The sequence below is a fragment of the Moschus berezovskii genome, chromosome 1, assembly GCF_049115385.1.
Source record: "Moschus berezovskii isolate FMDL1 chromosome 1, NW_MosBer_1.0, whole genome shotgun sequence".
NCBI classification, from domain to species: domain Eukaryota; kingdom Metazoa; phylum Chordata; class Mammalia; order Artiodactyla; family Moschidae; genus Moschus; species Moschus berezovskii.
In genome coordinates this window covers 146,795,464-146,939,642 of record NC_142460.1, presented here as the reverse complement: position 1 = coordinate 146,939,642, position 144,179 = coordinate 146,795,464, and positions in this window count along the sequence as shown.

The window sequence follows — 144,179 nt, the reverse complement described above, 5'->3', positions numbered from 1 at the left end:
TGGCAGGTAGAAATAGAAGGACAGTTTATAACGGGGATCTGGATGGGGCTTAAATCATAATCACTACACTCAGAAGCATACCATTTTTAATATTAGGTTTATTCCATTCAATCACAACTCCTTCAAGATTCTAGTTATTTTCAATTTCTAGGTATAGACAGTGAAGAAAAAAGAGCCTCTAGATGAGAGTGAAAGCTGTGCTGTGCTGAGTCACTCAGTCTTGTCTGACTCTTAGCCACCCCATGGACTGTAGCCCTCCAGGCTCCTCTGTCCATGGGGTTTCTCCAGGCAAGAACAATGGAGTCGGTTGCCATGCTCTCCTCCAGGGGATCTTCCCAACCTAGGGATCGAATCCAGGTCTCCTGCATTGCAAGTAGATTCTTAATCATCTGAGCCAACAGGGAGGGTGAAAGAGGAGAGTGAAAAAGTTTTTAATTCAACATTAAAAAGCTAAGATCATGGCGTCTAGTTACATATATCATGGCAAACAAAAGGGGAAAAAGTGAAAGCAGTGACAAATTTTATTTTCTTGGGCTTCAAAATCACTGTGGATGGTGACTACAGACATCAAATTAAAAACAGTTGCTCCTTGGAAGAAAAGCTATGACAAATTTAGCATATCAAAAAGCAGGGATATCACTTTGCCAACAAAGATTTGTATAATCCAAGGAACAGATTTTCCAGTAATCATGTACAGATGTGAGAGATGGACCATAAAAAAAGCTGAGCACCAAAGAATTGACACTGTTATTAAACTTTGGTGCTAGAAAAGACTTGAGAATCCCTGGGACTGCAAGAAGATCAAACCAGTCAATCCTAAAGGAAATTAACCCTTAATAATTGTGGGAAAGAGTGATGTTAAGCTGACCTCTAATAATTTGGCCACCTGGTACAAAGAGTTGACTCATTGGAAAAGACCCCGATACTAGGAAAGATCAAAGGGTAAAGGAGAAAGGGTAAGCAGAGCATGAGATAAATAGATAATATCACCGACTCAATGGATATGAATTTTGAGAAAATTCCAGGTATTACTGGTGCTAGCAGAGCCTGGCATGTTGCAATCCATGGGGTCGCAAAGGGTCAGGCATGACTTAGCAACTAAATAACAACAGCAGCAAGATATAGTTATGAGAAAAATGTTAGTGAAGAGAACTAAACTTTCTCTAGAGCCTGTTCTAGTTGGTTCCAAACCTTTAAGAGATAGTCATCATCTTTTTTCACTGCTCATTTTTGATTCCATTCCCCCTTTGCTAGCACCTTTGCCAAGGGGGTGACTTTTCTGTTGATGTGGACCAGATACTTATTCTTGAGGAGTCTGAACTCCAGGTTGGAATGCTACTATCAAGTTATTAGAGCTCTTTTCATCATTTTATTATTAACTATGTGCATGGAAGAACAAATGTTACTTCACTGAATCTCCTGAATGTCAAACATAATCCCTCCTGCCTTCATTATGTAGCAGCAATCTGAACACTTGATAATGATCAGAGTAATTTATGTTTTCTGGTCTGGTAAGTCATTGCTTTGCTTTCTGGCCTGGAATGAGAAGTTACATGTGATTAAGCAGTAGTTTTAGGTTTCTTTTGTGGGGTGTTTTGTTTTGTTTTCTGTCTTCTCATATAAGCGTTCCCTCTCTGTGAATTGGACTATTGGACCAACACCTCTGAATCTGCAGATGTGGGAAGCACATATTATAGTGAACCACTTGGGCTACACCTACCACCCCTTGGCTCCTGCTCCTGTGTATTCTATCTGCTGACAACACAACACCATGCAGTGACTATTGGCTTAAGATATTACCACATTCTAAAGGCACCTTGTTCTCACCAGGGATCATTTTCAAGCTGACATCTCAACTCCATCTCAAGAGGCTGCTCATTACTCTGTGAGCCTGGCAAATTCTGGAAAACTTCAGTGTATGGTGAGTCATTGAATCTCACGTCCATGTGTCTGATGCTATACTTCCATTAGTGGGAAGCAATATTAAGTTAAAAAAACATACCAATAGAAGAGATCCTTTATGAGTAAACATGGATACTGAAACTGGCTGTGATGCTGGAGGCAGGAAAAGTAAACAGTACCTGGGATGTATACAAATCTTTATCCAATACCTTCCCAATATTTGTGTATTCGTCATTCTTCAGCACATGCTTATCAAATTAAATAGATAAATAAATAACGACTTTACGTCCTTTGTAGAATGCAAAAAGTGATTTCTACTGTGTACTTGTTGTAGTGTTATAGACACGTTCCTTATGGGAACACAGGGACTCACTTTCTCTCAGTGTGTCTGAGAATTGGGTTTGAAAATTGGCTCCTGTTTGAAAGCTGAACAAAAGATGAGTGTCCAGTAAGAGAATTTGACTTCACTTTCTACTCGTCCATTTTTCATTACAGTTGATTATAAAAACTAAACAAGACCTCTGTTTTTTACCTCTGTACTCATCTATCTTGTCCCCTTAAAACATTAGCCATCTTCATAGATTACCTAATGATCAGGTCACCCTGAACTTCATCCTGACCTTGTTTTTATGGTAATAACTTCTACCTTTCTTGTGATGCTTAAGTAGGGACAACCCAATGGAAAAATTCGAGAGAATTGAAGGACAGTTAGATATTTTTCGGGGGAGGAGGATCAAGAAGACTTCATACTATCTGAGATTTAAGGGATGAACAGATTAATAAGTCTTTGAAGTTTAATCAACAGCATCCCTCTGAAGAATTAAGAACAATTTAGTAGAGAGGTTACTCAAAACTTTACTGGGTTTGTATTTCAAATATTGTCATTTACTATGGAAGCACCTTTTCTTCCTTGCACGAAAAGTGTGTGCTTTGTATATTCTTGTTAATTGCCATCTATCATTAATCCTTTTCTTACAAGGTTTACAATGCATTGTGAACCACACATACACACACACACACTCCTATCTATTTACCTATATCATTTTTATTTTTAATAAATTATGTCATATTCTACATAAGGACATACTTGCCATTATTAAATCTATTTATAATAAATTGTCACATTCATGGGAATTGCAATTTTATTATTTAAATAGGAGGGTGTTTACATATATGTGGAAATGATAAATCCAGTATGTGGATGTTGTGAGCTTTTAGTACATAAGTCTGTAAAAGTCAAATGTAAGGGGAATAATTTAGCAGCAGGTTATGTCTACAAAGATATTTGCATTTTTCATTACTCAGCTTTCTGAAATTTCAAGTATCAGATTGTCACTACTCAAATATTTTCTCTATGCAAAAAAAAATGTCTATTTTTCCTCTTTATACTGCTAAGTTTGTTTTCTTTACTTCAAAGATAAAATTTCAATAGTCAGAATATGTCTGCTATCTCAAAGTAATACAACAGATTAGAATCTGCATTTTAAAATATGTGTGACTTTTTAGGCAAAAGTCTTAGATCTCAGTTTCAGTAGAAGGAAAAGGAAAGAAACAGGAAGGGATAAATATATACAGAATAAAGTTGAACCTAATAATTCATTTCTCCAGTTGAGAATGTTAAAATATATGCCTGCCAATCTGTTGAGGAACATGCATATACTTGTTGCTGAATATTCTTAGAATCGGGCTATCCTTTCTCACTGTGCTTTTAGAGGGTAAATACAAGCAAACATGCACAAAATACATTGCGGAGAGCATCTTATAACCATATATGCATATGTGATAGTCTCTCATTAAATGTAAGCTTCATTTAAATTTAAATTTGATAATTTACTGTGATTTAAGGTCTAGATTTCTGAGCAATTACATATGTATTGTTATTCATAAAATGCACAGTTGCTAATAAAAAGGAAACTAAATCTTGGAAGAAAGATAAACAGCAATTGCTAACATGGCATTTAAATTCATGAAGTGGAGAAATGGAGAAATGATTGTGATTGATGATAAAGTATAAGAGGAAAAATAGTATTAAATCCTAGGACTTTAATTCAAAAATCATTCAAGCATAGTAAAGAGGAAAAAGATTTTCAAGGTGATAGTATTCCGGAGTTTTATTAACAAAAGCTGTAGGGGCTTATAATACCAAAAATTATTTTTTTAGATATTACAATGTTATTGAAATGACTTCATATATATTTATTTTACAGTCAAATTTAAGTGGGTCATTCAAAGAAAGCAGTCATATGCCTGCTGAAAAAGCCGGGAAAAATCAAGTGCTGCAATCTGTCAGTCTACCAGACAGCTGATAGAACCAGAAACTTCTAACGAGGGTGATTTAATGAGATCTTGTATGAAGAGGAAATCCAGATGGCTCCATACTTTACATTTTCATTCATGCCTAAGGCCATGCACCATTCAGAAACCACTCTCACTGGTGAGGATGCTCTCTTTCTATAAGGTTTTATAGTTGTTATTCCACTATGTGTGAGAGTGTTCCCTCCGATAAGGCAGAAAGACAAACTCTTAAGTAACAGACCCTGAGGTTCAAAAGTGGGCTTATTTCATAAAAAATGTGAGAACTTTCTCAGTGCAAGAAACTGATAAAGATAGAAACAGAGGGCAGAAGGCTTAGGGAGTAAGTATGTTCCACCAAAGAATTCCAAGCTTTGAAGTTCTCTTTCTTGAAATCTTCTAGTAAGTAGATGTTTCCAACTGCTTTTTCTTAGATACTGGTGACTTTTAGAAAACCAAAAATAATACCATGATTGGTTTGCTTATATGTTTATTTTCAAAAATTATACTGGCATTATCAAAGATTAACCATTTCTATAGCAGCTTCAGTTCAGTTCAGTTCAGTCACTCAGTCGTGTCCAACTCTTTGTGACCCCATGAGCCATAGCATGCGAGGCCTCCGTGTCCATCACCAACTCCTGGAATCCACCCAAATCCATGTCCATCGAGTCGGTGATGCCATCCAACCATCTCATCCTCTGTCGTCCCTTCCCCTCCTGCCCTCAATCTTTCCCAGCATCAGAGTCTTTTCCAGTGAGTCAACTCATCACATGAGGTGGCCAAAGTATTGGAGTTTCAGCTTCAACATCAATCCTTCCAATGAACACCCAGGACTGATCTCCTTTAGGATGGACTGGTTGGATCTCCTTGCAGTCCAGGGGACTTTCAAGAGTCTCCTCCAACACCACAGTTCAAAAGCATCATTCTTCGGTGCTCAACCTTCTTTATAGTCCAACTCTCACATCCAGACATGACTACTGGAAAAATCATAGCCTTGACTAGACAGACCTTTATTGGCAAAGTAATGTCTCTCCTTTTTAATATGCTATCTAAGTTGGTCATAACATTCCTTCCAAGGAGCAAGCATCTTTTAGTTTCATGGCTGCAATCACCATCTGCAGTGATTTTGGAGCCCCGAGAAATAAAGTCAGCCACTGTGTCCACTCTTTCCCCATCTATCTGCCATGAAGTGATGGTACCAGAAGCCAAGATCTTAGTTTTCTGAATGTTGAGCTTTAAGCCAACTTTTTCACTTTCCTCTTTCACTTTCATCAAGAGGCTTTTTGGTTCCTCTTCACTTTCTGCCATAAGGGTGGTGTCATCTGCATAACTGAGGTTATTGATATTTCTCCCGGCAATCTTGATTCCAGACTGTGCTTCCTCTAGCCCAGCATTTCTCATGATGTACTCTGCATAGAAGTTAAATAAGCAGGGTGACAATATACAGCCTTGACGTACTCCTTTTCCTATTTGGAACCAGTCTGTTGTTCCATGACCAGTTCTAACTGTTGCTTCCTGACCTGCATACAGTTTTCTCTTCTTCAATTCTCCTTAACACTTCCATTAAGTGGATTTTTAAATGGATGTCTTGGTTGGCAGGTTGAAAACGAAAGTGAAGTTGCTCAGTCATGTCCAACTCTTTGCGACCCCATGCAGAGTAGCCTACCAGACTCCGCCATCTATGGGATTTTCCAGGCAAGAACACTGGAGTGGGCTGCTATTTCCTTCTTCAGGGGATCTTCCCAACCCAGGGATCGAACCTGGGTCTCCTGCATTGCAGACATACGCTTTACCGTCTGAGCCACCAGGGAAGACTGGTTGGGAGGTTAGGGACCAATAAATGGGTAAGATTAAAAAATGTAAGAACTGTCCTTACACTACTAAAAAGATGTGTTTCACTAGTTGGGATAAACTGGTTTGGGCAGTACACTTTACGATTTTCTCTCTTGGCCCTTGTCTGACTAGAGGGTTTGTATGTTAATAGCTACTCTCACCACAAACTCCATATCGTAAGGAAACTAAAAAACAAAATAGATTAAGGGAGTTTTCGCCTATTCCTTTCTAATTAAACAAATGTCCCATTAAATAGTTCCCTCACCACATAATATTGATGTCTGAACCATGGAAACCAGAAACACAATGAATGCTGCAAGGTTAAGCTAAAGGAAGAGACTTTGTTTTATACACCATCTTGGAAGGAAAGTTTATGTGATTTCTTCCCATTTCTGTAGTGAAGATGTTAAAAATCTTTAGGTTCTGACAAAACATGGACATATTGACCACATGGAAGAGCAGACATTTAAATCATCTCTATTAAGAGGGTCATTTGATTTGAATTCACCTATTGAAAGCTGTGTTGTTTAATTATTTTTTACCAGTGGTGATGAGTCATTGACATTCACAATCTGCTAGTTACAAACCCATTTGAACATCATTTCTCTAGACTTTGATATTCTGGTTTCTTTCAGCAAAACCTCACTTTTTCATATGTGTGGTGGTAAATTTATATCACTTCACTCTAAGTCTATTAGAGTTCTTGGGCTTTTTAAAATTTCTAGCAGTTATTTTCTATTTTAGTGTTGTCAGGATGCTAACAATAGACAAGCATTCCTATTAAAGATATTGTTTTAAATTTTTAAACATATATTGAATGTTTTGTATTGCTTTTGAGGTTCTGAATTCTAAATTCTGATGGTGAAACAAATCTCAGATCCCATTTGGAATGTTACGTGATGGGAGAGTCCTAAGTTGTCAGTGTAGAAATAGACATATTTCATGTTTACTGTTTATGTGATTTTAAAGTTTTTTTCTTTATGTTTTTTCTTAATTGATAAGAATATTATTCATTTATTCTTCTATCTTTATTAGCATACAATTGACATACAACATTATTTAGGTTTACGGTGTACAGCATAACGGTGAGCATATTGCTTCTGAGGTTATGAACACAGTTATTAAAACATGAGAAATATTAAAATTGATTCCTCCTTGTTGAGTATATTTTTTCCCACATTATCCATATTCCAAGAGACTGTTAAGTAAAAGGTTTTATATTTAAGAGACATTATATGCGCAGATATCCCTCTGTTAAGAAATTCATAGATCTCCCTGTCTTCCAGATACCTATGTGTTGCCTGTTGTAAATTTCTACACCTTTTAAGGAAGAAAGATATACATTTGAAACTAAAATGAAAACAAGGACACATGTCAAAGTGGTTTCGATAAGATTTCATACCACCTTTGTCAACTTCACTTAGTTGTTTTTTTTCCCCAATAAATCTTTGCCAGAGAAAGTGTAAATTAATCAATGGTTTCACCAATTTAAAAAACTCATACAGATCAATTTATGAGATACAATTTACTCACCAGAACTGACAGTGTCCTTATTACACAACAATTTATTCTTTGAGACCCACATCTCCATTTCCACCAATCCTAAATGATTAGATCAGATTTGAGGGTAAACCACACGTCTCCATGTATATGCCTCTTCTAATGTCCCCTTCTGAGTCACTGCTAAGACTGAAGGTGGTGTTTTCCCTTACAACAGAAATTTCTAATACCTGTAGCCCTGGTTTATTAACATGGTGTCTAGTGGGAGTTCAGATGAACAAATAATTTATTATGTGTTTGTTATAATAATAGATAAAATGATTTGTTATTTGTCTATTAGAGGAGTTCAGACAAACAAACAAATAGACCAAAAGCTCCAACAACAACAATCAAATCTGTGTTCAAGGTCTAGCTTTCTGCTGTGGACTGACTGTTTATATGTCCCCCAGAATCACACAGTGAAGTCATAACTCCCAATGTGAATGCTATATGTTATGTATGAAAATTAGTAAGAGAGTAAATCTTGAGTTTTCATCACAGGGACATTTTTCTAATCTTACATTTTGTATCTATATGGATATTCACTAAACTTATTGTGATAATCATTTCATGACGCATTTAAATCACTGTTATGTTGCATACCATAAACTTAAATAATGTATGTCAATTATATGTTAATAAAGATAGACGAATAAATGAATAAAATTGTTATCAACTAAGAAAAAACATAAAGAAAGAAACTTTTAAAATCGCATAAACAATAAACAGGTAATATGTCTATTTCCACACTAACAGTGACAACTTTGGACTCTCCCATCACGTAACATTCCAAGCGGGATCTAGATTTGTTTCACCATCAGAATTTATAGTTCAGTATTTTTTACTTTCTGCAGTGTTTCTTTTGAAATTTAATCTTTCACTGTCCTTTTTTTTACTTTAGAAAAACTCTCTAATCCCCCCAATAACTTTACTAACAACCACTAAGCCTGGCCTATAGGTTTAGGTCTTTTTCAGAGCAGAAATACTGGGAGCCTCGGTATCTCATTTATGTCTGGCTAAGGTTTTCAAGGGGGCTTCACAGGTGGTGTTAGTGGTTAAGAACCTACCTAAAAAGGCAGGTAGATGCAGGAGTTGCAGGTTTGATCTTTGGGTCAGGAAGATCCCCTGGGAGAGGACATGGCAGCCCATTCCAATATGCATGCACAAGGTTTTCAAAGCTCTCATTTCCAAAGGACTGTGGAACTTACCCTGTGGAATTTCAACAATAAGATTTACATTGTCAATTTACCTTTAATACTTAGTACACATAACATGCAAATTTTAGGAGGTGTTTTTCACTTATATATTGAACTTGGCTACTATTTTAGATGCTGTCTGGATTTGAGCATTGTGTGTACTTGATACCCTGTATTTGCTCTTTTGGGACAATTGTCCTTCTGAAAAATAGTTATGAAGCAAAATGAGTTATAGATGATCTAAAATGTACACTGCCAGCTACTCTATTTCAGAGTAGGCTACAACTTTGCAATACGTTCAATTTTAAGAAGTCTTTTATAATTTCTGCTTCTCTAAGGAGCCAGTGAAGCTATAGCAAAAAGAGAATATAAAATATGTCATGTTCATGGGAGACCTTTGTGTTATGGCCTGTTCATTTGGACTTAGCCAAGCACTTACATTATGATCTCCTACTGGCTAGATTTATGACCCTGTAGAACCTTTTCTGTCTATCTGGAAATCAGCTTCCTCCTGTACAAAAATGAAGCTTTTCAACTGAATGCCCACAAATGCACATAGAGTATATAAGTGTTAAAAGATTATAACAGATACAGAAGAATGCTTCTATAGTCTAAAAGAAAAAAAAAAAGAAAATTCAACATACTGGCCCAATAATTTTTAGTTATGTTTTTCTTCCAAAAATATAATATTTAACTCACATAATATGCTGATGGTTCCTTGAATATTTGGCCATAAAAGCCTGCATACCTCTATGGTCCTACAGAATAAGTGGTGCCAGAGGTTATCTAGGGTCAGTTCATTGTCAATGTAATCATCTTTGGTTGCTGAAACTTTACCTGCACTTGGGACATGGACCAGAACCAGACTGACATGCTTTATCAGCTTGTTTGCCATTTTTAATTGATTTATCTGCTCTTGTTCACTAGATATATTACCAAGTAAAGATTATGCCCTTGGCTTTTTCCCCCATCCCCCAGATCTATTCTACACCACATTCTTATATTCTGCTCGGGGATATAAATGATTTTATAAATTAAGCCCAGTCATATCACTAACTCTTTTCTCACACAAACATATATTAATTTCACTTCTGTGAGCTTGTCAGTTTTTATTAGTGCCTAAAATTACAAACTGTTTTGGTTCAAATCCTGCCCATCCTTTAAAAAGCCCAACACAAGCAAATATACTGAGAAACATGCTTTTTATCAGCAGATTTTTAAACACACACTCTCTTCAATCCTGCATTCGTATTTTTTACATTCGCCTCAAAATTATTAAAATTCTATCTAATATAACACATTTTATCATGGATTTTCTTACACTTTCTTTTTTGACTTGAAAGAATTATTTTTACATTCTTTTATATTCTTGTCAGTTTCATGCATTACAAATATTACCATGAAGTCATTTATCTTTTAATTTTGTTCAAAGTGTTCTCAGTTAAACTGAAATCTTTTAATTAGATATACTATCTAAGCTGATCTTTTTTTTTTTTTCTTCTTTTAGTTTGTGTGGTTGTTTCAGAATGTTCCCTATCTATGTAACAAAAACATTCCTCTTCGTCTTATTATTTGTATTGATAATTTTACTCTTGGCATTTAAGTCCTTATTGTATGAGAGTTTTATGTATAAAGTGATATTCATTTTTAGTTTTATATGGTGAACCTGTCTTATCTTCCAAATAATCCAGCTTTTCTGTAATGATTTGTTAATTTTTTATTCTAAAATGTCTACCAAAAATGACCAGTAATGCAGTGGATTTCTTGGTACTCATCACCTGGCTTCAACAATCAAAATGTGATCATTTATATTCAGTATATTCCATCTTCAATTACTCAGTCCTCACCACTGCCCTCGTCTCCTCCAAATGCAGGGCAAACTTCAGACCTTATGTCATTGCATCCATGAGTCAGTTTTTATTAATATGTATCTTTAAGAGATGATATTTTAAATCTGGTCATAAAACCATTGTCATACCTAATGTAACTTCATATTGAGTCACTGTTCATAGTTCATCGAATGTCTCACACACTTTTGGAATTTTAGTTTGTTTAAATCAAGATGAAATAAAAAAATCCCTACAGCCTATATTTGATTGCTATATTGCTTATAAATTAATATCTATAACAGTTTCTGAAGTAATCAGGTGACTGACTCCATAGATATTCTTGATTATGGATTTTGTTTCATGAAGCATCACTTAATAAATATTCATCTGTTCTTGTACTTCCTATAAACTGGTAGTTAAATTTAGGTGCTTTATGATGCATAGGCTGTTTTGACAAAATAATCGGCTAAGCTGTGGTGTATATTTCTATTGCATATCACCAGCAGGCATGATATGTCTCTTTTTAAAAAATCATGTTAAGATCAGTCACTGTGGCAAAACTGGTCCATACACTACAGAATCCCTTGAATATTTACTTAAAAGGATCAGTAAAAATATACTCAAAGCATGGCTCCCTCACAACTTACTCAGGATATAGGAAGATTCAGTTCAGTTGCTGAGTCATGCCTGACTCTTTGCGACCCCACGGACTGCAGGACAACAGGCCTCCCTGTCAATCATCAACTCCCAGAGCTTGCTCAAAGTCATGTCCATTGAATCAGTGATGCCATCCAACCTCATCCTCTGTCCTCTTCTCCTCCCACTTTCAATCTTGCCCAACATCAGGGTCTTAGTCCGTTCTTCGTATCAGGTGGCCAAAGTATTAGAGTTTCAGCTTCAGCATCAATCCTTCCAGTGAATATTCAGGACTGATTTCCTTTAGGATTGACTGGTTGAATCTCCTTTGAAGATTAGAAAGAAAGAAATAACAGGAAGATTAGAAAGAAAGAGAAGGGAGTGAAGAGAAGACAAACCAACAAAGGAGAAAAAAATTTAAAGATAGACTAATAATATGATCCATAGAAAGGGCTAGACACAGAAAAAAAAAATAAGGTAACAAAAATGACCATTAAGAATGCAAAAAAAAAAATTGAAAAAGAATAGATATATTTATATGCAAAATTAAATCACTTTGCTGTACACTTGGAACTAACACAATATTATAAGTCAACCATACTCCAATAAAAATATTTTTAAAACAAATTAATAAAATTAAAAAGACTGCAAAGTTAACTGGATTATCAATTATATTGATATGCATTTTTTTAATAAATAAAAAGTGATTGATCTGTGTAGAATGTCATGGACAATCAAAGTATGCATGTGGAGGGTGAGGTATGATGATAGTTTCTACTATGGCTTGTGATCTGTTTTCCTGTTTAAGTATCAATAACATACATGATTATTTTTTCTTTATTTTGTTAATACTATCATTGAGCACTTACTATATGGGAAGGAATTTTCTAAGAATTTTAGGTCAGTGCCTCTCAAAATATTTTAGGAGGAGGGTTTTTTTTGTTTTTGTTAGTGTTGTTAAGGTGGAATAATCATAGACTAATTCTTTTGTAAAATATAAAACATACATTATGAGAAAATGAAATTTTTAAAAAGAATACACTCTAATTTTGCTATTACTACAGTCAATAGTCAGAATTATTCTGTAAAATTTCTAATGCTTACTCTAAAATTTTGTACTTGTTCAAGGCTCAGCTGGTAAGGAACCTGTCTGCCAAAGCAGGAAACACAAGAAATGCAGGTTCAATTCCTGGGTCTGGAAGATCTACTGAAGAAGGAAATGGTAATGTTCCTGGAGAATGAAATGACAACCTATCCTTGCCTGGAAAATTCCATGGATAGAGGAGCCTGGTGGGCTATATCCATGGGGTTGCAAAGAGTTGGACACTACTGAGCACACACATGCAGGAACACACACACACACATATAGAGTTTGCAGATCAACACTGGTCACCAGCGCATTTTATGAGTAGTACAGGTCTTTTTTTAATTTTTTGTAAATTCTTTTGAGTTCTCACATCATATCAATGAAGTAGGTCTACAACTGTCCCTGTTCCACCATTGGGAAAACTAAGATGAAATGAAGTGAAGTAACCAGCAGATCCTACAGCTGGGGGTGGGGGTAGGTTTTAGGATAGGGTTTCAAAGCCAGTGCACTGGGACAGCCCAGAGGAATGGGATGGGGAGGGAGGTGGGAGAGGTGCTCAGGAGGTGGGGGGGAACACATGTGCATCCATGGCTGATTCATGTCAATGTATGGCAAAAACCACCACAATATTGTAAAGTAATTAGCCTCCAATTAAAATAAATTAATTAATTAAACAAATAAAATAGCCTGAATTAACAGTCTACGCTTTAACCGCTAGAAAATACTACTTCTACCAGAAGAAGAAACCAAGACACTTTTATTCATATTCTTTTTTTCTTTGATTTCGCTGTTTGCCATACATAGTGTCTCATACAATTGACTTTTTCTTAGGACAAGATATAATAAATGATGTCCAAATAATTTTCAAAGTTATTCTGTAGAATAGGAATCTACTTCAGCTATACTTCAGTGAAACACTCCCTACCTCCTGAGTTTAAGCTATTTGCATAGCTTATTTCCCATACTGATGGTTTAAAACACAACAAAGAAAACTGGCCTGTGGCCAAGAGGCTCAGACTTATTTTATTCCATGTTTATTCCAATAAACACGAAGGCTTTAATTCAAACTGAAATGTAATTTGAAAAGTAGAATCTCATTTCTTATTCGCACCTAGAAATTAACCAATCACATTTTTTTAAAAAACAAACTACAAGAAACAAAGCAGTTTATATTAGTGACTAAACCAACAAAACAGTGAAATTCTCAAATCAAAAGTATAATTGTAATTACAATTTTTTTCTTAGTTATGGACATAAATAATAAGTAATCCAGTTTAAATTTCTGGTAAACATTGCTTGAGATGGGTATGAATTGCAAAGGACTATAATAATGGAGATGGAAGGTCCTTGTTTCCTCAGTTATTTTTTCTGACTTATATCCAATCCCTCCAATTCTGAGAGGTCACAAGCTGGAATACTAGAGCACATTAAATAGCATGCCAGATGATAAAAATTTACAATATTTATTAGTATCTCTCATCTAATTTGAAACAAATTTTAAATTTTAAATTAATAAATCATGCATCCATGGACAAAGTGGTTGATGACGGCTTTTCACACAGTTGTTCAACAAAATCCAGTATGTATGGCCCCCCATACCAGGGCAGAATAAGATGTTTATTATTGATAGATGTATTGTGTCAATATTATAATATATACATAATATATATATTATATATGTGAATTTATAGTTCAATGCTCAAAATATATTTGACTCTTCACTAAGTTTTGTTTACATTTTGTCAATTCAAGGGTTCAGTACCAAATTTCCCTTTTAGTAGACTTGTTCCAAAGATACATTCAGAAATTAACATCATAATTTATAACATAAGCATTGCGTTCATATATATATACGATTTGTTTTATCCATCAAATCAGCACAAATTTAATTGAGAACAAAATCCATATAAAAAGCTGTTGTCCTGGTTTCTTTCAAAAGTTGGTCACATAGTTTTATATTTGAACAGACTTGGATCCCTCCCCAAACTCCCCACCAGAATTGACTCCTAGGCTTTCTAGGGGGCTCAGATGGTAAAGTAACTGCCTGAAATGCTAGGACACCCAGTTTCAATCACTGGTAGGGAAGATCCCCGGGAGAAGGAAATGGTGACCCACCAATATTCTTGCCCCAGGAACTCCCATGGACAGAGGAACCTGGTGGGCTACAGTTCATGGGATCCCAAAGAGTCAGACAGGACTGAGCAAATTTGTTTCTTCTTCTTCTTTTTTTAATCATCAGAGAGCAGCCACCACAGAACACTCCTACAATAGAGAGAGGGACATTTTAAATCTGTGCTGGGAATATAGACTCAAAGAGTGTTACAGTTATTTTCCATTGAAATTATAAATATGAATTTTTCAGAGGTTTTTCCTTCCTATTGACATGCTGCAATGTCCTATTGCAAAGTTGCTATTTTAAAATCAATATATTACTTGAAATTCTTTCTTTTCCTTAAAATATACAAAATACCAAAACTGTAATGCAATTTCCACTTGTTAAATAGGAAAGTTCTGTCGTGACCACTTTAAAAGAGCATGTGGACTTCCCTGATAGCTCAGTTGGTAAAGAATCCACCTACAATGAAGGAGACCCCGGTTCAATTCCTGGGTCAGGAAGATCTGCTGGAGAAGGGATAGGCTACCCACTCCAGTATTCTTGGGCTTCCCTTGTGGTTCAGCTGGTAAAGAATCTGCCCGCAGTGCGGGAGACCTGGGTTTGATCCCTAGGTTGGGAAGATCCCCTGGAGAAAGGAAATCTTCTGGCCTGGGGAATTTCATGGACTGTATAGACCATGGAGTCACAAAGAATTAGACATGACTGAGCAACTTTCACTTAAAAGAGCGTGTACACATGAATGTATTTCAATAACTGTCAAATTAAAATTAATGCACATTTAGATTCTGTTGTTAAGAATATAGGTGTAATATTTTGTCATATCTTTCTTTGGCATTATTTGTCATGTGTTATCGTTCTTTAGTCATTAAGTCACATCCGACTCTTTTGCGACCAATTGGACTGTGGCCCACCAGGCTCCTCTGCCCATGGGATTTCCCAGGCAAGAATACTGGAGTGGGTTGCCATTTCCTTCTCCAGGGGATCTTCCCAACCCTGGGATTGAAGCCACATCTCCCTCATTGGCAGGCATTTTCTTTACCACTGAGTCACCAGAGAAGCTGAATTCCTACCATGTTTATACTACAGAATGTACAGTTAAAGATCTGAAGGAAGACTTGAACTCTTTGAAGATAATTTAATCCTATTTTCCTCAAAGAAAAATAACTCTTATTCTACTACTACTACTACACACACACACACACATATGGAGCTATATTTACATCTTTAAATGAAAGGTAGGACTTTCCTGGTAATCTAGTGGTTAAGTATCCACCTTGTAATGCAAAGCACATTGGTTTGATCCCAGGTTGCGGAACCAAGATTCCACATGTCAAAGAGAAACTAAGCCAGCATGCTGTAACTATTGAGCCCAAGTGCCACAATTAGAGAAAGTGTGTTCCACAAGATACCATATGACACAGCAAAGTTCCTATATGCCACAACTGTGACCCAACACAGTAAAATACATATTTTTAAAAAACAAATGATCATAATTTCTTTGTAGAAATATGAATTGTCAAAATTAACACAAGAAAGTATAGAATATCTATAGACCAAAAATAATAAAATAAATCATTTTTCTATTTAAATTGTCTCAGAATATATAGAAGAGACCTCCTTGATGTTTGTCTCAATTAAACATACATTTTAATTTTTTCATTTTAAAATATATATTTACAGGAAGTCAGATTCTAGGTTTATACTCATGTTTTATAAAGTTTAATAAATTTGCTGCTGCTACTGCTGCTGCTGCTGCTAAGTCACTTCAGTCGTGTCCGACTCTGTGTGACCCCATAGACGGCAGCCCATCATGCTCCCCCGTCCCTGGGATTCTTCAGGCAAGAACACTGGAGTGGGTTGCCATTTCCTTTTCCAATGTGTGAAAGTGAAAAGGGAAAGTGAAGTCGCTCAGTCACGTCTGACTCATAGTGACCCCATTGAGCCTACCAAGCTCCTCCGTCCATGGGATTTTCTAGGCAAGAGTACTGGAGTTAAATTTAATAAATTTAAGAGCCTATTTTTACATTATATTTGATAGTTGGTAAAGATAAGTCACTCAATAGATATATATTGCATATATGTGTGTATGCATGTGTGCGTGCTAAGTCACTTCAATCGTGTCTGACTCTTTGTTACCCCATGGACTGTAGCCCACCGGGCTTCTCTGTGCATTGTATTCTCCATGCAAGAATACTGCAGTGGGTAGCTATTATCTTCTCCAGGGCATCTTCCGACCCAGGGATTGAATCCACATCTCCTACAGCTCCTGTATTGACAGGTAAGTTCTTTATCTCTAGGGCCACCTGGGAAACACATTTGTGTGTGTGTGTGTGTGTGTGTGTATCTATAAAGAGATTAATTTCCTTACTTAATTTAATATCCAGAAAATGATTTATGTTATACTATTTTCTCTGACATAAGAAGATATTTTAATCTTGGCAGAGCTTGTATTGAGTTGCTGACAGTATTCTTTCCTATATTTGATAACACTGAAAATCTCAGAATGGTCCCACTCAGTATCATTTGGTAGTGTTTATATTTTCTATTCTTTTTACAGATCCTTTGTCTAATCAAGTGAAGTAAATAGGATTTAAAGCAAAAAATAAATAAATAAATAAAAAGCACACATCTGAAAATCTCAGAAGATAAGCTAGCCAAGTCCCCAAAGTTATGTATTGTTTTTGCATTCCAGCCACTGTTAGTTGTTGAATGCAGAACATTTGATTTGTGTACGCTTAGTCATGAAAATCAACTTTTAAATTTTTTTTTGCTGACTGTCTTGTCAAACTTGGGATCTGGCTTCTTTCTGTGTAATAAAACAGCTTGCTTGCTGTCTTTAAGAAAAGAAACACGTACATAGACCATCAAACACATTTTTCAATTCTTCTACTTTTGGTTTAAGATTTAGGTTTGCTGATTCTCTGAGTTACAATCAGCACCATTTATTGTTTTCATTGTATTCTCCTCAGTGACTGCCAGGTTGGTTAAATTGGTTCTTCTGGTATTTCTGTCAATTCTTTAAAGGATTTATAAGATTCTGTGAATAAGAGATTACACTTTCTAATTCCAAATTGTAATTGAAAGCCACATCTGCTCCCTTTTGTGTGGCACCATGTTTACCATCATCGTTATTTTATCATTTTCTCCTGATTGGATGAGCACAGAACTCACTAATCAACATGTGATGCATTAAGCAGAGTATTTAAATGTAAATACATACCTTCCTTTTCATCTCTGCCCTCTATCTATCCTAACCTTCGCCCTTTCTTAGCTCTCACCTCCTAGGCAGGGGTCCTCAGATTATGAATGAACTGAATATTTTCTTTAAGTATCTGTATGCTGCTGCTGCTGCTAAGTCACTTCAGTCGTGTCCAACTCTGTGTGACCCCATAGATGGAAGCCCACCAGGCTCTCCCTTCCCTGGGATTCTCCAGGCAAGAACACTGGAGTGGGTTGCCATTTCCTTCTCCAATGTGTGAAAGTGAAAAGTGAAACTGAAGTCGCTCAGTCCTGTCCAACCCTTAGTGACCCCACGGACTGCAGCCCACCAGGCTCCTCCATCCACGGGGTTCTCCAGGCAAGAGTACTGGAGTGGCTTGCCATTGCCTTCTCCAAGTATCTGTATAATCAATTACAAATACAAATTTAGATACAAAAGTAATTATATATCTTCAGAATGAGATCATAATCACAACTCACTAAATTTAAAAAGCTGGGACTTCCAAAGTGGTCCAAAGATTAAGAATCTACCTGCCAATGCAGGGCACACAGGTTCAATCACTTATCCTGGAAGATTTCATATGCCTTGTGGCAACTAAGCCCATGCAGGACAATTACTGAGCCCACATGGCAAGAGCCCCTGCTCTGCAACAAGAGAAGCCACTGCAATGAGAAGCCTACACACAACTAGAGTGTAGCTCTCTTTACCCCAACTAGAGAAAGCCTGCATGCAGCACTGAAGGTACAGTGCAACCAAAAATAAATAACTAAGCTGGAGAATTGCATAAATCTCATAGTGCATATATTAATAATACTGAGAAGACTTTTATAGGATCCTTTATAATCCTGGAAAGGTCCCTAAAGTGAGAGTTCTGAAGCTTCAGTCATGTGACTTTGATGATCAGGCGTCACTGGCTCCCAAGTTCTTTTCCCCTCTCTTTCTGCTTGAGACACCCTGGCTCTTTGATATTCATGCAGATCTCCAGGAACAGTCACATCTCAGCCTCTTGCACAGATTTTTCTCTCATCTCTTTTACCTCTTTGTTCAGATGTCATCTCATTGAGGACTTCCCTGAACACCATATTCAGAATTCCAAGAGGACTCTTCTCACCAACATTCCCCTTCTCCTATTTTATTTTCTCCACAGCTTTCATCTCATTTTAAGTAGATGTTTCATTTAAATATTGGCTTGTTCTCTAGTCATTAAGATACAGGTTTCATGATGGAAGGAATTTTGTGCTTTTTTCTTAAAGCATCTATTTTTCCTACTGCCTAAAAAATAAACTGTGTATAATAGACACTCAATGAATGTGTTGGATATTCAATTATATGTGTAACAGTAACCATAATCAAAACATAACTAAATATTATTTGACCAAGGAGAGAAGGAGAGAGTGGAAAACAAACCATAAAAATAGTAAAAAAAAAAAAAGAAGAAGAAGAATCAGTAACCTGTGAGTAAGGAAGAAAGGAAAGACTTTCTTTGGGAAAACTGATTCAAACTTTTTTTTTTAATTTTCTGTGCTCCTCATCAAGTCAGAACATAAAATTTTATTTAATTTGTTGTTTTAGGCTTATAAGGAAAGTTTATGAGATGAAAAATGTCCTCACCATATGAGGAACACTTACCTGCAGTTTAGACACAAGGACAAATAGATGCTTCAAAGTAGGTTTCAGTAGCAATTTAAGGGATTTTAACTTTGTGTTAATGATTCTTGGACTTGAAATTTTTTTTTGTAGAAGTCAAGAGACACTCTCCTTGTAAGCACTGCTGAGAAAATAAATATTCATGTGCACTTTATTGTTAAAAGCTTTAGTGAGGCTGGATTTGCAAAAGCAAGTATAAGCATTCTTAAAAGTCCATTTGCATATTCCAACATTTTTGAAAACTTTAGAGAAGAAACCGTTAAACACAATTCACAAAACCTGTGGTTGTTTATAAACAATTTTTCCATGTCTACTAAATATACAAAAATATTTAGACATGCACTGTTTCCTTTTAAAACTCACTAGTAAAGAGACAATAGTTAAGAATGATTAATTTTAATCTTCCTCTTTTCTAGTATATTAGTTTTCTATTGATGCTGCAACAAATTATCACAAATTTAGTGGCTTAGAACAGCACATATTTGTTGTGTTATAGAGGTATGGTTGAGTAGTCTGACATGGGGTCACTGGGCTGAAGTCATGCTGTCGGTAGCCCTGTGTTCCTTTGGGGGAGGTTCAGAGGAAAAAACTCACTTGTCCTTCATCTTTTAAAAGTCTCTCACATTCCTTGGCTTGTGACCTCCTTCCTCCAGTTGCTAAACCAGCAATGTAGTGTCACAATTAGCCACTTTCTAACATCATGTCTCTTTCTAATGCCAGACAGGAAAGATTTTCCACATTTAATGATTCATATTATTAGTTTTGAACCACCTGGCTAACTCTGGCTAACTCTAGCTAATCTCTTTAACTCAGACTTAAACTTAATTACCTCTGCAAAGTTCCCCTTTGCCATTTAATTTAACATAATTACAGGTTTGGGGATTAGGGATTGGGACTCTTTGGGGACAATTAGTAGGCCATTGCACTTAATCTTTAGAATGTTTCACAAACCAACTCAAATGGACTTAAGCTATTTTTAAGAAAGCCCATAAAGGGTCAATATTCATACTTGATGTGCCTTAATAAGTGTTCCCCAGGTGATGCTCAGAGAAGGCAATGGCAAGCCACTCCAGTACTCTTGCCTAGAAAATCCCATGGATGGAGGAGCCTGGTAGGCTGCAGTCCGTGGGGTCGCTAAGGGTCAGACTCGACTGAGCGACTTCACTTTCACTTTTCACACATTGGTAAAGGAAATGGCAACCCACTCCAGTGTTCTTGCCTGGAGAATCCCAAGGACGGGGGAGCCTGGTGGGCTTCCGTCTGTGGGGTCACCCAGAGTCGGACACGATTGAAGTGACTTAGCAGCAGCAGCAGGTGATGCTAGTGGTAAAGAACCTGCCTGCCAAAGCAGGTGAGTAAGAGATGTGGGTTTGATCCTTGAGTTGGGAAGATCTTCTGGAGGAGAGCGTGGCAACCCACTCCAGTATTCTTGCCTGGAGAATCCCATGGACAGAGGAGCCTGGCAGGCTACAATCCACAGGGTCGCAAAGAGTTGGATATGACTGAAGTGACTTTGCTAGCTAGCTATTCCCCATAAGTCCATAAATTTCAGATTTGTTATAATAGATAAAGAAGGCAGTATGAGTTCCTTCTTGTCTTCCTCCCCCTGCTCCTTTAGCACTGGGAAGACAACACACAGGAACCCTTGCCCTGGCTGTATCACTTACCTACCATAAAACTGACAGGTCAGTTCCTTTTCATTTTTTTCTCAAGCCATTTTCAGACCTGTTTGGGATCCACGCTGTCCTCTGGGAAAGCCTCATTTTGTGCATAATAAATCTTTTTAATCTCAGGTGGCCTCAACCTGCAGCAACTTGAAGCAGGAGCTCCCAGACAGAGACTGAGGTTGTGCTGTGGCAGTGAGAGTGCTGAATCTTAGCCACTAGATTATCAGAGGCCAGTGGCCAGTGGCAAAGCCACTGTGCATCAGCTGTGCAGACAAGGATTTCCACATGGAGAAGGATAGTAGTGAAACAACTGAAGTTTTCTTAGGAGGAAGGGTACATTGGGATAGACAAACAGATGGACTCAGATAGAGAGTTATACCCTCATGGTCATTTGTGTCACTTTTAGGGGTATTTCTTTTGACTTTCCTTTGGCCAGTCATCTTGCTTTGCCTAGTTCTGAGTGTATATTTGGTGTATCTCAGGGTCCCTCCCTGTGTGCACGCACATCTCTTAGTCAAGTTGGATGCTAGCAAAGAGACCCATGAGAAGGTTGGCATCACTTACTGTAAGGTGTTGCCCCCTCTTTTTGATCTTCAAGAAGCCTTTCTGCACATGTGTAGTTGGGAAGATCTCCTTGACTTTGAGAATGGGAAATACATGATCTCTATCTTTAATCTGGGCAGGGCTCAGTTCTTTCTCCTGCTATTTTGGAGTATCTGTCCATAGGGGAAAAACCAGCTGTTCACCCTGCCTGATTTTCATACCCTCCTGGCATGTGGTGTCATCAGTGTTAATGTCTAAACAAGCTCTAGATGGGAGTCCATCCTGCCACAGTCATCCTGGTTCCTGGACTCTCCTCTTCCACTCTTCCCTCTTCTAAATCACTTTCCATTCTCCGTTTAAAGCGAAAATTCTGCTTCTAAACAGTTAATGTCTTAAAAACTTAAAATTAATTTAAGTGACCATTCTCACACAGTTAACTAGCTCTAGCGATTACTATCTCCTTTGAGTTTCTGACTATTCTATTTTTTTCTCCTTTATCTTAGGTCCTTTGAACCTACAATTCTCTATTCTTGGAATGATCTTCTTCTTCTTTGTCCTCTCCACATTTTAATTGGCAAATCATTTTTCTTTTTTTTTTTTAAAGTTTACCCTGCTGCTGCTGCTAAGTCGCCTCAGTCGTGTTCGACTCTGTGCGAACCCACAGACGGCAACCCACCAGGCTCCCCCATCCCTGGGATTCTCCAGGCAAGAACACTGGAGTGGGTTGCCATTGCCTTCTCTGAAAGTTTACCCTAAGTACTAACTATTTAGAGAGGCTTTGCTGCCTGCCCTGCCTTTCGAAGGAAAGAGCACCTATTTTCAACTTCAGTCCATAATTTGACTTCTTCAAAGATTCACAGAGAAAAGATTGTCTCATTTTTAAATTTACTCTTTATCGGTAGGACCCAACTGACTACCTATTATATAATAAATATTATTAAATGAATGAATATTGCTGACTGACTGGTCAACTAATTCAGAAAGTAAGCCTTTGGTAGGGTATTTATGTCAGTCTCAGTCTCCCAATTCATCCCACCTTCCCTTTCTCCCTGTGTGCTCACATCTGTACTCTATGACTGCACATCTATTCCTACCCTGGACCTAATTCCCTCTGTACTATAGTCAAGATTCTACATACATGTGTCAGTAAACAATATTTGTTTTTCTGTTTCTGACTTTGCTCTATATGACAGATTCTAGGTCCATCCCTAGCATTGCAAATGACTATCATGGGTAAAACAGATAGCTACAGGGAACCTGCAGGGACCAAGACCATCCCATGGAAAAGAAATGCAAAAAAGCAAGATGGCTGTCTGAGGAGGCCTTACAAATAGCTGTGAAAAGAAGAGAAGCAAAAAGCAAAGGAGAAAAGGAAAGATATGTGCGTCTGAATGCAGAGTTCCAAAGAATAGAAAGGAGAGATAAGAAAGCCTTCCTCAGCAATCAATGCAAAGAAACAGAGGAAAACAACACAAAAGGAAAAACGAGATCTCTTCAAGAAAATTAGAGATTCCAAGGGAACATTTCATACCAAAGCTGGGCTCGATAAAGGACTGAAATGGTATAGACCTAACAGAAGCAGAAGATATTAAGAAGAGGTGGCAAGAATACAAAGAAGAACTGTACAAAAAAGATCTTCATGACCAAGATAATCACAGTGGCGTGATCACTGACCTTTAGCCAGACATCTTGGAATGTGAAGTCAAGTGGGCCTTAGAAAGCATCACTATGAACAAAGCTAGTGGAGGTGATGGAACTCCAGTTGAGCTATTTCAAATCTTGAAAGATGATGCTGTGAAAGTGCTGCACTCAATATGCCAGCAGATTTGGAAAACTCAGCAGTGGCCACAGGACTGGAAGAGGTCAGTCTTCATTCCAATCCCAAAGAAAGGCAATGCCAAAGAATGCTCAAACTACCACACAATTGCACTCATCTCACACGCTAGTAAAGTCTTGCTCAAAATTCTCCAAGCCAGGCTTCAGCAATATGTGAACCGTGAACTCCCAGATGTTCAAGCAGGTTTTAGAAAAGGCAGAGGCACCAGAGATCAAATTGCCAACATCTGCTGGATCATGGAGAAAGCAAGAAATTTCCAGTAAAACATCTATTTCTGCTTCATTGACTATGCCAAATCCTTTGACTGTGTGGATCACAATAAACTGTGGAAAATTCTGAAAGAGATGTGAATCCCAGACCACTGCCCTGCCTTTTGAGGAACCTGTATGCAGGTCAGGAAGCAACAGTCAGAGCTGGACATGGAACAACAGACTGGTTCCAAATAGGAAAAGGAGTACGTCCAGGCTGTATATTGTCACCTTGCTTATTGAACTTATATGCAGAGTACATCATGAGGAACGCCAGCTGGAATCAAGATTGCTGGGAGAAATATAAATAACCTCAGATATGCAGATGACACCACCCTTATGGCAGAAAGTGAAGAGGAACTCAAAAGCCTCTTGATGAAAGTGAAAGAGGAGAGTGAAAAGGTTGGCTTGAAGCTCAACATTCAGAAAACAAAGATCATGGCATCTGGTCCCATCACTTCATGGGAAATAGATAGGAAAACAGTGGAAACAGTGTCAGAGTTTATTTTTTTGGGCTCCAAAATCTCTGTGGATGCTGATTGCAGCCATGAAATTAAAAGACGCTTCCTCCTTGGAAGGAAAGTTATGACCAACCTAGATAGTATATTAAAAAGCAGAGACATTACTTTGCCAACCAAGGTCCGTCTAGTCAAGGCTATGGTTTTTCCCGTGGTCATGTATGGATGTGAGAGTTGGACTGTGAACAAAGCTGATCACTGAAGAATTGATGCTTTTGAACTGTGGTGTTGGAGAAGACTCTTGAGAGTCCCTTGGACTGCAAGGAGATCCAACCAGTCCATTCTAAGGGAGATGCATCCTGGGTGTTCATTGGAAGGACTGATGCTAAAGCTGAAACTGCAATACTTTGGCCACCTCATGTGACGAGTTGACTCACTGGAAAAGACTCTGATCCTGGGAAGGATTGGGGGCGGGAGCAGAAGGTAACGACAGAGAACGAGATGGCTGGATGGCATCACCGACTCAATGGACTTGAGTTTGAGTGAACTCCGGGAGTTGGTGATGGACAGGGAGGCCTGGCGTGCTGTGATTCATGGGGTTGCAAAGAGTCGGACACGACTGAGCAACTGAACTGAACTGAACTGAGAGGGAACCTGCAATATAGCACAGGGAGCTCAGCTCTGTGCTCTGCAATGACCTAGAATGTTGGTATGGGGGATGGGATGGGAAAGAGGTTCAAGAGGGAGAGGATATATGTATGCATATAGCTGATAAAATTCATTGTATAGCTGAAACCAACACAACATTGTAAAGCAATATATTCCAATAAAAATAATAAATAATTTTTTTAAAAAGAAATTAAGCCCTTAATTAAGGGAAAGTGTAATACAAGTGATAAACAATTATGAGGAAGAAACTCACCTGGCTGGATTGCATGGAACTGGTTGCAGTCACACACAAAAGAAATGTTAGTCCAAAATAAGCAAGCAACAGACAAAAACAACCAGCTTGGAATGAACAGAGTGCTAAAAACTATAGGCATTTTCTTCCACTTTATGCTAACTGGAAAGTAAACAGATGGATCTAAATGTCTGAAAAAAATATTCATTCACCCCTGAGGCTGGGAAGGTGAAAATACAATGAATATGATTAAGGCAGCTGTTCTGTTTCTCAGAAGGAGAATCAGAATGTTTAAATAGATTATCTTTTTACTAAAAGTGAAAACCACAGCCCCTGCCTTTTCTTAGATCAAAACAGCGGAGAAGGCAATGGCAAGCCACTCCAGTACTCTTGCCTAGAAAATCCCACGGATGGAGGAGCCTGGTAAGCTAAGGGTCGGACACGACTGAGCGACTTTACTTTCACACATTGGAGAAGGAAATGGCAACCCACTCCAGTGTTCTTGCCTGGAGAATCCCAGGGATGGGGGAGCCTGGTGGGCTGCCGTCAGTGGGGTCACACAGAGTTGGACACGACTGAAGTGACTTAGCAGCAGCAGCAGCAGCAGATCAAAACAGAACATCTCCTTCCAGTAGAGGATTATACATTAACATCCTTCACTTGATATATAAGCGTCTTTTACTCAATATAGAGCCCAGATCCCTGAAAGAATGAGTATGCCAAATGAATAACAACAGAAACGTGTATGACTATAGATCTTATGCACACTTGTATATAAAAATGAAAATTGGGAAGGTCTTTTTCCACTTCCCAGACAGGGATGCAGAACCTTTATCTATTGAATTTGACTCATATGCAAGTAAGAAATTGTTACCAATACTCCTGATAAGATAAGGAATTAATATTTTGTATCAATGCAATATTGTCACTATCTAAAGTAAGGTCTTCAAACCTAGAGTTAATAAATGTTTTTAAAATGTTCTCATCCTGAAGGAGAGATGACAGATATAAAAAGAAGACTGGAAAGAAAGGGAGACAGCAATCAAAACAAATTGTTCCAATTATTGAGTTTTTCCTTAGAATGTGAAGTGAACGTAGAAATAAATTTAATGTGATTTGAGATAGTCATAGAGATTGAAGTGTTTTATATATGATTATTTTAACTGATAATGATTATACCAACAATCATAGTTATTCAAATGTATGATTCTTTATAAATCTAGCTTGATTTATGAGCCTTTCCTTGTTTTACCAGTTAGATTTAAAAATTAGTTGATTTGTAATGTCTGTTTGCTGTGTGGAATTAATTTTGAGATGTTTTGTGCACAAACCAGTAGTTGCTGATCTGAGAAATAGTCGCTGCTGATCTGTGGCCCTGCCAGAGAGAGGATAATGGGAGCCTGTGTCTGGCTTCGAGGTCTCCTTGGGCTACTATGAATATTCTTACTTCATTGTTCTTGTTGTATTGTATCTTTTTCCTTCACTAAACCATAAAATTATAAGCATTGTCATTTTGGGTCCAGTGAATCTTCTGTATCAAACATTGTTTGACTAACAACATTAACACCTTTCCCAATAAATTACTTTGGATTTTCTAACTACATAAATATATACTCCAAAATCCATTTTATTAAGCCATTTACTCTTTATATCTTTAAAGTATTTTTTTAATTACTGTGAATAGCACTTTTAGAAACTATCTTAAACAGTGGTAGACATCTTTTAATTTTATTCTTAATTTAGTGAGAATATGTCCAGTATTTGCCTAGTATTTTGTTTTGCCAACATTTTAAAGGATTTTTTAATATTGTTTAAGATTGAGCTCTGCATATTTTTCTGGTTTTGTGAACTTTTTATAAAAAAGTAACTGTGACTTTCTATTTGTTTTTTTAAAATATATTCTGAACATTTTAATTTATTTTTAAAAATTTTAATTGGAGGCTAATGACTTCACAATATTGTGGTGGTTTATGCCATACATTCACACGAACCAGCCATGGGTGCACATGTGTCTATACTTCTATAAGTTTCTATTTTCTTTATAATTTGGCTCAATTTTAATTTTAGTTTAATTTTAATTCTATTTTTTTATAAAACATTATCCAATGAACTTTTTTTTTTTTTAATTTTACCTGCACGAAGTTGATCAAATTTTAATTCATGTCATTTCTCAGGTATCTGTAATTACTTGCCCCTTAATTTTGGGCATTTTATGTATTTATGTATTTTCCTTTCTTCTTGAACAAATTAGCTTGTCAGATACATATAAACTTTGTTTCTGTTTGTTTATTATTAGTTATTTTTTGTTTTTTAGTTAAATAAATTAAAATTTTAAATTTTATTTCTCCTTTTTACTGTAAGATTTTTAGATTATTGCTTAATAAAACTAGAAGTGCATCACAGAATAAAAATTGTACTACCTAGATGTTAAATAAACAAATATAAAGCTATGATTAACTCAGGAAAAGTGAACATCAAAACCAAATCAGAAAGGAGGTCAAAAACTCTCATAAAAGCCTATGCATTAAGATGTATTGAATGTCTCCTGGAAACAATGTCGAGGGAAAAATTCAGACTTCATTGTCTGTATTTCACTTACTCATAATGATTAAAAATAATTGTATTAACCTTAACAGTAAGTGCTTTGAGAAATAAAATAAAGCTACAAGGCTAGGAATTATAGAAAGATTTTTAAATTAGTAACTTGAATTAGTAAACAAGACAATTTTAAAATTAGAACTGCTATACAATTCAAGAGCTAGATCCAAATATTAGTGGATAAAAGAAGAAATTTCTGGTGGATCACATAGTAAAGAATCCACTTGCAATGCCTGAGATCTGGGTTTTTGATCCCTGGGTTGGGAAGATCCCTTGGAGAAAAGAATGACAACCCACTCCAGGATTCTTGCCTGGAGAATTCCATGGACAGAGGAGACTGGCAGACTACAGCCCATGTGGTCGCAATAGTTGGACATGACTGAGTGACTAACACTTTCACTTTCAAAGAAGGAATTAGCTAAAGGAATCATTTTATTTGTTTTTCAATATGATTCACAGTTTTTAAATATTTCACTTCACTTGTAGTTATTATAAAATTTTGACTATACTCCCCTATACTGAATCTTTATAGCTTATTTTATACTTGAGAGCTTGTACCTCTCAGTATCCTACATCTGTATTTCTCTTGCCCCTTTGTATATCCACTGGTAACCACTAGTTTGTTCACTATATATGTGAATCTGTTTCTTTTTTATTGTACTCATTAATTTGTTATATTTTTAGGTTCCACATATTCCACAAATATCATACAGTATTTGTCTTTCTCTGTTTTACGTATTTCATTAGCATAATACCTTCCGAGTCCATCCATGTTTCTGCAAATGGCATAATTTCATTCTTTTTTACAGCTAAGTAGAATTCCATTGTACATATATGTCACATCTTTATCCACTCATCTGTTGATGGACACTTAGGCTACTTCCATATCTTGGTAATTATAAATAATGCTGCTATGAATATTGGGGTGCATGTATCTTTTCAAATTAGTGGGTTTTTTTCTTTTGGATATATACCCAGGAGTAGAATTGCTGGGTCATATGGTAGTTCCATTTTCAATTTACTGAGAAACCTTAATACTGTTTTCCATAGTGGCTGCACCAATTTACATACACAGTGATAGTATAAAAAAGTTCCCTTTTTCTCCATATCCTCAACAATATTTGTTATTTGTGTTCTTTTTGATGATAGGCATTCTGATTGGTGATGAATTATTATAGTTTTGATTTGTGTTTGTCTGATGAATAACAATGCTGAGATTCTTTTCATGTTCCTGTTTGCCATCTTTTTGGGAAAAATATCTTTTAGGTCTTCTGCCCATATCTAGGGCTTCCCTGGTGGCTCAGAAGTAAAGAATCCTCCTGCAGTGCAAGAGATTCGGGTTCAGTCCCCAGTGGGAAAGATTCTCTGGAGGAGGGCATGGCAACCCACTCTAGTATTCTTTCCTGGAGAATCCCATGGACAAAGGAGCCTGGTGGGCTATAGTCTGTTGGGTCTTGAGAATTGGACATAACTGGAGCGACTGAGTGTGCATGCACACCCATTTTTAATTAGACTGTTTTTTGATGTTGAGTTGTATGAGCTGTTAATATACGTTAGATAGTAATCATTTGTCAGTTGTGTCATTTGCAAATACTTTCTCCCATTTAGCAGATTTTGTTTTTCTATGGCTTCCTTTGCTGTACAGAAAATGCTAAGTTAATTTGTTCCCATTCATTTATTTTTATTTATTTTACTTTAGAAGATGGATCAAAAAAGTACTGTTATGATTTATGTCAAAGAGTGTTCTTCCTATGTTTTCCGCTTGAAATTTTATACTATGCAGTCTTATAATCAACTTGTGTTTATTTTTGTATATGGAGTTAGGGTTCTAATTTCACTCTTTTACATGAAGTTGCCAGCCCAGTTTTCCCAGCACTACTTACTGAAGAGACTGTCAGTTCTCAATTGTGTATTCCTTCCTCCTTTTTCATAGATTAATTGACCATAAGTGTGTGAATATATTTCTGGGCTCTCTAAATCATTTTAAAAGGCAAAGAAATCAGTTTGAAAATTCCCTAAATAATAGTAATAAAAAGACAAATAATACTCAAAATATCAATGACTTTGAAGGCCTGATAAATTTCATCAGTAATCATATACATACTAAGGGTCACAAATTACCCCTTTTTGCTCAAATTTGCAAACAATAACAAAAAAGATATTTCAAACTGCGATCATATAATAAATCACAGTGTGGTGGGAGTGTTGCATGTAGATTACATTTCTGTTTTTATTAGTTTCTTCAGCAGGCAGACGTGTACTGTCAATAGCACCACTTTTCACTGCAACTGGAAACAAAGCAGTATTATTATCAGTTCAGTTCAGTTCAGTCACTCAGTCATGTCCAACTCTTTGCCACCCCATGAATCACAGCACGCCAGGCCTCCCTGTCCAACACCAACTCCTGGAGTTCACTCAAACTCATGTCCACAGAGTCGGTGATGCCATCCAGCCATCTCATTCTCTGTCGTCCCCTTCTCCTCCTGCCCCCAATCCTTCCCAGCATCAGAGTCTTTTCCAGTGAGTCAACTTGTCACATGAGGTGGCCAAAGTATTGCAGTTTCAGCTTTAGCATCAGTCCTTCCAATGAACACCCAGGATTGATCTCCTTTAGAATGGACTGGTTGGATCTTCTTGCAGTCCAAGGGACTCTCAAGAGTCTTCTCCAGCACCACAGTTCAAAAGCATCAATTCTTCGGTGATCAGCTTTCTTCACAGTCCAACTCTCACATCCATACATGACCACTGGAAAAAATATAGCCTTGACTAGACGGACCTTGGTTGGCAAAATAATGTCTCTGCTTTTTAATATACTATCTGTGTTGCTAATAACTTTTCTTCCAAGGAGTAAACGTCTTTTAATTTCATGGCTGCAATCAGCATCTGCAGTGATTTTGGAGCCCCCAAAAAATAAAGTCTGACACTATTTCCACTGTTTTTCCATCTATTTCCCTTGAAGTAATGGGACCAGATGCCATGATCTTTGTTTTCTGAATTTTGAGCTTCAATCCAACCTTTTCACTCTCCTCTTTCACTTTCCTCAAGAGGCTTTTGAGTTCCTCTTCACTTTCTGCCATAAGGGTGGTGTCATATGCATATCTGAGGTTATTGATATTTCTCCCAGCAATCTTGATTCCAGCTTGTGCTTCTTCCAGCCGAGCGTTCCTCATGATGTACTCTGCATAGAAGTTAAATAAGCAAGGTGACAATATACAGTCTGGACGTACTCCTTTTCCTATTTGAAACCAGTCTGTTGTTCCATGTACAGTTCTGACTGTTGCTTCCTGACCTGCATACAGGTTTCTCAAGAGGCAGGTCAGGTGGTCTGGGATTCACATCTCTTTCAGAATGTTCCACAGTTTGTTGTGATCCACACAGTCAAAGACTTTGGCATAGTCAATGAAGCAGAAATAGATGTTTTTCTGGAACTCTTTTTCTTTTTCCATGATCCAGCGGATGTTGGCAATTTGAAATCTGGTGCCTCTGCCTTTTCTACAACCTGCTTGAACATCTGGAAGTTCACGGTTCACATATTGCTGAAGCCTGGCTTGGAGAATTTTGAGCAAGACTTTACTAGCGTGTGAGATGAGTGCAATTGTGCGATAGTTTGAGCATTCTTTGGCACTGCCTTTCTTTGGGATTGGAATGAAGACTGACCTTTTCCAGTCCTGTGGCCACTGCTGAGTTTTCCAAATTTGCTGGCATATTGAATGCAGCACTTTCACAGCATCATCTTTCAAGATTTGAAATAGCTCAACTGGAATTCCATCACCTCCACTAGCTTTGTTCGTAGTGATGCTTTCTAAGGCCCATTTGACTTCACATTCCAGGACGTCTGACTCTAGGTGAGTGATCACACCATCGTGATTATCTTGGTCATGAATATCTTTTTTGTACAGTTCTTCTGTGTATTCCTGCCACCTCTTCTTAATATCTTCTGCTTCTGTTAGGTCCATACCATTTATGTCCTTTATCGAGCCCCTCTTTGCATGAAATGTTCCCTTGGAATCTCTAATTTTCTTGAAGAGATCTCTTGTTTTTCCTATTGTGTTATTTTCCTCTATTTCTTTGCATTGATTGCTGAGGAAGGCTTTCTTATCTCTCCTTGCTATTCTTTGGAACTCTGCATTCAGATGATTATATCTTTCCTTTTCTCCTTTGCTTTTCCCTTCTCTTCTTTTCACAGCTATTTGTAAGGCTTCCTCAGACAGCCATTTTGCTTTTTGCATTTCTTTTCCATGGGGATGGTCTTGGTCCCTGTCTCCTGTACAATGTCACGAACCTCCGTCCAGAGTTCATCAGGCACTCTATCTATCAGATCTAGTCCCTTAAATCTATTTCTCACTTCCACTGTATAATCATAAGGGATTTGATTTAGGTCATATCTAAATGGTCTAGTGGTTTTCCCTACTTTCTTCAATTTAAGTCTGAATTTGGCAATAAGGAGTTCATGATCTGAGCCAGAGTCAGCTCCTGGTCTTGTTTTTGCTAACTGTATAGAGCTTCTCCATCTTTGGCTGCAAAGAATATAATCAATCTGATTTCGGTGTTGACCATCTGGTATTATTATAGTCTTACATAATATGTTGCATCTTTGAGGCAGCACTCCTGAGCTTATCTAGAGAAAGATCAGCAACCTTGTCTGCAGAGGGTAGACAGAGAGACAGTGAGGTTGGCAAGTTTGCCTCCCCAGGGTATACTGCTGGTCAGGGGGTCATTGGCTGACAAAGCTCCACTAAGGATCAGGCCATTTCATCTGAGGTAATTGGCTGCATTCCTTTTTGTTCAGAACAGAGAGAATCCCTAACCCTGCTTTCATCCAGCCCTAGCCAGTTTCTGAGATTTAGAAACCTGAAGGGTTAGAGAGAACAGTAAGTTAATTCAGCAATTCTGTAAATAGTTCAGTACCAGAAGTGTTTGTCAAATAACAAAGCTACATCTTTCCCAGAGACAAGGAAGTGAAGACATGATATTTTAGAAACCCAAAGTGCAATCTGATGAGGATGGTGTTGGCATTTGGCCAAGCATGAACTCTACAAAGACTGTAAGGCTGGGCCTGCATGTGGCTTTCTTAATAGCGATAGTTCTCTGGATTAAACTGTATTAGTCCATCAACTCAAGAATCTTAGATGTGTCCCTCTCTTTTAGTCCTGTAGACGTTTTTTATGGATAGCTATCTAGGAGAACAGATGACAGTCATTAGCCTATAAGTAAGAGTGAATTTCAACAAGATGGCCACAGCAATTACTTCAGTGTGAAAGGATAAATGTTGACACATCACAAGCTAAAATGGCTACTGGAGAAACTGGAAATTCAGAACAAACATAATAGGCCACGCAAAGAATTGAGATAATAGAATTTGGGGAGACTACTGAAAGACGGGATGTGCTATCTTCTATTCCAGACAGGAGCAGCTGTGCATGTGCTCATTGCATTGAATAAGTCTGCAATGCTGCCTAGTGAAAGACTCAGTGAAAAGGCAATTTCCTAAAACTTGAAAATATTTCCTTTGGAGACAGAGAAGGTTGGTGAATTCAGGCTCTATCCAGACTCTGATCTGGTTCACCAGAGCAGCCAGGATGCTCTTAGGGCTTGAAATGGACTTGCCAAGTGGCACTGGTGGTAAAGAACCTGCCTGCCAATGCAGGAGACATGAGAGATGTGGGTTTGATTTCTGGATCAGAAAGATCCCATGAAGGAGGGCATACCAACTCACCACAGTTTTCTTGCTGGGAAAATCCCATGGACAAAGGATCCTGGTGGGCTACAGTCCATAGGGTTGCCAAGAATCAGACACGACTGAAGCAACTTAGCATACACACACACAGAGCTGGAAATAGTCAGAATCTGGAACCACTAGAACAACGCTACATACTTATAACTTTCAAGAACACAGGAAGTATAATATTGTGCTATGAGTGGGACAAGAGACATTGAAGTCATAATTACAACATTCTTTAGATATATTTTTGAAGAAACCCATCAGAGGAGCCAGAGAAACATTGCTGTAAAGTCCCACTATTAGACATGTCCTATCTTGAGGTGTAGCACATGGGCTCGTAGTGTATATATGAAAGTGAAAGTCACTCAGTCATGTCCCACTCTTTGTGAAACCCTGGACTATACAGTCCATGGAATTATCCAAGCCAGAATACTGGGGTGAGTAGCCATCCATTCTCCAGGGGATCTTCCCAACCCAGGGATCAAACCCATGTCTCCAGCACTGAAGGCAGATTCTTTACCAGCTGAGCTACTAGGGAAGCCCCCAGTGTACATATAATTGGGGGTTTCTGCTGAGTTCACAATTACTCATAATCAACCAGGGGGAAAGTATTCCATCATTGTTTTCTGCTTTCTAGTCAAAATTATGATTATGTACCATCTGGTAATGCACTATAAAATGTGGCTAAGAGGCGTGGTCTTTCAGTGTTTTGCTGTCTGTGTGTTTTCTGCATGTTTTCTTTCTTTCGGGGGGGGGGGGGTGGGCAATTTCTGTGCCCCCTTAAAGAATATTTAAAAGTAATGTCCCTCTCTTATTCATTACAAATTGCAAACATCAGTGGCCACAGGACTGGAAAAAGTCAGTTTTCATTCCAATCCCAAAGAAAGGCAATGCCAAAGAATGTTCAGACTCCTGCACAATTGCATTCATCTCACACACTAGCAAAGTAATAATCAAAATTCTCCAAGCCAGGCTTCAACAGTATGTGAACCATGAACTTCCAGATGTTCAAGGTGGATTTAGAAAAGGCAGAGGAACTAGAGATGGGATTGCCTAAATACATTGGATCATCAAAAAGCAAGAGAGTTCCAGAAAAACATCTACTTCTGCTTTATTGACTATGCCAAAGCCTTTGACTGAGTGGATCAAAACAAACTGTGGAAAATTCTTAAAAAGATGGGAATACCAGACCAACTTACCTACCTCATGAGAAATCTGTATACAGGTCAAGAATCAATAGTTAAAATTGGACATGAAACAACAGACTGGTTCCAAATCAGGAAAGGAGTACGTCAAGGTTGTATATTGTCACCTTGCTTGTTTAACTTCTACGCAGAGTACATCATGTGAAATGCCAGACTGGATGAAGCACAAGCTGGAATTAAGATTGTCAGATAAATATCAATAACCTCAGATATTCAGATGATACCACCCTTATGGCAGAAAGTGAAGAAGAACTAAAGAGCTTCTTGATGAAAGTGTAAAAGGAGAGTGAAAAATTGGCTTAAAATTCAACATTCAGAAAACTAAGATCATGACATCTGGTCCCATCATTTCATGGCAAATAGTTGGGGGAATATTGGAAACCATGAGATGATTTATTTTGGGGGTCTCCAAAATCACTGCAGATGATGACTGCAGCCATGAAATTAAATGACACTTGCTCTTTGGAAGAAAAGCTATGACCAACCTAGAGAGCATACTAAAAAGCAAAGACATTACTTTGCTGACAAAGGTCTATCTAGTTAAAGCTCTGGTTTTTCCAGTAGTCATTTTTAGATGTGAGAGTTGGACCATAAAGAAAGCTGAGCATTGAAGAATTGATGCTTTTGAACTGTGGTGTTGGGAAGACTCTTGAGAGTCCCTTAGACTGTAAGGAGATCCAACCAGTCCATCCTAAAGGAAATTAGTCCTGAATATTCATTGGAAGGACTGATGCTGAAGCTTAAACTCCAATACTTTGGCCACCTGATGCAAAGAACTGACTCTTTGGAAAAGACCCTGATGCTGGAAAAGATGGAATACAGGAGGAGAAGGGGACCACAGAGGATGTGATAGTTGGATGGCATCAATGACTCGATGGACATGATTTTGAGTAAGGTCCGGGAATTGGTGATGGACAGGGATGCCTGGCATGCTGCAGTCCATGGGGTCACAAAGAGTTGGATATGCCTGAGTGACTGGACTGAACTGAACTGATTATCATTAAAGAAGGCTTCATCCATTCCAATAGTTGGGAGCGCTGGAATTTTATCCCCAGGAATATGAAAGATTGTAGGATTTTGGAGAGAGGGGGCTTTTCTCGCTTGTAAAGTGGAGAAGGGCTGTTAAAGGGACAATGGGAAGAGAGAACAAAAATCTTGAGAGAAAATCCATATGGAAGCAGAAGATTTGAAAATGTATTTTCCTGAACTGATGGTACCCATAGAGTCTCTTGGAATGTAGCCTAGTTTAAATATACCTGCCATGGGGGTTCAAACATTTGTAAAACTGAGTTTCAGTAGTGATACTACATATTGAAAGTAGAAAATTGCCCTCTTTGGACCCAAAGAAAATTGTGTGGTTATCAAATCTGTGACTGCAAAGAGAAAGAAGGACAATTTGTTAGTCAACAAGGAATGAAACTCATAATAAAGCTCAAAGCTAAGAGGCTGAGGTACTTTGGGGAAACTATAAAAGTTAGAGATAAGATTAAATATAACCTGAGTATAGTGGACCCAGCTGGAAGAAATAAATAGAGCTCCATTATCAATCTAGGGAACCATCTGCAGCAACGGTTTCCTATCCAGATTGCATGTTAGAATTAAAATTCCCTGGTGGACTTTAAAAACTACCAATGCCTGGGGCTGACCCAAGACCAATTAAGTCAGAATCCTTGTGGTTGGTACCTAGAATTTGAATATTTGAGAATTTCCCAGGGGATTCTAAAGTGTAGCGTAGTTTGAGAATCACTGTTTTAGATCATTTTGATCTAGGAGAACTGTGTAATTGAACAAGACTTGATGAAATAGAAAAAGAGAAACTGCTTGTAGTTTGGAGATAATAGAAAAATGAAATTAATATGAGAATAATGAGAATTATGGACAAGAGTGAATTTTACTCTACTTCCCCTAAAAATTTGAAAAATAAGTTACAATTAGAAAGAATAAATGTATTTTGCAGTCATACTTCCTTATATAGTCAAGAAGAAATATGTTTGAAAGGTGGGGCAGGAGTCATATGTTTATAAATGCTACATAAAAAATTTAAGCAAATGTGCAAAAACAGACTTACAATAGATTTAATTATAATAGAAAAAAATGTGCTACAATAAGACAACTGCATTAAGTTGACTCCCTATGATGGAATATAATGCAGTTATTAAAATATTTTCATATGATATTCAAACTTATATCCTAAACCTTGGATACTTTTAGGCACTGGATAATATTTCATCTAAAATGTATTTTGTGTTTATGAGCATGTATGAACATGCTTGTATATGTGTGCATACGTGTGAATGTATATGATTTTCAAAATATCAACTAAAGCTATTGATTGCTCTCTTATTTTCTTTCTGTGTTTCTATATTTAACTTTCTTCTTCAATTGGACAATGAGAATGTCTGTTTAAATCTAAATGTTAAATATTTTTCAAAGACTGAGTAGGAATAAAATTATTCACATCCTGGTAACTCATTAAGTGATACAAGCGTGGCCTATTTTAAAACAAATCTTCAAGATAAAGAATGTTCAATAAATGCTAAAATGTGTTTATTTCTCTCAATTTCATACATTTGTTTCTAAGATGGTATACCTAGAAAGGAGTGTGTGCATGTGGGTGATTCATAATTTCCTGTAGGCATTTATTAAGTACATACTTGTAGTAGCTTTTATGATTCAAATTTCCTGAGTGTTTTCTAAGAACATAGTTAAGCATGTGAAGGTTTTAAATAAAGTATTTTAGGGTACAGTATTCACTTTTATTTAAATAATAATATTTGATCATTGTTAATCACTTTTATTTAGGTAAAAGAAACATGAGAGAAAAATTTGTAAGACATGTGTGTGTTACTCACTCAGTTTTGTCTGACTCTTTGCAGCCCCATGCACTGTGGTCACGGGATTCTCCAGGCAAGAATGCTGGCGTGAATTGCCATTTCCTTCTCCAGGGTATCTTCTCAACCCAGGGATTGAACCCAAGTCTCCCACATTGCAGGCAGATTCTTTACCATCTGAGCCACCAGGCATAAAACATTTTAAAAATCTATAAACTGATAGATTTTATATATAAAATATACAGATAACATGATAATTGCTATCATTTTTGTATATTCTCAGAATTTGTTTTAGAAATATACTTCAATCAGTTTCACTGATGTAGAATTGATATACATAAAATTCACAAGTATGTATATTGTTTGGTAAGTTTTAAGAAACATATATAGTTGTATAAACACCATCACACTCAAGCTATGGAATATTTGAAAGTGAACATATTAGTTGCTCGTTCTTCTCCAACTCTTTGTGACCCCATGGACTGTAGCACACCAGGCTGGGATTTTTCAGGCAAAGATACTGGAGTTGGTTGCCATTTCCTTCTCCTCATCCCAACTCTGATTTCCACGGAATCAGATATTGTTTAGTTCTTTGTATCTGCTTCAACTCACCTAGCATACATTTTATTAATCATTCGTGCTGTTCTGTGTGTATTTAATTCAATATCCATTTGTTTCTAGGTAATATTTTGTTCTTTGGGTAGTCCACAATTTCTTTGCGCATTCACCTGTTGAAGGGCATGAATTTTTTTAACCCAGCTCCAATTTTTTGTTTATTAGGAGTAAGACTGTTATCTATAGCCTACTATAATTATATCTTTGAACATTTTTTTCTTGAATGAATACCTAGAAGCAGACTACAGGGAGATCCATCCAGTCCATTCTAAAGGAGATCAATCCGGGGTGTTCATTGGAAGGACTGATGCTAAAGCTGAAACTGCAATACTTTGGCCACCTCATGCGATGAGCTGACTCACTGGAAAAGTCTGATGCTGGGAAGGATTGGGGGCAGGAGGAGAAGGGGACGACAGAGAATGAGATGGCTGGATGGCATCACCGACTTGATGGACATGAGTTTGAGTGAACTCCAGGATTTGGTGATGGACAGGGAGGCCTGGCATGCTGTGATTCATGGGGTCACAGAGTCGGACACGACTGAGTGACTGAACTGAACTGAACTGAATTGATGGTCAACATATATTTAAACTTACATAAAATGGTCATTTTTTTTTAATAGTTGTACCTTTTTTCATTCCTTCTTAGACTGTATGAGTTCTGGTTCTTCCATATCTTCATCAATAATTCACATTTTCAGTCTTTTTTAAATTTTTACTTTTCACTACTTTAGTGGGGGTGAAACAGCATTTCACTCGACTTTCAATTTGTAATTTCCTAATGATTAATGATATTGAATTATTTTCACTGGCTTATTGTTCACTCAGATAGATACTCTTCTATCCTATGATTTAAGATGTGTCGTTTGCACCTCTAATTAAAGTTAGTTGATCACATTAGAATGTTTCTGTTTTAGAAATCATTATTTTAACTCACTGAACTATATGGGCTACTGTATGCCAATATACACAGACTTAATGATGTTGTTGTTGTTCGGTCGCTCAACTGTGTCAAATTCTTTGTGACCACATAAACTGCAGGATTCCAGGCTTCTCTGTCTTTCACCATCTTCCAGAGTTTGCTCAAACTCATGTCCACTGAGTCAGTGATGCCATCCAACTATCTCATCCTCTGTTGTCCCCTTCTCCTCCTGTCTTCAGTCTTTCCCAGCATCAAGACCCTTTCTAATGAGTCAGTTTTTCACATCAAGTGGCCAAAGTATTGGAGCTTCAGCATCAGTTCTTCCAGTGAATATTCAGAGTTGATTTCCTTTAGAACTGACTGGTTGGGTCTCCTTGCAGTCCAAGGGACTCTTAAGAGTCTTCTCCAGCATCACAGTTCAAAAGCATCAGTTCTTTGGCTCTCAGTCTTCTTTATGGTTCAACTCTCACATCCATACATGACTACTGGAAAAACTACAGCTTTGACTAAATGGACTTTGTTGGCAAAGTAATGTTTCTTATTTTTAATACACTATAGGTTTGTCATAGCTTTTCTTTCAAGGAGCAAGCATCTTTTAATTTTATGGCTGCCATTACCATCTGCGGTGATTTTAGAGTCCAAGAAAATAAAGTCTTGGTGTACTTTATGCCAATATACACTGACTTAATGACGTCACTTTATACTAAGTCTTGAAATCAAGTAGTACTTGTCTTTTAAATTTGTTATTTTTTTCCAAAATATTTGCTATCTTTTATATTTCCATGTGCATTTTAGAATTGGCTTGTCAATATCCCCAAAATTATGTCAAATCATTTTTTTTCTAGGATTGTGTTGGATATAGAAAAAAATTTGAGGAGAATAAATATCTTAACACCACTAAGTATTTTTTTCTTGAATATCTATCTATGATCATCTATTTAGATCATCTTTAATTTCTCTCAGTAATGCTTTGTAGTTTAAAGTATATAGACCCTACACACATTTTCTTAAATTATTTCCTAAGTATTTGTTGTTGTTGTTTATTTGGGTTTTTTGGTACTGATGTAATTATATTATTTTATTTGAATTTTAATTTCCAGTTTCCCTTGCTATTATATAGAAGTAAAATATTTTTATATATTGACCTTATTTCTTGCAACTTTGAATATTGCTAAACTAACTTTTTCAATAAATTTGTTTCTAGATTTTTAAAAATAATTTTCTCTATCATATAATTTGTTAAGAGTCTCCTTCTTTAATTATCTATCTTTTTGTTTTTATTTGTTTTTGCATTTCACTGACCATAACATAAAAAAAATTTTTTTTTAAACATCGTTAGAGTGTACACCCTTTTATTGCTTGTATTCTCAGAGAAAAAATTTAAGGCTTTAACTATTAAGTATTATGTTAACTATAAGTTTATTGCAGATGTCCTTTATTGGGCTGAAGGAATTCTCTTTAATACCAGATTTTTGAGAACTTTATTTATAAAATTATAAATGTATATTGAATTTTTCAAATCTATAATGCAAATTGTGTTTTTAAAAATATTGTTAACATTCTATTACATTGATTATATCTCAATTGATTTTAAAATGCTGAACCAACTTTGCACTAATGAACTAGAAAATGAATGAATTTAAAGTAGAGACACTGAATATTGTGTCAACTGTGGATTAACTATATAGGTGAGATAGAAGCATTGTAGCAATGAAGGAATTAGAATGAGTGGATGGAAGGGTAAGAGTTACTGGTTGAAGTATGGGGTGTTCACTATTTATATTTTGAATATGAGGTAGTTAGTGATGATAATAAAGTTTGAAGTATGTCCTGGCAATTAAAAGAAATGTTCATTGAAATTGAAGAGATCACTATACTCAGAAGCTAGGGGGATATACACTTGAATACAATTATCACCAAAATAAGATGGTAATTGTGGGGTAAAGAGGAAGACATTGATTTAGAACTGAGCATATTCAATGAATAAGAAGCAATCAGAAGGTGAATAGATGTAAAAAGAAAGAGAAGAGGGTGTCCTAGTATTCTAGTGAACAGAGATGCTATTGGAAGTCAGAATGAGGCTTAGACTCGTTCAAACTTAAGACAGTTGAAATAAGTTTCTAGGAAATTGACTTTTGCTTCACTTAGGCTTGTCAAAACTAACAAGGAATATGTTGGCTTTATTTTATACCAGTTACTTGCAAATGGTGGACAGACAGGCTCACCAGCCAGAGTTTCCATAACAATTTCCTTCCTGAGTATTGATAGCAGACTTCAGATGCCTCGTGAGAACCCTTAGTTAAATTTTCAGGGACTAGTAAAAATCAGTCATTTTTAAAACATACATTATATATACTACTACTTAGTTATATTAAAACAAAGCTAATAAATACAAAATTCATCATTAACTTCTTAATTACTTTACTACATTTTGGTATTTCTTCTGACCTTGAGATAATGTCCATTATACCTATAAGATTTAAAAGTTGTATATCAGTTTGCTTCTGCTCATCTCTTCCCAACTCTACACTAAGTAACCTTACACTAACAGCTTAAAAATTGACCATATTGCGAGTCTTTACCCATATAAATTGTCAAATATTACCAATTTAAGCTTTCCTTACTGCTTGGTTGATTTATAGGCTTATTAAAAAGTGACAAAATACCCTGTTCATGTAGATTAAAGTTTTTGCATCTGTGGCCGTTAAAATGTCATTATTACAGCTATTTTGAGAATATTTTCTATTTTTTGAAAGCCACTGTCTAATTTAGCAAAGAAATCACACAAGCCATTGCAAAAGAATACAGTTCTGAGATATATTTCTCTGTGGTCTCTGTTATCCTACTTATTTATGTAAATTAAATATCAACCAGCATCTGGTATACTTTGGGGAACTTTTCTCATCATTTGCAAACATAGTTGGCTAGAAATACAGAATTCAGCAAAAAATTAACCACTTTCTGCAAGAATCAATGGTGATATAGAATTTATAATAAAGACTGTGGTATATTTTATTATTATTTATATACTGAGTACTACACCACCTTTTTATGAGTAACGTTAATAACAACCCTTTTACATTGTGTGTATGAACACACATATCCACACACCACCTAGTTTGCACATGATAAGTTCTCATCAGAGTGCTGATAATTCAATGCTGTTTGCTACAGAAGTAAAATAATTGGGGCAAATGATGGCATTAATCAGCAGATTCTCTACCCGGAGAGGAATTCTCTTCCAGCATTAAGAACCTAATTTTTTATTTTTGCCAGGTTCGTATGGGCCACTCTCTTTAATTGTGTGAAACTGATGCATTTGGAGCCTGCACTCTGCAGCTTTCTCTACCAGCAAGCTGGGTAGTTACTGCAACTGTCTCCAGGCCTAGATATATGGCACAAATTGGCAATTTTACTTGGCTCTCACAGTAACTGAAACATTTTATTGTGAATCAAGCAGGGGGGTAGCAAAAGACTAGAGTAGCTCTGGAAAAAACTTCCTTTCTTTCTTTCTTTTTGGGGAAGCAAAATTTTATTGGCTTGAAAAATCTCCCATTTGAGAGCGAGAGTGTTCTTAGGGAAAATCTTTCAGCCTCCAGTGCTGAAGACATGGCAATGATCCTTGAGAATGTAACACTTATTAACCCGTGGTTTTCATGATTCATTCTGGAAACATTTTTGTGATGAACAAAAAATCGTAGAACTAAAGTCACATCAAACTACTCTTTTATTTGCATACCTAGAATATCATAAGTCACAAAATATCAAAAGATCTCTCAAAACTCACTTTTATTTTTTACTTTTCTACACAATAGTTTTAAACACTGACCCTCTCTACTCAAAACTTTACAGGCAAAAGTTCTTTCTTTATTAAGATCATCTCTTCTTCACCATTACTGCTCTCTACACATGCCGGCTCCAGCAGCACACATGCGAGATGCTGGATCCAGCGCAACTAACCATATGCAGAGCGTGGCCGAGAAGAACTACCCCACGTCCGAGGTCAAGGGCGGCGGCCGAGAAGAGCTACCCCAAGTCCAAGAGGCGGTGGCTGTTGGGCTCAGGAGGGCCAAGAGGAACTACTACATGTTCAAGGTCAGGAGGGGTGGCCTTGAGGAAATACCCCTTGTCCAAGGTAAGGTGCAGCGGCTGTGCTTTGCTGGAGCAGCTGTGGAGCTATCCCACGACCAAGGACCAAGGTAAGAGAAACCCAAATAAGATGGTAGGTACTGCAAGGGGGCATCAGAGGGCAGACACACTGAAATCATAATCACAGAAAACTAGTCGATCTGATCACATGGACCACAGCCCTGTCTAACTCAATGAAACTAGCCATACCATGTGGGGCCACCCAAGACGGGTGGGTCATGGTGGAGAAGTCTGACAGAATGTGGTCCACTGGAGAAGGGAATGGCAAGCACTTCAGTATACTTGCCTTGAGAACCCCATGAACAATATCAAAAGGCAAAATGATAGGATACTGAATGAGGAATTCCCTAGGTCGGTAGGTGCCCCCAATGCTACTGGAGATCAGTGGAGAAATAACTCCAGAAAGAATGAAGGGATGGAGCCAAAGCGAAACAAATACCCAGTTGTGGATGTGACTGGTGATAGAAGTAAGGTCCAATGCTGTAAAGAGCAATATTGCATAGGAACCTGGAATGTTAGGTCCATGAATCAAGGAAAATTGGAAGTGGTCAAACAGGAGTTGGCAAGAGTAAACGTAGACATTCTAGGAATCAGTGAACTGGGGTAGAATGGGTGAATTTAACTCAGATGACCATTGTATCTACTACTGTGGGCAGGAATCCCTTAGAAGAATGGAGTAGCCACCATGGTCAACAAAAGAGTCAGAAATGCAGTACTTGGATGCAATCTTAAAAATGCCAGAATGATTTCTGTTCTTTTCCAAGGCAAAATATTCAATATTACAGTAACCCAAGCCTATGCCCCAACCGGTAAAGCTGAAGAAGCCGAAGTTGAACGGTTCTATGAAGAACTACAAGACCTTTTAGAATTAACACCCAAAAAAGATGTCCTTTTCATTATAGGGGACTGGAATGCAAAAGTAGGAAGTCAAGAAACACCTGGAGTAACAGGCAAATTTGGCCTTGGAGCACGGAATGAAGCAGTGCAAAGGCTAATAGAGTTTTGCCAAGAGAACTCACTGGTCATAGCAAGCACCCTCTTCCAACAACACAGGGGAAGACTCTACATATGGACATCACCAGATGGTCAACAGTGAAATCAGATTGATTATATTCTTTGCAGCCAAAGATGGAGAAGCTCTATACAGTTAGCACAAACAAGACCAGGAGCTGACTGTGGCTCAGATCATGAACTCCTTATAGCTAAATTCAGACTTATGTTGAAGAAAGTAGGGAAAAACACTAGACCATTCAGATATGACTTAAATCAAATCCCTTGATTATACAGTGGAAGTCAGAAATATATTTAAGGGAATAGATCTGATAAAGTGAGTGCCTGATGAACTATGGTTGGAGGTTCGTGACATTGTACAGGAAACAGGGACCAAGACCATCCCCATGGAAAAGAAATGCAAAAAAGCAAAATGGCTGTCTGAGGAGGCCTTACAAATAGCTATGAAAAGAAGAGAAGCAAAAAGCAAAGGAGAAAAAGAGAGATATAATCAACTGAATGCTGAGTTCCAAAGAATAGCAAGGAGAGAAAAGAAAGCCTTCCTCAGCGATCAATGCAAAGAAATAGAGGAAAACGACACAATAGGAAAAACAAGAGATCTCTTCAAGAAAATTAGAGATACCAAGGGAATATTTCATGCAAAGACAGGCTCGATAAAGGACAGAATGGTATGGACCTAACAGAAGCAGAAGATATTAAGAAGAGGTGGCAAGAATACACAGAAGAACTGTACAAAAAAGATCTTCACGACCAAGATAATCACGATGGTGTGATCACTCACCTAGAGCCAGATAGCTTGGAATATGAAGTCAAGAGGGCCTTAGAAAGCATCACTACAAGCAAAGCTAGTGGAGGTGATGGAATTCCAGTTGAGCTATTTCAAATCTTGAAAGATGATGCTGTGAAAGTGCTGCACTCAATATGCCAGCAAATTTGGAAAACTCAGCAGTGGCCACAGGACTGGAAAAGGTCAGTCTTCATTCCAATCCCAAAGAAAGGCAATGCCAAAGAATGCTCAAAAACCAAACAATTGCACTCATCTCACACGCTAGTAAAGTAATGCTTAAAATTCTCCAAGACAGTCTTCTGCAATACGTGAACCGTGAACTTCCAGATGTTCAAGCAGGTTTTAGAAAAGGCAAAGGCACCAGCGATCAAATTGCCAACATCCGCTGGATCATGGAGAAAGCAAGAGAGTTCCAGAGAAACATCTATTTCTGCTTCATTGACTATGCCTAAGCCTTTGACTGTGTGGATCACAATAAACTGTGGAACATTCTGAAAGAGATGGGAATCCCAGACCACCTGACCTGCCTCTTGAGAACCTGTATGCAGATCAGGAAGCAACAGTTAGAACTGGAAATGGAACAACAGACTGGTTCCAAATAGGAAAAGCAGTACGTCAAGGCTGTATATTGTCACCCTGCTTATTTAACTTCTATGCAGAGTATACCATGAGGAATGCCGGGCTGGAAGAAGCACCAGCTGGAATCAAGATTGCCGGGAGAAACATCAATAACCTCAGATATGCAGATGACACCACCCTTATGGCAGAAAGTGAAGAGGAACTCAAAAACTTCTCAAGGAAAGTGAAAAAGGAGAGTGAAAATGTTGGCTTGAAGCTCAACATTTAGAAAACAAAGATCATGGCATCTGGTCCCATCACTTCATGGGAAATAGAGGGAAACAGTGGAAACAGTGTCAGACTTTATTTTTTTGGGCTCCAAAATCACTGTGGATGCTGATTGCAGCCATGAAGTTAAAAGACGCTTACTCCTTGGAAGGAAAGTTATGACCACCCTAGATAGTATTTTAAAAAGTAGAGACATTACTTTGCCAACTGAGGTCCATCTAGTCAAGGCTATGGTTTTTCACGTGGTCATGTATGGATGTGAGAGCTGGACTGTGAAGAAAGCTGATCGCTGAAGAATCGATGCTTTTGAACTGTGGTGCTGGAGAAGACTCTTGAGAGTCCCTTGGACTGCAAGGAGATCCACCAGTCCATTGTAAAGGAGATCAATCCTGGGTGTTCTTTGGAAGGACTGATGTTAAAGCTGAAACTCCAATATTTTGGCCACCTCATGCGATGAGTTGACTCACTGGAAAAGAGTTTGATGCTGGGAGGGATTGGGGGAAGGAGGAGAAGGGGACGACAGAGAATGAGATGGCTGGATGGCATCACCGATTCGATGGACATGAGTTTGAGTGAACTCCGGGAGTTGGTGATGGACAGGGAGGCCTGGCGTGCTGTGATTCATGGTGTCGCAAAGAGTCTGAAACAACTGAGCGACTGAACTGAACTGAGGATTCCTGCCTAAAGAAATGGAGTGCAGAGACGGGTTAAATGAAAAATATGTTCTAGAACCAGATAGCCCATGTAGATATCCTTATTCTACTACTTAGTATTTTTGTAAACCTCCTAGTGATTTCTTATCTTTAAACTAGGCTAATAATGATATTCGGCTTTCTTGGTGGTGCTAGTGGTAAAGAACCTGACTGTCAATGCTGGAGACATAAGAAATACTGGTTGATCCCTGGGTTGGGAAGATCCCCTGGAGGAGGGCATGGCAACCTTCTCCAGTATTCTTTCTTGGAGAATTTTATGGACAGAGGAGCCTGGCAGGCAACAGTCCATAGGTTCTCAAAGAGTCAGACATGACTCAAGAAACTTAGCATACATACAATAATAACATCAGCCCAAGGGTCTGTTGTAATGATCACTAAAAAGAGTTAAAAAAGAGATTGACATAGTATTCATTCTATATAAGAAGTATCAGCTATTATGTTGATAATAAATATAATATCATTATTTCCAGGAGAAATATCAATAACCTCAGATATGCAGATGACACCACCCTTATGGCAGAAAGTGAAGAAGAACTAAAGAGCCTCTTGATGAAAGTGAAAGAGGAGAGTGAAAAAGTTGGCTTAAATTTCAACATTCAGAAAACTAAGATCATGGCATCTGGTCCCATTGCTTCATGGCAAATAGATGAGGAAGCAGTGGAAACAGTGACTGACTTTATTTTTCTGCACTCCAAAATCACTGCAGATGCTGATTGCAGCCATGAAATTAAAAAACGCTTACTCCTTGGAAGGAACGTTATGACCAACCTAGACAGCATATTCAAAAGCAGAGACATTACTTTGCCAACAAAGGTCCATCTATTCAAGGCTATGGTTTTTCCAGTGTTCATGTATCGATGTGTCAGTTGGACTATAGAGAAAGCTGAGCACTGAAGTTTTGATGCTTTTGAACTGTGGTGTTTTAGAAGACTCTTGCAAGTCCCTTGGACTGCAAGGAGATCCAACCAGTCCATCCTAAAGGAGATCAGTCCTGGGTGATCATTTATAGGACTGATGTTGAAGCTGAAACTCCAATACTTTGGCTATCTGTTGCGAAGAGCTGAGTCATTTGAAAAGACCCGGATGCTGGGCAAGATTGAGGGCAGAAGGAGAAGGGGAGGACAGAGGATGAGATGGTTGGATGACGTCACCGACTCGATGGACTTGGGTTTGGGTGGACTCTGGGAGTTGGTGATGGACAGGGAGACTTGGCGTGCTACGGTTCATGGGGTCACAAAAAGTCGGACACAACTGAGTGACTGAACTAACTGGCTTCTTTCCTTGTGACTGACTGGTGCACAATTCCTGGCAAGGAGACGGGAGGAGTGGAAAAGTTAAATAGAGAGAGCAACATTGGGAACCTGTATAAAATATTACTATTAAAATCTGTACAAAATATATTTTAGGAGCCCACGCAGGAAAGAAAAAGGTGAATTTCACAATTAGAAGTTTTAGAAAGAAAGAAAACCCCTCTTCAGTGATATTTATGCTCTGGTTTTACTCACTATTGAGCAACTGGAGAAACACATTATTGTAAAATTCTTCATCACTATGTACATTTCAAATATTTCACTTTTTGTTAAATTTTACATCATGTTCCAAAATACTGTATTGGATTTTAAATAAGAAATGTAGAATCCTTCAGTCTTTTGCCTCAAGTGATGTATATGTAATATACAGCTCTCTTCCCTCATCAAATGCAGCTTGATCACTCACTATAAAGGAATCCCCAACTCCCAACATATATCTTCATTAAAGCACAGAATAATATTTTTAAAATCACATATATCTGGGCAGGGCACTAGGGCTAATATATTTGTGTTGAAGTTCAAATTCTTTCATATTTAATTTTAAATCGTGTACTAACACCTCCATTTTCTTCCCTTGACTCAGATGGTAAGGAATCTGCCTGCAATGCAGGAAACCTGGATGCAATCCATGGGTCAGGAAAATTTCCTGGAGAAGGAAATGGCAACCCACTCCAGTATTCTTGCCTGGAGAATTCTGTTGACAGAAATGCCTGGTCTGCAACAGTTCATAGAGTCACAAAGAGTCAGACATGACTGAGTGACTAACACACGTACTAATACCTTGGGCAGGGAAATTCTTAGTTTCTGCTTCCAATTTGCACAAATAATTGATGGCTCATTAACAACTCTGTGGGAACACTGCAAAACACACACATGCAGAAGAAAAACAACTAGATGTGACAGGCAGAATAAATTCTGTGTCAGTCATATTGACATCCTCTATTACATTTCAAATGAGAAGTTAGAAAACACTTTGAGTAATAAATTCACATAAATAAAATGAATTTAATAAATTATGCTTGTTAAGGAGATTTATAATTTCAAATTCATATAATAAACAGATGTTCTTTTGCTTTTGCTTTACCCAGAATTTTTTTCTGTTAAAATATATTTGTTCAAATGCCATTCCCTATATGACTGGAGGCCTGTTGTGTGTTTGTTTGTCACTTAGTCATGTCTCTTTGGGACTCCATGGACTGTAGCCCACCAGGTTCCTTGGTCCATGAAATTTTCCAAGCAAGAATACCAGAATGGATAACCATTCCCTTCTCCAGGAGATTTTCCCAACCCAAGGATTGAACTTGGATCTCCTGCATTGCAGGCAGATTCTTTACCATGTGAGCCACCATGGAAGCCCAAGAGGCGTGTTATCTCATCATAATTTTAGAATATTAGACAATGTGATGAAAAGCAATAATTAAAAAACTGTATATTTACCTTTTCAAGTATTTGAGAGGTGAGCTTTACCATTTTAGTAAACTTGTTTCAACAAATCTAATGTTAGAATATAGTTTTGAGAAATCTATTTCTTAAAGGAATGACATATGTAGATCATTATTTTAACAATGTGTAATTTAACTTACAAGGTATTTTGTAGCAAGCAAGCTGTGGTCAGACTATTTACACAATCATTTGTGCTAACAAATAACTTTATACTTTCATAGATTTACAGTTATCAGGAAGGGGTGGCTTGTTATGACAATGTAATTTAAAATCTGGGAGAGCAAGCAGTATAGCAATATTCATTTGATGAAAAAAATTAGCATATTTTTTTCTTGATACATTTTTAAACTCTTCCCATGGCAATATTTTTAAGTGGCAAAATCCAGGAATTGCACCTAAAATATTCTTTATGATATTGAAGAAAAATAGATTCTTTCTCATTCTTTGGTTATTTAATCATGAAATTGTGACTTACTCCCTATTTCATCTGAATACATGTGTACACGAACTAGACATTTACATCAGAGAGCCCTCTACATTGTCAAGGCACATGCTGGGTAAAATGTAAATGGAAGTTATAACTTGCAGTGCTTTCTGTTTTTCGGCCTCCTACCTTGGCCTTACCTCTCAACACTTCCTTTCCACACACCCACATATCAGCTGTGCTAAATAAACTACTCTACCCACGGGCTTCCCTGGTAGCTCAGTGGTGAAGACTCTATCTCCCAATGCACAAGACACAGGTTTGATCCCCGATCTGGGAAGACCCCACATGCCACAGGGAAACTAAGCCTATTCATCACAGCTATTGAACCTGTGCTCTACAGCCTGGGAGCCACAACTACTGAGCCCACACGTTGCAACTACTGAAACCCGCCCGCCCTAGAGTCCATGCTCAGCAACAAGAGAAACCACTTCAATGAGAAGCCCACACACTGTAACTAGAGAGCACCCCATGCTTGCCTCAACTGGAATAAAGCCCATGAAACAACAAAGACCAGCACAGTCAAAAAATAAGAAAATAAAAGTTTAAAAAAGAAAGAAACCACACTACTTAAGTGGCATCCATATCGGGGTTATTGTCACTGCCTTTCTGGGGGCAGGTTGCACTAACAAGTTATCTGTTCCCTAGGTAAACTGATATCTAACCTTTCTTCTTCACTGATTTACTCCAAGCCATCCTTGCAGATTCAGCTCAGGTACTGCATCCTACAGGAAGTATTTTTGTGGACCATGGCCTTCTCTTACAGGAGATAAATTATCCTCAATGCTTCTGCCTCTGACTGAGCACTTATCACTCCATAATGTAATTGTTTAGTCATCTATTCTCCAATGAGATGCAAATCTGAGAGGGGATTATGTTTTACATCTTTATATCCCTTTCAAGCCCATACATAGTAGTATGATACATGACTTCCATCTCCTCCTCTCGCTTTGACAATTTCATTTACTTCTGTGATTTCAGCATCCATCTTTTTACCTAAAACTCTCCCATCTAAATCTCCCAGCCACAGTTCTTTCCTGAATTGTAGACTTACATAACTGAAGTATACACTGGAAATGTCTAATTGACTGTATCACGGACTCTTCAAAATCAACAAATCCAAAATGGAGCTCATTTTTTCCCTGAAATTTAGATTGACTACTTCTCCAAAGTTTCTCTCAGTAAATACCACAAGAGCAAAATGATTAAATGACTGGGCTGTCAAGATCTGCTATTTATACTAACTGTAATCTTGAGCAATCTCTATGCCTCACATTTCTTAACTGAAGAAAAAGGGTAATAATAACACTTCTTTCAAATGATTGTTGTGAACATTGTTAGTCATTATATGTAAGTCACTTCTGTTACTGCATGGCAAATAGTACGTAGTCAATAAATAGGAACTATTATTCCAATTTGGCAAGTTACTTAAGTTAAAGTCCTGAGTCATCTACACTACTGTTTTTCTTGCCCTTCCCTCCACACATCATTATATATCTTATATATGGAGATATATACATATTATATATATACATAGTATATGTGTATATGTAATATATATAAACTTGTCAAAACTATTTCTGTCTCTTAAATTTTGTCATATCTCTTAATCTCCATTGTCACCATTCTACTTGAAAGCAACCTGAGCCTCTCACCTGCTGCTGCTGCTGCTAAGTCACTTCAGTCGTGTCTGACTCTGTGTGACCCCATAGATGGAAGCCCACCAGGCTCCCCCTGTCCCGGGATTCTCCAGGCAAGAACACTGGAGTGGGTTGCCATTTCCTTCTCCAGAGCCTCTCACCTAGCTTATTCTTAATAACTATCCAGCTCACTCCATACTGCATTTCTCTATTCTCTTCACCACACTGCAGGCTATGTGACTTTAGCACACACCTCAACACATGGCTAAGCTGTTTACAATCCTTCCACCTTCTCTTTGAGGTTAATATAAGCCTAAAATACTGCATCTCCTGACTTCCTCCAAGGTTTGGCATTTGCTCACTTCACCCTCTTTTCTTCTGTTATCCCCAACTCTGCCTCCCTTTCCCCTGCTCTATCCACCTGCATTTTTATTCATTTCCTCTAAAATACCTGACTCTTGCTCACCTCTCTGGCTTGTTGGCTTTCATACCATGTTGTTCCCTCTTCCTAGAATCCATTTCTTCCCTACTGAAGAAACTTCTCAGGGATTGAATGTATTCAGCTTCCCACCGAAGCTCAGGTCCCTCTTACTACTTGGTTGTTTAGTGTCAATAATAACTGTTCAAACTAAAACACAATCTCTATTAAACAGGGCCAATATCTTTTTTTATTTGTGTGTGTTAAGTTGCTTCACTCATGCCCGACTCTTTGCAACCCTATGGACTGTAGCCTACCAGGCTTCTCTGTCCATGGGATTCTCCAGGCCAGAATACTGGAGTGTGTTGTCATGACCTCCTCCAGGGTATCTTCCTGACCCAAGGGTCGATTCCAAGTCTCTTACGTCCCCTGCATTGGTGAGAGGGTTCTTTACCACTAGCACCACCTGGGAAACCCATCTTTCTTATTACCTCTGTCTTAACAATGACTACTAGAGTATTTAATTCATAGTGAAAAAAATTGGATGAGTTAATGGGTCCAAATAGAGACATTTCTAGTAGATGATCAACAAGTAAATTTTTTTTTCATTTTTTTCAAAATAAATCCCATTTGGGTAAAAATCACAACTTTTTGGTCAGAAGGAAATATCTCCAAACAAAAGAGCAACATTTGTGAAATTGGTATTCTTGATTAAAAATAAGGATTTCTGTTTTTACATTTAAAGATCTTGGAAGATATCTATACATCCCTGCTGCTGCTAGGTCACGTCAGTTTTGTCTGACTCTGTGCGACCCCATGGACGGCAGCCCACCAGGCTCCCCCGTCCCTGGGATTCTCCAGGCAAGAATACTGGAGTGGGTTACCATTTCCTTCTCCAGTGCATGAAAGTGAAAAGTGAAAGTGAAGTCACTCAGTCGTGTCCGACTCTTTGTGACCCCCATGTACTGCAGCCTACCAGGCTCCTCCATCCATGGGATTTCCCAGGCAAGAGTACTAGAGTGGGTTGCCATTGCTTTCTCCAGTTACATCCTTAACAATACATAAAAAGCTAGATAGACTGAAATACCAACACTTTTAATTGGATTCATAAGAGAAAGAGAGGACACAGTACAAATTGCTACCTTTAAGACTGAAGAGAAAGTGAATACAGGGAGTCATGGCTTCCTGGAGCAGACACACAGGAACAGAAGCCACTGCAGAAAACAGTGTCAAGATAGGATCAAGGAGCATGACCCAACTAAGTGTGGTCTACAAACACACCAGTATATATTGACGTATGTGCACTGCCATGTGTAAAACAAATAGCTAGTAGGGAGCTGTTATATAGCACAGGGATCTCAGCTGGGCACTCTGTAGTGACCTAGAGTGGAGGGGTATGGGGTGGGGTGGGAGGCAGTCCATGAGGGAGGGGATATATGTATATAAATAGCTGCCTCACTGTGCTGTATGGCAGGAATTAACGCACCATTGTAAAGCAACTATATCCCATTTTTTTTTTAAATCTAAAACTTTTAAAAATTAAAAAAAAAGGAAGTAGATAGAAATACACTGTGCTAACAATAACTCAAGAAAGCAAGAGTAGCTATATTAATTTCAGACAGAGCAAGCTTAAAACTAAGGAAAGTTTCTATAGATTAAAAAAACATTACTTGATGATAAGAGGGGTAAACTCTCCAAAAAGACATAGCAACTCTTCAGATGTATACACATAAGAAAGGAGCATCGAACTCCATGAGGCAAAACTGATAGAATTACAAGGAGAAACATATTTTCAGTATCATAGTTGGAAACTTCAACACCTCTCTGTCAGAAATGGACAGATCCGGCAGACAGAAATCAGTCAGGACATACCTGAAAACCACACCATCAATCAGTTAATATAAATGACTCCCTCATCCATCAGCAGCAGAATTCACATTTTTCTCAAGATCACCTGGGAACATTAATAGACCAAGATATATTGTAGGCCATGAAACACAATTAACAAATTGAAAAAAGAATATAAGTTATGCAAGATTTCCTTTCAAACCACAATGGAGTTAATTTAGAAACAATATCAGAAAGATAACTGGAAAATCTCAAAATACATAAAGATTAAATCGTACTAAAAAGAAATGAGCTATTATACCATGGAAAAGGCATGCGGGAAACTTAGGTGTGTATTACTAAGTGAAAGAACCAGTCTAGAAGGCTGCATACTCTATGATCTATCTGTATGACATTCTGAAAAAGGCAGAATTATGGAGACAGTAAAAAGATGAGTGGTTGCCAGGAATATTGTGGTGTGGGGAGAGGGAGAGAAAAGAATAGTCACAACGCAGAGGATTTTTTAGGGCAATGAAAATACTCTGTATGATATTATAATGATGGACATATGTCATTATACATTAGTTCATGCCCACTGAATGTACAACACCATGGATGCTGCACTGTGGACTTTGAATGACTATGATCTGTCAAGATAGATTTATTCTAGGTAAAAAATATACTATACAGTTGAGTTATGTTGATAATGGGGGAGGCTATGAATTTATGAGAGCAGAAAATATATTGGAAATCTCTACCTTCCTCTCAACTTTATTGTAAACCTAACACAGTGTTCTTGCCTGGAGAATCCCAGGGACGGGAGCCTGGTGGGCTTCCGTCTATGGGGTCACACAGAGTCGGACACGACTGAAGTGACTTAGCAGCAGCAGCAGCAACACTGCTTTAAAAAATAAAGTCTTAAAAAATAAGGTTATATACATTCTATAACAGGTGTATGAAATGAAGTGAAGTCACTCAGTCATGTCTAACTCTTTGCGACCCCATGGACTGTGGCCTACAAGGATCCTCTGTCCATGGAATTTTCAAGGCAAGAGTACTGGAGTGGGCTGCCATTTCCTTCTCCAGGGGATGTTCCCGACTCAGGGATCAAACCCAGGTCTCCCGCATTGCAGGCAGATGCTTTACCATCTGAGCCACCAGGGAAGCCCATAACAGGTGTATAGTATATAAATAACTTTCTCAGAAAGTATGAAATAGTTCTGACATTGGGAAAATCTCCCAGACTTCAGTAATTAACATGGTGATCTCTACTGGGGAGGTCTGCATTCAAATTGATGATTTGCTTCAAAGCCTGTGAGTTTAACTAATGTGTTACATTATACTTACATAAAACTGCTCTATTACTTATTTCTGTTTGAGATAACAATGAATATTTGTGGTAGTACATTAATACAGTACATGCTTTTGATTTTCTATATTGGTATATCTGCAGTTGAAAATAAGTCATCAGTATTATCTTAAATTAGGAGAAAATGACTTCTTTCAGGCTCATATTTATGGTTATATCTAGAATGGTTGGTACAAATAAAGGGGTAGAAAAGAGAAATATATAAATATATTACATGTAATTTCCCTTATTCCCCTTTTTTATAAAATAATCTAGATATATACTCTCCCACCGCTCCCTGTAGGGGTGGAGCTTGACAAGGCTGGTCGCCACACAGCAGCTTGAGCATCTAGCCTTCCCCTCAACACTTTTGGACTGTTAAAATGCCTTTTAAGGAGCTCAAGTGAAGTGCTTGCACTTCAGCTATTAGTTTAAGCAGCACCTGGCAGCTGCAAACAGTTTTGGGTCATGTCTCAAGTCTCATAGGTATTGAGCTTTGAACTGCTCTTTCTTGACCCTAAAAGAAGTTTTTGGAGCTAAGATCTTCATGTCTGATGATCAAACTGATGTTACAGTGTGTGCAATTTGACTGTCATATTGAATTAGGGCTTTCCTGGTGGTTCTGTCAGTAAAGAATCTGCCTGCAATGTGGGAGACCTGGATTCAATCCCTCGGTTGGGAAGATCCCCTGGAGGAGGGCATGGTGACCCACTCCAGCATTCTTGCCTGGAGAATCCCCATGGACAGAGGAGCCTGGGGGACTACAGTCCATGGGTTAGCAAAGAGTCGGACGCTACTGAGCGACTAGGCACATTTTAATTTTTATAAGTCTATGTAAAGTTGATTGCCTGTTATAGAGACTACAGTTAAAAGTTTTCCTCAAGTAAAATTCAGGACAAAATATCTGTAGCCATTATATCCAAAGTAGTATTCATTAGGGAAAACTATTCTGTTTCTAATATGTATGTAGAGTAAAAACTAGCATACATATATTGATGATTTATTACATTTTTAATATAAATAATGGTTTAATTTAAACTGCAGACTGACTCTAGATCTGGACTGTATGAACAGCGTTTAAAGAGTTTTTTAAGAGCATAGATAAGGAAAAATATAATTCTACCTAGGGTAAAATATCCTTTCATAGGGGAGAAGACATTGTCCTGGAATTTTTAGGATGTGTACAGTTTCAGAGGGGCAGCAGTGATGTCATTTCAGGAATGGAATCATTTTCAGGAAAGGGAAAATTGGGAGAAAGTCATGAAAATTAAGGGTCCATGTCACTGCTGTGATGGACCAAGTATTACAGGGTGGGAACTTTCAGAAATCAGGAGTCAGAGTTTCAGGACAAGTAATCAAGTAATCAACATTATCATATCTGCGCTTCAGTGAGTTATCAGTTTCCATGTGAAGAAAGATTTTGAGATAAATTGAGGGCATGCATGTGTACTCAGTCGCTCAGTTGTGTCCGACTCTGTGTGACCCCATGAACTGTAGCCTGCCAGGCTCCTCTGTTCTTGGGATTTCTCAAGCAAGAATACTGGAGTGGGTTGCCATTTCCTCCTCCAGGGGATTTTCCTAACCCAGGGATTAAACTTGCATCTCCTGTGTCTCCTGCATTGGTAAGTGAATTCTTAACCACTGAGTCCCTGGGGACCCTGTAAATAAAGGGCAGTAGATAACATTTTTAATAATCTAAATAAGCAGAAATTAATGTATGCTAGTGTACAAAAAGTAAAATATTCAATAAAACCTTTCAGAGGTAGCATTTAAGGGGCTTATTAATGATGTGCCATAAGTTTTACAGATGAAGGAAAATTGCTATCATAGTTCATTTCTGCTTCATTTGATTTTATTAACTGGGAGAAATATTAGAAAGAAGCAAGTTTCAGGAAAAATATAAAAAATATTTTGGGGATGGAATTTTACTCTAAAAGGGTGTGAGACTTTTTTGTCATCCCCAGACAATTTATGATAGATTCAATTCAGTCACTCAGTCGTGTCAGACTCTTTGTGACTCCATGGACAGCAGCACACCAGGCTTCCCTGTCCTTCACCAACTCCCGGAACTTGCTCAACCTCATGTCCATTGAGTCAGTGATGGCATCCAACCATCGCATCCTCTGTCGTCCCCTTCTCCTCTCACCTTCAGTCTCTCCCAGCATCAGAGTCTTTCCCAATGAGTCAGTCCTTTGAATCAGATATATACTGGAGCTGCAGCTTCAGCATCAGTCCTTGCAATGAATATTCAGGGCTGATTTCCTTTAGGATTGACTGGTTAAATCTCCTTGCAATCCAAGGGAGTCTCAAGAGTCTTCTCCAAGATCACAGTTAATATGATGGGGATGGATAAAATTGTACCAAGAAGGATGAAGGATATTAGAATACTGAACAGTTAAGAAGATTATACTTTAAACTTTGAAAAGCTTGTATATATATATATAAGCTTATATATAATCTCCAAATTAAGAGAGGAACCAGAAAAATAAAGTGTAATGAATATAAAATAAAAATGAAAATAATTTTATGGACAAATTATACATGTAGTGTGTCATTTGAAATGCTGAAAAACAATCTATTGTTATGAAATTCCACCTACCTAATGAAAATTTGGTAAAAGGCTTGACTTGATTTTAAAAGAAAATTCAGTGGTGTACATGTTAAATTAAAATGCAATTTATTATTTCCCATCATCAGTATTAGAAGTTCTTTGCGTTACTGATATTTTAATTTGCTTATTTCTTTATTTTTGATGGTTAAGCTCACATCCTAAAAGCTCATTCATTATTTATTTACAGGCAATGCAGACCTTCAAATGCATTTTTGGGACTGTGCTTTAAAAAAAAATAGAATCTCTGTGATGTCTGTCATTCTTCCATTTCAAAGTACAAATTTCATGAAACAAAGATAGAATCATATTTTAAAATAAACATAAAACTTCAAAGTCTTCCTTTTTGAGCAATAAATATACACCCTTATGGTTATTTTTCTTTCTGGGAATAAAATCAAGACTTTTAGCATATAGCTGTAGACATGTTAATCTGAAAAAACTGGTGTTAATTATTTAATAAATATTTGGTAATTTGTCATTTTGTTTGTAAGCTCTTAGATGCAAATTCACCTATGTATGTATTTTATTATACATAAGAAACATGGAAGAAATGTAAGTGATTTGTGAAGATTTGTTCATCCTAATATTATCATATATTTCTTGATATAATCTGGTAACTCAGATCATAAATATTTGTCTGCAATGTGGGACACCTGGGTAAGATCCCTGAGTTGGAAAGATCCCCTGGAGGAGGTCATGGCAACCTGCTCCAGTAGTCTTGCTTGGAGAATCCCCATGGACAGAAAAGCCTGGCAGGCTACACTCTATGGGGTTGCAAAGAGTCAGATATGATTGAGTGACTAAGCACAGCACAATTTTTCATTTTGTATGTAAATTCTTAGATACAACTTCTCCAATGTAAGTATTTTATTATACATAAGAAACATGGAAGAATACAAGATATTTGTGAAGATTTATTTATTTATATCCTGATAGAATTTTTTGCTGTATAAAAGATATTTTATATTTCATGAAAACTGATTTTCACCATCTGTCTATTTCTTATTTTGTATTTTATGGTTTATAATAATTAGAGGGTATATTTAATAAGCAAAATATTATTTTCAGTATGATGAAAGCACATGTACACAATGAAATTACTTCTGTGTATGTTTGGATTTTTAGATTCTTTTGTGAGGGCCTATGGGATTGAAAGGAAGGAAAAGAAAATTAAAAAGTAGTTGAAGCTTTTTTGCAATATCCCTGGGTTGGCTGCTTTATCACAATCTATCACAGCTAATGAGAGTCATCTAGAGTCTAGTGTCATGATAGAAATCTGGTTCAGTACAATGACTGAGCTTTGCTGAGTAGAGTCCTGGCATGGAGAAGAATTGCTTGAATGAAAAATTGATCTATAACTTCATACTCCTACATCTCACTTATCACCTAAAACCTTCATTACCTTATCTATATAGCAAGTATAACTATCACTACTACATGAGGGTTAGTTGTAGGATTAATTAATAAATGTGCATACAATACTTAGTAGAGTCCTATTCAGCCAGTCTCTTAGTGACATCTCAGTGGTAAGATGGTATAATGTGAATGATAAAAAGAACTCTATTTTTTCTGGGAAAAGACAAAATTCTGGATTTGGAGGCTCTTATAGCTAAGGTGTGGTAATAAGAACCTAAACTCTGAATAGAGCAGTTGTTTTTTAAAGTGTGACATCAAATAAGTCACCATGAAATCTTTTTTTTTTTCTTCCTAAATGGAGAGATATATTGCCTATGTCCCTGGGCTGGCATGCTTGGGAACACTAGTAATTTGCTTAAAGGAGAGGTGATCATGGAGAAGAAAGTTTAAAAGTGGGCCATGGGATTGTGGTCAGGTAGGAAAACAAGGACACTGGAGAGAATATTTGGTAATTTTGGTCTCCAGACTGAACCCATAGAGTAGATTTCCCACATTTTTCTCATAACTTAGCTACACCAATGAACTGAGACCTGGAGGAAATGCATTGCCATATTGTCAACCTAAGAGGGTAGCATGTAAGAGTCCCCATAGCCTGGACATCCCAGGGCTCCCTCATTAGATAGCAGTAAATTTGCATCATGAGCACCATGTTGTTCTATGGCAGATGACAGGGCTTACCAAGCATGGAAAACCTTATTAGAAATTCAGCATACTTGGATTTCTATACTTACTTTCAAGTTCCCCCAAGCAAGCATGGGTAAAAAATGCACAAATGGCTCACAAATGGCTCCCAGACTTTAATCAAACTCATGTCCATTGAGTCATAATGCCATCCAACCATCTCATTCTCTGTCATCCCCTTCTTCTCTCACCTTCAATCTTTCCCAGCAGCACGGTCTTTTCCAGTAAGTTCTTCACATCAGATGGCCAAAGTATTGGAGTTTCAGCTTCAACTTTAGTCCTTCCAATGAATATTCAGGACTGATTTCCTTTAGGATGGACTGGTTGGATCTCCTTACAGTCTAAGGGACTCTCAAGAGTCTTCCCAACACCACAGTTCAAAAGCATCAATTCTTCCGCACTCAGCTTTCTTCACAGTCCAACTCTCACATCCATACATGACCACTGGAAAAACAATAGCCTTGACTGGATAGATCTTTGTTGCCAAAGCAATATGTCTTCTTTTTAATATGCTATCTAGGTTGGTCACTTTCCTTTCAAGGAGTAAGCATCTTTTAATTTCATGACTGTAGTCACCATCTGCAGTGATTTTAGAGCCCCCCAAAATAAAGTCTGTCACTGTTTCTGCTGTTTCCCCATCTATTTGCCATGAAGAGATGGGACAGGAATCATGGTCTTAGTTTTCGGAATGTTGAGCTTTAAGCCAACTTTTTCACTCTCCTCTTTCACTTTCATCAAGAGGCTCTTTAGTTCTTCTTCACTTTTTGCCATAAGGGTGGTGTTATCTCATATCTGTGGTTATTAATATTTCTCCTGGCAATCTTGATTCCAGTTTGTGCTTCATCCAGCCCACCATTTCTCATTATATACTCTGCATATAAGTAAAAAAAGCAGGGTGACAATATGCAGCCTTGACATACTCCTTTTCCTATTTGGAACTAGTCTGATGTTCATGTCCAGTTCTAACTGTTGCTTCCTGACTTGCATACAGATTTCTCAAGAGGCAGGTCAGGTGGTCTGGTATTCCCATCTCTTTCAGAATTTTCCACAGTTTGTTGTGATCCACACAGTCAAAGACTTTGGCATACTCCATAAAGTAGAAATAGATGTTTTTATGGAACTCTTTTGTTTTTGTGATGATCCAAAAGATGTTGGCAATTTGATCTCTGATTCCTCTGCCTTTTCTAAAACCAGCTTTAACATCTTGAAGTTCACAGTTCATGTATTGTTGAAGCCTTGCTTAGAGAATTTTGAGCATTACTTTGCTAGTGTGTGGGATGAGTGTAATTGTGTGGTAGTTTGAGCATTCTTTGACTTTGCCTTTAGTGATCTCAGATTTGGTTTAGCTTTCTAAGTCTTATATTTTTAAAATCCTGAGTAAAAATATGTGATATTGCATAAACAGATGCATTGTTCTTATGTAAACTAATTCTGTATAGCTAGCACTAATGACCCTGTTCACCAATACACCCATCTCCCATCCTTGGCTTTCCTTATGTTCTATTCCACTTCTCTCACTGCCTGGTAGATATCAGATTAGTCATCATATTACAGATTTTTTTTGGCCTTTCTACACATATATATGCTCCAATAGAAAATATTTAGTATTTCTGTGTCTTTGTAAGCATAAACAATATATCATAAATATAATTCTGTGGCTTTTTGAGAAGTAAACTCCGGGAGTTGGTGAAGGACAGGGAGGCCTGGCATACTGCAGTCCATGGGGGTCACAAAAAGTCAGACACGACTGAGCAACTGAACTGAACTGAACATTAAGAAGTTTGACAGTGTATCTGGAGGACAATACCATAAAATCTGTATAACTATCCATTTACCTAATATTTTAGAGACGTTTAAGTTGTTTTTAATTATAAATAATATTGTATATTCCTCCTTTAACACAAGTGTGAATATTCATTATAGACAATACTAATAAATAAAATTGCTAGACTATTGAATATTCACATTTCTATTTCATCAACCATGGTCAAATCTGTTGCAAAAATAGTCTAAAATTTAAAACAACACACTTTCCCCTGAAAGTACCTATCTTACCACAATCCCCAAAACCCTTTCTTTATTTATGTGTTTTTTCTTAAGCCAGTCAAGTGTTGATGGGCACTTGGCTATTTCTTTTTTTTTTTTTGTAATTAATTTATTTTTTATTGGAGGCAAATTATTTTACAATATTATATTGGTTGGTTTTGCCATACATTGACATGAATTCGCCCCGGGTTTACATAAGTTCCCCCTCCTGAACCCCCCTTCCACCTTCCTCCTCCCTTTATCCTCCCTCTGGGTCATCCCCGCATGCCAGCCCCGACCATCCTATAACATGCATTGACCCTGAACTAGTGATTCATCTCACATATGACAACATACGTGTTTCAATGACATTCTCCCAAATCATCCCACCCTCACCCTCTCCCACAGAGTCCCAAAGACTGATCTATACATCTGTGTCTCTTTTGCTGTTTCGTATACAGGGTTATCATTTGCATCTTTCTAAATTCCATATATATATGCGTTAGTATGCTGTATTGGTGTTTTTCTTTCTGGCTTACTTCACTCTGTATGTGATGGCTATTGTAATAGTGTTGCTATGAACATTGGGGTACATGTATCTTTTGAAATTAAATTTTCATTTTTTTCTGGATATATACACAGAAATCTGATTGCTGGTTCATATGGTAATCTTATTTTTAGTTTTTTAAGGAATCTCCATTTTGTTTTCCATAGTGACTGTACCAATTCACTTTTCCACAAACAGTATATAAGAGTTTCTGTTTCTCTGCATCCTCTCTAGCATTTATTATTTGTAGAATTTTTAATAAGGGCCATTCTGACCAGTGTGAGATGATACCTCATTGTGGTTTTTATTTGAATTTGTCTAATAATTTAGTGATGTTGAGTGCCTTTTCATGGAACAGTTGACCATCTGTATTTCTTTGGAGAAATGTCTGTTTACTGTTTTAAAATAATTTCCAGCTTAATGAGAAATGTATCTATCCATCTAGCATCTATCTTGATCTCTCTCTAGACCTAATAATTAGAATCTACTTAACTATTTCTCAGGATGAACTTCTTTTCATATGATCATTGACAATTTTTATTTTACCTGTGTCAGTTGTCTATGCATATCCTTTGTTTAAGACTGTTATTTTGTAAGATTTCTAGCAATTTAATTTTAAATCAAAATACTAATCCTTAGTCTGTAATATGTTAAACATTTTCCTGATTTTCTAAATTTCCATTGACTTTGTGTCATCTTACAGAAGTTTGATGGAGAAGGAAATGGAAACCCACTCAAGTATTCTTGTCTAGAGCATCCCATGGCCAGAGGAGCCTGGTGGGCTACAGTCCATAGGGTCTCAAAGAGTTGGACAAGACTGAAGCGACTGAACATGCAAACGTGCATAAAAGTTTAAACTTTTTAATTTAATGTGATCAAGATTTCTTTTTTTTTTTTTTTTGGTTCTGTGCCTTATTTGCCTAGTTTTTCTCTTCTCCATGAACATAAATAATTGCTGAAAATGGTAATTCTTTTATTGTAGAATTTTTCACATTTTAACACTTAGTACATTGACATATCTGTTTTTCCGTGCATAATATAACATAAGGAATCTAACTTTTTCTTTTCATTTGGCCTTTCCTAGTATCTGAAATACAATTTTCTCTCTGTGGAGATAAAACACCACTTAAATATATATTTATGTGCTAATAATATAAATATATTAAGAAATCTTAATATATTAAGGTAAATATAACACTTATTTTTATGACATCTTTATTGCCACTCTTCAAGCACATATTAAACATCAATTCATATATAATATTAAACAATATATTCCAAAGAAAGTATGTAATATCATTATCCTATAAATTTCTGACTACTGTAATGTTCTTTGGGAAGTGTGAAAAGTTTAATTTATATTTGAAATATGTCTTTCCTGACTTGCAGATCCATTTAAAATGAACTTCTAATGTGAAGCTTGATCCTTTTTCTCCTTTGCTTTGAGCCGACTCATTCTGTATATGTCCTAGAATTAATAATTCCATGGGACTTGAAAGAAGCTGGAATAAAGAGCAGCTGATTTTCAAGATTTAGTTTCCTGTTTGATAACCTTATCAGTACACTACCAGATGTTACAGTAATCATTTTCTCCACTGAAGCAGCTGCGATTTTTATGTGGAATACCTAATTGGTCATCATGAGGGCTATATTACTGTCAACTGCAGGGAAACTCATTGAAATTGCATTAAAGTAAGAACTGGATTATTGCTACATGGGGCCCTAGGAAGCTTTGAGCACTTTTAATTGACTTGGAGCCAAGAAGAAAAAACAGCTAGACAAGTCCAAATTTATATATGCTCTTCATAGTTAGGGCTAAGAGAATAGAAAAGCCTACTAAGTGTTCACATTAAAAAATAATTACTTAAAAATGTTTTCCAAGCTTGCATAAAAATTATGATTTAAATAAACTTAAAGGAAACTGATGTTTATTGAAAAATAGCTAAAACATTAAAATAATCAAGGGGAAGGGAAAAGAAATTGAGCATTTTTCATGCACAATCTTTCAGACCCTGTTATAGGCACTTAAGACACAGTACTTTATATTATACTCAGAGGAATCAAACAGAATAAGATAGAAGAAAACTGCTTGATTATGCTATATAGCATCTTTTGCCAAAATTTCAAGTCTTTCTGGCATGCTTTTTAAGAATCAGTTTTAGCATAAATAAATTTTCTGTCCTTCAAAACAGTTTGCAGATTTTTCCTTATATAGATGTAAACATCTGGTGTCTCTAACATGCTGTATTTCTGATTTTCCAAAATGTATTCACTCTGCAAAATCGAATAAATGGTGTTAATAAAGTAAGTTTAGAAGTTCTTTTAAATTATTTATGCACAAAATTCATGGCTGTGCATTCTCTTTGTAAGTATAGAGCACATGTGTGCACTATATGTCAGGTTTGGAGAATCAGACCTAGAACATAATGTAAGACAACAATAATTCTGTTTCAACATTGAAAAAATCCTATATAAGTGTCCTACAGTATTTCCAATCATCATAATATCAACTATGGTTTAGGTTGAATGACAGATAACAGAAATGAAATTTAGATAGAAAACAAAACAAAAAACTTCATCTTTATTTAAATATACATGGAAAAGTGATTATCTTTTTCTGCTCCAGTGGTGAATAGAATTATCTGACTAAATCAGATTAAAATTCACCTGAGAACCATTTTTAAATGTATTTATTTGGACATCTTGATTTTTTAACTGATTATATTGCTTGCAAATATGTCATTTATATGACCTTAAGAATAGAAATCAATTACTTAAGAAATTTGCAATTTATTTAGTTTCATTTTTTCCCAAATTCTTAAGAAGTATTTTTTTGGAATACCGATTTCCACTCTAGTGACTTGAATGTGTATCAGTGAAATTGACCAGTGAGAATTTCCCCAGAATTAATAGCCACACAGAACAGCTCTCCATTATCTTGTATTCTCTTCCAAACAATAAAATCACCAATCTCACTGCTAAGTGGGTTCAGAAACTTGAATGTTACAGTAATGACTTTCCCCATTCCTTCATCACCTCACCCAATCAGGAACTGCATCCTGTAATTTCTATCTCTGTAACATCTTTCTATAATTTTTAAATCTAAGGTATTACAATTGAAGCCTAAAGCACTGATGTCTCCAGTAGCTTCCATTTCTCATTCAGCCTTTTTTTTTTAAGTAATTAATTTATTTTTTATTGGAGGCAAATTATTTTAAAATATTATATTGGTTGGTTTTGCCATACATTGACATGAATTCGCCCCGGGTTTACATAAGTTCCCCCTCCTGAACCCCCCTCCCACCTCCCTCAGACATTTCTCCAAAGAAGACATAAAGATGGCTAACAAACACATGAAAAAATGCTCAACATCCCTTATAATCAGAGAGATGCAAATCAAAACCACAATGAGATACCATTTCACACCAGTCAGAATGGCTGCTATCCAAAAGTCTACATGCAATAAATGCTGGAGAGGATGTGGAGAGAAAGGAACCCTCTTACACTGTTGGTGGGAATGCAAACTAGTACAGCCACTATGAAGAACAGTGTGGAGATTCCTCAAAAAACTGGAAATAGAACTGCCATATGATCCAGCAATCACACTCCTGGGCGTACACACCGAGGAAACCAGAATTGAAAGAGACACATGTACTCCAATGTTCATTGCAGCACTATTTATAATAGCCAGGACATGGAAGCAACCTAGATGTCCATCTGCAGAAGAATGGATAAGAAAGCTTTGGTACATATGCACAATGGAGTAATATTCAGCCATTAAAAAGAATATATCAGCCTTACTTTTAAAGCACAGGTTATTCCTCATTTGTTTATATTTACTTAAAACCATTGGTGCTACAAAATGTTCTATACAAAATAAAGATACAAACACCACTTAATTTTTTTTCAAATTATTCTGAATATTTTCCCAATCTAACCCTGTACCTAGGGTATTTTTTTTATTCTTCTATGGGTCCAATATTAAATTCATATTTGGACTATCTATTTCCTAAATAGATCCTCTACTTTAAATCCACTTGATTTTGTTTATTCTCTTCTTTCAACTTAAAATTTCCTTCCATCCTATGTCTACCTTTTAAAACCCTACTTATTCACCATTGAATTATTTCAATTCTTACATTTCCAAGGACACCCTCAACACATACACAAACAGTTAGTAGCAATCTTTGTTTTTATTGCTCTCATATTTTGTTGGGAAATTTGGTAAAATGGAAAGAGAAATGCATTTTGAGATACTTTTCAATTTTAACCATTTGATTTTCTTATTACCTACAAATATGCTGCTGTTGTTTAGTTGGCAAGTCATGTCCAAGTCTTTGTGACCCCATGGACTGCAGCACACCAGGCCTACCTGGCCCTCATCATCTCCTGGAGTTTGCCCAAGTTCATGTCCACATCAGTGATGCTATCCAACCATCTCATCCTCTGTCATGCTCTTCTCCTTCTGCCTTCAATCTTTCCCAGGATCAGGGTCTTTTCCATTGAGTCAGCTCTTTGCATCAGGTGGCCAAAGTATTGGAATTTCAAGCTCAGCATCCATCCTTTCAATGAGTATTCAGGACTGATTTCTTTTGAGATTGACTGGTTTGATATCCTTGCTGTCCAAGGGACTCTTAAGAGTCTTCTCTAGTACCACAGTTCAAAAGCATCAATTCTTCAGCACTCTGCCCTTGTTAAGGTCCAGCTCTCACAACCATAACATGATTCCTGGGAAAATCATAGCCTTGACTATATGGATATTTCTTATAAAGGTGATGTCTTTGCTTTTTAACATGCTGTTTAGGTTTGTCATAGTTTCCCTACCAAGAAGCAATCGTCTTCTAATTTCATGGCTGCAGTCACCATCCGCAGTGAATGTAGAACCCAAGAAGAGGAAATCTGTCACTGCTTCCACTTCCCATAGAAGGGAAAACTCTTCAATTTGCCATGAAGTGATGGGATCAGATTCCATGATCTTATTATTATTATTATTAATATTGGGTTTTAAGATGGCTTTTTCACTCTCATCCTTCACCCTCATCAAGAGGTTCTTTAGTTCCTCTTTACCTTCTGCCATTAAAGCGGTATATCTGAGATTGTTGATATTTCTCCTGGCAAATGTGATTCCAGCTTTAACTCCTCCAGCTGGCATTTCTCAGGATGTGGTAAGCATATAAGTTAAATAAACAGAGTGATAATAAGCAGCCTTGCATACTCCTTTCTCAATCTTGAACCAACCAATTGTTCCATACAAGATTCTAACTGTTCCTTCTTGGCCAGCATACAGTTTTCTCAGAAGACATGTAAGATGGTCTGGTATTCCCATCTCTTTAAGAGTTTTCCACAGTTTGTTATGATCCACACAGTCAAAGGCTTTAGTGTACTTAATGAAACAGAGGTAGATGCTTTTCTGGAATCCCATTGATTTCTCTATGATCCAGGGAATGTTGGCAATTTGATCTCTGGTTCCTCTGCCTTTTCTAAACCCAGCTTGGACACCTGAAATTTTTCAGTTCATGTAATGCTGAAACCTAGTTTGAAGGATTTTGAGCATAACCTTATTAGCATGGGAAATGAGTGCAATTGTCTGGTGGTTTGAACATTCTTTAGTTCTGACCTTCTTGGGAATTGGGATGGGGATTGACCTTTTCCAGTCCTGGAAATTTGGATTTTCCAAATTTTCTGACATATTGAATGCAGCACTTTGGTAGCATCATCTTTTAGGATTTTAAATAGCTTTGCTGGAATTCCATTGCCTCTATTACCTTTATTGACAGAGTACTTCCTAGGGCCCACTTGACTACACACTCCAGAATGTTTGGCTCTGGGTGAGTGACCACACAATGATGGTTATGTGAGTCATTAAGCTCTTTTTTGTATAGTTTTTCTGTGTATTCTTTCCATTTGTTCTTGATCTCTTCTGCTTCTATTAGGTCTTTACCAGTTCTGTTCTTTATTGTGTTCATCTTTGAATGAAATGTTCCTTTGATATTTCCAGGTTTCTGAAGAGACGCCTAGTCTTTCCCCTTCTGTTGTTTTCCTCTATTTATTTGCATTGTTCATTGAAGAAGGCCTTCTTGTCTCTCCTTAATGTTCTCTGGAACTCAGAGTTTAGTTGGGTTTACCTTTCACTTTTTCCTTTGCTTTTCATTTCTCTTCTTTCCTCAGCTTTTTGCAAGGTCTCCTCAGATAACTGCTTTGGCATCTTGCTTTTCTTTTTCTTGAGTATGGCTTTGTTCACTGCCTCCTGCAGAATATTATGAATCTAGCCATGAAATTAAAAGACGCTTACTCCTTGGAAGGAAAGTTGTGATCAACCTTGATAATATATTAAAAAGCAGAGACATTACTTTGCCAACAAAGGTCCGTCTAGTCAAGGCTATGGTTTTTCCCGTGGTCATGTATGGATGTGAGAGTTGGACTGTGAAGAAAGCTGATCGCCGAAGAATTGATGCTTTTGAACTGTGGTGTTGGAAAAGATTCTTGAGAGTCCCTTGTACCGCAAGGAGATCCAACCAGTCCATTCTAAGGGAGATCGATCCTGGGTGTTCATTGGAAGGGCTGATGCTAAAGCTGAAACTGCAATACTTTGGCCACCTCATGCGACGAGTTGACTCACTGGAAAAGACTCTGATGCTGGGAAGGTTTTGGGGCGGGAGGAGAAGGGGACGACCGAGAATTAGATGGCTGGATGGCATCACCGACTCTGTGGACATGAGTTTGAGTGAACTCCTGGGAGTTGGTGATGGACAGGGAGGCCTGGCGTGCTGTGATTCATGGGGTCGCGGAGAGTCGGACACGACTGAGCGACTGAACTGAACTGAACTGTCCATAGTTCTTCATAGCTACAAATATAGCTGATCTTAAATGAATATTTGCTGTGTTATTTGATTGATGATAAATAAAACTGAACCAATTAATTATGAAGATCTGAGATATAACAAAAGATTAGTGTCCTTAATTTATAAAGACTAATTACAAATATAAAATAAAAAACTTTAGCAAACCTGAAAGAAAAATTAAGAGGTCAAGCACAAAAGAAAAACACAGTGCCCACAAGAAAAATAAATTTAAGCAGTGAAAGGAACATCTGAATTAATGATACAGCATATTTTATCTACTACATCAATTGTTGGGACTATAATTTAGGTTGACAAAGATAAGAGAAGTGAGTATTCTCACACTGCTAAGAGATTAAGTAAATTAGTACAACTTCTTTGGAAAGTTCATTACAAAGATGTATAGAGTCTTATGAAGGGAAATTTTCTTTGGTTCAGTAGTCTCACTCCAAAGTTCAATCTTTAGAATGTCCCTAGGTGTTGTCAGATATTTACAGATAAGAGGGTTTAATGCAGTTATGAATTAAACTTTAGCAATTGTTATTTTCTAGTGTTAGAACAGTAGATAAATGTGTAATATTCAAACTTTAAATGCATTTTCTATAATTGATTAGATTTTCTATTAAAAATAATTGAAGGATTTGCATATCTCTTATTTTCACTTAAAGAAACAATAAAATAATACAATGAGAAAAATATAGGAAAAAGGAAGGCGATAAAATCAAACTCACATTCAACACAATGATGTCCATTTTACATGAGGAATAGGAAAAAATTTACTAATTTAACATAAAAATTTTGCTTTAAATAACTTTCCCCAAAGTACATATATTCAAATACTATGCTTAAAAATTAAGGTTATACTTTGTATGTACGATACATTTTTAGAAGGTACACATAAGATTTTTCTCTATTATATTGGAATATGTCTAAAATATTCCAATAATATTTGTCCTAGTTAGTTGCTCAGTTGTATCCAACTCTTTGTAACCCCATGGACTGTAGCCTGCCAGGCTCCTCTGTTCATGGAATTCTCCAGGCAAAAGCAGTATGGAGTGGGTAGCCATTCCCTTCTCCAGGGCATCTCCCCAACCAATAATGTTTCAGTTCAGTTCAGTTCAGTTGCTCAGTCGTGTCCGACTCTCTGAGACCCCATGAATCATAGCACGCCCAGCCTCCCTGTCCATCAATAATGTTTAGTTGGGCATTAAATTATATTTCTCGTATTTCCATTTTTATCAGACATGGGCAGTTTGCATTCATATATGCTGTATCAGACCATGATTTAAATAAAAATAGCACAATATTGAATAGTATTTTCCATTTATAGCTGATTATAAACCCCAGGGGATATCGTTTGCTGGCATTACTTTTGTTTTATTAAATGAATCTAGATATACACCTTCCTTTCCAGTGATGGAATTTCAACTGAAATTTTAATATAATTAATACCTTCACATTATCAAATCAGGCAGTTTAAACGGTTGCTAAATGAATTTAAGTCTTCCTGAATAACAGGATTTATAAAGACAAACAGCTCTATAAATGTACACTGGAGTTTATCAAAATTATTTGCCCTCTCCTTTCCTACAAAATATATTAAGATGTCATCATGATTCTCAATGGAGTTGAAACAATATTTAAAGCCCCAAACTTGTGTTGATTTCCACAATGCAAAAGATTGTGAAATGTGAGGAATATTAATAAAACATTTAACACCACACATTTATGGAAGCAGAAGTCCATTTGCTATAATGCCCATCTGTAAAAGTAGGTTCAGCTCAAAATATATTTGTCTAGGCCTACAGTTAGTGGTTTGAGAAAAAAACTAATTTATGTATGATTATTTTTTAAATTTTTTTCAGAAGACTGGAATCAAAGCTTGCATATTAATTAGTTTCAAGAAAGCTCCGGAATGGTCTAGTCAGTGCAATGCATGTCTGACAACTAAAACTTTCAAAGGCCACCAGGTGTTGTTATATGTTTCAGCAGAGCAGTAAAGCAGGAACATAAGCAATAAAAAAAAAAAAGAAAAAAAAACAGGAAAAATAAAGAAGGGAGCCAACCTCAGCCATTTCAAATAGTAGGATTTTTTACTTTGGGTTCCAAATGAAATATCTTCACTGGAATCCAGATAAAAGTATCCTCTTTCTAAGAGTCTGCAGGAAATGAAATTATCTGCTTGACATTGTTGGCTTCCTTGCCATTCTGAGTTTCAGAGTGAGGAATAGCACACATTTCTGTAGAGACCATTCAGGAAAACACTGGTAAGATAAACTGAAAATACTCAATTAACAATGTCTGGAACAGAGTAGAAATTAATAAAATGAATAACAATGGATAAAGAAAGATGTCACTATCCAATAAAATAAAATTTATCTTTGATTCTTAAATACTGATAAGCCAATTCAAACTCAAGTTATTTTTCTCTTCCTTATTATAAAATTTCTAAAAATATGTAACTTTGATCTAATGATAAAAACAGGCTCCTGGCTTTTCATGACAATTTTTTATTCAATTTTCTCTACAAGCTTCAGTACATTATCATATGTGAAACGAATCGATAGTTCAGGGTAGATGCATGTTACAGGATGCTCGGGGCTGGTGTGCAGGGATGACCCAGAGGGAGGATAAGGGGAGGAGGGAGGTGGGAGGGGGGTTCAGGAAGGGGAACTCATATACACCCAGGGAGGATTCATGTCAATGTATGGCAAAACCAACCAATATAATATTGTAAAATAATTAGCCTCCAATAAAAATAATAATTAATAAAAAAGAAAATAACCCTGCTAGCAATATAAAACAAATTTATCAAATTGATTTTTGAATGCATTAACTTTTTTCCCTGAACAGTCTTAGTGCCTTGCTAATTTCCTATTAAATTCACTGCCATTCTCCAAAAAAAAAAAGAAAATTTATTGTATGATTTATATAGAACATTTCCAGAAATGCAGTTCAGAGATAGTTGCAAAATGGTTTCTGAAGTAGATTGATTATCTCAATAGAGCCTGTTTTAATCTCCCTAACCTATCCACAAAAGTGAACTGAATGGACATGTCACACCAGACATTTAAATAAATGAGGCCTTTGGATTGGATTAGGAACAAAGAAGGAAGGTGCCCCACTGCCTGTCCTTCCTACTCTCCTACCCTTAAATGCAGGGCAGGAAAATCTGTGGTGATGGTGGCGTGCACCTATATACATTAACTATAATTGCAAACTTAGACGTTTCATTAACCACAATGATCAGATTACTTTCTGGAACCAGTGGAAGACATAGAAATGTGTGCCGTGAGTTATAATTATGCACTCATTAAAAAAAAAAAATTTACCTAATGCTTACCTCAAGTCAGGCTTCATTCAAAGAGAAAGTATATAACAGTTGAAATCTTTTTATCCATAAGAGGAGTTCAATTTTTTTAGGGAACCTGAAGCCTCCCCTTTTCAGAGGTCACTTATCATCCATCAGAGATGGGTTTACTCTATAGCACAGTGAATTTTACTTAATGTACTGTGGTGACCTGAATGGGAAAGAAATCCAAAAGGGAGAGAGGATGTGTAAATGTATGGCTGATTTATTTTGCTATACAATAGAAACTAGCATAGCATTGTAAAGTAAATATAATATAATAGAGATCAATTTAAAAGAAAAGAAATGGGCTTTTCTCATATTCTTTTCCTTCAAGGCTATTGCATCACCAACAAAGGCTTAATTTGATCAAAATCTCATTCAAAGGAAAGGGTAACTTTGACATTCTTGCCCCATCTTATTTGGGAGATCAGGTATTCTGATATTTGGGAGTAAATTCATCTGTTATGGTTGTGATGATTAGGAAAATAATCTTTGAATAATTTAGTTTTATGAAGCATACTAAATCCAAACCTCAGTATTTAAATTTGAACATGTTCATTCTATCAGTCCTACAAGGTACAGAAACTAGAGAACTGCTAATCCATACATTTGTAAGAATAAATTTAACAACTAAAATTCACTATTATTTGTTTGCCATTTAATATTTCTTCAGACAGAAGTTGTTTACTCAACACTATGTTCAAACTTTACTTCGGTTAGTTCATCACTGAGAAAATAAACAAACACACTGAGGTGGATAGGAATCAATTTCTGTTAGAGAAGGGAGTGACAAACATGAAAAGTGTGAGGGCCAGAAAATACACTTATTCTTAGACAAAATTAGAAATTACACCACGGACAAGTCATTTAATAGGTCATTTAATTCATCCTGGAGGAGGACAGGGCAACCCACTCCAGTATTCTTGCCTGGAGAATTCCCATGGACGAAGAATGAGCCTGGCTGTGTCGACAGTGCATAAGGTTGCAAAGAGTTAGAAACGACTGAAGTGACTTAGCATGAATTAATTCATCCACTGTCCATTTATTTGTCAATATGTTTATCTTTTTGTTATTCATGTTTTCAAGTCAGACACTTGTAAGTTTTCCAATTTCTTAGAAATGACTTTAGAGGAAATCCATGTATTTATTCCATATTTAATAAGAGTTTAATGATTACATTATACTATGTAATGTAAGCTCTCCTCTAGACCCTGGGTTTCAACAAGAAGCAAAATGAGCAAAGGGCCCTACCTTTATTATTTTACAATTTAGTCAGAAGTGATAATAAACATAATTTAATTATATACATATTTTGATAAGTTCTAAGGAGAATAAAAACAAGACTAATCAAGTGATGTCTAAAGGGAGGAAGAAATTTCAGATGGAGTGACTAGTAAAAGCTTCACTGAGAAGGTAACTTTTTAAAAATTTTTGTTGGAGAATGGTTAATTTACAATGTTGTATCACTTTCCACTGTACAGCAAAGTGAATCAGCTATATGTATATATATATATATATATATATATATATATATAATAGTCTATAAAATAATGGATATATGTGTGTATACATATATATCCATTATTTTTTAGAATCTTTTCCCATATATGTCATTACAGAGTAATGAGTAGAGTTTTCTGTTCTATGCAGTAGGTTCTTATTAGTTATCTACTGTATCTATCTATCTATCTATATATTGTAGTATTGTGTATATGGGCTTCCCTAGTGGCTCAGTGGTGAAGAACCCACCTGCCAAAGCAGGAGACATGAGTTCAATCCTTGGGTTGGAAAGATCCCCCGAAGAAAGAAATGGCAATCCATTCCATTTTTTCTGCCTGGGAAATTCCTGTGGACAGAGAAACCTTGTTACAGTCCATGCAGTCTCAAAGAGTGGGACACAATTTAGCAATTGAACAACAACAAAAGCAGTGTGTAGATGTTAATCCTAATCTCCCAATTCATCCCTCTCCCCCTTCCCACTTGGTAATCATAAATTTGTTTTCTACATCTGTGACTTTATTTTTATTTTGTAAAGAAGTTCATTTGTACCACTTTTTTAAGATTCCACATTTAAGTGATATCGTATGATATTTATCTATAATGCCATTTGCAGTGACACAGATGGAGCTAGAGATTGTAATACTGAGTAAAGTAAATCAGACCAAAAAAGTAACTTTTGAGGGAAAAAATGCCTTAAGAAACTATTGACTATATCTAATAAAGCATATATTTATGTGTTATAGCACTGAATTTTCTACATCTCACCAGTTCCTGCAAGAATCCAGAAAGATATGACTAATCCTCTTCCATAGAATAGAAAATTGAGGCTTAGAGAGACTGAGTATTCTCTTATAAGGCCTATAGCTAGATTGCAAATATTCCATACACCACACTCTCTTCTCTAACCCTCTTCCCAAGAAGTCTTTTCTTAGGTCTCTCTGTACTGTGCAGAAAAGCAGTTGCCAAGCAAGGTAATAGACACTGCTATATTTCCAGTAGCTAGTGCTATCTTCTTAACTGCCTCCTCAGATGAAGTTTTAGCAGCTTCTAAGTTTTCCAAGGCCACACAGCCATGTTATAATCATTGTTCTATTGTTAGAGTAAGTCTTGGAGCAGAAGTCCTTAAAGCTGCTGATACAGTGCCCATTCGGAAACAATGATTGGGTTATTTCAATACTTTTTCAGGCAGAGCACTTGTCCTTCAATTCTTATTCATGTATCGTGAACTCTTTCAGAGATTCAACAGCTTTCCAGATGTTGCAGTAGAGACATCATTATTCTTCGATGACAACTCTGACACAATGAAAGAGTTTGAAATATTTTTATTGATGTAGGTAAGCCTATCGAATTTACTTAGGAACTTAAAAATTCTCTAAGCTTGATAAGCATAATTTTCCTCCAGAATGACCCTAACTTAGACTATGATTTAAATTTGTCATGAATTCCACATTTTCTCACCACATTATTTTGAATTAGTCATGGGTAATAAACCAAAGTAAATGATGCATCTTTGAAGTGGTAAATATTTATTCTGGCCACTCTGATAAATTGTAAACCTGCCTTTATTTTTTTCACACACTTTTTTCCTTCGTGGATTTTTAAATGTTATTTTTGTACTTCAAGGCTCTAATTAACTATATTCATGTAAGAGCTACCTATTGCACAAGAATATTTCATTTTTGTAATGTTCTGTAGTGTCTCCCTGCCCACTAGATCCTAACAATATGGACATGTGTTTCCTTCCTACTTCTCTATCCAGATGTGTGAAATCTAGTTTATAAAACAGTTCTTGTCCTCTCAGCAGCTAGAAATACTGTATGTAAAGATCATAAACTATTATTATACTTTTCAAAGTTGAGACCCAGTCTCTATGCCCTTTTAAAATTAATATAGTAGTAAAAGCACTAATTGATTTCCATTAAATGACAGATTGCAATTTTGAAATAAATGTTTTAATTGAATATCAATTTGTTTTTACTATAGTTATCAATAGGCTAATTTCATGGGGTTTTCTTTAAAAGAGAAAAAAATTCAATTTTTATTAGCAAAGCTTTAAATCTAATTTTCATGGATACTGTGGTAGCAGCTTGATTTCTTTAACTGTATAATCAATCACCTTGTCTTTATTTTTCTTCCTTAATATATTCATGGACGTTTTCCCTTGAACATTCACATTGCTTTAGCCGCTTTTTTAGATCTCTTCTTCTCATCACCCTCTTGCCTCATACTGCTGCTGCTACTGCTGCTAAGTTGCTTCAGTTGAGAAAATATATTATTCTTATGAAGAGAAATCTGTATCTAATTCTGTCTGTACATTCTCAGTAGGAATACTTTTTATGACAAATTATTCAATTGGTTCTATTCATAATTCTGAAGGTTACCATTTCAAACCTTGAAATGAAAATGAATGTGCCCACTGGTATTTTAGTGACCCTCATTTCAAAGAAAGAATATGAAAAATCTTCCATGTCTTTTCATCTTCCAAATATGTCATAAAATAAGCTTATCAAAGAAAATTAGAAATCGAAAGATCCTGATTATTCCAAGTTCTTCTTAGTGATAATCATTAGTCATTAATGTTGCTTCACAGGATTTAGAATTAGATAAGTTCTCTAGGATTTGTAAATGAACTACTAGACAATGCTGATGTGTTGCATGTACTGATGTGCAAATTTCTACAGTAGTGTTTGCATTTTTATATGAATTTTCTGAAAATCCGACCTCCAACCCAAAGCTAGTTCTTAATTATGAAATGTGGCAACTGATGAGAGTACTGTTGCATTGCTGCTGTTCAGTTACTAAGTCATGTCTGACTCTTTGAGACCCTATGGTGGCAAGCACGCCAGGTTTCCCTATCCTTCATCATCTCCCAGAGCTTCTTAAACTCATATCCAATGAGTGGTTGATGCCTTCCCACCATCTCATCTTCTCTTCTGTGCTCAATCTTTCCCAGTATCAGATGCTTTACCAATGAGTTGGCTCTTCACATCAGGGGTTCAAAGGATTGGAATTTTAACTTCAGCATCAGTCCTTCCAATGAATATTCAGGACTGATTTGCTTTAGGATTGACTGGTTTGATCTTGCTTCTCCAAAGGACTCTCAAGAGACTCTTTTATGGTTAAATGATAATTAATTTTTTTTCTGTCTAATTACTGTTTCAGTTCAGTTCAGTTAAGAGGCTCAGTCATGTCGGACTCTTTGTGACCACATGGACTGCAGCACACCAGGCTTCCCTGTCCATCACCAACTCCCAGAGCTTGCTCAAACTCATGTCCATCAAGTCGGTGATGCCATCCAACCATCTCATCCTCTGTCATCCCCTTATCTCCTGTCTTCAATCTTTCCCAGCATCAGAGTCTTTTCAAATGATAAGTTCTTTGCATCAGGCGGTCAAAGTATTGGAGTTTCAGCTTCAGCACTAGTCCTTCCAATGAATATGCAGGATTGATTTTCTTTAGGATTGACTGGTTTTATCTCTTTGCAGTCCAAGAGACTCTCGAGAGTCTTCTCCAACACCACAGTTCAAAAGCATCAATTCTTCAGTCCTCAGCTTTCTTTATAGTCCAACTCTCAAATCCGTACATGACTACTTGAAAAACCATAGTTTTACTAGACAGACCTTAACACATAAGTAATGTCTTTGTTTTTTAAAATGCTTTCTAGGTTGGTCATAGCTTTTCTTCCAAGGAGGAAGAATCTTTTAATTTCATGGCTGCAGTCACCAACTGCAGTGATTTTGAAGCTCCCCAAAATAAAATCTCTCATGGATTCCATTGTTTCTCCATCTAATTGCCATGAAGTGATGGGACCAGATGCCATGATCTTAATTTTTTGAATGTTGAGTTTTAGGTCAGCTTTTTCACTCTCCTCTTTCACCTAATCAAGAAGCTCTTCAGTTCCTCTTCACTTTCTGCCATAAGGGTGATGTCATCTGCATATCTGAGGTTATTGATATTTTCCCCAGCAATCTTGATCCCAGCTACTGCTTCATCCAGCCCAGCATTTCTCCTGATGTACTCTGCATATAAGTTAAAAAAGCAGGGTGACAATATACAACCTTGATGTACTCCTTTCCTGATTTGTAACCACTCTGTTGTTCCATGTCTGGTTCTAACTGGTGTTTCTTAATCTGCATGCAGATTTCTCAGAAGACAGGTCAGGTGGTCTGCTATTCCCGTCTCTTTAAGTTTTTCCACAGTTTGCTGTGATCCACACAGTCAAAGGCTTTGGCATAGTCAATAAAAAAAAATGTTTTTCTGAAACTCTTGCTTTTTCGATGATCCAACATATTTTGGCAATTTGATCTCTTGTTCTTCTGCCTTTTCTAAATCCAGCTTGCATATCTGGAAATTCTCGTTTCACATACTGTTCAAGCCTGGCTTGGAGAATTTTGAGCATTACTTTCCTAGCATGTGAGATGAGTGTAATTGTGTGGTAGTTTGAAAATTCATTGACATTGCCTTTCTTTGGGATTAGAATGAAAACTGACCTTTTCCAGTCCTGTAGCCACTGCTGAGTTTTCCAAATTTGCTGACATATTGAGTGCAGTACTTTCACAGCATCACCTTTTAGAATTTGAAATAGCTCAACTGGAATTCCATCACCTCCACTAGCTTTGTTTGTAGTGATGCTTCCTAAGGTCCACTTAACTTCATTTTCTAGGATGTCTAGCTCTTGGTGAGTGATCGCACAATCGTGTTTATCTGGGTCATTAAGATCTTTTTTGTATAGCCTTTCCATATTTTCTTGCCATCTTTTCTTAATATCTTCTGGTTCTTTTATATCTATAATATTTCTGTCCTTTTTTGTACCCATCTTTGCATAAAATTTTCCTCTGTTATCTCTAATGTTCTTGAAGAGATCTAGTCTTTCCCATTCTATTGTATTCCTCCTTTTTTTTTTTTTTTTTCATTGAATACTGAAGAAGGCTTTCTTATCTCTTTGGAACACTGCCTTCAGATAGGTATTCTTTCCTTTTCTCCTTTGCCTTTTGCTTCTCTAAGCTATTTGTAAGCCCTTCTCAGACAATCGTTTTGCCTTTTTGCATTTCTTTTTCTTGGGGATGATCTTATTCACTGCCCCTTGTACAATGTTCAATTACTATTTGGGCCATTCAAATTCATGTTGCATTTCTGTTTTTCCATTAGGCAGAATAGGTGAAGAACAATCTAGTTCTAGATCATCTAGTTCAAGCACCTTTTTTAAGCAAGTAAAATATTCCATAAATTGCGCAGTCCCAAGAATTATCAGAAAACTGTCTGGATCATATTAATGAACTACTTTCACCAAACCAAAATAACTCTCACCAAACCAAAATGAGAAATTCTGAACTCTAATGGGTGGTGTGTTTTGTTTACCTCTACAGTCTCCATCATTTTCCCATATTATCCAAGATAATTCCATACCAAACCATCTGTCCTCATATTTCTGAAGCACACTCTAATATTTGTTCTCCAAGGATGTTATTTGGGACTCTGAAATAATGGCCACATTTTCCTTGCTCACTTGACTGGTTCCTATTTACACTTCAGCATTAAAGGATAACACCTTAAAAACATTTTTTGACTTCACAAGATATAGTCTTCTGTGCTTATATACATGTATCATATTCTTTGTTCTGATGTAACACTTTTGAAGGAAATAAATGTTTATTTTTCCTGCAAAGTGAAAAACTCGTAGCATGTTAAAAATGCATCATTCTTCCTTACATACCTAGAGAGGAGCTTAGAGTTTGACATGAGTGCTCAATGAGAAAAAGAGAGAAAAATATATTTGATTTCTGACCTAATGTTCTTTACACCTGTCTTGTATGTGTTTAAATATCCCCAGCAAGCAGTCACAAACCTCTTTCTAACCTTTTTAACATTTAACTTTCTGAATTCAATGTCCTGTTCTCTATTGCTTTTGCTAAGAAAACTGAGGTGATATTCTGCAATTCCCTTCAGTAAAGGGTGTTGGAAAATTCTATTCCAGCCAGAGGAAGCAGTTATGATTTATGTCTATAATAATAAATAACTTCTTTTTGAGTCATGAGTTCTATTGATAGCAGTTATCTAATTTTCTTGTCATTTTTTTCAGATGAGTAACAGATGGTTATTAGTGTCATAAAAATAAGAAATAATAAAATTTACTATTACATTTTTATTGGCTTTCATACAAATGCCCCAATAGTGTACACTTGTGGAGTTTGTTTCTTTGTTGAAAACTTCACAAAGCAAATCAACCTCTGCAGCCATATGATGCCTCTGGCAGAATGTAAAAATTATAATTAATTTCTTTTAAGTTGTTTTGAAATTGACTATAAAGTATTGCATAATCTGACTCATATTAAATGTTTTTCCTTTACTTATGCAAATTTGTGAAATCACCTACGTTACATGGCTTAACAATATGGACTTTAATAAGTATACTTAACCTCAGTGCTTGTTGAGTTTTTACAGAAGTTTGACAGATATGTGCAAAGAGTGTGGTTTACATCCCCTTAAACTGTTTTTACTTCTAATCAGTGGTTCAGTTCAGTTCAGTCGCTCAGTCATCTCCGACTCTTTGTGACCCCATGAACAGCAGCACGCCAGGCCTTCCTGTCCATCACCAACTCCCGGAGTTCACCCAAACCCATGTCCACTGAGTCAGTGATGCCATCCAACCATCTCATTCTTCTCTGTTGTCCCCTTCTCCTCCTGCCCTCAATCTTTCCCAGCATCAGGGTCTTTTTAAATGAGTCAGCTCTTTGCATCAGGCAGCCAAAGTATTGGAGTTTCAGCTTCAACATCAGTCCTATCAATGAACACCCAGGACTGATCTCCTTTAGGATGGACTAGTTGGATCTCCTTGCAGTCCAAGGGACTCTCAAGAGTCTCCTCCAAAACCATAGCCTTGACTAGATGGACCTTTGTTGGCAAAGTAATGTCTCTGTTTTTTAATATGCTGTCTAGGTTGGTTATAACTTTCCTTCCAAGAAGCAAGTGTCTTTTAATTTCACAGCTGCAATCAGCATCTGCAGTGATTTTGGAGCCTAAAAAAAGAGTCAGCCACTGTTTCCCCATCTATTTGCCATGAAGTGATGGGACCAGATGCCATGATCTTTGTTTTCTGAATGTTGAGATTTAAACCAACTTTTTCACTCTCCTCTTTCAGTTTCATCAAGAGGCTTTTTAGTTCCTCTTCACTTTCTGCCATAAGGGTGGTGTCATCTGCATATCTGAGGTTATTGATATTTCTCCCAGCAATCTTGATTCCAGCTTGTGCTTCTTCCAGCCCAGCGTTTCTCATGATGTAGTCTACATATAAGTTAAACAAGCAGGGTGACAATATATAGCCTTGATGTACTCCTTCTCCTGTTTGGAACTTGTCTGTTCTGTGTCCAGTTCTAACTGTTGATTCCTGACCTGCATATAGGAGAGACAGGAGACATGGGTCAATCCCTGGGTTGGGAAGATATCCTGGAGAAGGAAGTGGCAACCCTCCCTGGTAATCTTGCTGGGAAAATCCCATAGACAGAGCAGCCTGGTGGGCTACAGTCTGTGAGGTTGCAAAGAGCTGTGGATGTCAATGAGCAAGCACGCACTATTATATCACACCAATTATAATTGATTCATTGTAGTACAATTAATGAGCTTCCCTGGTGGCTCAGATGTTAAAGAATTCAATTGCAATGCAGGAGACCTGTTCCGATCTCTGGGTTGGAAAGATCCCCTGGAGAAGCAAATGGCTACCTACGCCAGTGTTCTTGCCTGGAAAATTCAATGGACAGAAGAGCTTGGCACACTCTGGTCCATAGAATCACAAAGAGTTGGATATGACAGAGTGACTCATCACAACATACATAATAGTACAAGTGAAGTCCTGTCAAAATTCTGTGTTTGAGTCTTGAAGATCTTGGCTCTTAGCATGAAAAAAAGCAGTTGACTGAAAACTGTAAGAGAAATTCTAATGTTTCTTTACTCCTTTAATATAAAATAAACCTTAGAAAATTGCAGAGAAATTCCAAAATATCTTTGACTTCCATTGAAACCTACAGAATTCATGTTAAAATGTAATTAATCACTAAGCTACAGTGCACATGTGTGTATGTGTGTGTGTAGTATTACTTTTGTAAAGCAGATTAGCAAAAATGTACTTATAAATATTTATTGGCAATTTAAATAGTAAATTATAATTTTGAATTATAAAATCATTTTGCCTTTTATTTTAGACATATGTTGATTTTCTGAAATGTTCTTAGAAAAAAATCCTGTCTAAATCAGATTATTTATTTCATTTTAATAATTTTAAGAGAATGGTGTTGATCTGATACTGACAATAACAATGATAATGACTATTAAGAACTGACATTTATTGGAAATACAGGAGATTTCAGGCAATGTCCAAAATACTCACATTAGCTCACTTAATCTACACAATTATCCCATATGATAGATGTTAAAATTAACTCAATTTTAAAATCATGATGCTCAAGTACTGAAGTTAAGTGATTTGCCTAAAGTCATTTTTATAGTATATCATGGAGTTAGAATCTGTACTTCAGTCTGACTATTAGGAGTTTCATCAAGTTCTCTGTATTCAATTCAACAGTAATTATATATTTGGACCATATTAACACAAAAAAGATTCCCAACATCATCAGTTACTAGGAAAATATTATTATGAGAAGGCAAAAAGATTGAAAACTGAAAGATAAACACCTCAGGTTGATAGATGTCCGATATGCTACTGGAGAACTATGGAGAAATAACTCCAAAAAGAAGGAAGAGACAGAGCCAAAGCAAAAACAATGCCCAGTTTTGAATGGGACTGATGACAGAAGTAAAGTTTGATGCTGTAAAGAACAATATTGCAAAGGAACCTGGAATGTTAGGTCCACGAATCAAGGTAGATTGGAAGTGGTCAAACGGGAGATGGCAAGAGTGAACATTGACATTTTAGGAATCAGTGAACTAAAATGGACTGGAATGGGTGAATTTGCTCAGATGACCATTATATCTACTATGGTGGACAAGAATCCCTTAGAAAAGATGGAGTAGCCCTCATAGTCAACGAAGAGTCTTAAATGCAGTATTGGATGCAATCTCAAAAACATCAGAATGGTCTCTATTTTATTTCAAGGCAAACCATTCACTATCACAGAAATCCAAGTCTATGCCCCAATCAGTAATGCTGAAGAAGCTGAAGTTGAACAGGTCTATGAAGACCTAAGAGACCTTTTGGAACTAACACCGAAAAGATGTCCTTGTCGTTATAGGGGACTGGAATGCAAAAGTAGGAAGTCAAGAGATACCTGGAGTAACAGGAAAATTTGTTCTTGGAGTACAAAATGAAGCAGGGCAAAAGCTAATAGAGTTTTGCCAAGAGAACACACTGGTCATAGCAAATACCCTCTTCCTAAAACACAAGAGAAGACTCTACACATGGGCATCACCAGATGGTCAATACCAAAATCAGACTGATTATATTCTTTGCAGCGAAAGATGGAGAAGCTTTATACAGTCAGCAAAAACAAGATTGGAAGCTGACTGTGGCTCTGACATGAATTCCTTATTGCAAAATTCAGACTTATATTCAAGAAAATAGGGAAAACCACTAGACCATTCAGGTATGACCTAAATTAAATCCCTTATGATTATACAGTGGGAAGTGACAAATGGATTCAAGGGATTAGATCTGATAGACAGAGTGCTTGAAAAACTTTGGGCAGAGGTTCATGACATTGTATAGGAGGCAGCGATCAAGAACACCCCAAAGAAAAAGAAATGTGAAAAGGAAAAATGGCTGTCTGAGGAGGAATTACAAATAGCTGAGAGAAGAAGAGAAGCTAAAGGCAAAGGAGAAAAGGAAAGATGCACCCATTTGAATCGGTTCAGTTCAGTCTCTCAGTCATGTTCAACTCTTTGCGACCCCATGGACCCCAGCACACCAGGCCTCCCTGCTCCCTGTCCATCACCGACTCCTGGAGTCCCCCCAAACCCATGTCCATCGAGTCAGTGATGCCATCCAACTATCTCATCCTCTGTCGTCCCCTTCTCCTCCTGCCCTCAATCCCTCCCAGCATCAGAGTCTTTTCCAATGAGTCAGCTCTTTGCATCAGGTGGCCAAAGTATTGGAGTTTCAGCTTCAACATTAGTCCTTCCAATGAACACCCAGGACTGATCTCCTTTAGGATGGACTGGTGGGATCTCCACACAGTCCAAGGGACTCTCAAGAGTCTTCTCCAACACCACAATTCAAAAGCATCAATTCTTCTGCACTCAGCTTTCTTTATAGTCCAACTCTCTCATCCATAAATGACCACTGGAAAAACCATAACCTTGACTAGATGAACCTTTGTTGGCAAAGTAATGTCTCTGCTTTTTAATATGCTGTCTAAGTTGGTCATAATTTTCCTTCCAAGGAGTAAGTGTCTTTTAATTTCATGGCTGCAATCACCATCTGCAGTGATTTTGGAGCCCAGAAAAATAAAGTCAGCCACTGTTTCCACAGTTTTCCCATCTATTTGCCATGAAGTGATGGGATTTTTTAATGAATCTGACATTTGAATGAAAAGTCCCAAAAAATAGCATGGAGAGATGAAAAAGATTTTCTCAATGATCAATACAAAGAATTAGAACAAAACAATAGCATGGGAAAGACTAGAGATCTCTTCAAGAAAATTAGAGATACCAAGGGAACATTTCATGCAAAGATGGGCAAAATGAAGGACAGATGGTATGGACCTAAAAGAAGCAGAAGATATTAAGAAGAGGTGGCAAGAATACACAGAAGAACTATACAAAAAAGATCGCCATGACCCAGATAACCACTATGCTGTGATCACTCATCTAGAGCCAGACATCCTGAAATGCGAAGTCAAGTGGGTCTTTGGAAGCATCACTATGAATAAAGCTATTGGAGGCGATGGAATTCCAGCTGAACTGTTTCAAATCCTAAAAGATGATGCTGTTAAAGAAATGCACTCAATATGCCAACAAATTAAAAATCTCAGCAGTTGCCACAAGACTGGTAAAGGTCAATTTTCACTCCAATCCCAAAGAAAGGCAATGCCAAACAATAATTGAACACAATTACACTCATCTCACATGCTAGCAAAGTAATACTCAAAATTCTTCAAGCCAGGCTTCAAGATGCATGAACTGTGACCTTCCAGACGTTCAACCTGGATTTAGAAAAGGCAGAGGAACCAGAGATCATATTGCCAACATCTGTTGGATCATGGAAAAAGCAAGAGAGTTCCAGAAATACATCTCAGTTCAGTTCAGTTGCTCATCATGTCCGACTCTTTGTGAGCCCATGGACGTAGCATGCCAGGTTTCCCTGCCCATCAACTCCCAGAACTTATTCAAACTCAAGTCATTTGAGTTGGTGATGTCATCCAAGCATCTCATCTTCTGTCATTTCCTTCTCCTCCCACCTTCAATCTTTCCCAGCATCAGGGTCTTTTCTAATGAATCTCTTCTTCACATCAGATGACCGAATTACTGGAGTTTCAGCTACAGCATGAGTCCTTCCAATGAATAGTCAGGACTGATTTCCTTTAGGATTGACTGTTTGGATCTCCATCAAGTCTAAGGGACTCGCAAGAGTCTTCTCCAACACCACAGTCCAAAAAGATCAACTCTTTGGCATTCAGCTATCTTTATAGTCCAACTCTCACATCTATACATGACTACAGGAAAATCATACCTTTGAATAGTCGGACCTTTGCTGGCAAAGTAATGTCTGTGCTTTTTAATATGCTTCCTAGATTGGTCATGGTTTTCCTTCCAAGGAGCAAGCATCTTTTAATTTCATGCCTGCAGTCACCATCTGCAGTAATTTTGGAGTCCAAGAAAATAAAGTTTCCATTGTTTCTCCATCTATTTGCCATGATGATGGTACCAGATGCCATGATCTTAGTTTTGAGTTTTAAAACTAATGTTGAGTTTTAAGCCAGCTTTTTCTCTCTCCTCTCTCACTTTCATCAAAAGGCTCTTTAGTTCTACTTTGCTTTCTGCCATAACTGTTGTGTCTTCTGTATATCTTCAGTTCAGTTCAGTTCACTTCAGTTGCTCAGTCATGACCGACTCTTTGCAACCCCATGAATCACAGCACACCAGGCCTCCCTGTCCATCACCAACTCCCGGAGTTCATTCAAACTTATTCTCTGTCATCCCCTTCTCCTCCCACCTCCAATCCTTTCCAGCATCAGAGTCTTTTCCAATGAGTCAACTCATCGCATGAGGTGGCCAAAGTATTAGAGTTTCAGCTTTAGCATCAGTCCTACCAATGAACACCCAGGATCGATCTCCTTCAGAATGGACTGGTTGGATCTCCTTGCAGTACAAGGGACTCTCAAGAGTCTTCTCCAGCACCACAGTTCAAAAGCGTCAATTCTTTGATGATCAGCTTTCTTCACAGTCCAACTCTCACGTCCAGACATGACCACTGGAAAAACCATAGCCTTGACTAGATGGACTTTTTTGGCAAAGTAATGTCTCTGTTTTTTAATATACTATCTAGGTTGGTCATAACTTTCCTTCTAAGTAGTAAGCATCTTTTAATTTCATGGCTGTATATCTTAGGTTATTGATATTTCTCCTGGAAATCTTAATTCAAGCTTATGCTTCATCCAGCCCAGCGTTTCTCATGAAACAGTATGTTGTTCCATGCCCAGTTCTAACTGTTGCTTCTTTACCTACATACAGTTTTCTCAGGAGACAGGTCAGGTGGTCTGACATTCCCATCTCTTTAAGATTTTCCATAGTTTTCTGTGATCCACACAGTCAAAGGCATTGGCATAGTCAGTAAAAAAGAAGTAGATGTTTTTCTGGAACTTTCATGCTTTTTCAATGATACAGATGATGGTGGCAATGTGGTCTCTGGTTCTCTGCCTTTTCTAAATCTAGCTTGAACACTGGAAGCTCACGTTTCATGTACTGTTGACGCCTGGCCTGGAGAATTTTGAGCATAACTTTGCTAGTGTGTGAGATAAGTGCAATTGTGTGGTAGTTTGAACATCCTTTGGCATTGCCTTTCTTTGGGTTTGGAAACTGAACTTTTCCAGTCCTGTGGCCACTGCTGCATTTTCCAAATTTGCTTGCATATTGAGTGCAGCTCTTTCACTGCATCATCTTTTAAGATTTTAAATAACTCCACTGGGATTCTATAACCTCCTCTAGCTTTATTCATGCGGAGAAGGCAATGGCACCCCACTCCAGTACTCTTGCCTGGAAAATCCCATGGGCGGAGGAGCCTGGTAAGCTGCAGACTATGGGATCTCTAAGAGTCGGAAACGACTGAGCGGCTTCACTTTCACTTTTCACTTTCAAACATTGGAGAAGGAAATGGCAACCCACTCCAGTATTCTCGCCTGGAGAATCCCAGGGGCGGGGAGCCTGGTGGGCTACTGTCTATGGGGTCGCACACAGTCGGACACGACTGAAGCGACTAGCAACAGCAGCTTTACTCATAGTGATGCTTCCTAAGGCCCACTTGACTTAACATTCCAGGATTCTGGCTCTAAGTGAGATTTGGTTATCTGGGTCATGAAGATCTTTTTTGAATAGTTCTTCTGTATATTCTTGCCACCTCTTCTTATATCTTCTGCTTCTGTTAGGTCCATATCATTTCTGTCCTTTATTTTGCCCTTCTTTACATGAAATGTTCCCTTGGTATCTCTAATTTTCTTGAAGAGATTTCTAGTAGAAAGACATCAACTTCTGCTTGACAATGCCAAAGCCTTTGACTATGTGAATCACAACAACCTGTGGAAAATTCTAAGAGATGGGAATACCAGACCACCTGAACTGCCTCCTGGGAGATTTGTATGCATGTCAAGAAGCAACAATTAAAACCCAACATGGAAGAACAGACTGGTTTCAAATCAGGAAAGTGGTACGTCATGGCTGTATATTGTCACCCTTCTATTTTAACTTATATGCAGAACACATCAGGAGAAATGCTGGGCTGGATGAAGCACAACCTGAAATCAAGATTGCCAGGAGAAATATGAATAACCTCACATATGCAGATGATATCATCCTTATGGCAGAAAGTGAAGAAGAAGTAAAGACCCTCTTGATGGAAGTGAAAGAGGAGAGAGAAAAAGTTGACTTTAAACTCAACATTCCGAAAACCAAGATCATGGCCTCTGGTCCCATCCCTTCATGGCAAATAGATAGAGAAACAATGGAACCAGTGAGAGACTTTATTTTTACAGTGCTCCAAAATCACTGCAAATTGTGTCTGCAGCCATGAAATTAAAAGATGCTTGCTCCTTGGAAGAAAAGCTATGACTAACCTAGATAGCATTTTAAAAAGTACAGACATTGCTTTGCTAACAAAGGTCCATCTATTCAAAGCTATGGTTTTTCCAGTAGTTATGTGTGGATGTGAGAGTTCAACTGTAAAAAAGCTGAGCACTGAAGAATTGATACTTTTGAACTGCTGTGTTTGAGAAGACTGTTGAGAAGTCCCTTGGACTAGAAGGATATCCAACCAGTCCATCCTAAAGGAAATCAGTACTGAATATTCATTGGATGGTTAAACTGAATCTCTAATCCTTTGGGCACCTGATGCGAAGAACTGAGTCATTGGAAAAGACCCTGATGGTGGGAAAGATTGAAGGCAAGAGTAGAAGAGGACCACAGAGGATGAGATGGTTGGATGGCATCACTGACTTAATGGTCATGAGTTTAAGTAAGCTCCCGGAGTTGGTGAGGGATGGGAAGCCTGGTGTGTTGTAGTCCTTGTTGTTGCAAAGAGTCGGACACGGCTGTGTGACTAAATCGGACTGAATCAAAACCACAATGAGATATGACTTCAAGCCCATGACAGTGACTTTAATAAAATAGAAAGTAAAAAAAACGTTTGTAAAGATATAGCAAAGTCAGAGCCCTCATACCTTGCTGATGGTAGTGGACTGTGGTAATGTGCTTAGTCATGTCCCCCTCTTTCCAATCCTATGGACTGTAGCCTGCCACATTCTTCTGTCCATGGGGATTCTCCAGGCACTAATACTGGAATGGGTAGCTGTTCCTTTTCCAGGGAATCTTCCCAATCCAAAGATCAAATCCAGGTCTTCTGCATTGCCAGCATATTCTTTACCCTCTGAGCCAACCACAGAAGCCCTCAGTGAAGCTCAGGCTTTGTGATAGTCTCTTTTGGAAAACTGGCAGTTCCTCAAAATGTTACTGGCTACCATGAGTGAGTGCTAAGCCGTGTCTGACTTTTTGAGACCCTGTGGACTGTAGCCACCAGACTCCTCTGTCCATGGGACTCTCTAGGCAAGAATACTAGAGTGGATTGCCATATCTTCCTCTGGGGAATCTTCCTAACCCAAGGATGGAGCCAGAGTCTCCTGTGGTTCCTGCATAGCAGGTTGATTCTTTACCACTGAGTCACTGGCGAAGCCCAGTAGTTTCCATGTTACTGAGTTATTTCTTCCCATAGGCATACACTCAAGAGAAATGAAAAGATGCACCCACATAAAAACTTACACACAAGTGTTCAGAGAATTATTCTTCTTAATAGCCAATAAGTAAAAAGAACTTAAGTATCCATCAATTAATGAAGAGATATATAAAATGCAGTCTAGCCTCCAATGGAATATGTATTACTCAATAATAAAAAGAAATGAAATACTAATAAATGAAATTTGAAAGCATTATGATAACTGAAAATGGTCACAAAAGGCCACATTTTATGTATACGATTCATTGAACATGAAATATCCAGAATATGCTTATTTATAGTGACAGAAAATAAATGAATGATGGCTTAGGGTTCTAGGGACACCGGAATTGAGTGGTTATTGATGGGTTGAATGCTCCTTTGGGGAGAGTATGTAAATATTTAAAAATTAGGTCATGGGGATGACATACCACCCTGTGAACATACTGAAACAGGAGTGAGTTGTACACTTTGAATGGGTGAATCATATGATATGTGAATTACATTTCAAGAAAAATTTTCGAGATAAGTAAAATGTGAAACATGGGACTTGAAAAAAGAGGAAGTAGATGGAAAAAACAATATAATGAAAAAATTACTAATTTTGTGTATTTTTGTCTTCAAATTTAAGAAATTATAACATTAACCACACATATAAAAATTGAAATTTCATCTGGTGAATACTGATTTCTTTGGAAGGAAGGTTAATCTCATAATAATTACCAAACATGATTAGATGTGAACTCTTTCTCCCTAGTTTCTATGATCTAGTTGCTAAGTAGTAATGCTCAGTAAGTTTATTGTTTTGGGTGAAAGCCCTCCTCCCCCAAGAACTCTTTTTATTTTTATAATGAAAATTGGTCCAACATTAATGCAGAAGTAAATCAGAATAGTTTGATGTTTTTGTCTCATTGCATATAACCCTATATTTGCAGCATACCATTTGCATAAGTAAATATTACTGCTTACTATTTTAATATATCAATATTCAACCAAAGATTATAGAAAGACAGTCTCTGTAAAAAAAATCATCCCCCAAATTTCAGTAAGACATAACTGAATTCATTTTTACAACAACCTGTAAATTTAAGTGGTTGAAACATCTTAATATCATAAAGTCAAAAAGCAAAATCAGCTATTTAAACAAATATGCTGCCCATGGTAAACATTGCCAAGGAGAAATGATGCATTACAATTTAAAAATAAACTTTTTAATAACCACTGTGTTCTTAGCCTTCTTTGTTAAAAAATCTGACATTTAAAATTTTCACAAATATTTTTGTGATCAAAAAGGTTCAGTTTATCAGATAAGATCAGAAGTCTTGCAGACAATGTTTCTATAATCCTGAACTATTTATTTTTCAGCTTAAAATATAAATTGTGTGAATGCATGCCACGTCACCACAGTTGCATCCTGTTCTTTGTGACCCTTTGGACTGCAGCCTGCCAAGCTCCTCTTCCATGGGATTCTTCAGGCAAGAATAAATTAAGGTAAAGTAAAATAAATTAACTTGACATGTCAAAATGTATTCACATTTACCAAGTTTACCTACAGTTAACTTGTCACTGCTAGACAAAGACAATGAACATGGTAATGATTTTTGTTGCTCTTTTTTCCTACAACTTTTTCAGTTATATAATAAAGTACATATTAATAAGATTTTTTCAATTGCAGAGTAAATATGTAAATAGTATAATTTTTAATTTCTGAGTTAATTCCTTTGTCTTTAGTTATTATTTTCAGTTAATTTTAAAGTGGTTCATATTCTATCTCTGTTTCTCCATTAAAGCTCTAAAGCATTGTTTCTCTTAGGAGGAAGTCACTACTGGGTATAGTGTGTGCATTCAGAATGATGCTAACACAAGTGTCAGTATAATTCCAGGTATATTTAAGCCTTCAAATCAATTCTAAATCATTGGTCTTTATTTTTTAAAACAAAATTGCAGCATCTGAAAAATTTATCTCATTTTTTAGTTCCTCCTATTATCACCACTCTAGTCTTGATTATACCTATTATACTTCCCTTCTACAGAAAAAGCAGCAAACTACTGAAAAGAGTACTTCCATTGAAAAGCAGAAGCACTACATTTAAAATAGACAGTTGTGAGAGAAACAAAAAGAGAACAGTTGCATTTTCATTATTATTATAATTTATTCTTCCTTTATTCACTCCAAGCCTAAGTGTCAAACATGAACTTGTTGTTTCCATATGTACTTTACAGTGTGTTCAACATCTTGCTAACTTAGTCCTAGCTCAGAATTAAGTCAACCAGAAGGAAAAAAATCTTTCCTGAAGGATTGGTGTACTTTAGATGGCACAATTTGTTCTCATGTGTATATTTCTCAGGTCTCCACAGTGGGGACTATCAGCACAGTTTTTGAAATCAACATTATCAAGTAACTGTTATAAAAAAAAATATTAAGTAGAGCTGGCTTGGTGACGCTATACAGGCATGCCTTGCTTTTTTCTACTTGGTTATATCGCACTTCACAGATAACATGTTTTTACTAACAAAATTTGTCTGGGTATGCTGCATTCAGATGATAGCATTTTTCAGAAAATAAGTTTTTAAATTAAAGTATGAACGTTTTTAGACATAATGTTGCATACTTAGTAGACTACAATATAGCATAAACATAACTTTTATATGCACCAGGACACCAAAAAATACATGTGACTCACTATATTTTGATATTTGCTTTTTTTGCCATGGTCTGAAACTGAATCCATAATACCTGTTAGGTATTGTAATCCTTGTGAAAAAGAACAGAAGTTTATAAAAACTTTATGAAGGAAAACCATGTTGAAGATAATTCTAGATAATATATTTAATTCAGTGCATAGACTAATTCAGATAAATATTTATCAAGAATTATTAATATTATCAAATATATTATGTGGTATTATGAAGACAGTATTATGTGCTCTTAGAATTATGAAGTATTTGATATAATAAGGACTTTTAAGGCTTTGAGTTCTAAGAATTCAAAATAGTAAAGATAATGAAATGCCAATGTTATTTATGATAAGTGATGATATTTTTAATCCTTAAAAATGAAGCAATAATTTATCTGTCTTAAGCACTTTATCTATATGATACTATTTGCATGTTCATCTCATTTTTTCGAAAAACAAAGATCATGGCATCGGTCTCATCACTTCATGGCAAATAGATGGGGAAACAATGGACACAGTGACAGACTTTATCTTCTTGGGCTCCAAAATCACTGCAGATGATGACTGCTGCTGCTAAGTCACTCAAGTCGTGTCCGACTCTGTGCGATCCCATAGACAGAAGCCCACCAGGCTCCCCTGCCCCTGGGATTCTCCAGGCAAGAACACTGGAGTGGGTTGCCATTTCCTTCTCCAATGTGTGAAAGTGAAAGTGAAGTCATTCAGTCGTGTCCGACCTTAGCGACCCCACGGACTGCAGCCTACCAGGCTCCTCCATCCATGGGATTTTCTAGATAAGAGTACTGGAGTGGCTTGCCATTACCTTCTCCGAGATGGTGACTGCAGCCATGAAATTAAAATACGCTTGCTCCTTGGAAGAAATGCTATGACAAACCTAGACAGCATACTAAAAAGCAGAGACATTACTTTGTGGAAAAAGGTCTCTCTAGTCAAAGTTATGGTTTTTCCAGTAGTCATGTATGAATGTGAGAGTTGGACTATAAAGAAAACTGAGTGCTGAAGAACTGATGCTTTTGAACTGTGGTGTTGGAGAAGACTCTTGAGAGTCACTTGGACTGCAAGGAGATCAAACCAGTCCATCCTAAAGGAAATCAGTCCTGAATATTCGTTGGAAGGACTGATACTGAAGTTCCAATACTTTGGCCACCTGATGTAAAGAACTGACTCATTGGAAAAGACCCTGATACTGGTAAAGACTGATGGCAGGAAGAGAAGGGGACAACAGAAGATGGAATGGTTGGATGGCATCACCAACTTGATGGACAGGAGTCTGAGCAAGCTCTGGGAATTGGTAATGGACAGAGAGGCCTGGCATGCTATAGTCCATGGGGTAGCAAAGAGTCGGACCTGACTGAGCAACTGAACTGAACTGAGCTGAAGCACTTTACCTATATGATATTATTTGCATGTTCACCTCATTTCTTTGAAAAAAAACAAACAATAATTATAAGAAAAAAAAGAGAATGTTTCAGAATATGAAATGTATCATCTTCAGTTGTGTTTAAAATATCCAATGAACTGAAATAAGCAATTAACAGAAATAAGAAAGGCTTTATATTTTTCTTAATTTAAAACTATACCCAAGAGGGAAAGAAGTTGGGAGAGGGATGGTTGAGAGTTAGGGATTAGTGGATGCGAACTATTACATATATGTTTAACTGAATCACGTTGCTGTGTATCAGAAACACTAACACAGCCTTGCAAATCAGTTATACTTCAATAAAATAAATTTCTAAAAAATTTTTAAAAATTTCAAAAAAAGTGACATTTTAGACTAAAAAAAAGTTGCATCTATTTAATTCACATCTTCCAAACTCAATGTAATCAACTCTTCTATACATTTAACGTATACTCCCTTGATATCCCAAAACTTCAAGTTACCTTTTTGCTGGGAAACCCATTTCTGTTCTTTCAGGTCTAAAATTCTGAGAGCAGGATTTATGGTGAATAAGTCAATGTTCATATTTCTTCCTGTTTCCAAATCAAAATTCTCCCAAAACCTGCCATGATATTTACAACTGTTTGTGGTAGTCATTACTGTGTTTCACTAAATATTTTTTCTCTCTCAGTGCATCGTTACGCTTCTTGATTCTCTCATGATTGAGTTGGGCCTTGAGAGATGTACAAGCACAATTAGAAGTGATGCCTGCTCTCAGTTTCAGTCTTACAGTGAAGACAAGTGTAGCAGCAAACTTACCCAACCAACGATGAAGATAGAGTAAGTGGAACATAAATCATTTTCATTTTTCTTTGTATTTTTTTGGTTATGAACTAATAAGAATTTGAGATTGCTTGCCATTTCAGCAAACCTAGGTTACAGAAACTAATAAACAAGTTTTAGGGTTATATTTTGGATATTGCTTCAAGAATTTTTCAGCTGAACTAACTCAAAATCATACTGGGAAATATTAATTAAATTTATTAACAACTGTTGGCAAGAATGAAACTACAAACTTTCATAAAGTCATTAGGAGTTACAAAAGTTATTCTAGCTAAAATATCCTTTTAATGCCTTAGTGGCCTTTAAACCAAACAACCAAACATATCCAGACTAATCTTAATTCACTTACAGATCAGGAATTTTATTTTCGCTGATACCACTTTTTCCAAAGTAGATAGTTTTCAATCATATAAATATAATTTCTTTAAATAACTTCAAATCTTTCTCAAAGTTTTCAGGTTATATTTCTTTTGACTTTACAGAACAAGTACAATGCTACTTGGTTATATAAGCTCTTCAAATGTCAAGTATCTAAAGAGAACCAAATGACTTTAAATACCTTTTTGTGACTCTGTGATAAATTCATTCCATTTTCCTCTACCCATTTTCAAATGTATGCTAAGTGGAATACAACAGCAAAATCCTATTTATTCTTAAAAGCATTTTTCACTAATAGAGCCTAATTTGCATAAATTATTTTGGTAACTACTTATAAAAATAAAGCATCTTAAATTATTAGCTTTAATTGTGCTTTTATTTTAATATCCTTAATTCTTTTATTTAAACAAATACTTCTCCAATTAAGCTGTACTTCCCTTACTTTTATCCTTAGGAAATTTATATTTGATTGTAAGGTATATATCAAAATTAAATATTATATTTTTACATTTAATCTGCAAGCCCATATATTTATTTAAGTTTTGGGCCATGATTCTATCAGAGATTCTATCACTCCAAGTATTATCTTTTTTTCAAATTTATTAATTAAGCATGCATTCTGAACTTACATTAATGTCTGATAAAAATGTAGAGCCAGCCTGGATGGGAGGGGGCTTTGGGGGAAATGGTACATGTATATGCACCGCTGATTCCCTTCACTGTTCACCTGAAACTGTCACAACATTTTTAATAGGCTATACCCTAATGCCGGAGAAGGCGATGGCACCCCACTCCAGTAGTCTTGCCTGGAAAATCCCATAGACGGAGGAGGCTGGTGGGCTGCTGTTCACGGGGTCGCGAAGAGTCAGACACGACTGAGCGACTTCACTTTCACTATTCACTTTCATGCATTGCAGAAGGAAATGGCAACCCACTCCAGTGGAGAATCCCAGGGACGGGGGAACCTGGTGGGTTGCTGTCTATGGGGTCGCACAGAGTCGGACACGACTGACGTGACTTAGCAGCAGCAGCAGCATACCCCAATGCAAAATAGAACGTTTAAAATTTGGAGAAAAAATATACAACAGAACAGATCAGGACTTTTGACAAATGTCTTCCAGGTTGACAGAATTGATTTATGAAGAGTCATTGTTCCCGGACATTATTAGCAATCTACATAAATAATCTTGTCTTCACCATACTTTGTGGCATTTGGTTCCCTAAATACCAAGAAGAATTTTGTCACAAAAGATTTCAAAGGAATAGAAATAGATATACCGAATTTTATTGGGTAGGTTGAGGATTAAAAATAAACAAGTGTCCTGCACAAGAGCTTGTTTAAGGTGGTCAGAAACAGTATTGACAGTAGTCTGAGACATAAGAGAATATTAAGAATCATTTCTTGCTTGTGTACAAAAAATTGAGCAGTGAAAAGTCAGAGAAAAGTGGAATGTATGAAAGGAGCTGCTGCTGTTGCTGCTGCGAAGTCGCTTCGGTCGTGTCTGACTCTGTGCGACCCCATAGACAGCAGCCCACCAGGCTCTTACATCCCTGGGATTCTCCAGGCAAGAACAATGGAGTGGGTTGCCATTTCCTTCTCTAATGCATGAAAGTGAAAAGTGAAAGTGAACTCACTCAGTCGTGTCTGACTCTTTGCCACACCATGAACTGTAGTCTACCGGGCTCCTCTGTCCATGGGATTTTCCAGGCAAACGTACTGGAGTGGGTTGCCATTTCCTGCTCCAATGAAAGGAGATATAGTAGCAAAAAATGTATGCAAAGTATCCCAAATCAGCAATAGGGAGTCAACAAAAATTACTTTGCAGATAAGAGGCACTAGAGTATATTGTTGAATGAAAGGATGAATGAGGAAATATTCTTTGATTCTTTTGTAAAGACTAGAAAGCTTTTTTCAGTGGAAATTTTCAGTCATCCAGGTAAGGTAAAATGTAGCTCTTTGGATATACAGGTGTCAGTACTAGCTGAAAATTTTATGCATGAAAATTAAGGTAAATATTATCAGCATTATTCATATTAAAAAATATGAGGCAAATGGAAATTTCAAAGGAAAAATTGTCTTAGAGAGTCGGCTTTCATCATAAATGGTGATATCAATTTATGACTATAAAAATGTTCATTATTTCCTTGGAAAGTTCTTATTATGGTGAAAATTGATAAAGTCATAATGTTTGCTGTAAAAGCCTTTTTAATTGAGATGCTAAATGGAATATTGAAGAAAAAGCCTTCTGGAAAAATCATAGAAGAGTCATTTAACATTTAACATCTGCACATTCTCTGTGATCCAAGGCCACACAATTTTCTGCAGAAAGAAGGAAGGGAAACATAATACATCTTATATACCTAACAGAGCTGCTCTCTGAATGAATGTAAGATATATTGCTGAGTGTATTTAAATTTTAAAATTGACTGAGACCAGTAGCTGAAAATTCATTCTGTCCTTGTTTTACCAATTTTTCACCTAATGCCTTATAGCATATTTTAAATATTTAATTTTAAATTCAATTCAGCTTATTGGTAGAGAATGGGGATGAGAGGGAAGGGCATTAAAAGTGAGAGGGACAATGACATTTTATGGCCAATAAATTTAATAGAAGTAGGACTCTCACCAATATAGGAAAAAAGGTGCTATCAACAATACTCATTGAAGAAAGATTTTTCATGTTAATAAGAAAGTGAATGCTGAATGAAGTATAAAATCTAATAGGTGAAACAGTAAAATGGCTTGCTTTTACTTAAATATCTTCTAAAATGGGTTTTCTCTCTGTGTGAATCTTCATGTATATTCTAAATTAGTTCCATGTTTATATATTAAAGACCTGCAGGTCAACACAACTCTTTATTCCCCTGTTGCAGCTACTTCTGGATAGTCACTACCCCGACACTGTACAATATGTTGCTTAGACAATTCTACAAACCTGAGCCCAACTTAGAGAAAGATAAAACCTAATGCAAGGTAATCATTTGTTTCTATTCAGTAATGGATCTAATGAAAATGGTGATTTCTACCTATTAAAATTCTTATGTTTTCCAAACCCTGTAATTTCATAGTGAATAAAACATATTAAAAGCCTTTTTCCCCCCAACCCCATGCCCCCAAAGAAAAAAGAGAAAAAAAGAAAGAAAAAGAAAGAGAGAGGGAGGAAGAAGGGAAAGAAGAACCATCATTTAAAACTATTGAGAATCAACATCAAAAGTATAACTTCCCATAGAGAAAACTGTTGAAATAATTGGGAGGTTTCAACTCAAGATACCAAACTTTCAATTGTAAACTTTATCTTCCTAAAAAAGAATGCGTACCTTCAAATGATTTTCTCTGTATAGAGGATATATAATTGGATTCATTTTACTTTTTCTCATATGTAAAGAAACTATCTTTCTGATTGACTCTGTAACACCCTTAGAATTTTGAGAAAACAATCTTTTTCAAGTCCCGAAGATTTTGGAGCTTCTGCTGACATAAAGTACCCCACTGGGAAATGGAGAGAACAACAGGAGTGGAGGTTACTAGAGATAAATAGAAAAGAAAGTTTGAAACTAAATCACTCTATTTCAAGGCTTGAGCCTCCGCAAGTCAAACCATATGAGAACATGAATTAATTCCAGATAAATTTCCACAGTGGCAACTATAATAAGTAGCAGAATTAGCTACCAAATATTTTATTGTGTCTCAAGCATTTTTTTTTCAGGTGTGTCTGAAAACAAATTTAATTTTGTGGATAGAATTGTCTCTGTTTTCAATGATTTTGACCAGTGAAATGACAATAAACCCATGAAACAGGCATCATTTTACTTATCCAGAAGCATCTTATGTACTGACTGGAGTCAAGGAGTTTGTGCAATTTTAATTCTATCCGAAGACCTAAAATTTACCCTCTGAGATCTCCTGGGATAGAAGGGGTAGACTTTTCCATCCAATAGAAGTCCCTTCCCTTTAAAGTAGGGTTCCCAGCTTCTGGAATCTGATGCCTGATTATCTAAGGTGGAGCTGATGTAATAATAATAGACATAAAGTGCACAATAAATATAATCCACTTAAATCTTCCCCAAACCATCCCATACCCCAGTCTGTGGGAAAATTCTCTTTCATGAAACTGGTTTCCTTTTGGTGCCAAAAAAGTTGGGGACAGCTACTTTAAAGTATCAGTTGCTGACAGAATCCAGGGAATTCTCTTGGCAACTGCCATGCTTATTGGTCATTTATAAAGTTAACTAAAAAAAGAAAAAAGTGCCATATCTTTCCCAAGGAAAAGCATAATTCTAATTAATCTTCTCCCATGGGATCTATGGTTTACTTTGTTGCCTAGTGTATGTGAAGGATAGGTACTATCTCTATTTCTGTACCTGTACTTCACCGTAATAGAGGCAGACAGAGAGGTAGCAGGGTTGGGATTATTAATCATAAACTTTCTGACGTGCTTCAGTAGAGTTGGCTGCATGGCCATGAACCTCTTTCACATAAGGCCCTAACTAATCACATTATGACATTTTTATATGAAACATACTGAATATGTTAAGTGGATGTCACCAGAGGCAGAAGGTGCTAGGTCATGTTTGTTAGATAGTTAGAATAGGAAAAATGAGTCCAAAATAGTGGTGGCTAAAAGACAAAGAAAGGAAAAAACCTGTGAAAATAGAAAAAAAGGAAGGTCTGAGGACTGGAGTGTGAACCTCAGGTGAAGCAAACAGCCCTCCTGGCAAGCCCAGTTTACATAGGGCAGGGTCAGGGAAAAAAGAAAACAAACAAACAACAAAACATATAGAAAGAGGAGCTAAAACTGGACCAGGGGTTTCTCTTCTCTTTACATCTTTTTTGAGGATGTATTTTCCTTTGACAAATAAACTGAGCTGTAATACCAGGCTGTAATACTGATCTGTTTGTCACTTCAAATTTTTGCTGCAGCGAGATAGACCTGAGGAAGTTACAAACACCCCCACATCTCTGGTGCTGTTTCTCAGATTTAACCTGGCTGAAGCAACCTCAGCTTGATCCCCATGAGGTGGAGGCCAAGCATAGCAGAAGCCCAACTCAGTGAAACCTCCTGCGGTGGAAGCTGAACGTGAAGGAAACCCAGCGCAGTGGAAGTGACAAGAAGCCCAGTGTTCTGGAAACTGGGTCAGCAAAAATAAACTTAGCAGAAAGCTCACACAGCTCAGTCTCAGATTCCAGAAGACCTCCAGGTAAGGTAGGAGGTCCTCGCTCCTATGGCTGGAAAGACATATGATTTACAAAATCTTAATTCCTTTACAACGTCTCATTTCTTGTTTCCTTGAACCTGCTGTGAACAGGTGAACAGCAGTGGGTGCAATTGATGAACTCTGGCAAGGGATACTTAGTAACTGTTGCCCAAGCAGTGGGGGTTCTTCTGTCCTTAATCTTCTTTGTGCCAAGGATCAGGCCAATGAAAACTGTGAGCACAGGTCAAGTATTTAGCAGATTTTCTGGCAGGTTATGAAGGGGATTCCTTGGCATGTTTTTCCCACTGCTTTTTCCTCCCTTCCTTCAGCTCCTCTCTCACTGCTTGCAAAGTATTGGGCAGGTTATCATCTTTCCATTTCTGAAAGTTGTGCTTGAAACTGTTTACCCAAGTTTGGGACTCAAACCTACAGTGCCTGGTTTTAAGACCTAATGAAGCTCAGACAATCAATGCCTCATTGCAAAAAAGAGACATAGGTAAGGGGTGGATTTGTTGAGATTTAGAGATAAGCACACTCCACAGGGTGTGGGCCATCAAACAGGGAGAGTATGATGGTCATGAAATGTGGTGTGGTTAGTTTTTGAGAGCTGGGTGATTTCATATACTAATGAGTGGATGGAACATTCCAAAAATTGGGGAACCACCCACTTTTGACAGTGCATTGGAACTGTCCTGGCACCTTTGTGTGTGTCATTTAGCTTTCAGATTGAGGATCTAGGTTTAGTTGAATTTGACTTGTCATCTTGGACCCATTTGATTTTAATTGGTTTGTGTTATGCCCTTGGGCTATGTCATTCTTTCAGAAGTTGTGTCCTGCCCCCTTCCCTCCTGTCTCATGCTCTTTTCCTAAGCCCTGTCAGGGCCCATAATGTTTCCTCTACAATCTTATGGAGGCACAACCAGAAAATTGCTGGCCCCTGGGAGAGAAATACTGTATAATATCCAATCCCTCTAGAGATTCAGGCCTTCATCTTCCATGTGTCCTACAACATATGCAACAACAGCATCTCTCAGCGAACCCACTAGAGTAGGTGACAGGCACACATTGCCTGTTAAAAGTCCATCTGTTGGTGGCATTCCTTCAAGGGCAGTTGGGCTTCCAGGGTTAATGTTTGCCACTTTGGGAGTTAGTCCTGGAGGCTGTTGGATCCAAAACTTTACTACCCTTCTTCTAAAGTTACAAACATACCCCCAGATCAAATCTTCACTCTACTTTTATGGCACATCTGGTCTGTTGTCTCTTATCAATTTGTTCTTAAGCCACTTACTAACTCCTACAACCAGGACCCTTACCCCTTGTGAGCAACATTGCTCCACCCCGCTTATTATTCAGTTTAGTTCAGTTCAGTTTAGTCGCTCAGTCGTGTCCGACTCTCCGCGACCCCATGAATCACAGCACACCAGGCCTCCCTGTCCATCACCAACTCCCGGAGTTCACTCAAACTCATGTCCACAGAGTCGGTGATGCCATCCAGCCATCTCATTCTCGGTCGTTCCCTTCTCCTCCCGCCCCTCACCTTTCCTAGCATCAGAGTCTTTTCCAGTGAGTCAACTCGTCGCATGAGGTGGTCAAAGTATTGGAGTTTCAGCTTTAGCATCAGTCCTTCAAAAGAACACCCAGGATTGATCTCCCTTAGAATGGACTGGTTGGATCTCCTTGCAGTACAAGGGACTCTCAAGAGTCTTCTCCAACACAAAATACTCTTAATGCCCCCACCAGGTGTAGATAACCCACTCCTTTGTCATTACTTCTGTTATTACCTAAAGTGGGTCTATGACAATGAAACGTTTACCACTGGAAACACCCTAAACTGCTATTTTGCAGGACTAGGAGATAAAATCAGTGATTTAGAGCAATTTCCTCAGAGAAATAAGAGGATAAGGCTTATGGCTGTTTCACCAGGTTCCCAGTCTCTGAGCTCAAGCTTGGTTTTTATACATCATGTTATCTATCCCCATACACAGTGGACAAACTGGCAATGAGTTAAGATTACAACCCTTTAATCCTACCCAGGATTGGTCATGCTTGAGACCTTGTGGACTCCCATCTCCAATCTGGGTGTCTCGGGAGGTTGACCTGCCTAGGGATCTGGTCCTCAGAAGTTTGTCACACTGCAACCTGCTTGGGGATTTACCAGTCCAGGGGTCCCAGGTGGTCGACATGCCTCGACCTGCCCAGGGACACAATTCTTAGGAGACTCGACCTGCCTGGGGATTTGATTTCCAGTAGACTGTCCAGAGAAGGCAATGGCAAGCCACTCCAGTACTCTTGCCTAGAAAATCCCATGGATGGAGGAGCATGGTAGGCTGCAGTCCATGGGGTCACTATGGGTCAGACACAACTGAGCGACTTCACTTTCACTTTTCACTTTCACACATTGGAGAAGGAAATGGCAACCCACTCCAGTGTTCTTGCCTGGAGAATCCCAGGGATGGGGGAGCCTGGTGGGCTTCCATCTATGGGGTCACACAGAGTCGGACATGACTGAAGTGACTTAGCAGCAGCAGCAGCAGCAGACTGTCATGCCTCAGCCTGCCTGGGGATCTGCACCCTGACCCAGGGGTGCCCAGCTCTCAGGTTGAAACAGTACTGGGTAGGATAAGCTTCAAAAAGACTCACCCCTAAGGAAGTCCACCCCTAAAATAGAAGGAAGCCTATTAGTTGTGGAACTGAGCCTGGTCTCAGCAATAACTCAGGAGCCCAACGAGAACCACACCGCCTTTCTGGAAAGGCTAAAAGAGATCCTCCAAAAGTTTACCAATCTGGACTTAGACTCTTACGAGGGACAAGTGATTTTAAAAGACAAATTCCTGTCCCAATATGCATCAGATATCAGGATAAAAGTTACAACAGCTACAGCAGCAGGACCCTGCTACCGCTTTACATGAGATGGTCCAGACAGTGGCCAAAACCTTTTATAACAGAACAGGAGAGGGAGGCCAAGGCCCAGGAGAGGGAGAAAAGGAAAGAGATAAGGCATGCCCAGATGCTGGCCGCCCTCCAGGGAAGCTCTATGGCAAACCCTGAGTCCTTAAAGGACAAGGCACCAGGCAAATGCCTAAACTGTAGACAGGCGGGACATTGGGTCAAAGATTGTCCAAACTGTGATAAGTCAACCTAAAATGTTTTGTGACAGATGCCATCAATTGGGACATTGGCAGCACTCTGCCATCAGGACCCAAGAACCTCAAGGTCAAGTGCCAAAGCTTTCCTCCTGATAATTCATCAGGACTGAAGCATCCCACTCCAGCTACCTCACCTGTCACAGTTAACCATCACAGAGCTGGAGCCAAGGGTGTAACTGGATGTGGCAGGTAGGCCCAAGAATTTCTTGGCTGACACAGGGGCTACCTACTCTGTCCTGACCTACTCTGGAGACTTCTCTTCCCAGACCTGTTCCATTTTGGGTGTTATAGGAAAACCAATTACAAAAAGATTCACCTGAGCACTTCTTTGTTGCTGGGGTGGACAAATATTTTCCCACTAGCTTCTGGTGGCTCCTGAGTGTCCCTCTCCCTTATTTGGATGAGATATACTGAAATATACTTGCTAAACTGGGGACCACTTTTGTGATGGGAAGATTTTCAACCCTTAGAGCCCTACAGCTTCTGGATACTACTGAAGAATCCATTACACCCTCTCCAATAGGGAGGAACCAAAAACTATGGAAAAACAAAATTAATCCCCAGGTGTGGGACCAGGGGACTCCTGGACGAGCCCAGCAAGCTGAACCAGTCATCATTGTCCTCAGAGATCTTACTCGGTTTCCAAACCGGAAATAATACCCCCTTAGAAGAGAAGCTCAGGAAAGGCTATAACCTCTAATAAATAAATTCCTTACCTGTGGGCTATTGGTCCCTACCAATTTGCCATGTAACAACCCTATCCTCCATGCAAATAAAAAGGATGGGATCTGGTGAAGGGTTCAAGATCCCCAGATCATAAATGAAATTGTATTCCCCACCATCCCATAGTACCCAATCCCTATGTAATCTTGAGAAATTGCTCCCAGTGCCAAGTGGTTTACAGTCTTCAATCTCAAATATGCATTCTTTTGCATACCACTGGCTAAAGAATCAAAAATATCTTTTTGCCTTCTAGTGGGAGGCTGCAGGAGAAAAACACCAACAGATGACTTGGCCAGTATTACCTCATGGATTCAGAGATAGCCTCCACCTGTATGGGCAGGCTGTTAGCCAGGATCTCTTAGATCTGGACCTGGGACCTAATGGGAAAATATCACAATATTTAGATGACCTACTAATCTGCTCTCCAGATGAGGAAAATGCCCAACAACATGCAATTCAGGTTCTAAACCTTTTGACAGAGAGGGAATATAAAATCTCTCATGCTAAGGTGCAGATGGTCAAGACAAAAGTCACTCACCTGGGAGTTCAGATTACACACAGGTCCAGGAACCTGTCCTCTGATATAGTACAAGGAATTCTCCAGTTGCCTTCCCCCCACAACTCAAAAACAATTGTGAGCTTTCCTGTGGCTAACTGGGTATTGTAGAAACTGGATACCCAACGATGAATAGCAGGGAGAGATAAGAAAGCCTTCCTCAGTGATCAATGCAAAGAAATAGAGGAAAAAATCTAATTCTCTTGAAGGAAAAACAAGCGATGTCTTCAAGAAAATTAGAGATATCAAGGGAACATTTCATGCAAAGATAGACTCGATAAAGGACAGAAATGATATGGACCTAACAGAAGCAGAAGATATTAAGAAGAGGTGGAAAGATTACACAGAAGAACTGTACAAAAAAGATCTTCATGACCAAGATAATCACGATGGCGTGATCACTCACCTGGAGCCAGACATCTTGGAATGTGATGTCAAGTGGGCCTCAGAGAGCATCACTCTGAATAAAGCTAGTGGAGGTGATGGAATTCCAATTGAGCTATTTCAAATCCTGAAAGATGATGCTGTGAAAGTGCTGCACTCAATATGCCAGCAAATTTGGAAAACTCAGCAGTGGCCACAGGACTGGAAAAGGTCAGTCTTCATTCCAATCCCAAAGAAAGGCAATGCTGAAGAATGCTCAAACTACTGCACAATTGCACTCATCTCACACGCTAGTAAAATCATGCTCAAAATTCTCCAAGCCAGGCTTCAGCAATATGTGAACAGTGAACTCCCAGATGTTCAAGCAGGTTTTGAAAAGGCAGAGGCACCAGAGATCAAATTGCCAACATCCGCTGGATCATGGAGAAAGCAAGAGAGTTCCAGAAGAGCATCTATTTCTGCTTCATTGACTATGCCAAAGCCTTTGACTGTGTGGATCACAATAAACTGTGGAACATTCTGAAAGAGATGGGAATCCCAGACCACCTGACCTGCCTCTTGAGAAACCTGTATGCAGGTCAGGAAGCAACTGTTAGAACTGGACATGGAACAACAGACTGGTTCCAAATAGGAAAAGGTGTACGTCAAGGTTGTATATTGTCACCCTGCTTATTTAACTTATATGCAGAGTACATCATGAGGAACGCTGGGCTGGAAGAAGCACAAGCTGGAATCAAGATTGCTAGGAGAAATATCAATAACCTCAGATATGCAGATGAGACCACCCTTATGGCAGAAAGTGAAGAGGAACTCAAAGGCCTCTTGATGAAAGTGAAAGAGGAGAGTGAAAAGTTTGGCTTGAAGCTCAACATTCAGAAAATGAAGATCATGGCATCTGGTCCCATCACTTCATGGGAAATAGATGGAAAAACAGTGGAAACAGTGTCAGACTTTATTTTTTTGGTTTCCAAAATCACTGCAGATGCTGATTGCAGCCATGAAATTAAAAGACACTTACTCCTTGGAAGGAAAGTTATGACCAACCTAGATAGCATATTAAAAAGCAGAGACATTACTTTGCCAGCCAAGGTCCGTCTAGTCAAGGCTATGGTTTTTCCCGTGGTCATGTATGGATGTGAGAGTTGGACTGTGAAGAAAGCTGAGCGCCGAGGAATTGATGCTTTTGAACTGTGGTGCTGGAGAAGACTCTTGAGAGTCCCTTGGACTGCAAGGAGATCCAACCAGTCCATTTTTGAGGAGATCAGTCCTGGGTGTTTGTTGGAAGGCCTGATGCTAAAGCTGAAACTCCAATACTTTGGCCACCTCATGGGACAAGTTGACTCACTGGAAAAGACTCTGATGCTGGGAAAGGTTGGGGGCGGGAGGAGACGGAGACAACAGAGAATGAGATGGCTGGATGGCATCACCAGCTCGATGGACATGAGTTTGAGTGAACTCCGGGAGTTGGTGATGGACAGGGAGGCCTGGTGTGCTGTGATTCATGGGGTCGCGGAGAGTCGGACACGACTGAGCAACTGAACTGAACTGAACTAACTATATGAAAACTTGAAGGGAAGGGATGATTCAATCACATAGATGTGGGGAACTCCTCAAAAGAAGGCAGAGGCTAAACTAAAACAAGTCTTAACTCAAGCACCTACCTTGAGATTGCCAGACCCAGAGAAAGCATTCCAACTTTATGTCCATGAAAAGGAAGGAATAGCCTTGGGAGTGTCAACGCAAAGGTTGGAACCTGAGCCCCAGCCTGTAGCTTACAAGAGGCTTGAACCAACCGCCCAAGGCTGGCCTCCCTGCCACTGAAATCTTGCAGCTATTGCAATCCTGAGAGTAGATGCTTTAAAACTCTCCTTTGGGGGCAAACTATCTACCAGCCACCAAGTGAAAGAACTCCTAAATGGAAGAGGCCATTTACGGATGTCTGATCAAAGAATCCTCAGATATCAAGTAGTGCTGATGGAAATCCAGGCCTGACTACATCCCTCTCTGAGGCTCTAAACCCTGCCACCCTCTTGATTACCCCTGAGGGCTCTCTCCCCTTTCATTCTTGCCTAGAAACCTTGAACCATCACACAAAACCCTAAGAGGGATTGTTAGAAGATCCTCTGACCAATCCTGAGGAAATCTGGTACACTAATCAAAGAAGCTTTGGCTTGGATGGAAAAGAAGATCTAGATATGCAGTTGTCTCCAATTTTGAGACCACAGAAGCTGAACCTTTCCCACCAGGTACTCTAGCCCAATTAGTTGGACTCATAGCCCTGACTCGAGCTTTAGAGCTGGGAAAAGGAAATAGAGTAGTCATTTACACTGACTCCAAGTATGCCTTTCTGGTGCTACATGCACATGCTGCTATTTGGAAAGAAAGAGGTCACTTGACACCCTAGGGTCACAAATCAAATATGATGATCAAATCCTTAGGCTATTGGAAGCAGTCCATCTGCCCACTGAGGTTTCAGTCTCCCATGGTAAAGGGCACCAAAAATGGAGCATGGAAGTGTTATGAGGGAACCAAGCAGCCGATCAGGCAGCTAAGAGAGCAGCATTACAGAACAATGACCAAATAGGGGTTGTCTACTAGGTCATTAGTTCCATGGACTAATTTGCCAGAAACTCCTTCATATACTGAAGGTGAGACTCTTAAAGCTAAGAGTGAGAGCTTTCAAGATTATATGGGTTGGTTCCAAAAGGAAGGACTCCTTTTTCTGCCTGGGAACCTCCAATGGAGTTGGCTAACTCCTTACATGCCACCATTCATTTAGGGGAGAAGACCCTCCAAATATTGCTAGAAAGTTTCAAACGACTGTAAGCAAATTGTCTCCTTTTGTCCCACTTGCCAATTAAACAACCCCCAAGGAACTCAGAGACCTGAGCTCACCCAGCCTGTCCAACAACATGGGACCTACCCAGGAGAGGACTGGCAGATGAACTTTACTCAGATGACAGTTTCTCAAGAGTATATATACCTATTAGTCATGATAGATACAGTCACAGGATGGATTGAAGACTTTCCCACCTGGACTGAGAAAGCTAAGGTGGTAAAAACTGCTCCATGAAATCATTCCAAGATTTGGTCTTCTCAGAGCATTACAAAGTGACAATGAGACATCATTTACTTCTACAGTCACCCAAGGGGTCTCTAAAGCATTGGGCATTGGGCATTGCTTACTAACTCCACTGTACCTGTAGGCCTCAGTCTTCAGGAAAAGTAGAAATAGCTAACCAGTCCTTAAAATCAGTGATAAAAAAGATAACCCAGGAGACCTTCCTGGGATGGAAGGAGGCTTTACCAATAGCTCTCCTCCATACCCATATTGTCCCTCAAGAACAGATTGGTCTTAGTCCTTATGAGATGCTATATGGGAGACCTTTTGTTAATGTCAATGACCTCTTCCTAGATCCAGAGGTTCAGACCCTCCAGTCTTATCCCATGGCTTTTGGGAAATTCCAACAAGATATATGTTTGTGAGGTGCCAACCAGGACCCAAAAGATTCTAAGGAACCACCACTATATGCTCCAGAGACTCAAGTCCTAATTCAAGTCTGGAAAGATGTGTCCCCAAAGGTTCAACTCCAGCTCACGTGGAAGGCTGGAGCCTCTACAGCCCCTACCATGTAATACTTTCTATCCCCACAGCAGTCAATGTACCAGGACATGACTCCTGGATTCAGTACTCATGAGTCAAGTCATGGAAGAAAACAGAAAAGGACACTCAATACACCTGTGAGCCCCCAGGAGATCTCAGATACCTAGTCAGAACTACAAATTAGTGTCATTCTAATGAGCACCCTCAAAATTAAGTTTCTGGGGGTAAGATTTCTCAAATAGCTCTAACAAGCCAACACAGCTTTGCAGGGGTTGTGCTCCAAATTATACAGGAGATAGATCTCCTGATCCCTGAAAAAAAGAGGACTTGTTCAGGGACATCTTGAATGAGACATTTTGTTTCTGGGTAAATACCTCCAGCTAAGATAAAGAAAGGCTCCCAGTCCTCAAGAAAAATATTCAAATCCTACAGGATCTCAAAGAATGAACTGGAGTATTCTTGGAGTTGCTACAATCTCTCTTAGGGGGATCCTTCTGGCGAGGGGGGATTTGGAGTTGGCTAATGCTGTGGTTCATGGGGTCGCTAAGAGTCGGACACGACTGAGCGACTGAACTGAACTGAACTGAATGCCCCTACTAATCCCTGTTATCACCATATTCATGCTGCTTATGGTTGCTCCATGTGTTATCAGTTGTCTAACCTGTTTTGTCTCTGCCCAGGCCAAAAGGCTTGGAGAAGAAAATGGCAACACACTCCAGTACTCTTGCCTAGAGAATCCCATGGACAGAGGAGCCTGGTAGGCTGCAGTCCATGGGGTCGCAAAGAGTCGGACACAACTGAGCAACTTCACTTCACTCACTTCATACTTTATTACTGGAAAAGGAAATGGCAACCCGCTCCAGTATTCTTGCCTGGAGAACCCCATGGACAGAGGAGCTTGGCTGGCCGTGGTCCATGGAGTCACAGAGAGTCAGACACGACTGAAGTGACTACACACAGGTCAAAAGGCTACAACATGTAGTTCCAGTTCAACAAGGATATATAAAACTACAGCTGACAATAGGAAATATTACTTACCCTTAGATGGACACCACTATAAGGATTCTGAGGAATGAGATTAACAAGGAGGGTTGTGGGGCTCAATGCTTCTAGTCATTCCATTTCAGCAGGAAGTAACCAGAAAGACCTCAATGCCCCTATTAGCAAAGAATTATGCCTCCCATCTTTTGTGGGAGGGGGAATGTTAGATAGTTAGAATAGGAAAACGTGTCCAAAATAGTGGTGGCTCAAAGACAAAGAAAGGAAAAAGCCCACAGAAATAGAGTAAGGGAAGGTCTGAGGATCAGAGTGAGAACCTTAGGTGAAGCAAACAGCCCTCCTGACAAACCCAATTTGCACAATGGGAGGAGGAAAAAACATAAAATGAGGAGCTAAAATTGAGCCTCTGGCTTATCTCCTTTCAGCATCTTTTTTGAGGATGTATTTTCTTTTGCTTGCCAAATAAAACTGAGCTGTAACACCAAGCTGTAACACTGGTTCATCTATTGCTTCAAATTTTTCCTGCAATACAGAACTGAGGAAATTACATACTCCCCCTACATCTCCATTTCCCTAATGCCTGAGTGAGCGTTTTCACACTTTCATGCTGGGGGTCATGAGTGTAGCAGTTTGGGAAAAGAATCAAACTCTGCTCAGTATGTAAGTTGGGAGGAGGAAGTAAATTAGTGTATTACAAAAATTAGAGTTTGAGTTTACTTTGAGGATGTTTACAAGTGATATACCTATCAACTCAGAAATTAAAGTTTGCATTTGGTTTTCTTTGTCTGACTTAATAGAGAGGCATATGATAAAAGTTTACAAGAGGCCATTTAGAAAAGATGAAACTAACTTTTAGGAATGCTGTGAAGCCTTCTAATTACCCATGAAAGAATAAGGGTATATCTAGTTCAAACACTGAGACTAAAAATATTGATTCAGACACTGTTTGGAAGGTTGATATCATTTGAAAAGATATTAACCATAAGAAATTTTGAGAACTTAAAACTGTAATTATTTAAGTCATCCACATCTTGTTAATATCCTGGATAGATTTTGTATAAGGAAAGTGATATTGCAATATTAAGTTTTCCATTCCAAATCTTGTTCTAGCTATTTCAAAGACTTAATGACAGATGAGAAATAAATGTATACGAAAATAATCTCTAATAAGAATCCCTAACTGGAGAAAATCTGACTTTTAATATTAAAGTTATCTATAAAACTTTGACCACATGATTCAAAGAGTTGACTCATTGGAAAAGACCCATATGCTGGGAAAGATTGAAAGCAAAAGGGAGGATGCAGCAAAGGATGAGATAGTGAGATTTCAACACCAACTCAGTGGACATAAATTTGAGCAAATTCCAAGATACAGTGGAAGACAGAGAAGCCTAGTGTGCTGCAATCCATGAAGTCTCAGAGTCAGACATTTAGCAACTGAACAACAACAACAAACATATTAATTAAAATAATTTTATAGAATTAACCTCTAGCAGTAATGAATTTGCCAAAACCTTTCTATTATTATAAAAATAATATATAATCATTATTAAAAAAGTGAAAATTATTAAGAAGTGGAAAATAGTGAATAACTGTCATCTGAGGAAACCACTATCTGTTATTTGATTGCAGTAATTTCCTTATGTGTTTATAGTTTTTTTTTTTTTTACTGTTTTATTTTTTTATTTTTTTTTAATATGTCATAAGACTGTTTTATTTTTTTTTCCAATTTTATTTATTTATTTTTTTCAAGTTGAACAGACTAAATTTCTTTAAACAAACTTACTTATACTCCAGAGTCCTTTAAAAACTTAATAGCATTTATACATTGAAGGTATTTGATTTTCTTGTAACTAGCACTTCAAATGCAACAAGCATTTGAAGCAACAAGCATTTGACCCAACAAGTAAAACTTTCTACAGTTCATAACTTTTATAAATAAAATAAATTAAATGTACAGTGAATAAGTTCTCTGAAATATTTCAATATTTCTGCAGGTTTAGTAACATCGTAAAATACATTTCAACTAAAATTCACAAATCTAAAAACCTGTTAGGCATTTTTAGGCGTTTTAAGATGGAAATGAAGACCAATGTTACATCGTAATATGCCAATTACAAATAGTACTTCAAATAGCAAATACTACAGTTTGTCCCAAACTTTAAAAACTATTCATGAACTCAACACTGAACTATTGATGGCTATGAGAATTGTTTCCTAGCCTTTTTGAAAATTTCAACCCATTTACGTTTAAGGTAATTATTGATAAGTACGATCCCGTAGCCATTTTCTTTATTGCTTTGGGTTCAAGTTTATACACTCTTTCTGTGTATCCTGTCTATAGAAGATCCTTTAGCATTTGTTGGAGAGCTGGTTTGGTGATGCTGAATTCCCTCAGCTTTTGCTTGTCTGTAAAGCTTTTGATTTCTCCTTCATATTTGAATGAGATCCTTGCTGGGTATAGTAATCTGGGGTGTAGGGTATTTTCTTTCATCACTGTAAGTATGTCTTGCCACTCCCTTCTGGCCTGAAGAGTTTCTGTCGAAAGATCAGCTGTTATCCTTATGGGAATCCCCTTATGTGTTATTTGCTGCTTTTAATATTTGTTCTTTGTGTTTGATCTTTGTTAATTTGATTAATATGTGTCTTGGAGTATTTCGCCTTGGGTTTATCCTGTTGGGGACTCTCTGGGTTTCTTGGACTTGGGTGATTATTTCTTTCCCCATTTTAGGGAAGTTTTCAACTATTATCTCCTCAAGTATTCTTTCATGGTCTTTCTTTTTGTCTTCTTCTTCTGGGACTCCTATGGTTCGAATGTTGGAGCGTTTAACATTGTCCCAGAGGTCTCTAATATTGTCCTCATTTCTTTTAATTCGTTTTTCTTTTTTCCTCTCTGTTTCATTTATTTCTACAATTCTATCTTCTAGCTCACGTATCCTGTCTTCTGCGTCTGTTATTCTACTGTTTGTTCCCTCCAGAGTGTTTCTGATCTCATCTATTGCATTATTCATCGTATATTGACTCTTTTTTATTTCTTCTAGACGCGACGCGAGAGACGCCGGCCCCGGCGGCACAGACGCGACGCGAGAGACGCCGGCCCCGGCGGCGCAGACGCGACGCGAGAGATGCCGGCCCCGGCGGCGCAGACGCGACGCGAGAGACGCCGGCCCCGGCACAACGAACCACGCAAAGAGGTGCGGCCGTGAGGAGCTACCCCACGCCTGAGGCCAGGGCCGGCGGCCGAGAGGAGCTACCCCACGTTCAACAGGCGGTGGCTGCGCGGGCGCAGGAGGGCCGAGAGGAGCTACTCCGCGTTCAAGGTCAGGAGGGGCGGCCTCGAGGAGATACCCCTCACCCAAGGTAAGGTACAGCGGCTGCACTTTGCTGGAGCAGCTGTGAAGAGATTTTCCACGACCAAGGTAAGAAAACCCAAATAAGACGGTAGGTATTGCTAGGGGGCACCAGAGGGCGGACAGACTGATATCATAATCACAGGAAACTAGCCAATCTGATCACATGGACCACAGCCGAATGTGGTCCACTGGAGAAGGGAATGGCAAACCACTTCAGTATACTTGCCTTGAGAACCCCATGAACAGTAACAAAGGGCAAAATGATAGGATACTGAATGAGGAATTCCCCAGGTCAGTAGGTGCCCAGTATGCTACTGGAGCTCAGTGGAGAAATAACTATAGAAGGAATAAAGGGATGGAGCAAAAGCAAAACCAATACCCAGTTGTGGATGTGACCGGTGATAGAAGCAAGGTCTGGTGCTGTAAAGAGCAGTATTGCATAGGAACCTGGAATGTTAGGTCCATGAATCAAGGCAAATTGGAAGTGGTCAAACAGGAGATGGCAAGAGTGAACGTTGACATTCTAGGAATCAGTGAATTAAAATGGACTGGAATGGGTGAATTTAACTCAGACGACCATTATATCTACTACTGTGGGCAGGAATCCCTTAGAAGAAATGGAGTAGCCATCATGGTCAACAAAAGAGTCCGAAATGCAGTACTTGGATGCAATCTTAAAAATGACAGGATGATTTCTGTTCGCTTCCAAGGCAAACCATTCAATATTACAGTAATCCAGGCCTATGCCCCAACGAGTAATGCTGAAGAAGCCGAAGTTAATCGGTTCTATGAAGACCTACAAGACCTTTTAGAACTAACACCCAAAAAAGATGTCTTTTTCATTATAGGGGACTGGAATGCAAAAGTAGGAAGTCAAGAAACACCTGGAGTAACTGGCAAATTTGGCCTTGGAGCACGGAATGAAGCAGGGCAAAGGCTAATAGAGTTTTGTCAAGAGAACGCACTGGTCATAGCAAACACCCTCTTACAACAGCACAAGAGAAGACTCTACACATGGACATCACCAGATGGTCAACACCGAAATCAGATTGATTATATTCTTTGCAACCAAAGATGGAGAAGCTGTATACAGTTAGCGAAAACAAGACCAGGAGCTGACTGTGGCTCAGATCATGAACTCCTTATTGTGAAGTTCAGACTTAAATTGAAGAAAGTAGGGAAAACCACTAGACCATTCAGATATGACCTCAATCAAATCCCTTATGATTATACAGTGGAAATGAGAAATAGATTTAAGGGACTAGATCTGATTGATAGAGTGCCTGATGAACTCTGGACGGAGGTTCGTGACATTGTAAAGGAGACAGGGACCAAGACCATCCCCATGGAAAAGAAATGCAAAAGAGCGAAATGGCTGTCTGAGGAGGCCTTACAAATAGCTGTGAAAAGAAGAGAGATGAAAAGCAAAGGAGAAAAGGAAAGATATAAGCATCTGAATGCAGAGTTCCAAAGAATAGCAAGGAGAGATAAGAAAGCCTTCCTCAGTGATCAATGCAAAGAAATAGAGGAAAACAACAGAATAGGAAAAACAAGAGAGCTCTTCAAGAAAATTAGAGATTCCAAAGGAACATTTCATGCAAAGATGGGCTCGATAAAGGACAGAAATGGTATGGACCTAACAGAAGCAGAAGATATTAAGAAGAGGTGGCAGGAATACACAGAAGAACTGTACAAAAAAGATCTTCACGACCAAGATAGTCACGATAACGTGATCACTGACCTAGAGCCAGACATCTTGGAATGTGAAGTCAAGTGGGCCTTAGAAAGCATCACTACGAACAAAGCTAGTGGAGGTGATGGAATTCCAGTTGAGCTATTTCAAGTCTTGAATGATGATGCTGTGAAAGTGCTACACTCAATATGCCAGCAGATTTGGAAAACTCAGCAGTGGCCACAGGACTGGAAGAGGTCAGTCTTCATTCCAATCCCAAAGAAAGGCAATGCCAAAGAATGCTCAAACTACCGCACAATTGCACTCATCTCACACGCTAGTAAAGTCATGCTCAAAATTCTCCAAGCCAGGCTTCAGCAGTATGTAAACCGTGAACTCCCAGATGTTCAAGCAGGTTTTAGAAAAGGCAGAGGCACCAGAGATCAAATTGCCAACATCCGCTGGATCATGGAGAAAGCAAGAGAGTTTCAGAAAAACATCTATTTCTGCTTTATTGACTATGCCAAAGCCTTTGACTGTGTCGATCACAATAAACTGTGGAACATTCTGAAAGAGATGGGAATCCCAGACCACCTGACCTGCCTCTTGAGAAACCTGTATGCAGGTCAGGAAGCAACTGTTAGAACTGGACATGGAACAACAGACTGGTTCCAAATAGGAAAAGGTGTACGTCAAGGTTGTATATTGTCACCTTGCTTATTTAACTTATATGCAGAGTACATCATGAGGAACGCTGGGCTGGAAGAAGCACAAGCTGGAATCAAGATTGCTGGGAGAAATATCAATAACCTCAGATATGCAGATGACACTACCCTTATGGCAGAAAGTGAAGAGGAACTCAAAAGCCTCTTGATGAAAGTGAAAGAGGAGAGTGAAAAGGTTGGCTTGAAGCTCAACATTAAGAAAACAAAGATCATGGCATCTGGTCCCATCACTTCATGGGAAATAGATGGAAAAACAGTGGAAACAGTGTCAGACTTTGTTTTTTTGGGCTCCAAAATCACTGCAGATGCTGATTGCAGCCATGAAATTAAAAGACGCTTGCTCCTTGGAAGGAAAGTTATGACCAACCTTGATAGTATATTAAAAAGCAGAGACATTACTTTGCCAACCAAGGTGCGTCTAGTCAAGGCAATGGTTTTTCCCGTGGTCATGTATGGATGTGAGAGTTGGACTGTGAAGAAGGCTGACCGCCGAAGAATCGATGCTTTTGAACTGTGGTGTTGGAGAAGACTCTTGAGAGTCCCTTATACTGCAAGGAGATCCAACCAGTCCATTCTAGAGGAGATCAATCCTGGATGTTCATTGGAGGGACTGATGCTAAAGCTGAAACTGCAATACTTTGGCCACCTCATGCGACGAGTTGACTCACTGGAAAAGACTCTGATGCTGGGAAAGGTTGGGGGCGGGAGGAGAAGGGGACGACGGAAAATGAGATGGCTGCATGGCATCACCGACTCTGTGGACATGAGTTTGAGTGAACTTCGGGAGTTGGTGATGGACAGGGAGGCCTGGCGTGCTGTGATTCATGGGGTCGCGGAGAGTCGGACACGACTGAGCGACTGAACTGAACTGAACTGAAGTCCTTATTAAATCTATCTTCCATCTTCTCAATCCTTTTCTCCAGGTTATTTATCTGTAACTCCATTTTGCTTTCAAGATTTTGAATCATTTTCACCATCAAAATTTGAAATTTTTTATCAGGTAAATTCCCTATATCTTCTTCTTTTGTTTGTGTTGGTGGGCAATTATCTTGTTCCTTTACTTGCTGGGTATTTCTCTGCCTCTTCATCTTGCTTATATTGCTTTGCTTGGGGTGGCCTTTCCCTCTTCTTGCAGTTTGTGGAGTTCTCTTTATTACGTAGTTTCTTCGCTGTGTGTGGGGTTGGACGGGTGACTTGTCCGGGTTCCCGGGTTAGGGAAGCATGTGTCAGTGTTCTGGTGGGTGGAGCTGGATTATTTCTCTCTCCTTTAGAAGACAATGGGCTGCTTTTCTGGGAGCCTGATGTCCTCTGCCAGTATTCAGAAGCTGTTTTGTGGACTTTACTCCACGTTCAAATGTTCTTTTGATGAATTTGTGGGGGAGAAAGTGGTCTCGCCATCTTATCCCTCCGCCATCTTGTTCCTTCCTCCCCAGAACACTGGATTCTTATATTCCACTTGGTCGTGGAGTATCTCTTCCCAGCTGCTCCAGCAAGGCGCAGCCGCTGTACCTTACCTTGGACGAGGGGTATCTCCTCAAGGCCGCGCCTCCTGCTTTGAATGTAGATCAGCTCCTCTCGGCCCTCCGGTGCCCAAGCAGCCACCGCCTCCTGAACGTGGTACAGCTCCTCTCGGCCACCGCCCTAACCCTGGGCGCGGGGTAGCTCATCTCAGCCACGATTCTGCACGTGGTCGGTTGCGCCAGAGCCGGGCGTCTCCCGCGCCTGCGCTGCCGGAGCCGGGCGTCTCCCGCGCCTGCGCCTGCGCCGCCGGAGCTGGGCGTCTCGTGTTTATAGTTTTGAAGAGAAGGTCTATACTTGGTACATAATGGATATGCAAGAAATTTAGTGAGATCTATATATGGCAATATGGATCATTCTCAGGAAGATATTATTGATATTGAAAAACAAAACAAGTTGCAGCATATTTCATATTATAATATGGTATCATTATGATACCACTTATTTTTAAAACTCCTAAAATAATGAACAACATGTTTATATATATGCAATTTCAAGGCATATATACATCAGTTCAGTTCAGTTCAGTCGCTCAGTCGTGTCCGACTCTCCGCGACCCCATGAATCACAGCACGCCAGGCCTCCCTGTCCATCACCAACTCCCGGAGTTCACTCAAACTCATGTCCATTGAGTCGGTGATGCCATCCAGCCATCTCATCCTCTGTCGTCCCCTTCTCCTCCCGCCCCCAATCCTTCCCAGCATCAGAGTCTTTTCCAGTGAGTCAACTCATCTCATGAGGTGGCCAAAGTGTTGGAGCTTCAGCTTTAGCAGCAGTCCTTCCAGTGAACACCCAGGATTGATCTCCTCCAGAATGGACTGGTTGGCTCTCCTTGCAGTCCAAGGGACTCTCAAGAGTCTTAAATGAATAGGTTATGTATAGTTTTCTTTTCATAAAATGATTTTTAATGATTACCTTTATCACTTCCTTTTGAAAGACTACTAACCATTCATTTGCATCTTGTTTTTTAGTATCTAGCACTTGCATGTCTCTGAACTTTCGTGCCAACTGGGAATACTATATGTTGGAAAAAATGAGGTGTTAGCAGAATTCTGTTGAGGATTCCTAAAGTCAGTTCACAGAGTAAAAGTTAATAGCATTTCACTCTTCTTTGCTTACTACTGCCAAATTGTTGTTATATCCTAACACTGAAAGGTTGTTGCTGAGTGATGAAAAGATACTAGGATTCTTGGCCTCCAGAGGAGAAGAATTCAATTCAGGGCCAGAGACAAGGCTTGATTGCTCAGAGCTTTTATGTAATAACATTTTATTAAAGTATAAAGGAGATAGAGAAAGCTTCTGGCATAGTCATCAGAAAGAGTTAGTTGTTAGTGTTAGCAATGAAGTTATATATTCTCCAATTAGTCATTACAATGAATCAAAAGAATGTCTGGAGGTTGTAAAGACCTCACCAGACTTACTCCAATAATTTACATTTTAAGATAACAGGATTAGCCAGAAGATTTAATCCAGAGACTGTCCTCAGGCAGGATGCATTATTGTTAATAATCCTAAAGAATGTAGAGAGAAAAAAAAATTTGTCCTTTCTTCCTCCTTGAGAATTTCAGACCCCTCTCTCCTTGGGGACCCCTAGACTTCTTATCAACCTGCCTAGGAAATGACTTTCTCAACACCTCAGTGTTAGTTTTTGTTCCAAAAAAAAAAATTAGCAATAATACATATTTTTACATATTGAATGCACTGTAGAGAGGATAATATAAATGGAAGATAAGATAGTTTGAGGTGGAAGACTGTATTCTCAAATGAAATTAAATAGATGCTTGTTAGGGAATATTCTTTTTCTTATCCTTTTAACACCGTCATTTGAGTATTATTTCCTTTTTGTGCTTCCTTTTTCTTATTTTCTTCTCTCAGCTTTTATTTTCCTCCTTCTCAGCTTACTATCACTTTTAGACAACAAAGAGTTTGAAGGGGAAAAAAAGTTAAGAATAATATGGGGCAGTGGAATGAAAAATTGAAGTATACTCTTTCAACTTACAGCTTGAAAATAGCTGTAAATGTTCAAGCACTAGATAGTAAAAGGAAAAGGAAAGAATAACCAAAGACCAATAACTTTGCTAGGAATAAATCACAGATATGGTAAATGGGACTGTGAGATTCAAGGAAATTGTCAGAAAATTGTATTTTCTGTGTGTGTGCACAATTACCAGGAACACTGTAAATTCACTGATTCTTTCAAAAGAAAAAGTGAAAGCCATTTAAAAGGTATAGGGATTTATCTTCTTCTTTCATAGTAAAATGATGTCATTTCATTCAGTTTCTCAGCTCTTTTTTATTTTTTTTTCCAAAGCAGCTAAAAGGAAAAAAAAAGAATAAAGGCCTTTGTGTAGACTTGTCAGGTACAATTTTATTGAAGGCACCTATGTACATTTCCATTAAAAGGGGTTTTTCAAATGTCAAGAAAACAGTTGAATCTTGAGACTAAATATGCATTTTTTGTTTTTAGCTTTTTTTTTTCAACATAACTTGTCCTGATTAGTATAATATCATTCAAGTAAAATACAATAATTCTAGCTTGCTTAATTTAACTAAAAAACTGAAATATCTCCAGCCTGGTTACCTGCCTGTTTGTTCTCTTTCAGAAAATAATCCTCAAATTTAGTAGTCAATCAAAATTAGACAAGCAGTTCATAAGTACTTTGTGTGTACCCATAATTCTCTGACTATCGGGTTTCTTCCAAACTTCTTTGGAAGGGAAAATTAACACAAAATATGACTGTTTTTCCAAATGCACTTTGTTTGTGCTCTTTAATGACCTATGTTTAATGTTAGCAAGTTACACAATGTTAGAACTGGATGTATACTGTTGACTAAAAAAACCTACACAACCTAAAATTTTTGAGTTAAGTTTTATTTAGGGAGTTTACTAAGGACTATAGTCTGGGAGCTAGCCTCTCAGATGGCTCTAAGGAACTGCTTAAAGACTTAAAAGAGTAGCCAAGATACATAGGAAATTTAACTGAAAAAACAAAAACATGTAGTTGAACATCTAAAGAATACTGCCATCCACAAAAAATTAGACATCTCAACTTAATGATTTTAGTGCTTTTCTATGTATGAGAAGATGTAAGAATCTGGGCTCATTTAATTTATTTTTTAGATTTGTATCTTATTTTTTTTTTTTTACTGTCTTTTTTTTTAATTAATTTATTTTTTATTGGAGGCAAATTATTTTACAATATTATATTGGTTGGTTTTACCATATATTGACATGAATTTGCCCCGGGTCTATATAAGTTCCCCCTTCTGAACCCCCCTCCCACCTCCCTCCTCCCTCTATCCTCCCTCTGGTTCATCTCCGCACGCCAGCCCCGAGCGTCCTATAACATGCATCGACCCTGAACTAGTGATTCATTTCACATATGACAACATATGTGTTTCAATGCCATTCTCCCAAATCATCCCACCCTCACCCTCTCCCACAGAGTCCCAAAGACTCTTCTATACATCTGTGTCTCTTTTGCTGTCTCGTATACAGGGTTATCATTTGCATCTTTCTAAATTCCATATATATGCGTTAGTATACTGTATTGGTGTTTTTCTTTCTGGCTTACTTCACTCTGTATAATAGGCTCCAGTTTCATCCACCTCATTAGAACTGATTCAAATGTATTCTTTTTAATGGCTGAATAATACTTCATCGTGTATATGTACCAAAGCTTTCTTATCCATTCGTCTGCAGATGGACATCTAGGTTGCTTCCATGTCCTGGCTATAATAAACAGTGCTGCGATGAACATTGGAGTACATGTGTCTCTTTCAATTCTGGTTTCCTCGGTGTGTACACCCAGGAGTGCGATTGCTGGATCATATGGCAGTTCTATTTCCAGTTTTTTGAAGAATCTCCACACTGTTCTCCATAGTGGCTGTACTAGTTTGCATTCCCACCAACAGTGTAAGAGGGTTCCTTTCTCTCCAAATCCTCTCCAGCATTTATTGCATGTGGACTTTTGGATAGCAGCCATTCTGACTGGTGTGAAATGGTATCTCATTGTGGTTTTGATTTGCATCTCTCTTGTATCTTAACTTCCTGAGGTCAGTATCTCTAGAGCATGGAATGTGTCCTGTTTTTCTTCGTCCTGTATTCCCCTCAGGGGTTACCATGGAGAAGGGGAGGAGAGAGCTGCAGTAACTGAGGGCTTTGATGGCTTGATGGCAGTGATGGTGAGAACCATTCATTGTCCCCTGGAAAGGCAGGCACCATTCCCTTTCCTCTGTATTTAGTAACAAATCTAATACATCTGGAGCCATGTTTGTGGAAAGAAAACTCAATTTCCATGCTAACTGAGCAATTAAATATTTTGTTATTGCAATTTTGCCTAAAGCAAACATCTGAGAAAATAAATGTTACTAAAAGGCAAGGCATTTAAATACAGAGAGTATCATGGTATTGATTTTCTAATCCAACTCAACAACTTGACTCTAGATTTCTATTAAAGATGTATTAAATATATACTTCTTTACTTCTGAACAATAATTAACATTGTTTAATAATCTAGTAGTAATCAAACATATTTGTGCACAAATCTACTTTTCCCCAGAGCCTTTGATTACTATGTCTTATATAAAAACTCTTCTTTTTTTCCAAGATACAAAGTTGGACTGTTTTTCCCATTGTATGTCTGTGTTTTAACTAAATAAACATAAGAAGTGAAGGGAAACATGGCGCATACATGGCTCATCCACATAAAATATCTGTCAGTAATCTTCCATTCTCTATGTTTCAGCTTGTTGATTGGAGAAGACCTAAAAGCACCTAAATGTTTGAACTTGAAGTTCTAAATGACCACACAGACTCTTCCTCAACCAGAAACACTTAAATTGGATGTGGTGTGAATTAGAAATAAATATATATTTATTTAGCTGCTGAGAATTCAGCTTTTATCTGTTGTATCAACTAGTGTTACTTACCTTACATCGTTATTATGTCTTTTTGAATACTGGCAGCATCATTTATTTCAAATATTCTCATCAAAATTTGAGCAGTGCCTTTTTTTTCCTCCAAATTCTCCAAATTATGTTTGTTCTATATTTTTGGTATAACATCTTTATTTCTATCCAAAATCTCTACTGTATGATATTTGCTCAAGTCATTTTCACATGTATTAATTTTTAGGTTATCAAGCAAATTCTAGATCCGCTCTAGTAAGCCCTTTTATCTCTGCTTCAGTATCCCCACCCATCTCCTCTTTACCCTGAATTCGGAACAATCCTCAGAAAAGAAAAAAAACAAATAACTCCCTTGCGTAAATGTATCAATAGGTCTTTATTTCCTTAAAAATAAATGCTATAATATAAATCTTTTTGCTATCTGGCTCCTGATTATTTTTTCCAATCTCAAATTTTGCCTTCTTAAAACCTAGTTCCTAAGCAGAATGTATTGCATACTCTTCATCTTGCATATGTTCAGACCGTCTTTTTGATGTAGTCAAGATATTTCCTTGAGCTTTAAAGACTCCTCATAAATCTAGGCCAAACAAACTCTGGGAGAATCCTGCAGAATGTGTGCTTACCACTGTGTTAGTCTCAAAGCTTGCTTTAATCTCCCACTAATCCATAAACTTCAGGGACTACATTTTCCATTACATCTGTAATATTTAACATAATACTTGGTGAGATAAAACTGATATGTAGTGTTTCTTTAAAGAATAATTAAGATAGAATGTACTAAATTATACTAAGTATAATTAATTGAACAAATAAATACAGCTCAAAGTATAGTAAGTTGTACACTAGAATATGCTCAAAGTAGTAATATTATGGGAAGAATTTTAAGCAAAGTTGGGTTCCAATTGACGTTAGTACATTTGAGGAATGTTAAAATATTCTAATCAACAGATTCTGAGAAAAGCAGAACTGATAATACCAAACTTATCACCTATTTGAAGAATGACTATTAAATATATAAATATGTATGATAAATGGTTAATTGGATAGAAATAGTAGCACTGATAATGTGTTTAGTTCAGTTTGGTCGCTCAGGCGTGCCTGATTTTTATGACCCCATGGACTGCAAATGCCAGGTCTCCCTGTTCATCATCAGCTCCCAGAGCTTGCTGAAACTCATGTCCATCGAGTCAGTGATGCCATCCAACCGTCTCAGGCTGTGTTGTCACCTTCTCCTCCCACCTTCAATCTTCCTCAGCATCAGGGTCTTTTTCAAGGAGTCAGTTCCTCACAATAGATGGCCAAAGGATTGGAGTTTCAGCTTCAACATCAGTCCTTCCAATGAATATTCAAGATTGATCTTCTTTAAAAGTGACTGGTTGTATCTCCTTGCAGTCCAAGGGACTCTCAAGAGTCTTCTCCAACACCACAGTTCAAAAGCATCAATTCTTTGGCACTCAGCTTTCTTTATAGTCCAACTTTCATATCCATACATGACTACTGGATAAACCATCTCTCTGACTAGATGGACCTTTGTTGACAAAGTAATGTCTCTGCTTTATAATATGCTAAGTTGGTCTTAGCTTTTTTCCAAGGTGCAAGTGTCTTTTAATTTCATGGCTTAAGTCATCATCTGCAGTGATTTTGGAGCTCAGAAAAATAAAGTCAGCCACTGTTTCCTCATCTATTTGCCAAGAAAAAATGGGACTGGATGCCATGATCTTAGTTTTCTGAATGTTGAGTTTTAAGACAAGTTTTTCCCTCTCCTCTTTCACTTTCATCAAGAGGCTTTTTAGTTCCTCTTCACTTTCTGCCATAAGGGTGGTGTCATCTGCATATCTGAGTTTATTGATATTTCTCCCGGCAATCTTGATTCCAGCTTGTGCTTCTTCCAGCCCAGCGTTCCTCAAGATGTACTCTGCATATACGTTAAATAAGAACAGTGACAATATACAGGCTTGACGTACTCCTTTCCCAATTTGGAACCAGTCTTCTGTTCCATGTCCAGTTCTAACTGTTGCTTCTTGACCAGCGTACAGATTTCTCAGGAAGCTGATAAGGTGGTCTGGTATTCCCGTTTCTTTAAGAATTTTCCACATTTTGTTGTGATCCACACAATCAAACACTTTGGCATAGTCAATAAAACAGAAGTACCTGTTTTTCTGGAACTCTCTTGCGTTTTCAATGATCCAATGGATATTGGCAATCAGATAATGGGTACTTAATAACTAAACATTAGGTGGTTTGAATATAGGCAAATAAATGAAATGTAATATATAATGTATTATATATATATATATAAGCCCTGTAATAGAAGGTCTATTTATAATAATAATAGTTCTCATACTCTATTATCAGGGATGCAAAAACTTAGAATTATAACAACAAATATGATCCTTAAATTTTTGAGATGCTGATTTTACTTTATTGATAATATTAATAATTAAATATGTATTGAGCGTTGTATGCATTATCCTGATACTATGAATCAGAAAATGTGTTATGTTTTGAGGGTAAGGTGGTGCATATGATGAAAGAAGTTTCTGCCATTTAAAGGTCTTTGACTCTCATGGGGAGAACAGATAAGTAAATATAATATAGAAATAGTAAACATAGAGTCTTCCCTGATTGCCCATTGGTTAAGATCCTATGCTTCTAATGTAGGGAGAATGGGTTCAATTACTGGTCTGGGAAGTTCCACATGCCATGTACAGTCCCCCCCCCAAAAAAAAAAAAAAAACAAGTAAATATAACATATAACCTGAGCACCATGACAAGCAAGCATGTGAAAGGACCTCTTACCCTATAATTGAGATATTATCTTTAAGAAGTGAACTATAAGGTGAGACACTGAGATTCAATAACCATGGTCCTGAATAACACTGGTTGGAGACTGGGAAGACCATTCTAGTTCTAAAGGGCATCTTGAGGAAACCATGTACAGAAAGCAAAAGAAAGGGTTAGTCACTCAGTTGTGTTCGACTCTTTGTCTGTCCATGGAATTTTCCAGGCAAGAATACTTGAGTGGGTTGCCATTCTCTTATCCAGGGGACATTCCCAACCTAGGGAATGAACCCAGATCTTCTGCATTGCAGGAAGATTCTTTACCAACTGAGCCACCCATGGGCTGTAGCCCACCAGCTCATCTGTCCATGGAAATCTTCAAGCAAGAATACTGGAGAGAGTTGCCATTCGCTTTGCCAGAGGACCATTCTGACCTAGGGTTTGAAACCAGATTTTCTGCATTGCAAGCAGATTCTTTACCAACTGGGCCACTGGGGAAGCCCACAGAAAGCAAAGACCTGACATAATAAAGAGAGTGAATGTAGATAAATCTGACTGAGGAGCATCAATCAGGTTAGGCTGGTGCTGAAGCACATGGCTACAGAGGGAGGCAAGAGCCAGGTGACAAATATTTGGGAGTCATTTTATCAGTTGTATAGAAATATTTAATATTTTAACAGAAGTTGATATAATCAGATGTGAATTTTTGAAAAAACAATCTGCAAAGGACGGATTGGATTCAGATAAACTTGAGCAACAAGACCAATTAAGCAGTCCTTTTAATAGTTGAGGAGAAATAGAGTGATGGCCTCAGTTAAAGTAATGGTTTTGGGAAATAAGAGATACTATTAAAGAGTAATTATCAAAATGTTATAACATAATTTTGTCAGACTTTATTTTTGGGGGCTCCAAAATCACTGTGGATGCTGACTGCAGCCATGAAATTAAAAGACACTTACTCCTTGGAAGGAAAGTTATGACCAACCTAGATAGCATATTAAAAAGCAGAGATATTACTTTGCCAACAAAGGTCCGTCTAGTCAAGGCTATGGTTTTTCCAGTGGTCATTTATGGATGTGAGAGTTGGACTGTGAAGAAAGCTGATCACCAAAGAATTGATGCTTTTGAACTGTGGTGTTGGAGAAGACTCTTGAGAGTCCCTTGGACTGCAAGGAGATCCAACCAGTCCATTCTAAAGGAGATCAATCCTGGGTGTTCATTGGAAGGACTGATGCTAAAACTGAAACTCCAGTACTTTGGCCACCTCATGCGACGAGTTGACTCACTGTAAAAGACTCTGAAGCAAAAACATCTTGGAATCTGAATCCCACTTTTAAAAGGGAGAGAAAAGATTATATGAAGGAGTAGACAATTAATAGAATTCAAGAGTTTTGAAACAATTTCCTGCATTCACATAGTAATCATTTAACTATTTAAGTAAATATTTGAATTATTTAGCAATAATTGCATTTTCCTCAGCCAATAAAAACAAAGAATTGATTAATATATAATCAGTATTCTACTGATTATATTCTATTTTTATAGTGGTATATTATTGCAAAGTGTTTAAAAATCTGTTTGTGGATATTCTGTCAAGCATGATAATGTGGAACACAGTATTGTTCCCTAGCTTATCCAGACATAAAAGCTTTGTCATTTAAATTTATAAAGACACAGAGTTAGCATGGATACTGTTCATAATTTTTTAAGTGTACAATTTATTAGAGGTTAAATGAAGAGTATTTCCAATTTTCTTTAATATCATCATTGTTATATTTATATTCATTATCACATCAGAAATACAAAGTTTTTAAGTACTTATTAAGTTGTATTATCCTGCTTTCACTCAGAGCTGCAAACAGTCATGAATTATATCCTGTCCTCAATGGTTTCTAAGTAATAAGCTAAGTTAAAGATACAAAAATATGATTTTTATACTGATAACTGGTACAAACCATTTTCCTCCTCAGTTCAATTCAGCTTCTCAGTCATGTCTGACTCTTTGCGACCCCTTGAACCTCAGCACATGAAGCCTCCCTGTCCATCACCAACTCCCAGACTTTACCCAAACTCATGTCCATTGAGTCGGTGATGCCATCCAATGATTTCATCCTCTGTTGTCCCTTTCTTCTCCCACCCTCAATCTTTCCCAGCATCAGGGTCTTTCCTTCTCAATGACTAGCAAATGTATCTGAGACATACAACAGATCAAAAAAATATGTTGAATTATGGAAATCATCCTTTCCAGGTATTAGAAAATTATTCAATGCTCAAAATTGAACTATCTAGCTATGGGAAGAAAATAGAGTACTCTTCTAGGTATATACTAAGGGAGAGAAACCAATTTGAAAAAGCTACATACAGTGTGGTTCCAAATATATAATAGTCTGGAAAAGGAAAAACTGGAGGCAGTGAAAAGATCAGTGGTTGCCAGTGGGTGCAGTGAGGAGAGGGGTTAATAGATGGAACACAGAGGTTTTTTTAGGGCAGTGAAAATACTCTGTATAATATAATGATGGGTAGATGTCATTATACATTTGTCCAAACCCATATGTGTACGACTCCAAAAGTTAACCTTAAGGTAAACTAGGGATTTGAGGTGACTGTGATGTGCCAACATAGGTTTATTAATTGTAAGAAATGCACCCACTCCAGTGAAGGGTGAGGATAAGGGAAGAGACTATAAACGTGTAGGGTCATAGAATATAGGAAAATCTCTGTAATTTTCTCTCAATTTTGCTGTGAACCAATAAGTGCTCTAAAATATAACCTTGTTTAAAAATCACAAATATTGGGAGATCTTTAGCAAATAAACCTCAAAAACACTTCTGAATGAAATAAATATATGAATGAATGACCAAAAGAATGACATTCCACGCTATGTTGTCAAAGACCTTGACAGTCTATTCAAGGAATTAATTTGATAGAAATTCTGTACATGGGAGCAAATAAAGAAGCAAATCAATTGACATAAAAGAAAATTAACTTGACAGCAATATGAACAATGGAGTAGAGGAAGGCGAGCTTGGAGGCAAAAGTCCATTTAGGAGATTCGTGCAATAATCCGTGAATTAATTGTGTTTTCTCCAGCCACATAGCAAAGTTGGTTAGCATGATGATTTAATTATCTTTGCTATCAGCAATATTCGGTTTGTAAGATGAAGATTCAATTTCTTTTCCTTTAAAATATTTGAGAAAAATTAACACATTTTGTGGCTTTTGTTTTCATCATATAAAGGGTATCATTTTATGTAAATCAAAATAGATTCTAGCATGAAGTAAGCAGGGATGTTAATTTCTGAGTGTATATTTGCATAGTGTTTGTTCAATTATCTTTTTTTAACTTTAGGATATTGAAGTAAACTGTTGTTTAAACACAATTTTGTCCTAGTTTTAGTGAATATCAACATAATGGCAGGGTAATTTGACAAATAGATTGGAGTCATAAAGCAATCTAAAATTGTTTTTAAGAATTGGATGAGCCAAGTGTAATTGATTCTTGAATGTGAGCAGTGTATTAATGAGGAATTCACCAGAAACCAAATACTCTGTTCTTTTCTAAATTAATGTTAATGAGAATGAAAAAATCATAATTTGCTTCGTGTAGAAACACAAGAATAGAAATGAGCTCACATGAGAGTAAAATGCTTTCAATCTTTGATTTGTTCTGAGGGAAGCTATTCAGGACACTGAATAACTTTTCTCTAATTGAGTATGTGGAATGTGTGTATCTGTGTGTTATTTTTACATGGAGTCTTGCAAAATTATCATGATGGGAACTTTATGTATGCCAAACTTGGTTTTCTTAGTGATTCTTATTCAGTCATTTAATTCTGCTGAAAAACCTTTTTACATAGTATTTGTTATTGGTCAATCACCAAGTTATGTCTGACTTGGCAGCTTCATAGACTGCAGCATACCAGGCTCCTCTGTCCTCCACTATCTCCCAGTGTGCTCAAATTCATGTCCATTGAATTGGTGATGCTATCTAACCATCTCATTGTCTGCTGTCCTCTTCTCCTTTTACCTTAGATCTTTCCCAGCATCAGAGTCTTTTCCAATGAGTTGTCCTCTCTATTTTCTATTGTAGAAGTATGTCTTCTCTCCATTTCCTTCTAATGCTATGTAACCTAATCATTTTCTTAGGAAACATGCTTAGAAAACACAGGTACCTATAGGTGACATTGTTAAATTTAAGAATGTGAAAATGATAACATTAGAAACCACCATTTACTGAACAAACATATTCAGAGTATTTTTTCAACACTATAGGGAAAACAAATTAAAAGACAAGAAAATTTGAGTTAGGAGTTTATTTGCTGAAATTTCACATAACATTTAGACAAATGATAGGGGATTAATCTCTTGTAAACAGGATGTAGTCTCTCTCCAGTGATGTTTAGATCAACTTGTACCAGTTGCCAAGATTTGATTGTGCACATCAATTCCCATCTCTGCGTGATGTCCTTTCTGCAGTCTGAAATCAGCTGTGGTGGGAGTATTTTCATTAAGAAATTCAGCAAACACTACAAATCAGGGCTTCCTCCCAACCCCATCCTGTTTTAAAGCCTTTGCCAGCACATCACTGATTTTCCTCTGGTTTTAATAACAATAATTCATCTACATCTCTTATCCAAGCTTCTCTGAAGTGAATGGATGAGTTTAAGATTACACGTTGTGGCTGTCAAAAAGAGATTTTCATGAACACAGTCATCTGTTAGTGGCCTCCAAACATCTTGATAATGCTTCTGTCAATTAAAAAAGTTGCGTACTCCCTAATATATATATATATTTATTTAATTGCAATTTGAAGGGTGTATATACCCTACTCTGTTAACGATTTCAATTCAGTTCAGTCGCTCAGTCGTGTTCGACTCTTTCCGACCCCATGGACTGCAGCATACCAGGCCTCCCTGTCCATCATCAACTCCCAGTGTTTACTCAAACTCATGTCCATTGAGTCAGTGATGCCATCCAAGCGTCTCATCCTCTGTTGTCCCCTTCTCCTCTCACTTTCAATCTTTCCCAGCATCAAGGTCTTTTCAAATGAGTCAGTCCTTCGCATCAGGTGGCCAAAGAATTCGAGTTTCAGCTTCAACATCAGTCCTTTCAATGAATAGTCAGGACCGATTTCCTTCAGGATAGACTGGTTGTATCTCCTTGCAGTCCAAGGGACTCTCAAGAGTCTTCTGCAACAGCACAGTTCAAAAGCATCAATTCTTCGGTGCTCAGCTTTCTTATAAAGAAAGAAAGTCCAACTCTCACATCCATACATGACTACTGGAAAAAACATCACCTTGACTAGATGGACCTTTGTTCATAAAGTAATGTCTCTGCTTTTTAATATGTTGTCTAGGTTGGTCATAGCTTTTCTTTCAAGGAGCAAGTGTCTTTAAATTTCATAGCTGCAGTCACCATCTGCAGTGATTTTGGAGCCCCCCAAAGTAAAGTCTGCCATTGTTTCCACTGTTTTTCCATCTATTTGCATTGAAATGATGGGACCGGACCGGATGCAATGATCTTTGTTTTCTGAAAATTGAGCTTTAAGCCAACTATTTCACTCTCCTCTTTCACTTTTATCAAGAGGATCTTTAGTTCTTCTTCACTTTCTTCTTTAAAAGTGATGTCATCTGCATACCTGAGGTTATTGATATTTCTCCTAGTTAACGATTTACTACACACAAAAAACAAAGTGTACGAGAATGTGTCAAAATAAAATCACATTTTAAATTTGTGATTTTATTTTTATATATTGACTTCATAAAAGTTATGTTCTTTAATTCATTGTAGATAATTTAGTAGTTTTTAGAGAAATGGACTTGTATTTCTGCTATTATCTGTGAATATTCAGGCTTAATACACTGGAAAAATAATTTGAAAGTTTGTTTTTAAAGTTAAGTTTATTTTGACAATTGATTATATTTGTTGTAATACCTGGAAGTGAGACTTCACAAATATATTTAATATACATAAATAAATAAACATAGAGTAATACTGAGTAAACTTAAAAGCATTATTTTTAAATCTATGTAAAAGTATGTAAAGACTTTCATTTAAATTGTGAGGTTAAAATCTTACCTTCTTAATGCTGCTTTTATGAACTAATCTGAAAATATGTACACTTATATATAAATATGTACATTTATTATATATAAATTACAAATTTCTTCAAAGTCTTTTGAAAATGTTAATTTGGAAACATTTTAAATAGATTAAAATATATTTTCAACATTTTTAAGGGTATAGATTTAAATTGTTTTAAGTCATATACATTATTTTAGCTAAGAAAATGATGAAATGTTGGGAAATACTGAGATATTCATATCAAAAGCATTTCTTATAATAGAAATTTCTTTCACAAAACATTTTCTTATTCATTTTCAATATAATGACCTTTAAATTGCATCTGTTTTCAAAACTTTCTACCTAGTAACATACTTCTAATAGATATTCATTATCAAAAATAGATCAATAAATGTGGAATACTTTTATAAAATATGAAAAATAAACATATTTTATTCATTTATGTGCAGTGGTAAAGAAGCTACCTGCCAATGCAGGAGGTACAAAAGATGTGTGTTCAAGTCCTTGGTCTGAAAGATCCCCTGAGTAGGAAATAGCAACCCACCCCAGTACACTTACCTAGAAAATTCCATGGACAGAGGAGCCTGGTGGGCTACATTTCATGGGAGTCCCAAAAGAGTCAGACATGACTGAGCAGCTGAACACACAAAGACATTTATTTTTTTAATATCACTCATTTTTACCCAATTATTGGAATTGGTGTGCTAGATAATAACCAGCACACTTCTCTGGGGTTAAAATGATTTTCCCAGCTATTCTCCTTGTCTTTTAATAATATAAAAGCCTACTATACTTTTTGAATATCTCATTTTGCAAAATTAATGGCATGCATATTGACAGGGATAATATATGCATCTTTGATTTCTACCTGTGTAAAAGAACAATAGCTGTTCACAAAAAAATATTGTGATAGTAATGTTTGGTATAATCTTTCCACCCTTTGCTGAGAACATTTAGCCTTTCAACAAAATATTTTACAAGTTTTATTTACTTTTAAAGACATTCAGTTTCCAGTGCATTTTCATTTAGCAGCTTACAGAATCACTTCTTGATACATTAGTTTGGAAAACAATGTCTAGAAAATAAAAGGAAACACATTGAAAATATCTTGACTGTCAGGTAAAACACCTACAGTACATAATTTCCCTAAAACTTATTTTTTAAATCATCAACAATATACTCTAGTATCTGTCAACAGTACATACAGGCAAAATCCTGTATTTTTGTTTATGCTTTGTTTTTTGTGTATTATTCTAGCTAATTTTACTGTTTCAGTAAAGTGAATGATTCAACAATGGTATAGGGTCTTTGCTTTTGTTATTGAGGGAGAAATATGAAAAAAAAAAAACCTTCATTGTTTTTCTGAACTGTTGCCGTTGTATATTGGTTTTCTGTTTAAGGAGTTATCCAGTAAAAAGCACTGGCACTCTATAATCCAATATAAAATAAAAATTTAAAAACAAAACCTTACTCCAATATAAAATAAAAAGTTAAAAAGTAATAAAATGAAACCCTGGCCCTGCCACCAGCCATTTCTTTCAATAGGTAATATACTCCGAAATATTTGTTTCCTTTATTACTAGTTTCTTAGAAGCAAGATTAAGTTAATTATCCATTTTCTAAACATTGGTTAAAATTAGAGAATGTAATCTGTAAACCAACTTAACTGGAGACATAGAAAGTGTTTTACAGTGTGGTGACTCACATGGTAAATAATCTGTCTGAAATGAAGGAGACCCAGATTTGATCCTTGAGTTGGGAAGATCCCCTGGAGAAGGGAATAACTACCCACTCCAGAATTCTTGCCTGGAGAATTCCATGGAAGGAGGACACAGTCCATGCTGTTTCAAAGAGTCAGACATGACTGAGTGACTAAAACTTTCAGTTACTTCACACTTTGGACAGAAAGTGAGGGAAGATGGCCCTCACTCATAACCCCTCTGCTTATGGAAACACACTACTTCCTAATTCAGTTTTAAGAAGTTTGTTTTTTTCTTCTGTCTCTTTTAATGTTATATCTACTTAGTCATAGTAAAGTTTTCATAATATTCTTTTCTTTAGTTGGTTGTGCTAGGAGATAACAAGTGTTTTCAATGTGATGACTGTAAGATAATTAGTCTTGGGATATGGGGATTAGGACATTGATCAGTTTTGCAGCACCGATGAAGAAAAATGACAACAGAAGTTATTATGGCAAAGTAATTGTCAACATTGGACCCCAGGCACAGCTTTAGAAAAGAAAACAAGAAGTAAAGGAGCTACAGAGGATAAGAGAAAGGGAATTTTTCTGAGATGAGATTGGACATGCTGCAACACGATGACATTAACAGTTTAAGCAGATGACAAGATAACAGGCTCCCCAAAGACCAGGTGAGAGGTTGAAAATTAAAGTGAATTACGAGTTATTGAGAATAAAAGATGATTATGGTTAAAAACAAAAATAAATATCCATCTGGTCATGATATCATAATTGGCTTGACCTTTAAGGCAAACATCTGATCTTAAGAAATAAAAAACTAAAGACTAAATTAAGGCAAAGGGAATTCAGCATTCTTAAAAGGTTAAATTATCACATGCTTTGATATTAGGCACCATATATTCAGATCCTTTAAGTCTGAATTAAGCTTTTTATCTATATAAGGTTTTGATTTTTAGTTATTCTTTTATTTCCAATAACAAAGGGTATGACATATATTTATAAAAATGTGCAGTGATATAAAACATCTATATATGAGTAAAATCTTAATAGAAAATGTCAGGGAGAAGAATTTTGATGTAGCTAAAGGAATCAGCCTAGTTTACTATACAGAACTTAAGAATAGTCACACTTATTTTTGAAACAACACTAATTTGATAACCCTTAAAATCTCAGCTAAGAAAAGATATGACTGCACAATATTGTTTGTTCTCAGATTCCAGTAGCATAATGTCAAGGAAAATGAAATTTCATAGTAAAAATAATTCAATAGTGCTAAGTGGAATAGTTTATATTGTCAATAGAAATATTCTATAATGAAAACATCAATTCAAAAAGTTTAAATGTGGCCTACAATACAGCTTCCATATATAGAGCTAGTTCAGTTCAGTCACTCAGTCGTGTCGACTCTTTGTGACTGCATGAATCACAGCACACCAGGCTTCCCTGTCCATCACCAACTCCCGGAATTCACTCAAACTCATGTCCATCGAGTCGGTGATGCCATCCAGCCATCTCATCCTCTGTCGTCCCCTTCTCCTCCCGCCCCCAATCCTTCCCAGCATCAGAGTCTTTTCCAGTGAGTCAACTCATCGTATGAGGTGGCCAAAGTATTGCAGTTTCAGCTTTAGCATCAGTCCTACCAATGAACACCCAGGATTGATCTCCTTTAGAATGGACTGGTTGGATCTCCTTGCAGTCCAAGGGACTCTCAAGAGTCTTCTCCAGCACCACAGTTCAAAAGCATCAATTCCTCGGCACTCAGCTTTCTTCACAGTCCAACTCTCACATCCATACATGACCACGGGAAAAACCATAGCCTTGACTAGATGGACTTTTGTTGGCAAAGTAATGTCTCTGCTTTTTAATATACTATCAAGGTTGGTCATAACTTTCCTTCCAAGGAGTAAGCGTCTTTTAATTCCATGGCTGCAATCAGCATCCACAGTGATTTTGGAGCCCCCAAAAATAAAGTTTGACACTGTTTCCACTGTTTCCCATCTATTTCCCATATCTTCTATTAAAAAAAGGGGGGGAATACAAAGAGAATATTACTGATCTTATATATATCCTAGAGATTTGGTAAATTTGAATTTCATTTTTCTGTTCAACCCTAACAATGAACTGTTCCTGCATGCTAAGTCCGTTCAGTCATGTCTGACTCTTTGCAAACCTATGGACTGTAGCCTGCCACGCTCCTCTGTCCATGGGATTCTCCAGGCAAGAATACTGGGGTGGATTGCCATGCCCTCCTCCAGGGGATCTTCCCAACCCAGGGATTGAACACTCACTTCTTATATCTCTTGCATTGACATGGAGGTTCTTTACCACTGGGAAGCCACATATAAGAGCTAAAATGTAGCAATCTAGTTTAATTTTACCTTCCAACTATTTACAGATTCCAAGTAATAAAAAATCCTCAGAAAGAAATGTCATCATCTCTTGTTTCAGCTCCTATATTTTGTCTCAGTCAAGGCACTAGGAGTTTGCTCTTAGACATAGTAAAAATTGAGTTCTCTCTAAACCTAGACTGCCATGAAATTAAAAGACGCTTACTCCTTGGAAGGAAAGTTATGACCAACCTAGATAGTATATTAAAAAGCAGAGATATTACTTTGCCAACCAAGGTCCACCTAGTCAAGGCTATGGTTTTTCCAGTGGCCATGTATGGATGTGAGAGTTGGACTGTGAAGAAAGCTGAGTGCCGAAGAATTGATGCTTTTGAACTGTGGTGCTGGAGAAGACTCTTGAGAGTCCCTTGGACTGTAAGGAGATCCAACCAGTCCATTTTAGAGGAGATCAATCCTGGGTGTTCATTGGAAGGACTGATGCTAAAGTTGAAACTGCAATACTTTGGCCACCTCATACGATGAGTTGACTCACTGGAAAAGACTCTGATGCTGGGAAAGGTTGGGGGAGGGAGGAGAAGGGGACGACAGAGGATGAGATGGCTGGATGGCATCACCGACTCTGTGGACATGAGTTTGAGTGAACTCCGGGAGTTGATGATGAACAGGGAGGCCTGGAGTGCTGTGATTCATGGGGTCGCAGAGAGTCGCACACGACTGAACGACTGAACTGAACGGAACTGAAACCTAGACTATTAAAATTAGGTTAAGGATTAGCTTTAGATGTAGAATTAAGAATAAAGTTGGAATCAACCAATTATTCTTACATTTCTTGGTTAATTGTTATTTTTAAATAAAATGTCCATTTATTTGGAAATAATTTCTTCTTTGTTTATCTATTTTTGTTTTCTTTATTTTTGCTTCAATTTCCATTTATGTGAACATTGACATATTGTGGATAAGATCTTTTAACTGTAGCATATGTTGCAAATATTTTCTCCCTAGTCTGTCACTTGTTATTTTTATTTGTGACATCTTTTATCACACAAGTATATTGAACTTGTCAACATTTTATATATTGTTTTTTGGTTTTGTATCCAAAGGAAATCAGTTTATTATGTTCTCCAATGTTTGAATCACTTTTATCTCTTGAGTGAAACATATTTTATCAAAATTTTCTGTCATTTTTATCTCATTATAAAATTCTTTATTATTTTATCTCATGCCTTTTGCCTTATAATTTTTGGTTATATTGTCCTTATGAACAATTATTATTAGTGATATTACTGGGGTGGAAGTGGCCAGATGTCTATAAATTCCCTCTTCTTTTCTGCCGGAGTCCATGGGTAATGGCTAACATATTGGATAGTCACACTCTAACGTATTCATTCTTCTCTTCCTTAACCATTATCCTACTGATGTTAAATATTTCTCTACTTACCTAGTTTACTGTGTGTCTGTCATTTTCCTATTCCTGCTGTAACAAATCACCATAAATTTGTGTCTTAAGTCCTTGATTTATGATCTCTTTCCATTTTCAAAACCAGTAAACTGATCACTTTAACTTCTGCTTAAGTAGTCACAACTCCACATATTTTTTCTGCCTCTGCCTTTCCAACCTACCTCTTTCACTTTTAAGGGCCTATGTGATTATATTGGACTCACACAGATAATCCAGAATGATCTCCCCAGCCCAGGATTCTTTATTTTGTCAAAGTTTCTTTTACCATTTAAAGTAATAAATTCAGTTTTCTGGGGCTTCACAGGTGGCTCAGCCGGTAAAGAATCCACCTGTAGGATAGATGGGTTCAATCCCTGGGTCTGGAAGATACCCTGGAGAAGAAAATGGCAACCCACTTCTGTATTCTTGCCTGGGAAATCCCATGAACAGAGGAGTCTGTCAGGCTACAGTCCATGGGTCACAAAGAGTCAGGCACAACTGAGTGACTACATAACAGCATCAACAAATTCAGTTTTCTGGGATTGGGACAGCACTTGTTTGAGGCTCCATTTTTCTTCATGTTATAATATATAACATACTATGTAAACCTTCAAGTACAAAAACTGTCTTCTCATTTATTGCTAAATGCACAGAGCATAAAGCAGTAATTTTAATAATATTCCATGATTTTTTACATTTTTGAGTACTTTTAAGCCAGAATGCAAACTCTAAAAATTCATAAACAAATAAATTTACACAGAGGTATATTATGCAAAATTAAAGTAAATAAGTTAAGACTGCCTTCCTTTCTCCACAAATAACTTTCTGTGCAATATAAAATGTCCCACAAAAATGCAAATTACAAAGTGGGAAAAATACTTATGACAAATGTACAAAGTATATTCTCTTCATGAATACATGAAAAATCTAGCAAACAGTAAAAGATAATGATGCTCAATCTCAGTAGAGTTCAGGGAGATGTATATGGAAACAAAAAGGTTTATTCAAAAATATCCTATAATCTAGTGTATTGATAGTGCTTAATGTAATTAATTCATGGAAGTCAAAGATATATAGCACTTGGAAGCAATATATTTCCTGGAGATTGAAAATTCTTCTACATTTAAAGAAATGTTTAAAGACATGCAAATGACCGTAAAGAAACACATATAAGCATGTTTTGAAATATCATTTGAAATAAGCAATATTTGTTGGAGAATTTAATTATGTAACTACACGGCAATAAGTAAATGGTTACATTAAGCTGGTTACACCAATATAACTCTAAAAATAATGAGATACAGCTCACTATTTGTTAACATAGAAACAGCTCCCAGAGTTCTCCTTTAAGTGTGTCGACAAAGTAACTGGTACTCCCTCCATGGGCTTCTGGGGATGGTCCCTCTAGTTCTTTAGATTTTATAGCTACTTATTTTCAAATATGATTCAAGAAACTTGCTTTCAAGATGAGGAACCCAGAAGAAATTTGTGGTTCAAAGACCTAAATCTTAGGGGAAACCTGTACCTCATAAACTAATTAAATCAACAATTGATATTTTTATTATTCTTAGTCAAGGAAAATTTTACAGTCACTGAATTAGCCCAATATTTCACAAATAACAGATATATTCAGAAATAAATAGAGCAAATGAAATCTATAAAGTAAAATATATGAAAATTTAGATATATAAAGAAGATATATTTGAAAAAAGTAGTATTTGTCATAAGTGAATATTAAAGTCTTTGATTTCATAATGTGTAGAAGGTATTATTCAATAAAAATGAAATTTATCAGTAAAATTTTAAGAAATATAGCCTATCATTAAATGTTTAAGAGATTATTTATTGAATACAGCAAGGCAAAATGCATTTTAAAAGCCTAATCTTTTTCTCTCCACTTTTTTCAGGAACATATTCACAGATTCTTCTATTAATCTTTGCTTTTAAAGAATAAGCAAAGCAATGGGAGGATATTGAGAATCAATTGAGTTTCGAGCATTAAAACTAACCATGTAGTTCAGTCGACCTTAGACCAACCTCAGTTCCTTTGTACTATAGGAGAAATCAGAGTGACTCAAATGAGAAAGGGGAGTTGAGCCAGGGCAGTATTTTAGTCTATTGGTCCATATATAGCTGTATGTGACTTGATTTGCCAAAATGTTAAAAGAGTATTTGTGGAGACAGATGACAATTAGAAGAAGACTTCGTGTCAATGTGCCCTTACGTTTTGCTGTAAGCTGTTCATGGTTTACTGTGTGCATAGTCTCCTGTTTCTGACAGTCTTATTTCTTCAACAGATCTTCATTCAAGTTATTCAAAAGTCTGCATTCGGAATATTTTTGAAATAGTATTAAAGTTCTCTTAAAATTTGTTTTCAGCAAACTGATCTTCTAGTCTTTTATCTTTCCTGTCCCTTGCTCTCTTCCTGAGATACCTTTTCATCTCAGGCTTAGTCTTCCCATGCCTGATAACCATTGCACTTGATAAAAGTGTTCTTTTTTTCTTATTTGTGAATCTAGCTCTATTTTTGTAGCGTTTTTTGGTAAGATGCCAGACACTTCAATACTCTCTGGTCAGTCCTCTGGTCAGTCTCATATTTCTACATCTCATTCTCTACCCCCCTCTCTCTGTTTCTCTCTCTCATCTTCCCTGTCTCTCAACAGAGGGATGAATGTGTAATAAATCAGGATGTGTGTGAGGAATACTCATTTGGTTTTGCAGTTTCACTACTTCAACAATCTTTTTATGTTTTTGGTTTTCTTACTTTGCTATTTATTTGGTGGCTGTTCTTTTCATTCATTTTTTTTTTCTTCACATCCCTCTTCTCTCTCCCAGTTTACTGAATTCTAGGTTTACTCTATCATTTTTCCTAGTTTGTGTCTCTTATCTGTGTAATCCTAGGGCTATACCAAATGCATTAATATTTGAAAAAATAATTTGCCTTTTCTTGTCATAAAAAATTATTGTTTAATTTCCATGCTTGCAATAAGTAGCACATCATTGTATGTTCTAAATAACAGTGTAATAATCAATAATAGAGCAGTCCTCATTACATTTAAGCATTGGGTTGGCCAAAAGGTTTCTAATTGAAAAACCTGAACAAACTTTTAGGTCAATCTGATAACTATTTAGCAAATATAATTATTAAACTTACTGTCAAAAATATCTTAGGATTCATGGAATGTATTTCCATAGAAACATAATATTAATGTGTGATTTAGAAAATATTAGGCAAGGATAAATAATTTTTAAATTATTTTGTTTTATTTTCATACTGGTATTATCTAGAAACTTTAATAATCATTAGTGAAGTGATAGTGTTCTTATATTCTGCATTACTTTCAGGGTCGAAAAGCTCCAGGCCCTATGCCAGAAAATTCATAGACAGACCTAACCTATTCATTAGAATAACACTGTAGCATGACTTTAGAGTCTCATATTTCTTTTTCTTTTTTAATTTAGCTTGTGAAACTGAATCACAGAGAGCTTGGTTAAGATATTTCTTCAAAGACCCACATAGAGTAAATGTCAAAATTCAAATCTGGGTACCAAGAAATTTTCTTTTTATGATTTCTTTTTATTATTGCTTCAGTTCAATTACTTGCAATTTCTTATCAGTGAAGCTCTATTATTTACAGTGAAGATCACGATTTCTGATCCTTGTAGATGTCAATTTCCCACTTATTGCTTTCATGCCATTCTTATTTCTACCATTATACTTAGAAGAAAATTCAAATGTAACTTCTACAAAAAGAAATCCATTTTGTTCTGTGTTTAGTCCCTACACCTACTGCCTTGAATGTAGATATAATTGTCATCTTTTCCCCTCAAGGTTATATCATTGCCTGTTGTCCTTCCAGCTTACTATAACTTGCTCTACTCTTAACTCTTTTTATTTAATTTCATTTGGTTGATATGTTTTTAAATCAAATTCATTGGGAATCGTTTTTAAGAAACAAAGTGTACTAATTTTTAGTGTATAGTTGAATGCACACTGAAAAATTCACACACTGGTATAATGATCATCCTAATCAAGGTATTGATTATTTTGGCCATTTCTACAAGTTCCCACATGACTCCATACAGTCAATCCTTCCTCAACTCTGGCTCTAGGCAAATATTGACCTGCTTTCTGACACTGAGTTAACTTTTGTCTTTTCTAGTGTTTCTTATAGATTGAACTACAGAGCAGGTACACTTTTTGTCCACAGCTTCCAGTGCTTATCAGTGTTTTTAGCAATGCAACCATGCCAAATGCATTAAAGGTTTGCTCCTTTTCATTTTTCAGATAGTCTATGATATGAATACACCATACAATAGACCACTATATATATATATATGCCATTATAATGTATTGTAATTTTGCTTATCCATTCTCCAGTTGATGGACATATGGGTGGTTGCCAGTTTGTTATAATGAATAAAGCTATTATGAACATTTCTCCTGGATAGCTTTATGTGGATGTCTGTTTTCCTCTTTCTTCAATAATTACTTCAAGAATTGTTATTTCATATTATATGCATAGAGTTAATTCTACAAATATATGCCAAACCATGTTCCAAAGTGGGTGTCAAAATCAATGCTCTCAAGTAATATGTGAAAGTTCCAGGTTCCCAACTCACCAACAAATGGATTTGCTCATTTCTTTTCATTTAAACTTTTCTAGAAAGTGTGTCCCACAAAAAGAGAAATGATAAAGACTATTCAAACTACCACACAACTGCACTAATTTCATGTACTAACAAGGTAATGCTCAAAATCCTTCACTAGGCTTCAACAGTACATGAACCAAGAACTTCCAGATGTACAAGCTGTATTTAGAAAAGGCAGAGAATCATGAAACAAACTGCCAAAATCCATTTGATAATAGAAAAGCAAGGGAATTCCAGAAAAAACATTTACTTCTGCTTTATTTACTATGCTAAAGAATTGACTATGTAGCTCACAAAAACTATAAAACTCTTAAAGAGATGGGAATACCAGACCACTTACCTGCCTCCTGAGAAACCTGTATGAAGGCCAAGAAACGACAGTTAGAACAAGATATGAAACAACGAACTCATTCTAAATTGGAAAAGGAGCTTGTCAAGGCTGTATATTGTCACCCTGCATATCTAACTTATATGCAGAATACATCATGCAAAATGCCAGGCTGGAGGAAGCTCAGACAGGAATTAAGATGTCTGTGAGAAATATCAGTAACCTCAGATATGCAGATGACACCAACCTAGTGGCAGAAAGTGAAGAACTAAAGAATCTCTTGATGAAGGTGAAAGAGGAGAGTGAAAAAAATGGCTTAAAACTCAACATTCAGAAAACTAAGATCATGGCATCTGGTCCCATCACTTCATGGCAAACAGATGGGGAAACAATGGAAACACTGACAGACTTTACTTTTTAGGCTCCAAAATCACTGCGGATGGTGACTGCAGCCATGAAATTAAAAGATGCTTGCTCCTTGGAAGAAAAGTTATGACAAACCTAGACAGCATATTAAAAAGCAGAGGCATCATTTTTCCAACAAAAGTCTGTCAAAGCTATGGTTTTTCCAGTAGTCATGTACAGATGTGAGAGTTGAACCATAAAGAATGCAGAGTGCTTTAGAATTGATGTTTTCTTTCTTTGTACACTGATTTTTTTAAAATTAATTTATTCATTTATTTTTACTTTATTGTATTGGTTTTGCCATACATTGACATGACTCTGAATTGTGGTGCTGGAGAAAACTCTTGAGAGTCTCTCAGTCTGCAAGGAGATCAAACCAGTTAATCCTAAAGGAAATCAATCCTGAGTATTCTTTGGAAGGACTGATGCTGAAGTTGAAGAGCCAATACTTTGGCCACCTGATATGAAGAACCAACTCATTGGAAAAGACCCTGATCCTGAGAAAGATTGAGAGCACGTGAAGGGGTGACAGAGGATGAGATGGTTGTATGACATCATCAACTCAAAGGACATGAGTTTGAGCAAGCTCCAGGAAGTGATGAAGCACAGGGAAGCTTGGCATGCTGCAGTCCATGGGGTTGCAAACAGTCAGAGATGACTGAGTGACTGAACAATAAGAAATTTTGTAGCATCATCTCATTGTGACTTTGATTTTTATTTCTCTAGTGACTAACAATGTTTAGCACATGTCTTGTGTTTGTTGCACATCTTTTTATCTTTGTTTTTAAGTATCTGATTAAAATTTTAACCTGTTTTTGTATTGTTTATATTTCTGTATTTTTATTTTTTAATCTAATATTCTCAATTTACTTATTTGTCAGCAATTTATGAACTAAAGAAAATAGAAAAAGAAACTTGGCAGTAAATGATTTTTCATCTGTATGGTCCTTACATTTCCTAGTACATTAAAGATAATATCATTTCAAGCTACTTTCTTAACTAGACTTTTTAAAATATCTAAAACAATAAATATCTTAAGTGACTAGCAGAGGGTTCACGAATTACACAAAACTCTTTTGAAAGCTTGATCCTATTCTAATTTTGTACTTAGTACACAACCAAATTAAATCTGTGGAAGTAAATCTATAATTACATTATGATAGAAATTATATACACAAAGTAACACAAAATACATTTTATATTGAAATGCAATTATATATGTTTGCCCACGCATTTTAATTTTTTAAATTGTGTAATATAATATATTGCAATGCTAAATTATAATACTAAAGATTGCTATTTTAACAAAAATATTAAATTCTAGACATGGCTTGTAGACATAAAAAGATTATCAGGTTCGAATATAAATTTTCATTTTTTGACAAGACAGAATAAAGCTCACATTTAATTACATTCCAATTAAATTTTAACCCCTTGGTGATATGTATTTTTAAAAATTTAGAAATAATCAAAATTCCACAAAATTGGCAATACTCCAAATACTATATTCTTTTGAATAACAAAAATAAAAATATAAAACTTTAGAAAAACATACAAGACAATGTTTATAATTCAACATTCCTTTTACACAGGATCAAAGAGGCAAAACAATCACACACAGGAGAAAATATTTGCCAACAACATATCCAACAAAGCATTTGTATCTAGTATATAATAAAAAAACCCTCTAATTCAATGTTTAAAAAGCAAATACATTCAATGAGAAAAAGAGACAAATATATGAAATATCTTTTCACAAAAGAAAATGTATCGATGGAAAATAGTCACATTATTATTAATTATTAATAACAATTCTTTATTATTAATGACTCAGTTCAGTTCAGTCACTCAGTCATGTCCCACTCTTTGGGACCCCATGGACTGCAGCACTCTGGGTTTCTGTATCCATCACCAACTCCTGGAGCTTATTCAAACTCATGTCTATTGAGTCAGTGATGCCATCCAAAAATCTTATTCTTTGTTATCCCTTTCTTCCTCCTTCATTCATTCCCAGCATGAGGGTCTTTTCCAGTGAGTCAGTTCTTCCAATCAGGTGGTCAAAGTATTAGAGTTTCAGCTTACGCATCAGTCCTTTCAATGAATATTCAGGACTGATTTCCTTAAGGGTGGACTGTTTGGATCTCCTTGCTGTCCAAGGGACTCTCAAGAGTCTTCTGCATAGTTCAAAAGCATCAATTCTTCGGCACTCAGTTTTTTTTATAGTCCAACTCTCACATCTACACATGAGTGCTGGAAAAGGAGGGAGGGGGGAGGGGGGTTCAGGAGGGGGAACTTATGTAAGCCCGGGGCAAATTCATATCAATGTATGGCAAAACCAACCAATATAATATTGTAAAATAATTTGCCTCCAATAAAAAATAATTACCTAAAAAAAAAAAAGAAAAACCATACCTTTGACTAGATGGACTTTGTTGGCAAAGTAATGTCTCTGCTTTTTAATATGCTGTCTATGTTGGTCATAGCTTTTCTTCCAAAGACCTAGTATCTTAATTTCATGGCTGCAGTCACCATCTGCAGTGATTTTGGAGACCCCCAAAATAAAGTCTCTGTTTCCATTGTTTCCCCATTTATTTGCCATGAAGTGATGGGACCAGATGCCATGATCTTAGTTTTCTGAATGTTGAGCTTTAAGCTAACTTTTTCACTCTCCTCTTTCACTTGCATCAAGAGGCTCTTTAGTTCTTCTTCACTTTCTGCCATAAGGGTGGTGTCATCTGCATATCTGAGGTTATTGATATTTTCCCTGGCAATCTTGATTCCAGCTTGTGCTTCTTCCAGCCCAGCATTTCTCATGATGTGCTCTTCCTATAAGTTAAATAAGCAGGGTGACAATATACAGCCTTGACATACTCCTTTCCCTATTTGGAATCAGTCTGTTCCATGTCCAGTTCTCACTGTTGCTTCTTGAACAGGATACAGATTTCTCAGGAGGCTGGTCAGGTGGTCCGGTATTCCCATCTTTTTCAGAATATTCCAAAGTCTGTTGTGATCCACAGACTCAAAGGTTTTGGCACAGTCAGAAAAGCAGAAGTACATGTTTTTCTGGAACTCTCTTGCTTCTTTGATGATCCAATGGATGTTGGCAATTTGATATCTGGTCCCTCTGCCTTTTCTAAATCCAGCTTG